At 47.0% G+C, this 144,179-nt stretch overlaps 1 long non-coding RNA gene across 1 annotated transcript; it reads left to right on the top strand.

The window, feature by feature from the left end:
- The first annotated feature begins 81,328 nt into the window (after nt 1-81,328).
- LOC142249174 (uncharacterized) lies at nt 81,329-120,446 on the top strand. The gene is made up of 2 exons (XR_012725003.1): nt 81,329-81,411; nt 120,021-120,446. It is a non-coding gene; the product is annotated as an uncharacterized LOC142249174 (long non-coding RNA).
- Nucleotides 120,447-144,179: the final 23,733 nt, after the last annotated feature.

Raw genomic sequence — 144,179 nt, 5'->3', positions numbered from 1 at the left:
CCATTAAAAGGTATCAACCACTGAGGACTCTCTGTTCTTTTAAACAATTTTTTTATCTCTACTGGCTAACACGGTACAAAGATATATTTTACTTGTATCAAAACGGAACCATGACATTCAAACTTTCTCCTCCGCCAGTTGAACATCGTCTATGGGAATTTCAGCACCATTGACCGAGACAGCACCCCACATTCTGCATAAGATAATAATGACCTCAGATTTGACTTCAATGGACAGGGATAGCACCACCAATTGTCATGCTGGGTACAGGGAAGTACCAAGCCCACGGCGAGAGGGAAGGGAAACCCTGTGTCTAGGGAAAGGGAAGATGGTGACCCCTGACCAAACCTACTGCTGGTCCCTGGGGTCCCTCACCACCCTAGATAGGTTCTGCACCTATGCGCTGAGCCGGATACCTGACCCTAGGTATCTCTAGTGCTGGGTCCTAAATAGGGAAAGGATGGGATGAGCTCTTCATCAACCTCACTAAACCCTAGAGAAGACACAAAGAGGACACACAGAGAAAATGCATGAACTATTTATCCACAGATGACACCGGTAGAAATTCAGCAAAGTTTTCAGCAACGATATCACAGAGGGGTACAAGCCACCTACTTGCATCCTCGGCTTGAAGGAACTGAAAATATCATCAGCACCTGTCCAAAGGAGGAAGGGGTATTAAGCGCCAAGGGAATACTGATGATCAACAGCTGGGGGGAAGGCGAGCTCCTGCTGGGTCCAAAAGAGAAAGAGATGAATCCAACAGGAAAGCTACCTATACCAATAATTACTGACAGCAGGAACAATGGAAAGGCAGGGAGCATTCTGTGCAGCCAAACACTGTGACCTTCCATGGCCAACAACCACATGATTGTCTGTCACCCATGACACCAATACTGCATAAGATTATAATGGATCCTTAGCACTATTTTATTTCAGTACTACATACACACTGTATTAGTCTGTAACCATTCCTTATCTGTTTCTTATTTGTGCACTATGGACAGGGACAGCACCACCAATACTGCATAACCTAAGAATGTCCTTAGTGGTCGTATATCAGCGTGGACAGGGACAGCCCCAAACACGCTGCATGCCACGAGGAGGTTTTTACAAACAGCGCCAATTGTCAGAATCTATGGAGACTACAGACTCTTGCACTCTGTCTACTAACATCTCTGATGTCTGTGATCAGCGCAGGCAGACTTGGGCATCGATTCACAGACCTGAAGTTCATAGGCTGCATGTTAATCTCCTTTAATCACATGCTGTGGGGGAGCCAATCACATTCACTCCCCTCCTATATATGCTGGCTGCACTATTCCATTAATGCCAGCTACAGCTTCTCTATACTGGTATTGTGAGGTGTTGTGATCCAGATTTACTGGTGATTGTTGTATTTCATTGCTGTAATTATCACATGCTGTGGGGGAACCAGTCACATTCAAACCCTCATATATATGCTGGCTGGACTATTCCATTAACATTAGAAGTCCCAGAGAGGGGTTATTTAACATTTCTACCTTTGGAACCCAGAGACGGGTCGAATGACCTGAAGGATTTTAGCTAACATCCTATAATCACCGTCTTTTGTTCTGTAATTAAGGCCATTACTGTCGCACCACAGGAGGTTGTTGTTTTCCATTGAGTTTAGCCATTTATTTTCTAGTTAGTTCTATTCAGTTTGGACTAATGGTCATTTGACCCTCTTTCGGCACTTCAGGGGAGAGCTCGAAATTTCTGTGACTTCTAGTGTTAATGCCAGCTATAGCTTCTCTATACTCGAGAGGTGACGAGTTGTGATCAAGACCTACTGGTGGTTGTTGTACATCATTGCTGTGAGTGGTGGTGGTGTTAACCCTTGTTGTCTTTTTGTTGCTACCTTCCTTCTCTTGCTTTTCTCCTTAGATTCTTACTGTTTATTCCTGTACTTTGCAGTGTGTCTACGTATTGTTTTTTCCCTGTCTGTCTTTATCTATGTTACCATCTCACTCTTGCCCCTTCCTTTCCTGGGCGAGGTGAGGGAACTGTTTAGTTCTGGTCAGGAGAATAGTAAGGCACTGGACTCTGGCATCTCCACCATCAGGGGTAATCCGGAGGTTAAGAACAGAAGGTCTCCTAGTGTGAGGGAGAGAGCTGATACACTCCCAACACCATATTGGTAAAACTTCAGATTTTTATCATCGACATCTCAATGGGAAAGGGGTAATGTTAAACAATAGAGCAAGCAAGAAAGGGTTAAAAAAAGAGGCTACCTGATTATATATGTGTAGTAGAGAAGATTCTCCTAGCAAGGTGAAAAAGAGGCACATACTAGATCCTTATGCAATAAAAAAAATGTGTATAATCACATAGATTTAGCTTAAAAAAGAGCAAATGTAGAGAAATTATCCACAGGAATCAAGAGCAAGTGAATAGCAAACAGCTCGGCAGCATGGCCACAAGTATTGGGGGACCCATCCTCTTCTCAAGCCTAAACATGGCTGTTACAACGAAGCTGTTACATTGATATAAAAAAGAATCAAAATATTTATTTTAACACTAATTATGTTTCTTTTATATATCAATGTAACAGCTTAGTTTCGTCTCACAGTACGAGCTTCTTCACAGCACACAGTAAGCACAGGATACCAGTGGTGGAACTTGATCCTTGTGGACCCCAATAACAATCTCCAACAGGGCCCCCAAGTATCACAGGTCTTTACTAATAAGAATCTTTTTATATGGCCCCCTAGGCTCCAGGACCCTGTCACGGTCATCTCCCTATTTTATAGACTAGTGACTGTTTTAAGACAAGAGCCTCTCATCTCCATCTAGGACTCTACATTTAAATGTTTAGTTTCTCTTGGTGCTGAAACAGTTAATGTCAGTTTTGCTGCTAGGAGTTTCCCAGCAGTACAGGTCAGCGGCAGCTGCTCTGTAGCTGTGGCCCTTTGTGTTTAAGTAGCAGGGTTTCCCAGCAATCTTTGCTGATTATACAAAACTATTTGTATTCTGGCCACCTTGGTGGAAGGAGCTGCTGTGGTTTCGTCTTTAAGTCGTATCTTCTCCATTTTGGTTGTTTTTTCCGTTTGTCTCACCTACCCTCTTGTTGTATTAGTGCTGGTGTTTTCATGTGTATTTTTTTTGTCTCTGTATATAAAGATTTTATCATGATATTGGAATAAGAGTCTTTTTTACGTCCTGGACCTGATTTGCATTTTTCCGTTCCCTTGGTAGTGATGGTGACAGGTGAAGTGGCTTTTTTCTTTTTAGCACTTTGCAGCAGGGGGCTTAGTGACTCTTACCTTCCTGCTCACTAGCCAGGACTATTTAAGGGTCTTTTACGGGCTTGAGGTTCCTGCTCGGCAACAGGTGCGGAGCTTGTATAGGGTCTGGCTAGAAGTGCAGGGTACAGCGCCAGGTAGAGGCAGGAGGTGTCCCATCTAACCTTTCACTAGCGCCAGAACCCACCATAGTTATTGTGTTCCTGGTGCCCCCCTTGTTTGTGATGTTGTTGTGGGGTGTTTTGGTTGTCTGTCAGACATCTGTTGGTCTGAGAAAGGGGTCGATCCTCCACTACATGGCAGGAATATGTGTGGCCAGGTTACCTAACAAGCTGCTATTCATTTACTCCTGATTTCCATGGATAATTTATTAATGAAGGGCTGATCTCCCCATTTTAGGACTAATATATGAAGACTGGAAATGGGCCGATCCTCACCCTGGTCTTCTGCTTAGTAGTAGATTATTGCACGTTCTTGCAATGCATCGCAATGGCCGTCCTTCCTATCTCCCCACTCCCTATATTGGCTTTAGAGCTCCTTTTGTTTCTTGTCACTGATGAACGTAGTTGGCAAACACCCGGGTGAGGTGAAGATGTAATTAGCTTTGGCAGATTACCTCCATGTGACGAACAACCGCAAATGTAATTATCTAATTATTTTGGAACTAATGTTATTAAAATATGACAGGGCTATTAATTCAACCTATGAATAATAAGTGTGACTGTAGATAATGAAACAGACACTACGTAATAATATTCAGCACAAGAGGAACAGGAGGGTTTCGTGCTCGGGCCATATCATCAGTTACATGGTAGAAGGACGGCAGTGCAGGTGTCTACATGGCGTCTCCGCCAGATGTCACATATTATTACATGTAAGTGTGAATCTGATACCAGACGGGATCATTTATATTTAGTTTTTTTGGAAACTGCCTTATATTAATGCAGTAATGCACTACTCATCATTACCACTAGGTGGAGTCTATTACTGCCTGCACAGTAATGACAGAACAGCACTCCAAGAGGCTCGGCATGGTATTGCAAGTAAAACTTTTAATTTTTTTAATGCTTTTTTTGACGTGATTTTAATTATAATATGGAGTATAGCATTATCGTGGGGGAGGGGATTTGCCACGTTTCTGCTGCAAAAATCTCAACCAAAAAATGCATTTAAAACATGATAAAAATCGAAATTGGCGCTAAAACCCCTAACGTGGCAATATTTCATGGGTTATTTGCAGCAGTTATATCTCTCGGTGGCGCTTTATGTCCTGACAAATCCCAGAGTTTGATGGAGGCGCAGATTTGACAAATATAGAAGCTCCTTGGTAAGAGATGGACGGTGAGTCTCCTGGGCTGAGCTCACAATTTGGGAGTTTCTGCGCTATACCGATTGCAATCTCCGTGTCACATAAAGAGCAGATCCGTCCTGCGCAGCCGTCAGCCATGCTCCAGCAGAGAGGCCTTGAAGACGACTTCATTACTTTCTGCTAAAGATAAGATATCAATAATGTGAGCGATACCGAGCGGCCAAGGACGGCGGCTGCGAGTAGTCATCATACCTCATGATCGCACCACGGAAGCTTTATGTTCTGGTTCTTCTTCAATACTGTCATTGAGTCTATAGACTGAAGACATGATGCATCGGAGCTGATATCACAGCCCAATGTTATACTTATATACAGCTGCCCTATATATATCACAGAGCTAATCACTGAGCCACCATATTGCCCTATATATAGTACAGTGTTAACCACTGAGCGACCATGCTGCTTTATATATAGTACAGTGTTAACCACTGAGCTACCATGCTGCCCTATATATAGTACAGTGTTAACCACTAAGCGACCATGCTGCCCTATATATAGTACACTGCTAACCACTGAGCCACATGATGCCCTATATAAATTACAGTGCTAAACACTGAGCTACTGTGCTGCCTTATATTTAGTACAGTGTAAACCACTGAGCCACCATGCTGCTCTATATACAGTACAGTGCTATCCTCTAAGCCACTGTGCTGCCCTATATATAGTACACAGATAACCACTGAGCCACCGTGCTACCCTATATATAGTACAGACTTAACCACTGAGCCACCATGCTGCCCTATATATAGTACAGTGTTAACCACTGAGCCACCATGCTGCCCTATATATAGTACAGTGCTAACCACTGAGCTACTCTGCTGCCCTATATATAGTACAGTGCTAACCACTGAGCTACTGTGCTGCCTTATATTTAGTACAGTGCAAACCTCTGAGCCACCATGCTGCTCTATATACAGTACAGTGCTAACCTCTAAGCCACTGTGCTGCCCTATATAGAGTACAGTGATAACCACTGAGCCACCGTGCTGCCCTATATATAGTACAGTGCTAACCACTGAGCTACTGTGCTGCCTTATATTTAGTACAGTGCAAACCACTGAGCCACCATGCTGCTCTATATACAGTACAGTGCTAACCTCTAAGCCACTGTGCTGCCCTATATAGAGTACAGTGATAACCACTGTGCCACCGTGCTGCCCTATATATAGTACAGTGATAACCACTGAGCCACCGTGCTGCGCTGTATACTGTATATAGTACAGTGCTAATCGCTGAGCCACCATGCTGCTCTATATATAGTGCAGTGCTAACCACTGAGTCACTGTACTGCTCCAAGCCAAGATACCCACTGTCTGAGTATATCCTTCTTGTGGAAGGAGGAAACCTATAGGTCAATAAATCACATCTCAGTTTCTAATTTTTGATAAACTCTCCAAACCTTGTAGTCTGTTGGTGTGAAAAGGGGGGTGACCCCCGTTATATTTTTTTATATATAATTTGGCAAATATAATATCTCTGCTGCTGACACGATTACAGTGAATGATGTCAATGTCACCCCAGGAGTCAGCAGATGACAGCCACAGAACAGCAGAGCGCAGGGAGAGCCGCGGGGACAGGTCTATACATCAAGGTTTATTTATTATATCCTTTATAAGTTATATTGTTGTGATATTGTGTCATTATTCATACAATGTTCTTCTATTTAATGAACAGCATTTTACTGAATCCTTCTCTGCCAACACATGTAGTAGCAAGTAATGTATGTGCAAAGTGTAGATTCTGGACTAGTAAATAAAGCTTGAAAAGAACTGTGAATACAGCTCTGGAGTATAATACAGGATGTAACTCAGGATAAGTAACGTAATGTATGTACACAGTGACTGCACCAGCAGAATAGTGAGTGCAGCTCTGGAGTATAATACAGGATGTACCTCAGGGTCAGTACAGGACAAGTAATGTAATGTAATGTATGTACATAGTGACTGCACCAGCAGAATAGTGAGTGCAGCTCTGGAGTATAATGCAGTATGTAACTCAGGATCAGTAATGTATGTACACAGTGACTGCACCAGCAGAATAGTGAGTGCAGCTCTGGAGTAAAATACAGGATGTGACTCAGGATCAGTACAGGATAAGTAATGTAATGTATGTAAACAGTGACTGCACCAGCAGAATAGTGAGTGCAGCTCTGAGTTATAATTGAGCATGTAAGTCAAAATCCTTACAGATTCCAAAGGGGTTTTCACACAACTTTTCTTGGCTCCTGATAGTCCTTACAGTGCTGTTATATTGCTGGGGAGGACTGTATAATTTTCTGACTCTGGACCCGGCTGCTTTGCATTTGTGCTCCATGTTCGCAGCTCTGGAGAGTATTAGAGTCTGAGCTGATCAGCTCTCTGCAGCGTGTAAGCTCATCTTGTTTCATAGTCCACTGGTATTACATTAAGTAAAGCTTTGTGCTCCGCCGTCGTCTTCCCAATGACGGTGTCACAGTCGGCGTCTCGTGCCTGTGCTCCGCCAGTCTGTGTGTAATCACATTGCCGCTGTGTAATCTTCATGTCTGCATATAATAATATTGGCCTCTTCTCTGGCTGGTCCTCCATGGACTGCAGCTCGTCCTGTCCTATCTCATCCTCCACTGGACTTTAATTACTGGTAATGGTGCGTGGTCTCCACCACTGCGGAGGCAGTAAAGGGTCCCTGTGCAAGGACATTTCTGGGGTCCTTTTCATTCCGATAGCTCCTCATAATGCACCATTCCTCCTGCTTTGGAGGTGGATGTGGCCCCCTGACCTCCTGGGCCCCCGTGCGGCCGCACAGGTAGCACCAATAATATGTCCGCCCCTGGTCTTCAGCCCCACAATCCTTATTACAACCTCATCATCCCTCAGATCCAAAGTGGAGCTCCTGGATGTGTACCGCCCCGGGGCTCGGCCGGCTGCCGAGCCGCTCGGATCCGTGCTCGTCGGTGGGTGGCTCGAGCTCCTCCCGGACCCGGGGGTCACGTCGCTCTGAAGGGATGCTGGCGCTACGTGAGGGGTGGTGTTCGGTGGGGAGGTTCACGGCCGGGGCCGCAGTTGTTTGGGGGTTACGTCCGTGACGCCACCCACGGGTTGTGGTGAATGTGGACACCACCGCTGCCATTAACTAGGCTCCCAGGCACGGTGTTGTGCAGCCTGGTGTTGACCCCTTCGTGGGCAGGGGGTGATGGTCCCGGGGCCTGGTGGTTGTGAGGTGCGGGCGGGATGGTGCGGTGCGATGCGCGGCCCGAGGGCACTGTTGTACTCACTATTATAAATACACCGGAGTCTCTGGTAAACCAAAAGGATGGTGGTCGGTGCCCGCAGCCGGCTGCGCTTTGCCTCTTACTCAGGTTGGTGGTTCCCACCTTTCTCCTGCACCTCTGTAGTAGAATGCTGACTTCCTTCACTTCAGCGACGGGAGTCCGCTCCCCGGCTAGTGGATGTCGGGGAGCCTGTTTGCCTGCAGACGCTGGCCCGTGGGATCTCTATGCTTGGGCGGTGGCTTTCTATCCCCCTCATTGGGCTCTTGCCTTCAGTCGGGACTTGGGTGGGAAAGAACCTAAGGTCCGGACCCCAATCAGTGAATTCGACTCGGTCCAGTGGCTTCTGGGCCTCGTACTGGGTCTGAGTACCCCTCCTGGTGCTCCGGTTTCCGTTAGGTTCCCCGGTTCGGTACCGGCGGGCCACTACCCTGTCCCGGTCCCTGACGGTTCCACCGGCTGTCTTCCCGGCTCCTGCAGGCGGCCACCACTGTCTGCCTCCTGGCCACAGGGTATCCGGGCTCCTACCCAGATCCCTGACAGACGTTACTTCTTTCCAACTACTCTTCTTCACCTCCAAAACTGATCTGTGTGGTTTTCCCGCCTCAGGCTATCCGAACTCCTTGGTGGGCATGGCCAACTGCCTGGCTCCGCCCCCGAGTGTGAACGTCAAGACCTGATAGGGGTGACTCAGGGTTTTTAGGTTGGCTGCTGATTCCTTTTTAGGGGAAGAGTGTTTGTGAAAGGGCCTACCTGTGACTACCTAGCTAGTCCAGGGCGTCACAGTTATGTATACAGTCACTTGATAATCACCAGTGATGTACCATCTCGAATTTACCGAAATTCAACATGGACATAATCACCTGAAAACACTGTACATTAGAATCTGCCGGGAATGGGTTAATACAAAATGATGGTAGCTCCACATCTCCTCAGTGCTCCCCGTACCTGTCCTGCCGGTCGTCTGATCACCTCACCTGTCTTTTCTCTCCTATATCAGGGGATCTGGAGCCGCCATTCTTGTAACATGGCAGAGGGTATGTATCATGAAAGTGGCGTATGTAAACCTTGATGTCTGCTTTGGTACCTGTAGTGCCATGAGGCTTATTAGGGCGTATAAGGGCTAGGATAGCTGGAGAGATGGGTGGGTCTGACTATCCATATACCTTCACTCATGGGTGTGTCTCATGTGTTAAGATGGAGACTCATTGTTTGGCACATGGTCAGTGTGGGGAGACTGTGTTGTTTCCAGGTAGGAATCCTCTGAGATGGAGGATTAGCTTGTCTTGACCGTGACCATGTATGGAGGTTTGTGATACCTCTGGAATGGATCCTCTGAGAGAAAAAATTAGCTTGTCCTTACCGGGATCATGTATCGAGGTTTATGATACCTCTGGAAGGGATCCCCTGAGAGGGAAGATTAGCTTGTCCTGACCGGGATCATGTATGGAGGTTTGTGATACCTCTGGAAGGGATCCTCTGAGAGGGAAGATTAGCTTGTCCTGACCGGGACCATGTATGGAGGTTTGTGATACCTCTGGAAGGGATCCTCTGAGAGGAAAAATTAGCTTGCCCTGACCAGGATCATGTATGGAGGTTTGTGATACATCTAGAAGGGATCTTCTGAGAGGAAAAATTAGCTTGTCCTGACCAGGATCGTGTATGGAGGTCTGTGATACCTCTGCAAGGGATCTTTTGAGAGGGAAGATTAGCTTGCCCTGACCAGGCATGTATGGAGATTTGTGATACCTCTGGAAGGGATCCTCTGAGAGGAAAATGTATCTTGCCCTGACCGGGATCATATATGGAGGTTTGTGATACCTCTGGAATGGATCCTCTGAGAGAAAAAATTAGCTTGTCCTTACCGGGATCATGTATCGAGGTTTATGATACCTCTGGAAGGGATCCTCTGAGAGGGAAGATTAGCTTGTCCTGACCGGGATCATGTATGGAGGTTTGTGATACCTCTGGAAGGGATCCTCTGAGAGGGAAGATTAGCTTGTCCTGACCGGGACCATGTATGGAGGTTTGTGATACCTCTGGAAGGGATCCTCTGAGAGGGAAGATTAGCTTGTCCTGACCGGGACCATGTATGGAGGTTTGTGATACCTCTGGAAGGGATCCTCTGAGAGGAAAAATTAGCTTGCCCTGACCAGGATCATGTATGGAGGTTTGTGATACATCTAGAAGGGATCTTCTGAGAGGAAAAATTAGCTTGTCCTGACCAGGATCGTGTATGGAGGTCTGTGATACCTCTGCAAGGGATCTTCTGAGAGGGAAGATTAGCTTGCCCTGACCGGGATCATGTATGGAGGTCTGTGATACCTCTGGAAGGGATCCTTTTAAGGAAAGAGAGGATTCACTTCTGACTGGGGTCAGTGTGTGGAGGCTGAGAGATACTTATATGGACAAGTATATCTGAACCTGAGAGGGCATACTAAAAGTGAATCGGGCTTGTGTTACGTGACCAGGACTGTGGTTTATGTGCTGTGAATAAACTATCTGGACTTTTAAATGAAAAGTGTTCTTGTTGATACCTCTAAGACACAAGCTGGGTAAGTAACCCTATGACATGCCATAGTCAAAAATGGCAGCGCCAGATCCCTGCAAATAAAAGAATAAAGATGATGGAATCAATTGGAGGACCAACACCATTGGGAGGGGAAGGAGAAATATAAGATTTTTTATTTATTTTAACCCCTTCCTGGCTCTTAGCATCCAGTGCACTGTTAGCTGGCTGCCATTTTACTGGAGTTTGCATGAAACTATTTTGTAACAAATTTGATTAATTATGAAATGATTATCTCATGTCTGCCACTGATCAATGGTTGCAGGTTGGTTCCAATGTGTATTTAAGTCTAGAGTGTCTGAGTATTAGCTTCTTTTTTACTAAAAGTCCATGATGCCCCTCTGAACCTCCACCATGCTTTACACTTCAGCTCTGCTCTGTTCTCGCACAGTTTTAATAAGTGATTCCAGCTTTGGTGCATCCATTCTGAAACAATGTAAATTCTACCTATTTACTCATCGTATGTCCAGACAACTGCTTAGTCTTTTCCTCATGCTTTACACTGCAGTCCTGCTCCATTAGTGCTTCCTTTTAATTAGAAATTCCATCTCCGTTGTCTTATGTAATGAATGAGGTGACTGAACGCTGATTATTGCCTCATTATAAAATTAGGCTTTTGGTCTTTTTTCGCCATGATGTACACTGCAGCTTTGCTTAGTCGCTATGTATAAGTCGGAACCCAGACAGCGAACCTTCCAATTATCACTGATCCATCATGCTTTACACTGCAGCTCTGCTCTGTCATGACACAGTGAAAATAAGTGGCTTGTGCCAGATTCCCCAGTCCGAAGCTGGCTGGCAACCTTTGTGGCCACCATCTTGGTTGTCACCCAGCTTTTCCAGATCCATTTACAACGAAGCAATTACTTCTTTGACATCAAAATTGTCTTTTATGGGGACATCTTTTAGAATAAAAAAAGTAAAAACGTTCATGGCTGTCATGGATTCCGGGAAAGAAGGCGAATTATCCTATAAGCTTCAGTGTGATGAAGAATTAGAATCTTCTTACAATTATCGCAGCCTCAATAACAAGAAGGACTGAGAGGGATCCCGATTCTTCCAGCACTGATCCCTGCCCCCTCCTAGGCAGCCCCGGGTAATGATGGCGGTCACGTAATTTGCAGCAGTAGAAGAATTTTTCCAGTTTTTCTATTTGATCTCCTCAATACTGGAGACCCCCGAACGTCAGGTCCTACAGAGCGATGCGGCCATGAAGATGGTGACATTGTATGTGTGGGAGGGGGCGCCTGTTCCGTCTATGAAGCATAATCATTTCATTGCATATAGAGGTTCTACAACTTTATAATATATTACAGTTAGGGCCAGAAATATTTGGACAGTGACACAAGTTTTGTTATTTTAGCTGTTTACAAAAACATGTTCAGAAATACAATTATATATATAATATGGGCTGAAAGTGCACACTCCCAGCTGCAATATGAGAGTTTTCACATCCAAATCGGAGAAAGGGTTTAGGAATCATAGCTCTGTAATGCATAGCCTCCTCTTTTTCAAGGGACCAAAAGTAATTGGACAAGGGACTCTAAGGGCTGCAATTAACTCTGAAGGCGTCTCCCTCATTAACCTGTAATCAATGAAGTAGTTAAAAGGTCTGGGGTTGATTACAGGTGTGTGGTTTTGCATTTGGAAGCTGTTGCTGTGACCAGACAACATGCGGTCTAAGGAACTCTCAATTGAGGTGAAGCAGAACATCCTGAGGCTGAAAAAAAAGAAAAAATCCATCAGAGAGATAGCAGACATGCTTGGAGTAGCAAAATCAACAGTCGGGTACATTCTGAGAAAAAAGGAATTGACTGGTGAGCTTGGGAACTCAAAAAGGCCTGGGCGTCCACGGATGACAACAGTGGTGGATGATCGCCGCATACTTTCTTTGGTGAAGAAGAACCCGTTCACAACATCAACTGAAGTCCAGAACACTCTCAGTGAAGTAGGTGTATCTGTCTCTAAGTCAACAGTAAAGAGAAGACTCCATGAAAGTAAATACAAAGGGTTCACATCTAGATGCAAACCATTCATCAATTCCAAAAATAGACAGGCCAGAGTTACATTTGCTGAAAAACGCCTCATGAAGCCAGCTCAGTTCTGGAAAAGTATTCTATGGACAGATGAGACAAAGATCAACCTGTACCAGAATGATGGGAAGAAAAAAGTTTGGAGAAGAAAGGGAACGGCACATGATCCAAGGCACACCACATCCTCTGTAAAACATGGTGGAGGCAACGTGATGGCATGGGCGTGCATGGCTTTCAATGGCACTGGGTCACTTGTGTTTATTGATGACATAACAGCAGACAAGAGAAGCCGGATGAATTCTGAAGTGTACCGGGATATACTTTCAGCCCAGATTCAGCCAAATGCCGCAAAGTTGATCGGACGGCGCTTCATAGTACAGATGGACAATGACCCCAAGCATACAGCCAAAGCTACCCAGGAGTTCATGAGTGCAAAAAAGTGGAACCTTCTGCAATGGCCAAGTCAATCACCAGATCTTAACCCAATTGAGCATGCATTTCACTTGCTCAAATCCAGACTTAAGACGGAAAGACCCACAAACAAGCAAGACCTGAAGGCTGCGGCTGTAAAGGCCTGGCAAAGCATTAAGAAGGAGGAAACCTAGCGTTTGGTGATGTCCATGGGTTCCAGACTTAAGGCAGTGATTGCCTCCAAAGGATTCGCAACAAAATATTGAAAATAAAAATATTTTGTTTGGGTTTGGTTTATTTGTCCAATTACTTTTGACCTCCTAAAATGTGGAGTGTTTGTAAAGAAATGTGTACAATTCCTACAATTTCTATCAGATATTTTTGTTCAAACCTTCAAATTAAACGTTACAATCTGCACTTGAATTCTGTTGTAGAGATTTCATTTCAAATCCAATGTGGTGGCATGCAGAGCCCAACTCGCGAAAATTGTGTCACTGTCCAAATATTTCTGGACCTAACTGTATATATACTGTGTTATTGAATGTGTTTGCAGTATACAGGGAGCTCCCCCTAGCGGTGGCTGCAGACAGAATCTTATCATGTATCTCTGTATACAGGGAGCTCCCCCTAGTGGTGGCTGCAGACAGAATCTTATCATGTATCTCTGTATACAGGGAGCTCCCCCTAGTGGTGGCTGCAGACAGAATCTTATCATGTATCTCTGTATACAGAGAGCTCCCCCTAGTGGTGACTGTAGACAGAATCGTATCATGTATCTGTATACAGGTAGCTCCCCCTAGTGGTGGCTGCAGACAGAATCTGATCATGTATCTGTATACAGGGAGCGCCCCCTAGTGGTGACTACAGACAGAATCGTATGATGTATCTCTGCATACAGGGAGCTCCCCCTAGTGGTGGCTGCAGACAGAATCTTATGTATTTCTGTATACAGGGAGCTCCCCCTAGTGGTGGCTGCAGACAGAGTTTTATCATGTATCTCTGTACACAGGGAGCTCCCCCTAGTGGTGGATGCAGATAGAAAATGATCATGTATCTCTGTATACAGTGATCTCCCCCTAGTGGTGGCTACAGACAGAATCTTATCATGTATCTCTGTATACAGGGAGCTCCCCCTAGTGGTGGCTGCAGACAGAATATTATCATGTATCGCTGCATACCTGGAGCTCCCCCTAGTGGTGGCTGCAGACAGAATATTATCATGTATCTCTGTATACAGGGTGCTCCCCCTAGTGGTGGATGCAGACAGAATCTTATCATGTATCTCTGTATATAGGGAGCTCCCCCTAGTGGTGGATGCAGACAGAATCTTATCATGTATCTCTGTATATAGGGAGCTCCCCCTAGTGGTGGCTGCAGAATCTTATCATGTATCTCTGTATACAGTGATCTCCCCCTAGTGGTGGCTGCAGACAGAATCTTATCATGTATCTCTGTATACAGGGAGCTCCCCCTAGCGGTGGCTGCAGACAGAATCTTATCATGTATCTCTGTATACAGGGAGCTCCCCCTAGTGGTGGCTGCAGACAGAATCTTATCATGTATCTCTGTATACAGGGAGCTCCCCCTAGTGGTGGCTGCAGACAGAATCTTATCATGTATCTCTGTATACAGAGAGCTCCCCCTAGTGGTGACTGTAGACAGAATCGTATCATGTATCTGTATACAGGTAGCTCCCCCTAGTGGTGGCTGCAGACAGAATCTGATCATGTATCTGTATACAGGGAGCGCCCCCTAGTGGTGACTACAGACAGAATCGTATGATGTATCTCTGCATACAGGGAGCTCCACCTAGTGGTGGCTGCAGACAGAATCTTATGTATTTCTGTATACAGGGAGCTCCCCCTAGTGGTGGCTGCAGACAGAGTTTTATCATGTATCTCTGTACACAGGGAGCTCCCCCTAGTGGTGGATGCAGATAGAAAATGATCATGTATCTCTGTATACAGTGATCTCCCCCTAGTGGTGGCTACAGACAGAATCTTATCATGTATCTCTGTATACAGGGAGCTTCCCCTAGTGGTGGCTGCAGACAGAATATTATCATGTATCGCTGCATACCTGGAGCTCCCCCTAGTGGTGGCTGCAGACAGAATATTATCATGTATCTCTGTATACAGGGTGCTCCCCCTAGTGGTGGATGCAGACAGAATCTTATCATGTATCTCTGTATATAGGGAGCTCCCCCTAGTGGTGGATGCAGACAGAATCTTATCATGTATCTCTGTATATAGGGAGCCCCCCCTAGTGGTGGCTGCAGAATCTTATCATGTATCTCTGTATACAGTGATCTCCCCCTAGTGGTGGCTGCAGACAGAATCTTATCATGTATCTCTGTATAGAGGGAGCTCCCCCTAGTGGTGACTGCAGACAGAATGTCATCATATATCTGTATACAGGGAGCTCCCCATAGTGGTGGCTGCAGACAGAATCATATGTATTTCTGTATAGAGGGAGTTCTGTTGTGAATACATTTTCCAGTTTTGCGCTCCCTCGTGTGGTCAGTGCTGGTAGTGCAGTTGACTTGTTGAATGAGAGGCAGACACCTGTGGAGGACTGGCAGTCAGGTCATTCAGATTGGGCCTATATAACTGAGCAGTTTTCTCCTGTTCCTTGCCAGTGCTCAATGTATCTTCTGTGTGCTAAGGACATTCTGAATCCAGCCCTTCTCTCTACCAGGACTCCTCTCAGATAAGTTGGTCTTTGTACCTCTGCTTATTGTTTCCACTTTTTTGTAGTTTTTTCTGTTTTGATACTAATGCTTGATTCCTGATTTTGCCTGTGTGGAGTTCTTGGTGGAGTTGGATCATTCCCTGCTGGGAGTGTCTGTATACCTAGCTCTATGTTCTGCTATGTATTGTGTTTTGTCATGCTTGGTATTAAATTCAGTCCCTCATCTATATTAGTGTTTTTTGGATCCCAGTAACACCAGAGTACTGATTTAGTGGAGGAGAGCCTGTGTGGCCTCAGGGCTTTTCCATATCAGGTGTGCTGAGATTTATTAGGGTTTTTACAGCTGCAGACAGTTGCTCTTTCCTTTCCTTTCCTTTCCTTTCCTATAAAGATAGTTTGGGCCTCATCTTTGCTAAATCTGTTTTCCAGCTATGTATTGTGTTTTCCTATATCACCGTAGTCTTTACATGTGGGGGGCTATCTCTATCTTTGGGGACTGCTGTGAGGCAGAGTAGCTCTTCTTATAGTTCTCTCTGTTCTCCGGCTGTGTCGAGCCGACTTGGTTATCGTAGGCACGCCCCACGGCTACTTCTAGTTGTGTGTCAGTATTAGGTCTGCATTAAGGTTCCAGCCACTGTAGTTACTTTTTGGTTTCTGCGTTTTTGACTTTTTCTGATCCTCCGTGGTCACTGAATCATAACAGAGTTCCCTCTAGTAGTGGCTGCAGACAGAATCTTATGTATTTCTGTATACAGGGAGCTCCTCCTAGTGGTGGCTGCAGACAGAATCTTATCATCTATCTCTGTATACAGGGAGTTCCCCCTAGTGGTGGCTGCAGACAGAATCTTATCATGTATCTCTGTATACAGGGAGCTCCCTCTAGTGGTGGCTGCAGACAGAATCTTATCATGTATCTCTGTATATAGGGAGCTCCCCCTAGTGGTGGCTGCAGACAGAATCTTATCATGTATCTCTGTATACAGGGTGCTCCCTCTAGTGGTGGCTGCAGACAGAATCTTATCATGTATCTCTGTATACAGGGAGCTCCCCCTAGTGGTGGCTGCAGACAGATTGTTATCATGTATCTCTGTATACAGGGAGCTCCCCCTAGTGGTGGCTGCAGACAGAATCTTATCATGTATCTCTGTATACAGGGTGCTCCCTCTAGTGGTGGCTGCAGACAGAATCTTATCATGTATCTCTGTATACAGGGAGCTCCCCCTAGTGGTGGCTGCAGACAGATTGTTATCATGTATCTCTATATACAGGGAGCTCCCTCTAGTGGTGGCTGCAAACAGAATCTTATCATGTATCTCTGTATAGATGCACAGGGGCCCACCAAGACCTCCAAAGCAGCTGCTGTCATAGACATAATTATGGGACTTCAAAGGGCCCATATACTGTTTTTTGCAAAGGAGCCCTTTTCTTCTTGTGTCACCCACTGAGATCAGAGGGAGTGGAGGAGACTGATGCCAAGTTTTATGGAAAAAGATTCAGTAGAACTTGTATTTTATTATATTAAATTGTCTCCTTTATTTCAATATTTATATTATAAATCAGCAGTTCACATGAAATTAAGAATCTTTGTAATAGATCTAATCAGCTGAATCTGCTTTGTTCTCCCCTTGACCGATCATTCATTCTCAAAATTCAAATTCTCGATCCAGGGATAAAATCTTTAGATACAGCGCCGATGACAGATGACAGTTGGTACTTAAAAAGTTTTGTAAAGAACTGTGACTGTTCTTTCAAGAGATGGGAAAACTGATGGCACTTCCTAACAGACAAATGTGAACAGGTGCAAACTGAACATGAAATGTAATCTAACAAATAAACAGCTACACTCTGAGACGGTAAGGTATGCAAACATTGAATATACAGTATGTCACACAGAGATTTTCACAAACTTCACCTGCTGTCATGGCGGCATTAGGTTCTGTTCAGATTACAGATTCTGACACTCCACCTAAGAAATCTGAAGTCTGGGATCAACGCAGGCAGACTCTGGCGTCAACCTGCTGTGTGATGATTCATAGGCAGGCTATCAAAAGGTAATCTCTGCTAGTCTGCTTGTTAGTCTCCTTTGATCACATGTTGTAGGGAGGCCAATCACATCTGCTCCCCTCCAATTTATGCTGGTTAAATCCTTCCACCTATGCCAGCTATAGTTTATGGTGAGGTGTGGTGTTCCAGACTTAGTTGTGAAACTTGTGCTCTTTGCTTGGTGTGGTTGTGGATTTTACCCCTGTTGTTTTGAAGCTTCCTTCCTGCTCTTGTTCTTCCTCCTGAACCTCATATTTACTTTCGTGTGTGCATGCTGTGTGACAGAATTTTAGTTTTCCTGGTGTAAGCAGTGCTTATTGCTTTGTGCGGTTGTTGAGTTTACCCTAGTTGTCTTTTGTTGCTACCTTCCTGCTCTTGTTTTCCTCCTGAATTTCTTACTATCTAATGTGTGTGTGTGTGAGTGTGTGTGTGTGTGCGCGCAGTGTGTTGGTTTTCCCTTGTCTGTTTTTTCATTTGTAGTTTTTATCTAGAGTGCAGCTGTATATTTGTTAGACTATATTTCATGTTTAGTATTCCCTTGTTAACATTTATCTGTTAGGAAGTGCCGTTAGTTTTCTCATTTTATATTATAAGGTCATGCCTTCTGACTAAGCACTCATTCCCACCAGCTTAATGTAGTTTTTAATTTCCTATTATCAGGTACCTGTCACACATAAATTATAGGCCTTTCAGTTTGGGCAGAGGCATTTAGGCAGGGACCCAGCATATCAGATACGCCTTGACGCTGGCTGCTGGGTTCACCTAAAAGTGGCCTTTTTTATGCGCTAAGTGTCCCAATCTTTTAAATTATTTCCTTAGCATTAATGCATGTCTGCATTCGTATATTCAATATTTGTATACCTCAGAGTGCAGCTGTTTATTTGTCTTTCAGAAGAACCTGCCTGTTTCTATCTAGAGCTCCTCCCTCTCCATAGAACTTTTTGAGCACCAATTGTTATCTCCTTTATCAGTAATGGAAAAGTCTGTCTGAACTGGATTTTACACATGAATTGAGAGTGAATGATCAGTCCCGGAGGAGTAGGAAGTGTTCTCTGATAAAACATATTATAAAGATGCTTATTTTCATGTGTGCTATGGATTTATGAAATACAAGTTAAAACAACATTTACAGTTTAAATCCCTATTTCTATATTTAAGAGTCCAGGGGGTGGTGCCCATTAGTGATTGACAGGCTTCCCTGTATAATTACGAGTAGTAGTATAAGTAGGACCGCCCACTGGACTCCTCAGCTTGGAAATTTGGATTTAAAATAAAGTACAGGTTCTACTGAATTTATGGTTGTCACTGATGTGTCATGCTTTGCAGACACTCCTGAAGAAGGTCGCAGCATTTGGTTGCAGAAACTGACTGCTACCTGACATTCTCTTCTTCTCTGCTTGGGGTTTATCCCCTTCCCTTTAGGACCCTGCGGATTTCCTCACCTTTCAGCTGTTATTTACCAGCACTTCCCTTGGTGTCCTTAAATACTCTCATTCCCCCTTGATTTTTGCTGGTGATAGAGTTAGAAACCGTTACAGGCCTTAGATGCAGGCAGTCAGCTTGTATCCATCTGAAGAAATATTATTGATTGTTGCTGTACCTCTCCCTGAGTCATCTTGGGCAAAAGTTGTTCATATGCTTCCCCCTTTCACTGGTGTCTTCTTTTTAATGGGGTTGACTAAGCGCTCATCCCATCCGTTCCCTACCTAAGGCCCAGTGAGGGCCAGTCAGGGTCAGGCATCCTGCTCGGCGCATAGGCGCGGAATCTCTCTAGGGTGGTGAGGGAGCCGAGGCCAGTGGAAGGTTTGCTCAGGTGTAATCCAAGTGGCTCTATTGGGACGCCCAGGGTGCAGTTGGGAGAAGACCCCCCAATAGTTCAGTGTTGGATTCTGTATATTCGGGAACGTTACTAAACTTATTACCTGCAATTAAGAAGTTAACAGTTCAGGTTTTATACTGAATGTAGATGAAGAAATGATCCCGCAGATATCTACATCCGCCTCTACAATGTGAGAACGCCACGGTACAAAAACAAGACCGAGGCGAATGACCTCGGCGCGCGGCCGTAAAACTTCTCACCGCATCATCTACAGACCTAAGACAGATAAATTGGACTGAAATTGAAGCAAATTGCTCGAACCAATAGGGATGTAGCGAGGTGCGGAGAAGCAGACCTGCGGCCATCGTATAGGGGAAGCGGTCCCGGCTGTAAAGGTTATGGGACCCATTAAGTCATAAATCATGGTGGATGCTCAGAAAGAAACAAATTAGTGGAAGACATTCAGGCAAGGAAGGGACACGTAATGCCAGAGGTCGCCGGGGTCGTGATCAATAAAAACATTGTTACTAAAGGCGGCACAAACTTGTCTGGAGGATTATGGACGAAAGTGGAAGAGACTGATAAGACGGAGAACACAAGTGCTCGAAAACTGTTGTGTCTCTCTAGAGACAGAGGTACCTCTGGGAAGGTTGGCGTCAGGCCCACCGGATGGAGCAAGTGTGGCAGGGGGTGTTCTGACCTATGTGCATCTGATGCACAGCAAAAAAACATAATAAGAAAAGTGGGCACTAGGGACACAATAACAGTGGGTGGCCCTGGAACTAGTGCGAGGGGTTGGTGAGACACCTCCTATCCTCACCTGCAACTGTCCCTCCTCTCCTAGCCAGGCCCTATACAGTCTCCGCAACTGTCACCGAGCAGGAACCTGAGACCCTCAGAAGACCCTATAGATGCCCTGGCTAGTGAAGGGCAGGTGGAGTTCACCAGACCTCACCGCTGCACTAACAAGACACAAGGTAAGTAAAGACAAATGAGGAAAATGGAACCAAAAGGATAAAGCCTGAGAACAGGAAATTTCCACAGCAGATCCTTCCTCCAAGGTGGCCAGAGACCAAACGATTTTATATCTTCAGCAGGGAATGCTGGGATACACCACTATTAAAGTAAGTGCAGCTGATCACTCATCAAGGAACTGCTTGGAAAAGCTGCAAGAGAAAAACTGACATTTAACCATTTCAGTGCCAAGAGAAACGAAACCCATTTAAATGTAGAGAGCCAGATGAGAGGCTCCAGTCCAAAGACTGTCACTGGTCTCTAAAAACAGGGAGACGAACGTGACAGTTGTGTGGGTTTCAAGATGCCGGCCATGAAAGCTTCCATAGGGTGGCAAGAGTAGCGTAACTAGAGTTTGATGGGCCCCGGTGCAAAGTTCAGACCTGGGCCCCCCCTCTACATACACTGACACTTGGGGTATGGAATAATGACACTGACACTCGGGGTACGGGATAATGACGCTGACACTTGGCTCTCACTCTCAGCACCCAGGCGCCGGCCGCTCTATGCTTCATCATTACCGTGCGCGGTGACAGGGCAGGGGGCCCTGTTGCCACTGCTGACACCGGGCAGGGGGTACCGGTGTCGGCGGTGGTAGCGGGTCATATAGTGGCTGTGTGGTCCGTGACAGATAAACACAGCTCCTCTATCACTGAAAGGAGCTGGCTGCTGATCTGCCGGGCGGAACCGGGCCCCTAACCTCCCGGGCCTGGTCACAATGGCTACCCCTGCGACCACGGTAGTTATGCCCCTGGGTGGCAGCATTATTACTGGTATTTAGGCTATCCTAAAGCTTTGATGACAACCTCCCAACCTGAGTTTAGCAGCAAATATGGAGTAAAATAATAAAAAAAAAGAGCAACTATCCAAACTTCAACCCATACCAATCGTGAGATTGATGGGGCCACAGCAATCCCTTTTAAGTTAACACCGAGCAATGCTGATGGGTAATATTATCATCATATTATCCCTGGTGGCCTAGGGTACTTTTGCACCCGGTGATCTGTTGGGCTGATTACCTTGATAATTAGAGCTCGCTGTCAGTCAGTGTCGGGGGCGCAGTTACAGCCATCATTGGCGGACATGGACAGTAGAGGCGCCTGTGCTGAACACTATACAGGCCCTTTGTAGTCCAAGAGCTTATAATAATGCACAATTGCTTTGGAGGTAGAGATGGGCCCCCTGACCTCTTGGCCCCCTTACCCCTTGGGCCCCCTGACCTCTTGGGCCCCCTCACCCCTTGGGCCCCCTGACCTCTTGGGCCCCCTCACCGCTTGAGCCCTCTCACCGCTTGAGCCCCCTGACCTCTTGGGCCCCCTCACCCCTTGGGCCCCCTGACCTCTTGGGCCCCCTCACCGCTTGAGCCCTCTCACCGCTTGAGCCCCCTGACCTCTTGGGCCCCCTGACCTCTTGGGCCCCCTCACCGCTTGAGTCCCCTGACCTCTTGGGCCCCCTCAACCCTTGGGCCTCCTGATGTCTTGGAGCAGAGGATAGGCTCTGGCAACCTGTGATTAATTATCATGATGTACCAGATTTAGGTTGTCACTCGCGAAGGTCCGGTCCAGTATGAAGCTCCATCACTGTACCATTCTGGGACTTTTCATGGACTTTGTGTTTCAGCTCCTCGGCGTCCCCTTTTCTTTGGTTACTGGATCCTCGCACCGTGCGTTTCCTTGATGCCGCGGGTCCCGTCTCCTGTATAATATCTTTTATGTATTTAGGGCTGATACTGAGCGTTCTGATACAACAACACTCCCCGTAAAGCGTGCGCAGACGCCTCCTCTTGTGGTTCATTATAACAGGTCACATCACAAATGTTGACACTTTGTGTTACAGTAATAATAATAATAATAATAATAACAGCGGAAAATCCACAGAAAGCAACAAACAAACCTTCCCCGATGTAGAGAGAGAAATCCTGCCGCTCCGAGCAGCGGGGGAAGGGTTATAATCCGGTAATTGTACAGGTGTAAGGAATACCGGTACAAAGACAAAGGGAACGAGTGCATGAGAGTATCCGAATATGCAGCACGTATCTATGTGTATCCGAATATGCAGCACGTATCTATGTGTATCCGAATATGCAGCACGTAACTGTGTATCCAAATATGCTGCATGTATCTATGTGTATCCGAATATGCTGCACGTGTCTGTTTCCGAATATGCAGCACATATCTATGTGTATTCGAATATGCAGTGCATATCTATGTGTATCCGAATATGCATCACGTATCTATGTGTATCCGAATATGCATCACGTATCTATGTGTATCCGAATATGCAGCACGTATCTATGTGTATCCGAATATGCAGCACATATCTATGTGTATCCGAATATGCAGCACGTATCTATGTGTATCCGAATATGCAGCACGTATCTATGTGAATCCCAATATTCAGCACGTATCTATGTGTATCCGAATATGCAGCACATATCTATGTGTATCCAAATATGCATCACGTATCTATGTGTATCCGAATATGCAGCACATATCTATGTGTATTCGAATATGCAGTGCATATCTATGTGTATCCGAATATGCATCACGTATCTATGTGTATCCGAATATGCATCACGTATCTATGTGTATCCGAATATGCAGCACATATCTATGTGTATCCGAATATGCAGCACGTATCTATGTGTATCCAAATATGCAGCACGTATCTATGTGTATCCGAATATGCAGCACGTATCTATGTGAATCCCAATATTCAGCACGTATCTATGTGTATCCGAATATGCAGCACATATCTATGTGTATCCAAATATGCAGCACGTATCTATGTGTATCCGAATATGCAGTGCATATCTATGTGTATCCAAATATGCATCACGTATCTATGTGTATCCGAATATGCAGCACATATCTATGTGTATCCGAATATGCAGCACGTATCTATGTGAATCCCAATATTCAGCACGTATCTATGTGTATCCGAATATGCAGCACATATCTATGTGTATCCAAATATGCAGCACGTATCTATGTGTATCCAAATATGCAGCACATATCTATGTGTATCCAAATATGCAGCACATATCTTTGTGTATCCAAATGTGCAACACATGTTATTTATACATCCGAATACGCGGCACGTATCTATGTGTATCTGAGTATGCAACACATATCTACAGTTGAAATCAGATGTTTCCCTCCGCTCTCTATAAAGACACATCTGCAGGTTTTTCCCTCCACTCTCTATAAAGACACATCTGCAGGTTTTTCCCTCCACTCTCTATAAAGACACATCTGCAGGTTTTTCCCTCCGCTCTCTATAAAGACACATCTGCAGGTTTCTCCCTCCGCTCTCTATAAAGACACATCTGCAGGTTTCTCCCTCCACTCTCTATAAAGACACATCTGCAGGTTTTCCCTCTGCTCTCTATTAAAGACACATCTGCAGGTTTTTCCCTCCGCTCTCTATAAAGACACATCTGCAGGTTTTTCCCTCCGCTCTTTATAAAGACACATCTGCAGGTTTTTCCCTCTGCTCTTTATAAAGACACATCTGCAGGTTTTTCCCTCCGCTCTTTATAAAGACACATCTGCAGGTTTTTCCCTCCGCTCTTTATAAAGACACAGAGAGAGGAGGGAAACTTCTGGTTTCAATTGTATATGTATCCAAATATGCAGCATGCATCTGAGTGTATCCGAGCATACAGTGAGTGGCTGTCTATGACGGTGCTTGTATCACAGCCGGTTTCTTCTCGATGACGGTGCAGGGGTTTACTATCTGGGATAAGTATCTACAGACCATGGATGACACATTTCTTGGACGAGCTCCATGTTATTGTAGATTTCTTGTGTTTTCCCGATTACATAAACCTCAGGACGACCTTGTGGATCCCCGGCCTCATCCCTGCATTATAAATGGAGCTGTGGCTCCGGTGTTGGCCGCTGCCGCTCTTCTCCGCTCTCCCGGTGGTTTCATGTTGATTTTTCCTCTGAGAAATAAATTCTTCACGGATAGAAAACCTTGAGCTGCAGCCGAGGGCACGAAACCACGTAGAAGCACCTTCTCGGAGACATTGCTGCCCGCACGGACTCGGTTTAGGCTCCGGGGTGCCGTATCTATAGTCAGTGGCATAACACTAATACCAACAGAGCACGCGGCTGCTATGGGGTTCATGTGTCAGGGGGGACCCGGTGCCATTGTTAGGCTCCCTCCCCCCAGCATGTCACTGTCACCTGTATCGTCATGCAGGATGCCAAGACAATGATGGAACCAGGAGCCGTCCACTCTCTCCTCCATCAGTCTCCCTGTCTGTCTGAGCTCTAACCTCTCAGCGCAGCAGGTACAATAACATCACTAGAGTACGTCCGCTCTGCAGAGCTGAAGACCCCATGCTGCGAAGATGGAAGCAACAAGGATTGAGGAGAGGTATGTATTTTTGTAACTAATAAAGTAAATTGTGTGGGCCATTATAATGTATGAAGAGATATGTGGGGGGCATTATGCTGTTTGGGAGCTATGTGGAGGTCATTATATTGTTTGTGGGGCTATGTGGGGGCCATTATACTGTTTGTGGGGCTATGTGGGGGCCATTATACTGTTTGTGGGGCTATGTGGCGGTCATTATATTGTTTATGGGGGTCATTATATTGTTTGTGGGGCTATATGGGAGCCATTATACTGTTTGGACAACTATATGAAAGCTATTATGCTGTTTGCGGGCTATATAGGAGCCATTATGCTGTTTGGGGGGCAGTATGGAAGCCATTATACTGTTTGTGGAGCTATATGGGAGCCATTATGCTGTTTAGGAGGGCTATGTGGGAGCCATTATACTGTTTGTGGAGCTATATGGGAGCCATTATGCTGTTTAGGAGGGCTATGTGGGAGCCATTATACTGTTTGGGGGGGCAGTATGGGAGCCATTATGCTGTTTGTGGAGCTATATGGGAGCCATTATGCTGTTTAGGAGGGCTATGTGGGAGCCATTATACTGTTTGGGGGGGCAGTATGGGAGCCATTATGCTCTTTGTGGGGCTATATGGGAGCCATTATGCTGTTTAGAGGCTATGTGGGGGCTATATATTGTATGTGGGGAATTATACAATGTGGAGGGTTGTGTGGGGTCCATCATACTGTATGGAGGGTTGTTTTGAGGCCATCGTACTGTATGTAGGATTGTGTGGGGTCCATCATACTGTATGGAGGGTTGTGCTGAGGCCATCGTACTGTATGTAGGATTGTGTGGGGTCCATCATACTGTATTTTGGGTTGTGCTGAGGCCATCGTACTGTATGGAGGGTTGTGTGAGGCCATCATACTGTATTTTGGGTTGTGCTGAGGCCATCATACTGTATGGAGGGTTGTGTGGGGTCCATCATACTGTATGGAGGGTTGTGTGGGGTCCATCATACTGTATGGAGGGTTGTGTGGGGTCCATCATACTGTGTGGAGAGATGTGGGAGCCTTTATACTGTAGGGAGCGCTATTATACTGTATGGAGGGCTGTATGGCGGCCATCATACCGTGTGGAGGGATGTATTGAGGTCACTGTAGGGTCATCATACAGTGTGTGTGGAGGGCAGTGTGGTGGAGCTCACTCTGGGGGTACTATACTGTGTTTGGGGGTACATTTGATAGTATGATACATCATGGGGACCATGAAAAGGGTATACTGATATGTGAAAATAGGAAAAGAGCACAATAGGGTTGTCACATCCGGATGACCGGATGAGATGAAAGTGGGTCCACTGGTCCAAGATACCGTTCAATGATCCGAAGGAGCAGACCTCAGTGTCCACCGAATCCTCACTACAACCACAGAAGGTGGAAGTAGGTACACACTCGGGTAAGAGGCAGCCCCGGGGGATCCTGGTACCTCAGCAGGTGGCGCCACAGAACGATGTCCAGGAACCAGAGCGGATCAGGTGGTAGCTGGTGTGGCCTGGAGCAGACTGGTACCAGTGGTCAAAGACAGGCGAAGGGTGCTTGCCGATTTGGCGAACACAAGATGGACACTGGCGGCTTCACAGACACTACTAGGCAGAAAGGAAAGAGTCTCAGAACAGCAAGGAGTGCGAGCAAGACCATGGGGATCAGACAACTAGGATGGGCAGACTAACTATGGGGACACATTGAACAGGCACCTCCCATTGGGGGAGTATGCCTTAAATACAGTAAGCCTATAATGGCAAGCTGGGGACACTTAGGTTGCGCTGGCCCTTTAAGAAAAGGGATAGCAGCGCAGCCGTACCCTAAGCGCGCTCCTAAGAGCCCTACCGCGCTTGTGCAAGCCTTTGAGGCTAGAGGATAGGTTGGGCAGCAATGAGGAGGAAGTGGTAGCGGATCGTCAGCGCCCCTGACACTGAGGAAGTGGGGGTGCCAACGAAGGTGCACGGGGGAGTCTTGGAGGCCGCAGGGCAGGACCGGAATGACGGGGAATGAAGAGGTGAGCAGGCAATGGGAGCGCCAATGATGTGACAAGGGTCTTATCCACATATGGTTGTGGGGGGGGGGGGGGGGGGAGACGACAGAAAATAAGAACAAGAAAAAGGATTACAATAAAATACTTTTCTGTTATATAAGTGCTAATAAAAATAGTGGATTTGATCCTATAAAATTGTGTGTTGTATCCTTTGAAATCCATCTATCAACAGATTGAGCTATTTCTGAATTAGGAGGATCTGTGGAAGACCTTGCCGATGCGCATAAAAAATAGAGAGGGGAGAAAAGAAATACAGTATATATGATGAAATATATATGAAATTAAAAATATTGAAAGTAAAGTATATAAGGTATGCGCAGAGAATATCGTATATGGTGAAGATGTCTGATCTCTCCTAGTTTAATACCATATACAATTTCTCTGCACATGCCTTATATACTTTACGCTCAATATTATTAATTTGATATATTTCAACCAGTGTTATACTGCTAATGGGAGAAGATCAAGCAGCTGCTATGGGGCCCGTGAGTCGGGGAGGCCTGGAGTCCAGTGCAAGCACGAACTCCAGCCCCTCCACCCCTCCAACACAATTTCAACTATTGCAGCTGTGGTGTTTAGCTGCATTGGTGTCACGCTTGGTACATGGAAGTACCAAGCAAAAGGCGAAAAGAAAGGAAACCTTGTGTCTAGGGAAGGGGGAGAAGGTCACCCTTGACCAATCCTACCGCTGGTCCCTGGGGTCCCTCACCACCCTAGATAGGTTCCACACCTATGCACTGAGCAGGATACCTGACCCTGGCTGACCCTGAAATAGGCCCTAGGTAGAAAGTGGATGGGATAAGCGCTTAGTCAACCCCACTAAGCTCTAAAGAAGTCACAGGGATAACAAATGGGGAAAGAGACTGAACAACTTATCTCCAGATGAGTCAGCGAGAAGAACTGCAACAACCACAAAGATTCTCCAGATGTATACAAGCTGACTGCTTGCACTGAAGACTTGTTAAGTGTATAAGAGCTATCACCAGCACCGAGTAATAGGAAGTAAAGGTATATAAAGACACCAAGGGAAGTGCTGATGAATAGGAGCTGAAAAGCTGAGGAACTCCACAGGGTCCTAAAGGGAAATGAAGATATATAAAGACAAGGAAAGTGCTGATGAATAGCAACTGAAAGGCTGAGTAACTCTGCGGTGTTCTAAAGGGAAATGAGGGTATATAAAGACACCAAGGGAAGTGCTGATGAATAGCAGCTGAAAGGCTGAGGAAATTTGCAGGGTCCTAAAGGGAAATGAGGATATATACAGATACCAAGGGAAGTGCTGATGAATAGCAGAGAAACTCTGCAGGGTCCTAAAGGGAAAGAGATGAAAACCCAACAGAAATAATAGAAGGTCAGGGAGCAGTTTGCACAGCCAAATGCTGTGACCTTCTATAGCTGCACACCACAGGACTGTCTGTCACCCATGACACATTTGTGACATTCTAGATGAGACTGAGGGTTCCATAGACGTGTAAATCTGGCGTTACATGCTACGATATATCTGGCGATCTGTCGTCAGGGTCACGGATTCCGTGACGCACATCCGGCATCGTTCGCGACATCGTTGCGTGTGACACCTACGAGCGACTCTGAATGATCGCAAATGGGTTGAAAATCGTGGATCGTTGACACGTTGTTCATTTTCAAAAAATATTGTTCATCGTTTGGATCTCAGCCAACATATTGGTATGTGTGCGACGAACAACATCCACACGACCGCCTTGGTCAAACAATATATCGCTGAACGAGTTTGCGTGCTTGTGAGATCGTTACGTGTGACCGCTAATAAACGACCTATGAGCGATCTCGGCAACTTAACTACGATCTGGGCGTGTCACATCGCTAATGAGATCGTCAGATAAATCGTAGCGTGTAACGCCGCCTTGAGCCTAACATTGTGGGGTCTGCTGAGAGGCGGACACTGTGGGATTTTCTGAAAGGATAGGAATAGGGGCATTAATATGTATCTGGCGGTATGGGCACTGCTATATGACTGTGAGCACTATTATGGGGACTAATATCTGGCATATTGAGGACTTTCTATAGTATTATAGGGTCTTCTATAGGATTGGATATTACTGTGATGCAGGAATTGGTGCCGCACTGGTATTATGGGCATTGCTATATGGCTGGAGCTTGGGTGAGAGCCCTGCAGGGCACAGTGCCATAGCACGCTCTTATACCCCGTGAATCTCTCTCTTGGGTCGCTTTCCTTTCCTATTCTTTCTTTTGTCCACTTTTCATTATTTCTGGCGTTGAGTCACGCATTCCGCTCCTTGTTTATTTCATGTCTGTGCTGTGTATAATCACGCAGCGGTGGGCTCGCAGAGCGCGGATTCCTGGTGGGCTCTTCATACCGGCGTCACTCGCTGCCCACACAGATTATTCAACGCTGCGTCCATTTTTCATCTCTCCAGTGGTGTTTTGCGCGGCTGTCACCGGCCGGCTCACCTTGTTTCCAGGAGACTCCGGTGCTGACCTGGCACCATTCTTATTCCGCAATCATTGCACTGACTCCGCTGTGAGCTGTTTATGAGCGTTTATACCTGCAAGAAAAAAAAAACATGAAATGAGAGATGCAGTAACCCCATCAGTACCACAAAAGTGATTGCACCCAGCGCTCTAGGAACAGCGGCACACGTGAGGTCAACCTCCTATAGAGCCTCCTATATTGCGCAAGATCCAGGATGACTTACCATGTAGCGATAGGAGTAGGCCATGCTCTGTATCCTCTGCAAACCTCTGCTATAAACTCTACGCTCATTGAAGTCATGGCTTTGTAATTGCTCTGCAGTTAATCTCTGCTCTCGATAACCCATAGGAGCAATATTAATCACCAGAAACTTCAGCTAAATTGATACTGAAATGCAATTAGGGGCAATTATAGAGACAGATAGCTCTACAGCGCTATAGAGAAAAGTTCCCACAAATTACACATAAAACCGAGCTGGAACATTCCAAGCACTTAAAGGGAATCTGTCACCAGGCTTTTGCTTTCTGTATCTGAGAGCAACCTAATGTAGTGGCAGAACTACTGATCCTAGCAATGTGTCACTTACTTGGCTGCTTGCTGCAGCCTTGATACACCACTGATAGAATGATTTCTGTGTACACTGTGCAGACAGAATCTTATATACAGGTAGCTCCCCCTAGTGGAGGCTGCAGACAGAATCTTATCATGTATCTCTATATACAGGGAGCTCCCCCTAGTGGTGGCTACAGACAGGATCTTATCATGTATCTCTGTATACAGGGAGCTCCACCTAGTGGTGGCTACAGACAGGATCTTATCATGTATCTTTGTAAACAGGGAGCTCCCCCTAGTGGTGGCTGCAGACAGAATCATATCATGTATATCTCTATACAGGGACCTTCCCCTAGTGGTGGCTGCAGACAGAATCTTATCATGTATCTCTCTATACAGGGAGCTCCCCCTAGTGGTGGCTGCAGACAGAATCTTATCATGTATCTCTGTATACAGGGAGCTCCCCCTAGTGGTGGCTGCAGACAGAATCTTATCATGTATCTCTCTATACAGGGAGCTCCCCCTAGTGGTGGCTGCAGACAGAATCTTATCATGTATCTCTGTATACAGGGAGCTCCCCCTAGTGGTGGCTGCAGACAGAATCTTATCCTGTATCTCTGTATACAGGGAGCTCCCCCTAGTGGTGGCTGCAGACAGAATCTTATCATGTATCCCTGTATACAGGGATCTCCCCCTAGTGGTGGCTGCAGACAGAATCTTATCATGTATCCCTGTATACAGGGAGCTCCCCCTAGTGGTGGCTGCAGACAGAATCTTATCATGTATCCCTGTATACAGGGATCTCCCCCTAGTGGTGGCTGCAGACAGAATCTTATCATGTATCCCTGTATACAGGGATCTCCCTCTAGTGGTGGCTGCAGACAGAATCTTATCATGTATCTCTGTATACAGGGAGCTCCCTCTAGTGGTGGCTGCAGACAGAATCTTATCATGTATCTCTGTATACAGGGAGCTCCCCCTAGTGGTGTCTGCATACAGAATCTAATCATGTATCCCTGTATACAGGGATCTCCCTCTAGTGGTGGCTGCGGACAGAATCTTATCATGTATCTCTGTATACAGGGAGCTCCCCCTAGTGGTGGCTGCAGACAGAATCTTATCATGTATCTCTGTATACAGGGAGCTCCCCCTAGTGGTGTCTGCATACAGAATCTTATCATGTATCCCTGTATACAGGGAGCTCCCCCTAGTGGTGGCTGCAGACAGAATCTTATCATGTATCTCTGTATACAGGGAGCTCCCCCTAGTGGTGTCTGCATACAGAATCTTATCATGTATCCCTGTATACAGGGATCTCCCTCTAGTGGTGGCTGCAGACAGAATCTTATCATGTATCTCTGTATACAGGGAGCTCCCCCTAGTGGTGGCTGCAGACAGAATCTTATCATGTATCCCTGTATACAGGGATCTCCCTCTAGTGGTGGCTGCAGACAGAATCTTATCATGTATCTCTGTATACAGGGAGCTCCCCCTAGTGGTGTCTGCAAACAGAATCTTATCATGTAACTCTGTATACAGGGAGCTCCCCCTAGTGGTTACTGTAGACAGAATATTATCATGTATCTCTGTATACAGGGAGCTCCCCCTAGTGGTGGCTGCAGACACATTCTTATGTATATTTGTCAGAAAAAGGAGCTCTATCAGCTATAATGATATATTATGAAATAATCTTCACCTATTCTTGCATATAAATGATGTGAATATAAAACAGAAGCAGTTCCTGTAAGATAAGTATTATCCACAGATGATGACGTTCAGACCCTGGCTGTGGATCTTACTTTCTAATCTCCATATAATCCGATATCTATATAAAAGAAACCTACAGAAAATATGAGACTCCATCCAATATATTCTGCAGTACTGTAGGTAACAGAACAATGTGACATTGGCGATGATGTAGTGAGGAGTGGGATTAGTGTCTAAACCCCTTAAATCCATCCACAAACATGAGCAATGAGCCTCATGCCCCCTCCTCGAGGACGACCTCAGATCATTTCATTTGGAAGCTCTGCGTAGAATGAAGACCCCCTCGGTGGTGACTGACAGCTGCTGGGTGCGGGGGGGAGGGAGGGAGTTCACCCCCCCCCCCCCGATGAACGTTTCTATTCCTCCACTTTTTTCATCTTGGATAATTTAAGGGGAGCACAATGTGAATAAATTGTGTGTGTGTGACAGCGCCGTCACGTGACCCCCATGAAATTACTTCTTCCAAATGATATTTAAACTTTCTCGGAAATGATGAAAGTCGGAGCGAGTTCAGTCAACAATACCGAATGATTGGAAAAAGGAGTCGGCTAATTACCAGCCAGAAAATACAGCAGCTGGAGAGACGAGCGGGACGAGGGAAGGAAAGGCGCACAGGATGGAGCGAGGGGGCAGAACGCTCTCCTTGGCACAAGCAAGACGGCGCCAGAAAACACAAGTCATTTACAATTTCTAAGACTGAGGAGCCGTCATCCCCGGAGCTCCCCTCCCCATCTTATATGCCATTAAATTTACAACCCTTCCTTCCAATTATGCTCTGCTCGTGCCGCCTCTTGTCATACCCTCTGCCATTATCCTTCCCAGCCCTGAGCTTCATTATATTTCCTTCCCTCCCCCAATTTGGCATTTTTCTTTCCAGCCCCCTATCATTATCTTCTCTCTCTATTATTATAATATATTCTTCTCCATAACATTCCAGCATCGGTGAACCGAACAATGGAAAGGACATTTGTTTATGATGGTGTCGGGTAACATTATGGCAAAATATGATAACATCAAGTTTTATGTGAATATAGCAAAAAGTTCTGAAAGTTTTGATGTCAGGTTGGAGACCCTGATTCCAGTGATGTGTCACTTACTGGGCTGCTTCTGCAGTTTTCATGCAATCCTTGTTTTCTCTGCTGCAGATCTACCAGTTCCCGGAATGCTGAGCTCTGCATAGCCCATAGCACTGATTGGCAACTTGGTTGTCACGCTTTGTACGGGGAAGTAGCAAGCGAGCGGTGAAAGGGAAGGGAAGGGGAATCCTGCGTCTTGGTGACCCCTGACAAAATCTACCGGTGGTCTCTGGGGTCCCTCACCGCCCTCCTGGGCCAGTTATATATTGTCTATGGATATTTCAGCACCATTGACCAGGAGAGTACCCCACATTCTGCATAAGGTAATAATGACATCAGATTTGACTTCAATAGACAGAGATAGCACCACCAATTGTCACGCTAGGTACGAAGAAGTAGCAAGTGCATAGCGAAAGGGAAAGGAAACCCTGTGTCAAAGGAGGGGGAAGATGGTGACCCCTAACCAAACCTACTGCTGGTCCGTGGGGTCCTTCACCACCCTAGATAGGTTCCGCACCTATGCACTGAGCCAAATACCTGACCCTAGGTATTCCTAGTGCTGGGCCCTAAATAGGGAATGGGTGAGATGAGCTCTTCATTAACCCCACTAATCACTAAAGGAAGACACAAGAAAGACACACAGAGGAAAAGCATAAACTACTTATCATTAGATGACTCAGGTAGAAGTTCAGCAAAGTTTCAGCAACTAAACTATAGAGGAGTACCAGCCACCTGCTTGCAACCAGAGCTAGAATGAACTGAATAATATCACCAGCACCAGTCTAGGAAAGATGGGAGTATTTAAGCACCAAGAGAGTGCTGATGATCAGCAGCTTGGTGGAAGTTGAGCTCCTGCTGTGTCCAAAAGGGGGATAGATGAATCCAGCAGGAAAGCTACCTATATCAATGAATACTGACAGCAGGAACAATAGAAAGTCGGGGAGCATTCTGCACAGCCAAACTCTGTGACCTTCTATTGCCAGATAGCACATGACTGCCACTTGTGACACACCCGTGACATAGGTGTACACTGTGCATAGGCAGAAAGCTGCCTATTAGTGGCGACAGTGGAGGTATGCAGATCTCATGAATATGGAGGACAACATAAGAGCAGGTTTACGAGTCCTCTATGGATGATCTCTTACAAACAGCTCAGTAAGTGACATTGCACGGATCAGGCTCTCTGTCTCTATATATAATGCGTTCAGATTAGGTGACAAAAACTTAATAGATTGCCATTAACACAGCTGATGATTTGTTACAGTTTATCCACTGTAGACAGATAGGGCCCCGTCTTACCCTCTGATTGTAGCAATGGCCAGGACCAGATCTGGCTTCAAATGGCCACTGACTGGTGGTAAATGAATAATACATGTGTTATATCTGAGCCCTATCACTCACACAGGGAACGACAAACCAGGAGAGGTGTGAACCCTGCGATCCACAGGTCCCTATTCAGATTAGGAGAAGCCCCGAGACCCAGGTTGGTCCCTGCCTGACCGCGGAGGTTGGCACCCTAAAATAACGCATGGCGCCCCCACTCAACAATGGCTGACCCTGAGTGTTCTTAACTGCACCCTCAACTATAAACAAAGTGTAACACAAAAACACCAATAACCATAAAGGAAATGGACACTGCAGGTAAGAACGTGTTCACACAGTCATGCGGGGAAGATGGAGGAAAATGGAAGAAGCCCAAAAGATTTACGGAATATGCACAGTGACATCATGTGTTGCTCTTGCCTTTGCGCCAGCTACAGAAGAAGACACCATTTGTCCTGTAATTGGGAAAGGTGAGAAGAATGGGGGTTTTTGATGCAGTAGAGAACAATTGCAGAACGGGGGACGTATATACCAGGAATTAACCCAGGATGGGGACATATATACCAGGATGGAGGACATATATGCTATGGAATAAATCAATGGTGGGGAGATATATACCAGGATGGAAGACATATATACAAGGAAAAACATCAATGGTGGGGACATATATACCAGGATGGGGACATATATACACCAGGATGGAGGACATATTTACCAGGAACAAACCCATGGTGGGTACATATATACCAGGAAAAAAACCATGGTGGGGACATATATACCAGGATGGAGGACATATATACCAGGAACAAATCTATGGTGGGGACATATAGACCAGGATGGGGGACATAAATACCAGGAATAAACCCAGGATGGGGACATATATACCAGGATGGAGGACATATATACCAGGAACAAATCAATGATGGGGACATATATAACAGGATGGGGACATATATACCATGAACAAACCCAGGATGGGGACATTTATACCAGGATGGAGGACATATATACTATGGAATAAATCAATGGTGGGTACATATATACCAGGAAAATACCCATGGTGGGGACATATATACCAGGATGGGGACATATATACCACTAAGGGGCCCAGAATAGGAGATATACACTAGGATGAGGACATATATACCAGGAAGAGGCCCAGGTCCTAATTTTGCCCATTGGTCTCTAGTTACTCCACTGCTTGCTCATTACAAGATGCTGCTTTCTTGTGAGTGTTTATCTCACCCCCATGCTGAATTCACATCTACATTGCCCAGTACTGCTGTATAATCCTCTCCATGTTGCTGCTGATTCTGAACATGGACTACATAGAAACAGAGGAACAGAAACCCCTCATGTCAGTGTGCTGTGTATGGGAGACATCATAACAGTTGGTCTCCACCCACTTGCTCAGAGACAACTGAAAATTACTGTTGGTTTTTCTTAAAGAACTGTTTGCATGCTGATTCTAAATCTGCAATCAAAGTGCCCCTACTGTGCACCAATTTTCCATAATTTTGTGTTTTCCTTCATGAATTCCATTTGCTTTTTAGGTGCTCGGATTGTTATAACTTTGCTCTGTTCTTATGAAGTCGGAGTGTTTTCGTACTTTGGGAACACACAGAGCTCTGAGTTGGTTCCAAGGTTGACTAATCTTAGGGATTTGCACTCTTTGGGGTTTCATGGGTGACATAAAGCTTCATTATCTCACTGTCCTTTATGAATATCAGTATATTTATATTTTATCGCTGTTTTCTTTTACTTTATATTGTTATAATACATTTTATTTGTTGTTCTTGTGCCATAGGACATTCTGTAAACATGTTGCGAAGTTGTATCCAAATATTCCTTCAGCAATTTGGCAATTTGGGTGGTCTCACATAGCTCAGAGCTGCCAGTCCGCACTCCACCAACATCCTGGACCTTGGATCTGGAAGAAGATTCAGACATTGATTTGGTTGAAGAAGAAGCTGATAGAGAAGATCCTGATTTTCTAGGCCATGAGTCAGGGAGCTTCACAAGCTAAACCAGGTTGATCTATATGGTTTACCATATTTTTCGGTTTATAAGACACACCGGATTATGAGACTTAAATTTAGAGGGGAAAAAGGTAAAAAAATATGAGGTTCGTCTTACAATCCGGTGGTGTCTTACCGAGAGCAGGAGGCAGCGGTGGTGGAGCGAGGTCACAGGAGGCAGGGGCAGTAGTGCAGTAGGGCGATGCTTTGGGCAGTAGGGCATGTGTCCCAAATGCTCACTGCAGGCGCACTGAGGCAGGCAACCTCCAGGAACTGTTGGCGGTGCAGGCTTCAAAGAAATGGCGCCCAGATGGAGCTCTCGGCTCAAGATCTCATCTGCACATGCGTCACCCCTGGGTGCCATTTTCCTTAAGTCCGCTGCTGAGAAATCAATGGGCTGGAGGTGGTGCATACGCAGGTGAGATCTTGAGCCGAGAGCTCCATCTGGACATGCGCCAACTCCAGGAATCATTATTTAAAATTCACACCGCTGACATTTTTAGGATGTCACCCGCAGCCCCAGCACAGCACCAATGGCCCACAGCATAGCACAGCACCCGCAGCCCCAGCATAGCACAGCACCCATGGCCCACAGCATAGCACAGCACCCATGGCCCACAGCATAGCACAGCACCCGCGGCCTGCAGCCCCAGCACAGCTCCCGCAGCCCCAGCACAGCTCCCTCAGCCCAAAGCTCCCACTACACCCGCAGCCTCCGGCACAGCACCCGCAGCCCCAGCACAGCACCCGCAGCCCCAGCACAGCTCCCACTGCACCCGCAGCCCCAGCACAGCTCCCACTGCACCAGCAGCCCAAGCACAGCACCCGCAGCCCCAGCACAGCTCCCACTGCACCCGCAGTCCCAGCACAGCACCCGCAGCCCCAGCACAGCTCCCTCAGCCCACAGCTCCCACTACACCCGCAGCCCCAGCACAGCACCCGCAGCCCCAGCACAGCACCCGCAGCACAGCTCCCACTGCACCTGCAGCCCCAGCACAGCTCCCACTGCACCAGCAGCCCAAGCATAGCACCCGCAGCCCCAGCACAGCTCTCACTCCACCCGCAGTCCCAGCACAGCACCCGCAGCCCCAGCACAGCACCCCCAGCACTGCACCCGCAGCCCCAGCACTGCACCCGCAGCCCCAGCACTGCACCCGCAGCCCCAGCACTGCACCCGCAGCCCCAGCACTGCACCCACAGCCCCAGCACAGCACCCGTAGCATTTCTCTCACGACCCCTCTCCACCCACCCAAGCAATATTTGAATTATAAGACACACCCGTCATTTTCCTCCCAACATTTTTGGGAGTAAAAGTGCGTCTTATAATCTGAAAAATACGGTAGTTTGTGATCTGAACCTATCAAAAAGTCAAGTGGAGCTTTTGGATCTGAGGCTCGAAGGCTAACACTTGGTGGATCAGGGGAACAAAATATGTTCTTTCCGCCATAGACAGCAGGATCTTAAACACTTCAATGGAAGGGACCTAGTTTACTGCTAGATTTTATATGACAAGAGCACAGACCTCAAGATTGTGGGCTTTTTATAGAGGCTTCAAAAAACAGAGTAAACGCTTCTGCATAGTGGCAAAGAAAATCCATCTGCTCCTCTTGCTTATTTAGCAAGTCTGACAAAAACATGAAAATATCTGCCTTCTGCTGTTAAAATTCCATTACAAAAACTAAAAGTGGAATATTAGTGGTGATCGGGTAAGGTAACAGCCTTGGTGTTTGGGTTGCAGCTCAGTTATACGACGTTTGGTTGTTTTCCCTGCGAATGGGACAGCAGAGACCGCAAAGACCATTTCACCAAGAAATAGCTCGACTTCTGAAAAAAAGAATGTCCTGCATCAGCCTCAGGTAGCTCCAGAAAAAAATTTCCTTCTACCACTTCACATAAAAACTTTGGCTGATGAAGAACTTTGTCAAGGTGATGGATCGTGATGGCGAGGGTTTTAGATGCCTCACAAAAAGCAACAAAAACTCGGTGAGGCAAAGATCAAGGAAGTTATTTTCGTAGGGCTACAAATTAAGGAAATTATGAATGAAAAAGTAGAGGAACAGGTCAGCTCACTGTACACCCTTGTGGATTAATCCGAAATAATAAGCTCTGGTTTGGCCTAGATGCCCAAATGCGACAGAAGAAAAGAATCCGGTGATAGTAAAAAAGGCACCCCTAAAAACTGACGTGTTTTGGCTTAACCATGATTAAAGGGAACCTGTCAGATACAATATGCACACAGAACCACGAGCAGTTCTGGGTACAGATTGCTAATCCCTGCCTAACCGTCCCAGCCTATAGAAAAAGTAATTCTAAAGATCCTTTATGATATGCTAATGAGAGCATGGACTAGTCACAAGGGCGTTAGTTCCTGCGCTCATTCCGCCCTCTTAGCATGTTTGCATGCGCACAGGGGTGTGCTAGCATGCTATTCAACGCCCACTGCTAGTGACGTGCGCACTTGTGTCCGTTGTTGTAGGCTCAGACATCAGGCACTGTGCCCTTTGGACTAGTCACTGCGCTCATTAGCATATCATAAAGGATCTTTAGAATTACTTTTTCTAAAGATCCCTTTATCTATGCTACTAGATACAGGCACAGTTAGGCAGAGATTAGCAATATGCACCTAGAACTGCTCGTGGTTCTGGGTGCATATTGCACCTGAGATATTCACTTTAAGGCATAAGCCAAAAAGCGTTGGTTTTTAGGGGTGTCTTTTTTTACTTGTCACACTTTTTTGGATGTCTTTGTCTGATTGCTTTTATTTGGTGGATACATTAAAGAAAGCTTCTCTATGTTCACGCTACAAGTCTCCTTCATATGCTTTTCCTCTGTTGCAGATTATGAAAGACACCAATTTTGACACAAAACTAAGCGAAACGCCAGCTTCGGCAAGGGAGTCTTTCAAAAATTTAGTGGTGAACTTCCATGGCCACCATAAAGCACCGAACTATAGAGATGGTGTGACGAGTGTATAAGTCCCAGTGCCCACGCTGTGTAGTTTTGACGCGTATTTTCAGAAATCTACAGCAAAATCTGCATATCCATTTTGAAGCCAGCAAAGTGTATGAGAATTCAGAAGTACTGTGCCCCCACATTGCTTATTTTCCCTTGCATATTTGGTGCAGATTTAGTACAGAAAAAAAAGAAATCTGCACCAAATACGCAAGGTAAAAATACTCAATGTGGGCACAGCACTTCTGAATTCTCATAGACTTTGCTGGCTTCACAATGGACATGTGTGACGCCCTGACAAAATCAGGGTGTCACAGATGACTGCACCCCTCTTCAAGGTGCAGGAATCCCTCCTCTTTGGTTCTCCATCACAAAACCCCACACCCAGGTACACAACATCAGCCAGCAAAGCCTAGTCACCCACCCATGACAATAGGGACACACCAGTGGGTGGGGCCAAGTGGATGGTGACGCCCACCTAGGGGTTCTGAGGTGTTCTGGGAGGGAACAAGTCAGTCAAGCTTAGAGAGAGGAAGAGAGAGGAGTGTGAAGTGACAGGGTAGTCAGGGGTTGGAGCCCCTGGACTACTGACTAGGTGGCAGTTGGCAGACAGGGCCACAGGCGACTGAGAAGCGGTCTCGGGAGACCTTAAGTGGACTGGAGCAGGGTTGTAGCCCACCGGTGCCGACAGCGGGAATCCGGTCCGGACCCGTGCACGACAGGGTACCTGGACCCTAGGGCAAGGACAGCTTCATGCACCTTACTAATTGACCAGCCGGGGACAAGATTTCAGGTCTTGTCCCACAGGAGGCCCAGATAGAGCGAGACAGAAGCCCAACGAGGGGGATAGGGCTCTGCAATTGCCTGCTCGGATCCCACGGGTCAGTTCACGTGGGCCACAGCTCCCAACACACAGTATCACCGGGAGTGGGCTTCCCCGTTCCAAGCGAAGTAGTCAAAATAACGGACACAAACACTAAGTGCAGGAGGAAGGGCCCCTGTTCTGCTGTACCAGGGTGTGGGACCCGAACTCACCCGCCGGAGGTCACCGGTCACTGACAATTTGGTTTACCATGTGGACTCTGTGGGAACTTATTCAGCAACTGTGAGTACACCAATACCGTCAGGTCCAACCCTGCAGATTGAGCTCCGCAGCACCATCCCACTTGTAACGGGGCCCCGGGACAACACCTCCCCTACCTGTGGAGGGGATAACATCCAGCTGCCCCACTCCAACGGTCCCGGGCATCACCTACAGCGGTAGCGGCGGTGTCACCAACCATCACCGCACACCACGGGTGGCGTCACTGACAAAACCTCCACTGTATAATAACCCCCCCTCCTTTTCACTTGCAGGCGACGGATGGGTGCTCAGGCCCAGGTCCGGCTTCCCCTCGAGCCACCGCAACGACCATGGATCCGAGCGTCTCGAGCAGCCCCCTGCTGCGGTCTGTCCCCCATCCGCAACACATGCAGATTTTGCTGTAGATTTCTGAAAATCTGCATCAAAATGTGCGCCAAAATCCGCAGCGTGTGCACTGGGCCTTACAGCGTTACAAAGAATTGTGATGTAATATCTCTCTGGATACATTTCCTTGACCCCCCCCCATTTAGATTTTTTTCCCCTATGGCCTCGGAGATGTCAGTGACGAACATGGGGAGTGGATTCATAAGGACATTGCAAAGGCCGTTATAAAGGGAAATGGAGCCCAAAAATGGTCCCAGATGACTATTGGGGACTAAGAAGGGTCGTGCCTGCAGATAAATATTAAAGAAAATTAAACTTATACAATTTTTTTTTTTTTTTTTAAAAAAAATTAAATTTAAGGTAATTTCTGTTAAAAATAAACAGTTTAAAAAATGTAATCGCGCGTTCCTTAAACAGTAACGTAGAAGTTCCCCAGACCCTGGTCTTATGGATGTGGGGACGCGGCACCCCTCTTCTCAGGGTCAGAGGAGGTGACGTCTGCCTGAGAATCCCCTTTAACACTAGAAGTCCCGGGAATTTCGAGTTCCATAGGGTTCCAATGGTAGAAATGTTAAATGACCCCTCTCTGGGACTTCTAGTGTTAAGAGAGGATTTGTTACAATTCTCATGAATTCCATTCTTTGCTACTTTGTGACAAAAGGAATCAAATTGTTTATAAATAATCCCTGAGATGTTGCATTCACAAGGTTACCTCTGACGGCGCGTGCCATAAAACCCGGCAGGATTTCCATTAACCCGGTGATATTTTATTCATGCCGTAAATAAGGATGCTGTAAACTTTACGGTGCAGTGAAATGTTTGTTAGGATCTGTAGCATAAGCCCCGGGGTCAGAAAGCAGCGCAAGGTCACCCCGTCCTGGCCACTATAGCTGCCCCCTAGTGGCTGTTCACGGCATTACATCCACCTGCTCAATCCTGGATTTATATCTCCTTTTGGTGCCATCATTGTGGGGCCCTCGGGGGGCCACTATTAAGCTACGCACCTGTTTATTAGGGGAGAAGAGTCATTTCACTTACAATGTAACACACTATTGATTAATTGACAATTACGCTGATTGATTGACGTTTGATGATTTTTCTCATTAGTATTTTGGAGACTTGTTGTGTAAAGGTCAAATCCTGCACATGGTGACATTTCCCATAATTACACATAAAGGACCCATCAGACCCATGGTGTCTTTTGGGATCATTTTCCACTTATTTATCTGGGGGATTTGAGGCTTGTTTGTGCCAATGACCCAGATCCCCCTCCCCCGTATCCTCCACCTGCCATATTTCTAGAGCAGGTTCCCCTTTCACATCTGACCTCTCTACATCCCATAATAAGTCACGTCTCCCCCCGACTCACGTCTCTCCGCTGCTGGTTTAATCAAAGGGTAATAGGTTCTCTTGCCTGGAGCGACCCATTATACCTTCTAGTAATGGCGTCCACCCCCAACCTCGTAATGTCCTAGGAAACCTCGAGATGGAAAGGATAAGAGGCCTCTAATAGCCGGGACTCATATATTGTGACTTTATTAGTATTATTATTATTATTATTATTATTGTTATTTTGAGACCCAAAAAGTCCAAATATAGAAACCGTTACCTCACCTGTCCAAATAAGCTATAAAGTATAGGACGTACCTAAGCCACTGTATCTAATCCTATCCTGTGTGATACTGTCTGCTGAGCTGTGTATCTAATCCTACTATGTGTGATACTGTCTGCTGAGCTGTGTATCTAATCCTACTATGTGTGATACTGTCTGCTGAGCTGTGTATCTAATCCCCTCCGGTGTGATACTGTCTGCTGAACTGTGTATCTAATCCTATCTTGTGTGATACTGTCTGCTGAACTGTGTATCTAATCCTGTCTTGTGTGATACTGTCTGCTGAACTGTGTATCTAATCATATCCTGTGTGATACTGTCTGCTGAACTGTGTATCTAATCATATCCTGTGTGATACTGTCTACTGAGCTGTGTATCTAATAATTTCATGTGTAGTATTGACTGCTGAGCTGTGTATCTAATATTATGTGTGATACTGTCTGCTGAGCTGTGTATCTAATCCTACTGTGTGATACTGTCTGCTGAACTGTGTATCTAATCCTGTCCTGTATAATACTGTGTGCTATGCTGTGTATCTAATCCTTTCATGTGTGACCCTGAGCTTTGTATCTAATTCTATGATATGTGATTAAATATACAGCTCAGCAGGCAATATCACACATAATAGGATTAGATACACAGCATATAAAAGTATCCCATGCTCGGATTAGATACACCGCTCAGCAGACAGTATCACACAGGATAGGATTAGATACACCGCTCAGCAGACAGTATCACACAGGATAGGATTAGATACACAGCTCAGCAAATAGTATCACACATAATATTAGATACACATCACAGCAAACAGTATCACACATCATGAGATTAGATACACAGCTGAGCAGACAGTATCACACATGCTGAGATTAGATACACGGCTGAGCAGACAGTATCACACATGGTGAGATTAGATACACGGCTGAGCAGACAGTATCACACATGGTGAGATTAGATACACGGCTGAGCAGACAGTATCACACATGGTGAGATTAGATACACAGCTAAGCAGACAGTATCACACATGGTGAGATTAGATACAGTGCTTCTATACAGATGCATTGTGCTCACACATCTGTGGTTGGACATTATCCTTGTATATGGGGGGGCTCAGTGGGGACTGTGCAGAGCTGTGTGTTGGGGGTGTAGGATGCCCCCCGGGGGGAGGCAGCGCTCATAGCTCGGGGTCTGCTGGGAATCGGCTTTGATTCTTCTTTCATCAGTCATTTAAGTAGTTTGGTTCCTCTCTGTGGGAAGATGATGGAGCTTCATTCTGGATTCATCGCCTCGTCCCGCACGTAGACAGGAGACTTACACGCATCCAAAACCCATTTACACCCGTCTGCACCAGAAACAATGATTATTTCTGAATTATGCTCTGGAACAGGAGAGCGCGGCGCAGAGCTGAGAGATGTGCAGAGCGGGGGCTGCGGGCGCCGCTGATCTCCTGCCTCATATTACTCCACAATATCGTCACAGCCTCTTCTACTTGTCTCCTGCCCCGACCTAGATCTGGCCATACAGCTGATGAGACGTTACAATGTATCAGCGCAGGTACAAGCTATGAGCAGTGGCGTAACTACAGTCTGATGGGCCCTAATGCAGAGTTTGAGCCTGGGCCCCCCATCCTGGGCCACTTCCTGGTAAATATGTCCACTATCATGGCCCCATCCAGGTATATATATCCCCATCATGGTATATCTCCCCATCATGGACCCATTCTGGTGTGTGACCCTTATCATGCCTATATCCTGGTATACAGTGCCTTGTGAAAGTATTCGGTCCCTTTGAATTTTTCAACCTTTTCCCACATTTCAGGCTTCAAACATAAAATGGGACACAATTGTGAAGTTGAACGAAATGTATTGCTTATTTTAAACTTTTATAAAAAATAAATAACTGAGAATTGGGGCGTGCAATATTATTCATCCCCTTTATTTTCAGTGCAGCAAACTCACTCCAGAAGTTCATTGAGGATCTCTGAATGATCCAATGTTGTCCTAAATGACTGATGATAAATATAAGCCCCTGTGTGTAATCAAGTCTCTGTATAAATGCACCTGCTCTGTGATAGTCTCAGTGTTCTGCTAAAGCGCAGAGAGCATCATGAAGACCAAGGAACACAACAGACAGGTCAGTGATACTGTTGTGGAAACGTTAAAAGCTGGATTTTGTTACAAAAAGATTTCCACAACTTTAAACATCCCAAGAAGCACTGTGCAAGCGATCATATTGAAATGGAAGGAGTATCATACCACTGCAAATCTACCAAGACCCGGCCGTCCATCCAAACTCTCATCTCAAACAAGAAGACTGATCAGAGATGCAGCCAAGAGGCCCATGATCACTCTGGATGATCTGCAGAGATCTACAGCTGAGGTGGGAGAGTCTGTCCATATGACAACAATCAGTCGTACACTGCACAAATCTGGCCTTTATGGAAGAGTGGCAAGAAGAAAGCCATTTCTCAAAGATATCCATAAAAAGTGTCGTTTAAAGTTTGCCACAAGCCACCTGGGAGACACCAAACATGTGGAAGAAGGTGCTCTGGTCAGATGAAACCAAAATCAAACTTTTTGGGCACAATGCCAAACGATATGTTTGGCGTAAAAGCAACACAGCTCGTCACCCTGAACACACCATCCCCACTGTCAAACATGGTGGTGGCAGCATCATCATGGTTTGGGCCTGCTTTTCTTCAGCAGGGACAGGAAAATGTTTAAAATTGATGGGAAGATGGATGGAGCCAAATACAGGACTATTCTTGAAGAAAACCTGTTGGAGTCTGCAAAAGACCGGAGACTGGGACGGAGATTTTTCTTCCAACAAGACAATGATCCCAAACATAAAGCAAAATCTACAATGGAATGGTTCACAAATAAACGTATCCAGGTGTTAGAATGGCCAAGTTACAGTCCAGACCTGAATCCAATCGAGAATCTGTGGAAAGAGCTGAAAACTGCTGTTCACAAACGCCTCCATCCAACCGCACTCAGCTCCAGCTGTTTACAAAGGAAGAATGGGTGAGAATTTCAGTCTCTTGATGTGCAAAACTGATAGACACATACCCCCAGCGACTGCAGCTGTAATCGCAGCAAAAGGTGGTGCTACAAAGTATTAACATAAGGAGGCCGAATAATATTGCACATCCCAATTTTCAGTTATTTATTTTTTATAAAAGTTTAAAATAAGCAATAAATTTCATTCAACTTCACAATTGTGTCCACTTGTTGTTGATTCTTCATCATAAAATTATTATTTTTTTATCTTTATGTTTGAAGTCTGAAATGTGGGAAAAGGTTGAAAAATTCAAAGGGGCCGAATACTTTCGCAAGGCACTGTATATGGTCCCACCCTGGTATATGTCCCCATCCTGGTGTATGACACCGATCATGGATATAGCCTGGTATATATGGACCCACCATGGTATATATGTCCCCATCATGGCCCATCTTGGTATATATGGCCCCATCATGGTATATAGCCCCCCCCATCCTGGTATATAGCACTCCATCCTGGAATATAGCCCTTCATCCTGGTATATGCCCCCATCATTCTATATAGCCCATTCATCCTGGTATATAGCCCCCAACCGCGCCGTACACAGTAAAAAATAAAAACAAAATTATTGTACTATTTGTTCACTTTCATAATGAGGCATATGGAATTTTGTATAGATAGATAGTATGGATGTATAGATAGGATGCACCAAGAGTATAGACAGACAGACAGTATACACAGACAGACAGTATACACAGACAGACAGTATACACAGACACACAGTATACACAGACACACAGATAGTATACACAGACAGATAGAATAGACAGACATATAGTATAGACAGACAGTATACACAGATAGTATACATAGACAGATAGAATAGACAGACATATAGTATAGACAGACAGTATACACAGACAGATAGTCAGCTACATATTGCACACTATACAGGACACACATATCTTATACATAACACATACAGACAGCACATAATATATGATTCACATTATACTCACCTCCTTCTTGGCCTCCTGGAGTTCAGAGGGTCTTTAGAAGCAGCTTCTCCGGCCGCAGCAGTGCAGGCGCCCCTCCCCCCTCTATCTCTCCGGCCGCAGCAGTGCAGGCGCCCCTCCCCCCTCTCTGTCGTGAAGACAGGAGCAGACAGGACACAGAGGAGGGGAGGGCGCCCTATGCTGGAGCCTGTGCACCGCAGGAACAGCAAATAACAGTGAACTGCTGCTCCCTGTGGCGCCCCAAATGCTGTCTGCCAGAAAGGGCCCTGCGCGACTGGTGGCTATGGTACTCACCTACCCCGCATTCCTCCGGCATCCTCCTGCCATGCTGGTGGCAACTGACCAGCGTGTAAGCGGCGCAGCGCATGACGTCAGTGTTATGCGCGACCACTTACAGCAGCGTCAGCAATCAGCATATTCTCTGCTCCATATGCGCAGGATAGTGGACGTGGGGAACAATATTCATGGCCTTAATTGGCGGCTGGCACATCGCAGTACAGGGACCCGACAGATCTCTGTGCTGTGATGTATTTCAGCTGGATGCGCAGCCTCCAACACACATCCAGCTGAAGCAGGGGCTGGGGCCGGCGGGCCCCCTGCACCCCCGGGCCCGGTCGCAGTGGCAGTTATGCCCGTGGCTATGAGCCTGGAGTGTGCGACAGCAGAGAGAACTCAGTGCGGATTTTAGCTCAGAAGATTGATATTACTATATGGCAGTATAATGTGAAGGCTGATTGGTTGCAGTGATCAGTGATTGGCTGCAGCAGTCATCCGCTCTAGTCATGACTTAACTGCTGCAGCTTATACACAAGACCGGATCACAAGGAGACTGTGCTGGACCAGGGGAGGGTGATAAACACAATTTTTAATTTTTAACCAGTGCTTTGCTTTCAGGCTGAAGAACCTATTTACAGAGATTTGATTTCGGTGACTGCTCTTATTGTCTCATCACCTCCCCTAAAGAGGAGCAGCAGCAGCTCAGTGTCTCCACTGCCCTCAAAGAAAGCCATAAGTGTAACTCGAAGCTCATGGGCCCCAAAGGAAAAGCTCCAATGGGGCCCCTAAATTATGGCAAATATTTAATAGCACTGATCTTTTCATATAGGCCAAAGGAACTTTTGTGGCCCCCAGGCTACAGGGCAGGGTGCAATGCAACCCCTGCACCCATTGTAGTTCCGCCCTTTACAGTGTCCCATACAATTCCAATCTGGTCTCTATACTTTCACTGTCAGCACTGCTCCACCTCTGGTGCCCTATACTTTCACTGTCAGCACTGCTCCACCTCTGGTGCCCTATACTTTCACTGTCAGCACTGCTCCACCTCTGGTGCCCCATACTTTCACTGTCAGCACTGTTCCACCTCTGGTGCCCCATGCTTTCACTGTCAGCACTGCTCCACCTCTGGTGTCCCATACTTTCACTGTCAGCACCGCTCCAACTCTGGTGCCCCATACTTTCACTGTCAGCACTGTTCCACCTGTGGTGTCCCTACTTTCACTGACAGCACTGCTCCACCTCTGGTGCCACACACTTTCACTGTCAGCACTGCTCCACCTCTGGTGCCCCATACTTTCACTGTCAGCACTGCTCCACCTCTGGTGCCCTATACTTTCACTGTCAGCACTGTTCCACCTGTGGTGTCCCTACTTTCACTGACAGCACAGCTCCACCTCTGGTGTCCCATACTTTCACTGTCAGCACAGCTCCACCTCTGGTGTCCCATACTTTCACTGTCAGCACAGCTCCACCACTGGTGTTCCATACTTTCACTGTCAGCACTGCTCCACCTCTGGTGTCCCATACTTTCACTGTCAGCACTGCTCCACCTCTGGTGCCCCATGTGAAGATGTAATTTACCCTCTCACTGTATATGCTGTGATACTATGTCATGATATGTATATTTCCCTGGTTGTATTAGTTGTAATTCATGTATTTTCTTGGGGGAGCTACTGGTCTCAATGTGTCTCTCTCATACAATTGTAGTCTTGGCATCTAATGTGATTATGTAAATAGCCTGTCATCTTCTATCCAGAGTTGTGTATCCAGTCTGTAATTGCATTGGCCAGTGAAGGAATAGTCATTGTGCTGCACAGCAGGGGATCCCTTCATCTACTATGGCTGGCAGACATATCGGAGCCCTGTGATGGACCAAGCCATTGATGATAGGATGTGTGACCCCTACCCCCTGAACAAACATGGTGGGCTGGTCAAGGAGCACAGACAATGCATTTCCCTTTTTGTAACTTTAGAGTGAGCTGAAACTTGAAGAGAGCAGGAGCCCCAGCCTGGGTGGCTGTGGACACGGACGGAGCTAGGCCTGTGTGGCGTCCAGTGGATTGTGTGGGATTTCTGGGACTCTGAAAAGGACTATTACGTTGTGATCTGGCACTTTGGATTATCGGGAGGTGCCCCCGAATCTGTTTTATTTGGACTTGTCGTGTGCTGTTCCTGTATTCCTGTTAGTAAACCTGTTGGATCATCCTCGGCCTGTTGTCTCTCTTTGCTCTGATGTACACTCCCGTCACAAACTGGTGGCAGCGGTGGGATCAGAGCAGAAGGAATGGAGGACAATGGCTCAACATCAGGAACCAGCACTGCAGAGTACAAGACCTGGACTTTGGGGAGCCTGCAATCAAAGGCCCGTGAAGTAGGAGTTCGTTTCAAAGGACTCTCCAAGGAGCAGCTGATTGAGGCGCTAGAAGGAGTCTGTTCGCAAAATGACGTGGAGGAAGGATCCTCACAGCAAACGGAAGAAAGACGGCAGCCGGAGGTGAATACCCAAAAAGTCAATGGGTTGTGTGGTACAAGGAGGAGATGGCACTGCTTGGAGATGAGGCCACCATAGAAGATAAGAGGGAGGCCACGCGTGGAGCTAAAGAGAAGGAGCGCAGGATGGAGGAGATGGCACTGCTGGATAAGGAGCTCGCTGTGGAAGCCGCGAGAGGTTCCAGACAGACTGTAACCCCAGCACCCATCATGAGGGAACTTCCCAGGGTGTCCCGCAAAGACTTTAAGCCGTTTAATGAGGCTGCAGGCGACATTGAGGGCTTCTTCCAGGACTTTGAGCATCAGTGTCGATTAATGGAAGTCCCAGACAGGGAGCGTGTCCGGCATCTGGTTGGGCTCCTAGAGGGGGGAGCTGCTGAAGCCTATAGAGCTATGGACCCTCGGTGGAACTGTGAGTATGCGGATATTAAACAGACTATTCTAGAACATTATGCTGTGACCCCAGACACTTACAGGACTCAGTTCCGTGCTTTAGCCTGTGATGGGGAAGTGTCTTTTAAGATATATGCTCATAGACTCAAACAAATATGTAATCGCTGGCTGGAGGCAGAGGAGGCCTTATCTTGGGAGACCTTCCTGCAGGTCATCCTAAAAGAACAATTCTTTGCCCAGTGCCCCGCTGAGATCCGGGAATGGGTGCGTGAGAGAAAACCAGCGACAGTGGAGGAAGCTGCTGCTCTCGCTGATGAGGCTCTCACCATCAAGCCTCAGTGGAGGGTTCTGTTGGAGGATGGAGAGACGCCTAACAGCTCCACAACACCGGATGCCCCCAGTTATTCTGTCCCCATTGTTCCCCGTTCCTCTAAGCCACCACATGTTGATACCCGTGTTAATGTGCCTCCAGTTGCTTCTACTGCACTTTCTGGAATACGCCGGGGAGAGGAAGTAACAGAGCGCAGGTGTTATGTTTGTAGGCATCCCGGGCATTTGCAGGCCTCATGCCCAGCCAGGCCATGGAGGAATCATCCTCAAACCCCTACAGCACCTTCAGGTGGGAGCCGGCCTCCAAGTTCCCCTACCCCTTACCCAAGAGGACGCCTTGGATGGAGGGAGACCCAGCTCAGATGCTATCAATGTGGACAGCCAGGGCATCGGCAAGTCTCCTGCCCAGCTGTTCAAATGAGGACTGATCCTGCACCCAATCGGATTGTTAATTATTTACAGCCCAGTGCCATGGAGGAAGATGTGGCACCGTTATGTGAGGACTGGCCTAGTGACTCAGCCCCCCATGTTGCACCACCAGGAGTTTACGGGGTGCGACCCGCAGTTATGACGACTTCTGCTCATCGAGGTAAGCACTTGCAGGAGGTTGTGCTGGATGGACAGAGACTTGTTGGATTTTGTGACTCGGGTGCTTTCCTCACACTGGCTGATCCCCGAGTGGTTCGGCCTGAGGCAATCCATAGAGGACCTGGGATTGTTATTGAACTGGCTGGTGGACAATGGAGGACTATTCCCACAGCCACTGTGGATCTGAACTTTGGTTTTGGGGTCAGGCGATGTGTGGTTGGGGTGATGGGTGGTCTGCCTGCAGCTGTTTTCCAGGGCAATGATGTGGGAGAGCTACGATGCCAATTCGTGGCTGCATGAAGCCACATGTAAGTAATGCTCTGCCAGTGTGTACTTAACCAGTGACCTGTAGAGGTCCCTAGTACGTACACAAGTTGGGAGGGGGAGGGATTGTGAAGATGTAATTTACCCTCTCACTGTATATGCTGTGATACTATGTCATGATATGTATATTTCCCTGGTTGTATTAGTTGTAATTCATGTATTTTCTTGGGGGAGCTACTGGTCTCAATGTGTCTCTCTCATACAATTGTAGTCTTGGCATCTAATGTGATTATGTAAATAGCCTGTCCTCTTCTTTCCAGAGTTGTGTATCCAGTCTGTAATTGCATTGGCCAGTGAAGGAATAGTCATTGTGCTGCACAGCAGGGGATCCCTTCATCTACTGTGGCTGGCAGACATATCGGAGCCCTGTGATGGACCAAGCCATTGATGATAGGATGTGTGACCCCTACCCCCTGAACAAACATGGTGGGCTGGTCAAGGAGCACAGACAATGCATTTCCCTTTTTGTAACTTCAGAGTGAGCTGAAACTTGAAGAGAGCAGGAGCCCCAGCCTGGGTGGCTGTGGACACGGACGGAGCTAGGCCTGTGTGGCGTCCAGTGGATTGTGTGGGATTTCTGGGACTCTGAAAAGGACTATTACGTTGTGATCTGGCACTTTGGATTATCGGGAGGTGCCCCCGAATCTGTTTTATTTGGACTTGTCGTGTGCTGTTCCTGTATTCCTGTTAGTAAACCTGTTGGATCATCCTCGGCCTGTTGTCTCTCTTTGCTCTGATGTACACCCCGTCACACCCCATACTCTCACTGTCAGCACTGCTCCACCTCTGGTGCCCCATACTTTCACTGTCAGCACTGCTCCACCTCTGGTGCCCCATACTTTCACTGTCAGCACTGCTCCACCACTGGTGTTCCATACTTTCACTGTCAGCACTGCTCCACCACTGGTGCCCCATACTTTCACTGTCAGCACTGTTCCACCTCTGGTGCCCCATACTTTCACTGTCAGCACTGCTCCACCTCTGGTGACCCATACTTTCACTTTCAGCACTGCTCCACCACTGGTGTTCCATACTGTCATTGTCAGCACTGCTCCACCTCTGGTGTCCCATACTTTCACTGTCAGCACCGCTCCATCTCTGGTGTCCCATACTTTCACTGTCAGCACTGCTCCACCTCTGTTGCCCCATACTTTCACTGTCAGCACTGCTCCACCTCTGGTGCCCCATACTTTCACTGTCAGCACTGCTCCACCTCTGGTGCCCCATACTTTCACTGACAGCACTGCTCCACCTCTGGTGCCACATACTTTCACTGTTAGCACCGCTCCACCACTGGTGTTCCATACTTTCACTGTCAGCACCGCTCCAACTCTGGTGCCCCATACTTTCACTGTCAGCACCGCTCCACCTCTGGTGCCCCATACTTTCACTGTCAGCACTGCTCCACCTCTGGTGCCCCATACTTTCACTGTCAGCGCTACTCCACCTCTGGTGCCCCATACTTTCACTGTCAGCACTACTCCACCTCTGGTGCCCCATATTCTCACTATCATCACTGCTCCACCTCTGGTGCCCAATACTTTCACTGTCAGCACCGCTCCACCTCTGGTGCCCCATATTCTGACTATCATCACTGCTCCACCTCCAGTGCCCCATACTTTCACTGTCAGCACTTCTCTACCTCCTCAGCTAGGGGGACCACTACTCCAATCCTTCATTGGCACCAGTGATCCAGTTGTGGAATCCCATGATTTCATTGACACCACTGCTCTATCTCTGGAGCCCCATGCTTTTACTGACAGTACTGCTCTACTTATTGAGCCCTAGGCCTCCACTGACGCTACCATTTCACTTCTAAGTTTCCATGCTTTCACTGACAGCACTGCTCCATCTCTGTAGCCGTAGTCCTTCATTGACTCCATTGTTTCTTTTCTGATGCCGCAGAATTTTCCAGCTGCTACAAAGTCATTAAAGCCCCATAGTGCTGGTTCTTGCAGGGTTAAACCAGGGCCCAGTAAAGGCTTATAAATTCGGATTGGGGCTCGCTGCTGACTTCACACTGTCCTTTTCCGATAACTCTCTTTGATTGGCAGCCCCAAGACTTTAAATTGTGCATGAAGGATGATATGTGAGAGGGGGGACGCTTCACTCCAAATGTAATTTAATAAATGTCACGGAAGGCAAAGAAAAGCTGAAATGTTTCACGACCTGGACACTGATTTATCTGCTGAGAGTTCACAAAGTCACACCGCTCCTGCCAAGCCAAGGCTGGAAATACATATATTTAGGTGCAGAAAGTTTCATAAAATCTCTGGAATAGTTTGTGAGCAGCATGACAATCGCAGAACAAAGTCAGGATGGAAGATGGAGCTGGAGCGGATCCATGTGCCGGGAGGAGAGCGGAGACGCGGGCGCTAATTAAAGGGCTGTTGACTCCGGTGACACAGAAATAGGACATTTTGCTGGGGTGGTTATCTCCTCATCCTCCTGACCAATATTCATGAAGCCGCAGTCCCATCCATGATGCGCTGGAGAACTGATAGATTGGATTCTCAAGGAATAATTTAGGAAGGAGTCATAACAGGTATCATGGAGGCTGCACCGTGTCACCGGATACAATGTGTCATTGTCATACCTACAATGTTTCTCTAAATCACAGCCCAGGATGGAAGAAGGAGCCGTCTATGGCATTGGCTGTCAGATCTGCAGGAGCAGCTGTTACCTGACGACCCTCCCAAATGATAAAGAATGGAGCAGCTGTCAGAAAATAGCCTCTCCGCACATGTACAGCTGCCAAGGAGACATTCTGCTTTCTTCAAGAATGTCATTACAGTACCAGGTTGGAACAACCACTGACAGGGAACAGAGAGGACATGAGGGACCACCATCCACCAGAGACAGCCTTACTGTGGTGCAGCTCTAAGGGGCGCAGAGGTCCTCAAAGCACCAAGATCTGCTGCCTGAGGTCATCATAAGACCCCATGTCACCAAAGAAGGCAAGATATAAATAGCATGAGGCTTTTGGAGGTCTATAGCATTGGCTGTCAGATCTGCAGGGGCAGCTGTTACCTGACGACCCACCCAAATGATAAAGAATGGAGTAGCTGTCAGAAAGCAGCCTCTCCGCACATGTACAGCTGCCAAGGAGACATTCTGCTTTCTTCAAGAATGTCATTACAGTACCAGGTTGGAACAACCACTGGCAGGGAACAGAGAGGACACGAGGGACCACCATCCACCAGAGACAGCCATACTGTGGTGCAGTATGGTGCAGAGGTCCTCAAAGCACCAAGATCTGCTGCCTGAGGTCATCATAAGACCCCATGTCACCAAAGAAGGCAAGATATAAATAGCATGAGGCTTTTGGAGGTCTATAGCATTGGCTGTCAGATCTGCAGGGGCTGCTGTTACCTGACGACCCACCCAAATGATAAAGAATGGAGTAGCTGTCAGAAAGCAGCCTCTCCACACATTTACAGCTGCCAAGGAGACATTCAGCTTTCTTCAAGAATGTCATTACAGTACCAGGTTGGATCAACCACTAACAGGGAACAAAGAGGACACGAGGGACCACCATCCACCAGAGACGGCAATACTGTGGTCAGGGCCGGACTGGGACTAAAATTTAGCCCTGGCATTTGGGGGTGCACAGGCCCACTGTTCGGGTGATGAATGTGTAATATCTTTGTGCACTTGTAGATTGTGTAACACGACCATATAACATGCAGTCACGGCTGCATCCAGTCTTACAGCTCAGGCCTATTTATTGCTCTTAGTAGCAGGACCTGGTGAAGCCGCTATATTCCTACAGAGCTGGGTCTCGCAGATAATGAAGAGGATGCTGCTCTCCATATAATGCTGTGGTCACATAGCTGATGGGCTGGGATACAAAATCAGTCCCCCCTGAACTAATACTGATAACCTATTCTACAGAAAGGTGATCAGGGAAGTTGTAGTTGTCACTGGGGCTAATTTTGGGTGCATACCACATAGGGAATGTGCAATGACATTTTTGGGGCCAAATCCCACCATGGAAACTACTATGAAAAATACGCAAGTGAATGACCATATACTTCTACTTGCTGTGCACAGACTTTTGACCATTTTTTTAACCACTTCAGGTTCCTAAAACCACCAAGTGGTTAAAAGAAGTGACCGCTCCATTCTTCTGGTGTTTTCCAGTCAGCAGAGGCTCTGTACTTTACAATGGGAAGGCTCGGAAGATGCCAGACGGCTTTTGTTGTGTTTAACATCGCTTTTTCTTAAAAGTGCAGTAAAAAATATGTGACAAAAACAATGGGAAAATACTAAAAGAAAAACCAAAGATGGTCAAGACCATCGAAAAAATATCCAGGAAATTACTGTAAAACTACACAGAAGATGGGTCAGGAAAAAAAACCACCACGGCTTTCAGCATCTTCTGCTTGAGAAACTTGGCGGTGTTGCTTGAGTTTAAAATCCCTTGTGTGCACATACCCTTAGGTTTTCCAGCTTTAGAAACTCATTCCCTGCATTGTTTATTTGTTTTATCCACTCTCCCCATGTCTGCTATTGTCTGTAGCGCTGATGTTACATCAAAATGACAGCGCTGCAACCAATCAAGGAGCTCAGCAGCTAACTGATTGGCTGCAGCGCTGCTGATTTGATGACAGAGATGTAAACAATTATAGACACCAGATGCAACAGCAGGTTGTATTTTTTATAACAAAAAGGACACATGAGACTTCAAGAGGATGTGAGCAGTCAGCCTCATGTAAGGGGTACTTACATGAATATATCACTAGAGCCAAAAATTTGAGGAGGATTTGGAGACATTCTGCTTAAAAAAAATTCGTAAACATACGCTAATTTACACTGTTTTTGGAGCAGAAACTAAGTATAATCTTGACAAATTCTCCTCATAATCTCAAAACAAACTTTTTATTATTTTTAAGATTTAACATAGCCATGAAACTTGCTTTGGATTGTCAAGTTCAGAACCCCCATCAACACATGAATGTAGCATCAGAACCCCCATCAGCACATGAATGCAGCACCAGAACCACCATCAGCACATGAATGCAGCACCAGAACCACCATCAGCACATGAATGCAGCACCAGAACCACCATCAGCACATGAATGCAGAACCAGAAGTACCATCAGCACATGAATGTAGCACCAGATCCCCCATTAGCACATAAATGTAGCATCAGAGCACCCATCAGCACATGCATGTAGCACCAGATCCCCATCAGCACATAAATGTAGCATCAGAGCACCGATCAGCACATGAATGTAGCCTCAGAACCCGATCAGTACATGAATGTAGCACCAGAATCCCCAATCAGCACATGAATGCAGGACCAGAATCACCATCAGCACATGAATGTAGCATCAGAACCCCCAATCAGCACATGAATGCAGCACCACAACCATCATCAGCATATGAATACAGCACCAAAGCCACCATCAGCACATGATTGCAGCACCAGAGCCAGTCAGCACATGACTGCAGCGTCAAAACTAACGTCAGTACATGACCCATGCTTAACCCCAGGTAGAATTGGATTGTGTGAACCTACAACTCTCAATTTGTCCTTAACAATGGTAAAGAGATGCTGAGAGTTGTTGTTATCAGTAATTATCAGACTGCGGACCATACAGGAACTACAGCATTGATAAGACGCAGGCAGCATCACAAATAAATATTCACATCCAGGTACCTTATAGATGACAGTCTCAGATCAGAGTCGTTCCCATCATTTTTGTCTCCATGTAGTACAGACGCCATCGTGAGATTTCATGCCCTCATTTCGTCTCTGAAGACCTCCCTCTTTATTCTTCAGCAGCACTTCCTGACACGGTGCCTTTAAAAATAAAACTATCATTATTCTGACCCATTAATATGAATATTTCTCATGCTGCGACCCTGAATAAATAATTGCTGTACTTCCTCCACAAAATATATCCACCCATATACACACTGCCCCTCTTCATAATATACCTCCTATGCTGCCCCTCTCCTAAATGTACCCCCCACGCTGCCACTCTCCTAAATGTACCCCCCACGCCGCCCCTCTCCTAAATGTACCCCCCACGCCGCCCCTCTCCTAAATGTACCCCCCACGCTGCCACTCTCCTAAATGTACCCCCCACGCCGCCCCTCTCCTAAATGTACCCCCCACGCCGCCCCTCTCCTAAATGTACCCCCCACGCCGCCCCTCTCCTAAATGTACCCCCCACGCCGCCCCTCTCCTAAATGTACCCCCCACACCGCCCCTCTCCTAAATGTACCCCCCACACTGCCACTCTCCTAAATGTACCCCCCACGCTGCCACTCTCCTAAATGTACCCCCCACGCTGCCACTCTCCTTAATATATCCCCCACGCTGCCACTCTCCTAAATGTACACCCATGCTGCCACTCTGCTTAATGTACCCCCCATGCTGGCACTCTCCTTAATATACCCCCTATGCTGCCCCTCTCCTTAATATACCCCCTATGCTGCCCCTCTCCTTAATATATCCCCCATGCTGCCCCTCTCCTTAATATATCCCCCATGCTGCCCCTCTCCTTAATATACCCCCTATGCTGCCCCTCTCCTTAATATACCCCCTATGCTGCCCCTCTCCTTAATATATCCCCCATGCTGCACTTCTCCTTAATATATCCCCCATGCTGCCCCTCTCCTTAATATATCCCCCATGCTTCCCCTCTCCTTAATATATCCCCCATGCTGCACTTCTCCTTAATATATCCCCCATGCTGCCCCTCTCCTTAATATATCCCCCATGCTTCCCCTCTCCTTAATATATCCCCCATGCTGCCCCTCTCCTTAATATACCCCCTATGCTACCACTCTCCTTAATATATCCCCCATGCTGCCCCTCTCTTTAATATACCTGCATGCTGCCCCTCTCCTTAATATACCCCCTATGCTGCCCCTCTCCTTAATATATCCCCCATGCTGCCCCTCTCCTTAATATATCCCCCATGCTGCCCCTCTCTTTAATATACCTGCATGCTGCCCCTCTCCTTAATATACCCCCTATGCTATGCAAAAAAACGTTCAGGATGCATGTTAAAAAGACGTAGTGTGAAAGCAGCCTAACATGCGTCCTGAACGTTTTTTTGCTGCAAAAGCGGATCCTGCTTTTACAGCAAAAAACGCATGCAAACGCATGTTTACTTTGCAGGATCCTGTCACTGGATGTTTAGGGGCGGGCATTGGAGTCATGTGATCGGGAGTGATGGGAACTAAACGTGCCAGACTGGGAGCCGGCTTCTTACAACTGCGGAGGTTCGTAACCAAGGTAAACATTGGGTATACTTGCTTGGATACCCGATATTTACTTTGGTTACGAGCGTCTGCAGCTGCTAGGAACTGGGCTCCCTGCACACGTAACCAACGTAAACATTGGGTAACTAAGATAAGTGGTTACTCGATATTTACCTTGGTTACGAGTGTCTGCAGCTCTCAGGTGGAGGAGAGGGAGGGGGAGAGACAGAGAGGTAGGAGAGAGAGGGACTGATCACGCGAGACTGGTTCTGGGCATGCTCAGTAGAGCAAGCAGGATCCTGTCTATCAGCATGCCAGCGTTCACATGCGTTTGCGTGCTGTTTAGTCAGGATCCAGCGATTTGCAGTATTTGGACGCAGCTCAAAAATGCTACATGTAGCGTTTTTGAAAGATGTTAAAAAACTGCAACTCGCTGGATCCTCACTATAACGCATGCAAACGCAGGTGAACGCATGTTAACGCGAGTCCATTGCAAATGCATTGAAATGAAAACGCATTTGCACTGGATCCGTTTTTGCGTTAAAAAAACGTTCAGGACGCATGTTAAAAAGACGTAGTGTGAAAGCAGCCTAAGGCTACGCGGCGTGCACACTGCTGTGGAGAGCGGCGGTGACTGAAGATTGAGCGGCCCACTCCAGGCACCGGTCCATCTGGCATTTGCCAGACTTGCCCTATGGCCAGTCCGGCCCTGACTGTGGTACAGCTCTCAGGGGCGCAGAGGTCCTCAAAGCACCAAGATCTGCGGTCTGAGGTGATCAAAGGACCCCATGTCACCAAAGAAGGCATGGTATAAATAGCATGAGGCTTTTGGAGGTCTATGGCATTGGCTGTCAGATCTGCAGGAGCAGCTGTTGCCTGACGACCCGCCCAAATGATAAAGAATGGAGCAGCTGTCAGAAAGCAGCCTCTCCGCACATTTACAGCCAGGGAGACATTCTGCTTTCTTCAAGGATGTCATTACTGTAACAAGTTGGATCAACCACTAACAGGGAACAGAGAGGACATGAGGGACTAACATCCACCAGAGACAGCCATACTGTGGTGCAGTCCTAAGGGGCGCAAAGGTCGTCAAAGCTCCTAGATCTGCTGTCTGAGGTGATCAAAGGACCCCATGTCACCAAAGAAGGCCCGATATAAATAGCATGAGGCTTTTGGGGGTCTGTGGCATTGGCTGTCAGATCTGCAGGAGCAGCTGTTACCTGACGACCCACCCAAGTGATAAAAAATGCCAGAAAACAGCCGTTCCATCAATTTACAGGTACGCAGGCAGCTGTCAGAGGAACGTTATGCTTTCTTCATGGATAGGAATGGATATCATTACAGTAACAGGTTGGATCAACCACTAACAGAGAACAAAGAAGATATGAGGGACCACCACCCACCAGAAACGGCCATACTGTGATGCAGCCATAAGGGCCGCAGAGGTCCACAAGGCATCAAGATCTGCTGTCTGAGGTCATCATAGGACCCCATGTCACCAAAGAAGGCACGGTATAAACAGCATGAGACTTTTGGAGGTCCTCCTAGGCATTTTAAATAAGGGAATTGGAGCTTCACATATACAGTACCTATGCATAAAAGGGACTTGCATGCTGAACCTATGAACACCAGATATTAAAGTGTTAAAAAACTGGACAACTGAGAACAGTCTACTATGAACTGGATGCCAGGGACTAAGGTCATAAATTAATGGACATCAGTCATTGACCAAAGCATTGGATGCCAGGGACAAAGTCACTAATTCAGTGACTCACTGGATGGTAGGGACTGTACACAAAACACATGAGCGAATGGGGCACAGGACTCCACAGACTGGGACACATGAAGGATTGTATCTCCGAATCACAGACCATCAAGGACTAAAGCACTAGAAAGCAGGGACTGGGGCATTAAAGTGCTGAGTCCAGGGAATGGGACATGGACCCACCAGACACCAGGGATTGTAAGTCCAAAATATCAGGACATTGAATCACTGAACACAAAGGACTAGGACAATAAATCATGGGACACCATGCCACTGGGCAACAAGAGGCTGTGACACTAAACTACTGAACATTGTTGAATGTAGCAGCAAATCATCAGATATCAAGAATCGGGACACTAAACCAATATAAAGCAGGGGCTGCAGAATGGGGCATCAATCCACAGGACACCAGGGTCTCGGACATCAAACCTCTGAACGACAGGGATTGGGTCACCAAACCACTAGACACTGAGGACTCGGATACCAAACCACTGGAATCCAATAATGAGGGCTTCTACCAATGGAAATCAGAGACTCTGACACCAAATCATTGGACACCAGAGATGAGGACACCAAGAAACTGGACAACAAAGACTGGGGTATCAAACACTGGACTCCAAGGAGACTAGGTTATCAAAACACTGGACTCCAGGGACTGGGATATCAAAACACTGGACTCCAGGGACTGGATATCAAAACACTGGACTCCAGGGACTGGGATATCAAAACACTGGACTCCAGGGACTGGGATAGCAAAAGACTGGACTCCAAGGACTGGGATAGCAAAACACTGGACTCCAGGGACTGGGATATCAAAACACTGCACTCCAGGGTCTGGGGCATCTACCAATGAAAATCAGAGACTCTGAAACTAAATCATTGAACACCAGAGATTAGGACACCAAGAATCTGAATGAGGACTGGGATATCAAACCACTGGCCTTCAGGGACAAGGAGATCTAACCATTGGCCTCCAGGGACTAGGACATCCAACCAGTGGCCTCCAGGGACTAGGACATCAAACCACTGGACAGCATGAACTGGGACATCAAACCACTGGACTCCATGTACTAGCACATCAAACCACTGGCCTCCAAGGACTAGGACATCTAACCACTTGCCTCCAGGTACTAGGACATCCAACCACTGGCCTCCAGGGATTTGGATTTCAAACCATTGGCCTCCAGGAACTGGGACATCATACCACTGTACTCCAGGGACTAGGACATCTAACCACTGGCCTCCAGGTACTAGGACATCTAACCACTGGCCTCCAGGTACTAGGACATCTAACCACTGGCCTCCAGGTACTAGGACATCCAACCACTGGCCTCCAAGGACTAGGACATCTAACCACTGGCCTCCAGGTACTAGGACATCCAACCACTGGCCTCCAGTGATTTGAATTTCAAACCATTGGCCTCCAGGTACTAGGACATCTAACCACTGTACTCCAGGGACTAGGACATCTAACCACTGGCCTCCAGGTACTAGGACATCTAACCACTGGCCTCCAGGTACTAGGACATCTAACCACTGGCCTCCAGGTACTAGGACATCTAACCACTGGCCTCCAGGGACTAGGACATCTAACCACTGGCCTCCAGATACTAGGACATCTAACCACTGGCCTCCAGGTACTAGGACATCCAACCAGTGAACAGCAGGATATTAGGCACAATGCTGTTACTCATTATTAATCAGGATCACACTAATCAGCTCAGTTTCCATCTTCCCCGGGGTCTTGTGTCTTCCGGCAGGACACATATTTGCCAGGAGAAGGATCTGTCAGCGAGCCGAGCTCAGAATACAAACCGCTCTCCCTGATGAGGTTGCGGCGTGGTTCATTGCGGCGGGTCACAGACAGTCGCACAGAGAGCACGGCTCGCACAGTGACTTGGCAGCAGCGCCGCCTCTTATTGTGCCGCACCACAGCCCAGATGTTTGAGTTCTGATATTAAAGCCATTAATTACTTTCGGGTCACTGTTGTGTCAGCCTATCGCCTGAAAAGGAATAAAACTGCCATGTCTGATTCATCGGAGCCCCCGGCTAACACACCATAAGTGTGACATTTTACTAAAATTAAATATCCAACGTTGTAAGACAAGTGTCACTTTATCCGAGCCATTCATCATTTTTATGTCTCCGCTTTAATCTACATCTCTCTGGCTCAGTGTTTTCCTACAGCTTGACGCTTCCTCGTTCACTTCTACATGTCCTATCATGGCTTACTTTTTATTTCTCTGCTCATTTCATTTCAATTATAATGAAGACTTTTTGTCATTTTATGCCGAAATATGTTCCTTCCACTATCACCAAATCAGCTGCCCAGGAAATACCATCATCTTCACCAGCAAGAAAGCAAAGTTTCTGAGGATAAAACTTTATCAGACTGCCCCCTATGTGCAAAAATATAACTACTACAATCTGATGGGCCCCGATGCAGAGTTTGAGCCTGGGCCCCCGCATCCTGGGCCACTTCCTGGTAAATATGTCCATAACATGGCCCCATCCTGGTGTATGACTCCATCATAGCTATATCCTGGTATATATGGTCCCATCCTGGTATATATGTACACTATCATGGCCCCATCCAGGTATATATATCCCCATCATGACCCCATCATGGACACATCCTGGTGTCTAACCCCCATCATGAATATATCCTGGTATATATGGTCCCATCCTGGTATATATCCACATCCTGGTGTACGACCCCGATGATGGATATAGCCTGGTATATATGGCCCCACCCTGGTATATGTCCCCATCATGGCCCCATCCTGGTGTATGACCCTGATCATGATTATAGCCTGATATATATGGCCCCACCCTGGTATATATGTACCCATCATTGCCCATTTTAATGTATATGGCCTCATCATGGCCACATCCTGGTATCCCCCCATCCGGGTATATAGCACTCCATCCTGGTATATAGCCTCCATTGTGGTATATAGCCCGCATCCTGGTATGTAGCCACCTATCCTGGTATATAGCCCCCTCATCTTGTTATATAGCCCCCATCATGCTATATAGCCAATTCATCCTGGTATATAGCCCCCATCGCTCCACACACAGTAAAAAAATAAACAATTGTACTATGTGTTCACTTTCATAATAAGGTATATGGAATTTTGTATAGATAGATAGGATGGATGTATAGATGGATAGATGTACAGACTGACAGGATGTACAGACAGACAGTATACACAGACAGAAAATATGCACAGACAGAAAATATGCACAGACAGACAGTATACAGACAGACAGTATACACAGACAAATACAAAATGGATACAGCCGCACACTAAATGCCATCAATGTATAAGGGAACTCTGGTACTGCATTACTGCTATATGAAAAAATGAGATTTTTATTTTATGAATTGGCCAATGCATGTAAGCCCGGAAACCAAACGGCAAGGTAAATCTCAATATTCCGGGTCCCTAACTAAAATGCCACTATCTAGGTTAAAAACATCCATGCCTGGGCAGCTAGATTAAAAATCAAACTTGAAATGCCACTATCTGGACTAACCTCCATGTCTGGGCAGCTAGGACTCCTGGTATAAGGATTGTGAACACTCCTTATACCAGGAGTCCTAATACTTTTTAGTCTAGCTGCCCAGGCATGGATGTTTTTAACCTAGATAGTGGCATTTTAGTTAGGGACTTGGAATATTGAGATTTACCTTGCCGTTTGGTGTCCGGGCTTACATGCATTGGCCAATTCATAAACTAAAAATCTCATTTTTTCATATAGCAGTAATGCAGTACCAGAGTTCCCTTATACATTGATGGCACTTAGTGTGCGGCTGTATCCATTTTGTATTTGCTAGGTTTTTTCAGCTGGCACCTATACACACTTGTAGGATGTGCAGGTCAGTCTTTTGAAATATTTGCAATACGTATACACAGACAGACCGTATACAGACAGACCGTATAGACAGACAGACAGTATAGACAGACAGACAGTATAGACAGACAGTATACACAGACAGACAGACAGTATACACAGACAGATAGTATACAGTGTGTCCACCCATATCCTGTTCACCGCCATTAACTTGAGAACGGCGGCAGCTATAGGCATAGAAGTGGTGTCTAGGTATAGTAAAGTAGCCATGCGCTACGCAATGAAACCACCTATTGCGCCACCTGGTGGAAAACAACGGAGTTAGCATTTTTATCTCGAAAACGGAACGAGATAGAGAAAAAAAAGTGAATTACAAAATTGTAGAGCATCATCAATTCAATACTAATCGATACCTTGCATACAGAAATGCTATGATTAGAACATGTAAAACTCACAAGGCTGCGGACGTGAAGCGATACCTCATGGAGACCGTCCTACAAGTCATTGGGTATGGTGGCTGTGTGGAGTGGCCTCCGCTCACCTGACCTGACCCCATTGGGTCTTCTTTCTGTGAGGTCACATCAAACAGCAGGTGTATGCGACCCCTCCACCAACATTGCAGGACCTACGACGACGTATCACAGATGCTTGTGCAAACGTGTCACCTACCATATTGCACAACGTGCAGCAAGATACAGTATGCTGTGCAGAGTCCAGATGTGCATTGCAGCTGACGGGGGCCACTTTGACCATCAAAGTTAAATGAGTGCCATATGCGTGACCAGCATTCAATGTTTTGGAGGGATCATGGGTTTCATATCATAGCATTTCTGCATGCAAGGTGTCGATTCGTATTGAATTGATGATCCCTACAAATTTTTAATTCACTTTTTTTCTCTATCTCGTTCCATTTTCGAGATAAAAATGCTAACGCCGTTGTTTTCCACCAGGTGGCGCTATAGGTGGTTTCATTGCGTAGCGCATGGCTACTTTACTATATCTAGACACCACTTCTATGCCTATAGCTGCCGCCGTTCTCAAGTTAATGGCGGTGGACAGGATATGGGTGGACACACTGTATACAGATAGTATACACAGACAGACAAATAGTATGCACAGACAGATAGTATACACAGACAGATAGTATACACAGACAGATAGTATATACAGACAGACAGATAGTATACACAGACAGTATACACACAGACAGATAGTATACACAGACAGTATACACACAGACAGATAGTATACACGGACAGACAGTATACACAGACAGACAGATAGTATACACAGACAGACAGTATACACAGACAGACAGATAGAATAGACAGACAGACACATAAATAGTATACCCAGACAGACAGTATACACAGACAGACAGATAGAATAGACAGACAGACACATAAATAGTATACCCAGACAGACAGTATACACAGACAGACAGATAGTACTGAGGACTCAGTGCCCTCTGGGGGATACCGCGCTGTCTCAGTCCGACCCTGCATACTCCCCTCTCCTCTGTTCATCACTGTTACTCCTCGTTGGTTCGCTGTCTGTGCTCTGCATATCTCAACACGGTGGCGACTGGCATTCACTAGTGACGTCACCGCTGTGCTGAACTATCAGAGCACAGACACAGGGGACAATGATGAGAAGGGAGCTCTGCACTCAGTCTCATTGTTGGTTTCAACTGTATCAGTATATGCGATGCCGATACATTTGAAAGTGCGATCCTGAGCATGGTGACGATGCTGAAGCTGACACCGCTGGCAGCCACCGCCAGGCCCCTCCAGCTCACGGGCCCCATAGCAGTGGTGTGGCCTGCATCTATTTACGGTAAGCCACTGAGTATAATACTACCCCCTATGTGCAAAAATATATATAACTACCATAAAACTGCCCATATGTACAGGAAGATGACTGCTATAATACTGCCCCTGTATACAAGAATATAACTACTATAATACTGCTCCTATGTACAAATAAATAAATCTTTATTTTTATATAGCGCTAACATATTCCGCAGCGCTTTACATTCATCAGGAACACTGTCCCCATTGGGGCTCACAATCTAAAGTCCCTATCAGTATGTCTTTGGAGTGTGGGAGGAAACCGGAGAACCCGGAGGAAACCCACGCAAAGACGGGGAGAACATACAAACTCCTTGCCGATGGTGTCCTTGGTGGGATTCAAAGCCAGGACCCCAGCGCTGCAAGACTGCAGTGCTAACCACTGAGCCACTGTGCCGCTATAACTACTATAATACTGCCTCTATGTACAAGAATATAACTACTATAATACTGCCCCTATGTAGTAGAATATATCTACTATAATACTGCTCCCTATGTACAAGAATATAACTACTATAAAACTGCCTCTTATGTACACGAATATAACTACTATAATACTGCTCCTATGTAGTAGAATATATCTACTATAATACTGCTCCTATATACAAGAATATAACTAATATAATACTGCTCCTATATACAAGAATATAACTAATATAATACTGCCCCCTATGTACAAGAATATAACTACTATAATACTGCCCCTATGTACAAGAATATAACTACTATAATACTGCCCCTATGTACAAGAATATCATTACTATAATACTACCCCCTTTGTACAAGAATATAACAACTATAATACTGCCCCCTATGTACAAGAATGTAACTATTATAATACTGCCCTCTATGTACAAAAATATAACTACTATAATACTGCCCCCTATGTACAAGAATATAACTACTATAATACTGCCCCCTATGTACAAGAATATAACTACTATACTACTGCCTCTATGTACAAGAATATAACTACTATAATTCTGCCCCTTTTGTACAGGAATATAACTACTATAAGGCTCTGTGCGCACTGGGAAGTGGAATTTTCTTGAGAAAATTCCGCATGCCCTCAAAGATTACCGCACCCGCGGTAAAAAACCGCGGGAAACCGCACCCGAAAACCGCATGCGGTTTGCCGCGGTTTGCTGCGGTTTTACCGCGGTATTATTCGCGGTATTGCCGCGGTTTTGCCGCGTGCGGGTTGGGATGTGCTTTATTGCATTCAATGCAATAAAGCACATTGAAGAAAAAAAAAAAAAAAAAAAAAAAAAAAAGTCATTTAATTCTGAGAGTAGATAGACAGAAGAATAGATAGAGGGATAGATAGACAGACAGAGGGATAGATAGATAGAGAGATAGATGACAGATCGCTGCATTTCCCACGGTCGGCAGTGAGTTCACATTACCGGCCGTGGGAAATGACCGGTAATTACCTCTGCTGCTTTCATTCAGCCTGTGTCTGACAGTCGCGGCTGGATGTCAGCAGTGCTGGACGTCGGACCTGGATTACGCCGGAGCTTTGGTGCGGGAGGGGTTAATAAAATGGTGAACGAGGCTTGTTTGTTTTATTTAAAATAAAGGATTTTTGGTGTCTGTGTTTTTTCACTTTACTTACGGGTTGATCATGTCAGCTGTCACATAGACGCTGCCATGATCAAGCCTGGGGTTAATGGCGGTGGTCCCCCATCATCATTAACCCTTGTATTACCTTGCCACCACTGCTACACGGTGGCAAGAAGAGCCGAGGACACGCCGGCAGTGCCGCATATTGCATGCGACAGTGCCGGGGCAGCTGCGGCTGATATTCTCGGCTGCCGGAGGGGGAGTGAGGCGGGGGACATTACCCCTGCCCCTCTCCCTCCCCAGCCTGAGAATACCGGGCCGCCGCTGTGTGCTTACCTCGGCTGGAAGGTAAATATACAGCGGAGCCCACGTTCTTTTTTTTCTATATTTCCGTTTTCTTTCTATGTATGTTCTATGTGTCTGTGTCTATGTGATCTATGTCTGTGATGTGTTCTGTGTCTGATGTGTGTGTGTCTGTGATGTCTATCTGTGTCTGTGATGTGTGTGTGTTTACTCTCTGCACGGCTTCCTCTTCCTGTAATGACATCACTTCCCTGCAAAACCGCAAGCAAGTGATGTACATTACCGGAGGTAAACCGCAAAATACCGCAGGGAATAACGCAGGAAAACGCAGTGAACCGCACAGAATTTGCTGCCTGCGTTATTCCCTGCGGGATTTCATGATTAACATTGAGTCAATGGAGGGAAATCCCGCAGCGATGTGCGGAAAAGAAGTGACATGCACTTGTTTTTGCTGCGGGATTTCCGCAGCAAAACACGCAGCTGTCAAATTCCGCCCAGTGCGCACAGGATTTTTTTTCTCCATAGGCTTTGCTGGTGATTCACTGCAGAGATGTTATCAACATTTTCTGCAGCGAAACATGCAGCAAATCCGCGGCAAAATCCGCGAAAAATCCGGTAAGTGCGCACATAGCCTAATACTACCCCTATGTACAAGAATATAACTACTATAATACTGCCAATATAACTACTATAATATTGCTCCTATGTACAAGAATATAACTACTATAATACTGCCCCTATGTACAAGAATATATCTACTATAATACTGCCCCCTATGTACAAGAATATAACTACTATAATACTACCTCTATGTACAAGAATATATCTACTATAATACTGCCCCCTATGTACAAGAATATAACTACTATAATACTACCTCTATGTACAAGAATATATCTACTATAATACTGCCCCCTATGTACAAGAATATATCTACTATAATACTGCCCCCTATGTACAAGAATATAACTACTATAATACTACCTCTATGTACAAGAATATAACTACCATAGTACTGTCCTTTATGATGAAGAATATGTTGATATTTCGGCATTATTCTGTCATTTACCCCCAGTATTTGTGCAGTATTTTCCTCCCCCTCTGTATAGAGGAATCTGTGAGCTTTGCTGTTAGAGGTAAATGTCTCCTGTGCTTATAAGAATGTGCATTAACGTAACCTTTCCCCGTTCGCCATGGCTGTATCTCGGATTCTGGCACTGACTATTAGATTAACTAAACTCCTTTTACAATCTGTGCAGAATAAATTCTTCATTTGGGAGTTAAAGGGAAAAAATAGCTTGTCGGATAAATGTGACTGCGCGGAGATAAGCGGTGGAAGTTGGTTTAGAGAAGGAAGGATAGAGTAAATCTCTCAGAAGCCAAGGCAAACAAATCGTAGAGAGTCTCTTTATGGAGAATGTCGCGTCCACCGCCGGAGAATCAGGTGCAGCCGCTGACTCACCGGGGACTTAAGGAACAAAAGGTAAATAACACAGACTTGTCTCCGCACTTCAGCCTTCCGGAATAGAAAGGGGCGAGCAATCTGCGCTCAGCACTGGGTAATATTTCAGATACATCATATGTGGCTCTTTACGCTGAGGCCGGACGTTCCCTTATCTCACCGCAACAGTCACTTATTCTGTATGGTAATCCTACAAACATACTTCAAACTCAGCGGCATGAATCCGGGAAGACACGGACAATGGACAGAGACGAGGAGATCAGGATTGTTGGAGAGAATGCTGAAAGGAGGATGGCATTAAATGGTCCATCCACTATGGACGTGGTAGGGCGAGTGTCCTTCGACGGTTTGGACAGTTTCCATAAAGACACCCCTCAATCTCATTGACTCAGCAGTGTTGTCACATCCGCTCCTGCGACTTCTGCTTCGATCACCAGGCACCGCCGTATTTTTACCATGGACTGTGCTGGTGATAGTAGAGGAGTCGGTGCCAGTGGCTCTGGTGGGTGCAAGCTCTGCTCATCCACTAAGCTGGGTTTCCCTGGGACCTGCAGTACCACTGGCTGACTGTAGGTGGCGTGTGTTTTCCAGCTGAAATTACCAGAGTTCAGCTACAGCCAATGGGACGTCACCACACCCTTCTTATTCCTCCTCCTGTCTGCTGGCCACTGCCAGATAAAGTTTTGTTTTGTGTCTGGTTCCTGTCCTGTTCTGACTATTGATCTCCTTTGTTTGACCTCTGCGTGCTCATTGACTACTCTCCTGCCTGCTATTTTTGTACCTAGCTGCCATCTCTGGTTTTGACCTCTGCCTGATTTCCTGACTACATTCCTGCCTGCTGATTTTGTCCCTGTTGTGCCTCCTGGTTTGGACCCTGCCTGACGACCACTCTTTCCTGGATTGCAGCCTTCCATATAGGCAGCGATCTCCTGCACCTTGTGTAATTCCAAATCACTGTACAGGGGTTAAAGGGTTTCAGGGTTCTTGAGATCCTACCGACTTGGTAATTAGCCCAAGTCTGTCCGTGCCAGTCATCCTGAGTGTGTGGTCAACGGCAGACGTTACAAGTGTGGGGGCTATGTATTGTTCATGAATTGCGAGAGTCTATTATGGGTGGACCCCTATAGATAACATGATAGAGGAGAAGGTCGAGTTCACTATGGACTTTGTAGAGCGGGTGTCCTTCATTGTAGAGCGGGTGTCCTTCATTGTAGAGCGGGTGTCCTTCAATGGTTTGGACAGTTTCCAGAAAGGCACTACTCAATCTCATGACTCAGCAGAGTGGGGAGTTATGTATTGTTCATGAATTGCGACTGGATATTATGGAAGGATCCCTGAACTGCTGCTAGGGGACCGAACTGTGGGGCATCTGCCCCCTTGCCCCCCGAGCCAGTCCGCTCGGGACCCCTATAGACAGCAAGATCGAGGAGAAGGTGGAAAACCCACTTTATTCCATGAGGTTATCTCAGATTCTCTCAATGAACAGCTGTCATCATCAGGATCTGGCTACATGTATCCGTGACAGTGCCCTCTACAGGGGTAATGGTAGTATTTCATGGCGCTTATTTAGTAGGGCACCTTGTACAAAGTAACTGAGCAATGTTCGCCAGAGTCAGAGTAGCACTGGTATAAGCTAAATAGAGATCTGTCCTCTCTAAGGGCCCTTTCACATTGCGTTCTGATCTCCATTCAGTGGTCCCATTGGGGCTTCCGTCCGAAGCCGCCGTGTAAAATGGATTTCGGACACATGCGCTGATGAGGCCATTGACTATAATGGTATAGGCGTAATCATCGTGTGCTCTGCCGTGCACCATTTTCGGGTGTATACGCTTATTGGTGGTGGACACTCAGATGCAGTCTACTATGTCTGGGTTTCCACCTCCAGAAAACGTATACGCCTGAAAATGGTGCACGACAGAGCACATGGTGACCCAGACTGCACTATTATAGTCAATGGCCCCATCGGCACATGCGTCTGAAACCCATTTTTCGGGGAGTTCGGCTAGAAGCCCCGAAGGGACCACTCAACGTAGATCAGAACGCAATGTGAAAGCGGCCTATTAGTGCATATTGAATGAGGCACCCCCCATTATTCTCTTTGGTAGGTTATAGCCAAAAACTTACTACACCCTACATTTCATGAGCTATCTGGATATATATACTTGGGAGTTTTCCTCAGCTGTGACGTCTTCTACATGGTGTCAGTTGTTGATTGATGACCTCCAGAAGAGATTTGCAGGACCTAAGCCACTGACTGCTCCTATAATCTGTGACCGCTGGATGGGAGCCTTGAGAACCACCACCTACTTCCTCTGCGTTAGATTAGCCGGCCGGGTGCAACATCACGCATCGAGGATGACTCCACACAACGCCGGCTAATCAACAGCGCTGCGAATGTCCTCCGGTGAGCGATGACTCATAGAATAGTGCCACAAGTTATGGATTGGATCCTGTGAATACTTTGGTACCAGCTCTTACCACTAGAGATAAGAGAATATTTTTAAATTCGAAGTCCCCAGCTTCGATGATTTTTTCACAAAAATTTGATTCACAGCAAATCAATTCACTGTTGATTTTGCAAAGTCTTCAATTGGCTGCAAAAGATGAGTCTAAATGGTGCATTACACGCTGTGACATAGGTAACGATATATTGTCATTAGCGACATCGCAGCGTGTGACAGCAAGGAACGACGATCAACGATCGCAAAAACTGCAAAAATCGGTGATCATTGACACGTCGCTCCTAATCATAATGTTGTTGGTGTTTCATTTCGCAGGGTGTTCGTCGCTTCTGCGGCAGCACACATCGCTGTGTGTGACACCGTAGGAACGACGAACATCATCCTACCTGCGTCCACTGGAAAGGAGGAAGGAAGGAGGTGGGTGGCATGTTCCGGCCGCTCATCTCCTCCTCTCCTCTTGTATTGGGTGACCATTTTGTGACGCCGCTTTGACGTCGCTGTGATGCCGAACGCACCTCGCCCTTGAAGGAGGGATTGTTCAGCAGTCACAGCGACGTCGCTGCACAGGTATGTGCGTGTGACGCTGCCGTAGCGATATTGTTCGCTACGGCAGCGATCACCACATGTCGCACAAACGACGGGGGCGGGTGCAATCGCTAGCGATGTCGCAGCGTGTAAAGCACCCTTAACTCTCTGAGGTCTCTGAAGATCGTGATAAACCAGTTTGAAGCTTCTCAAGGCAAACCCAGTTTCACGGGGTGTGACGAGATCACTAGAAGCAGGGGAGCCTTATATGGTCCTCAGGCTAGGGGAACCCTGGCTGACCGTGATCCCAAAGGTACGTCTGAAGGTGGCGATGTTTAGGCCGCCTTCCTTGCCCTAACTCCTGAACAACCCTGGTCTAGTGGTCCCCCTGCCTCCACCCAGGAGAGGGCCAGAACAAGAGTGATTGATCCCACATAAATAAACAGACAGGGAGGAAACCAAAACTCAAACTCACAGCAATCACTCACAGTAGTATAGACAATATGTGATCAGGAGGAAAAGGAAGGGAGGAAATAATCAGACAAGAGTATTTCCACAACACACCAAACAGCATAAAGAAGTTCCAGAGCAACCAGATAGTAAAGTACAAGGACTGGGCTCACATAAAGCTATCATCGGCATGGGAGCCCAGGCTCCACCATCTTCAAAAGAGTGGAGGCGACTGTGATAGGTCTCCTGCAACATGTGACTCAAGTAGTAATCCACAGGCTAGCAGAACTTAACTCCTGCAAGCCCGATCACCAACAAGAGTGTTATGCTCACCAGGCGATAAGAGATGTTAGTGAACCCACTGGGCCACAGCAAAAACCCAGAGGGGCTTGACTACGGACCTGAGCCTGGTCTTCTCCAGAGCCCCTAAAAGGTGAGGGTGTTACGCTGCAGGTATGAGTCTGGGTGCCACTCATGAAGACTGGTGCTGCGTCGGCTGGCCCCATGGGTGGAGGAGCGAGTGTCTCTGGCAATGTGTTGCAACAGCAGCAGGTGACGAGAATCCGTCCGGGATGGATGGATGGATGATGCAGCAGCGTCCGGTGTGGGTACTTGTACAGATGGGTATTGTGTAAGCTGGTCGGCGTGGATTCTTGCGGCTGCAGGGGACAATACTTTGTGGCAGCGGGTATCGTGGTAGGTGGCCGGGGTAATGGCTCACAGCAGCGGCAGCAGGTAGGGATACGGCATCAGCACTCTGAAAACCAAACAGGTATCAGCAAATAGGACTAACACAATGTATCAGCGGCAGCGTCATAGTGCTAGAGGACCTGAACTAGGAACGTATTACACTCATTGTCCAAGCACTACTGATAGGACAGAAGTGCCTTAAGTACCTATGGCCTCCCAGCTGACCTGACAGGTACTACTGGGTTAGGAGGATGCTGGCCCTTTTAGAAAGGGGTGTGGCCATGGGTGTTCAACTCAAAAGTAGCATTGTGTGGCATGTCTGACTCTGCTGTGTGAACAATGTCAGAAGTAGTTCTGACACTTGGTGAGTTTTGAGCCATACACCGTATGACACTCAGCCTCTAATATCAAAATGACCTCAACTAATCTATCTATCTATGGGTAAATAGATTCTAGCCGTTCTTCACTGCTGCGCTGTCACACACTATCTCTAATGTTTATTCAGTATTTTTTAGTTTTCTCTTCCTACCTCTATTGCTGAGATTTGATGTCCTCTCACTTTCCAGATTTACCCCCGAATGGCTGCTGCACTTCCTTCCTTGGCTTTTATAGAGGCTATGATAGTTCCTGATTGGCTGCAGTAAATCATGTGATGCGATAGTTGTAAAGCATTATGAGGAAGCACGCATGGTCATGACTGCAGTCATATGCGCTTTCTCTCTATGCATTGCATTTGAATCATAAATTTTTAAAATTTTTGCAGACTGAATTTGCTAATATTTTATAAGAATTTGATTTACATGAATTGATTCACTCATGGTTATTATTTACCTACAGAGGTGTTGGGGGTCTTCCCCAGCCCCCCACAAACCTTCATTCCTAATTGTTACGTCACCGCCGGAGTCTGCTCCAGCAACTTCTGCTCCGATCGCCAGGCGACGCCCTGTTCCTGCCGTGGATGGTGCTGGTGATGGGAGAGGAGTCGATGCCAGCGGCAATGGTGGGCGCAGGCTCCGATCATCCACTGGGCTGGGATAGCTTGGGATCTGCAATACCGCTGGCTGACTGTGGGTGGCGTGTGTCTTCCAGCTGAAGTTGCCAGCGTTCAGCTACAGCCAATGGGAAGACACCACACCCTTCTTAGTTCCCCTCCTGTCTGCTGACCACTGCCAGAGATAGTTCTGATTTCCTGGCTCCTGGTCCACCCTATTCTGTTTTGTGATTCCTGTGTGCTGACTTCTGCGTGTTTTCTGACTACCCTCCTGCCTGCTGCTTTTGTACTTCGCTGACCGATCCGGATTTGACCTCTGCTTGTTTCTGATTACGTCCTTGCCTGCCGATTCTGTCTCTGTTCCGCAATTCCTGGTTTGACCCTGCCTGACGACTACTCACTCAGACTGCAGCCTTCCACAGGTAGTGATCTCCAGGGCCCTGTGTAATTCCAAATCCCTGTATAGGGGTTAAAGGGTTTCAGGGTTCTGGGGGTCCTGCTTGGTGAGTGGCTTCCCTCTAGTCTGTCCATTACATCCCTCCTGAGTCTGTTGGTCCAGGCAGGCGTTACACTAATGTCACGGGGTATGTAATGACAGAACCAGGGCCCCTAGACTGGCCCTCAGACTTGAGACCCTGCGCTGTCCCTTCCCTCATCTCAGAGGTAGGCTTGATAGTAGCCAGGTCCGAGCCCCCAGTGTCACCCTGACTCCTGGCCGAGCCCTAATCTTACTCCCCCTCTCCCTCACCCTTGAATTGGGCCGGAAAACACAATAACAAAATGCCACAAAAACGACATGAACAAGGGAGAATGAAAACTCATACACACTGCATGGAAGCCTCACAGGAGAGACAATATGTGTACAGGGGAACAATGAAAAGGGGAGAAAGTAATTCACTACAGGGAATTGTCCACACCACTCAATATCAAAACTCAGATCCCCATAAACAGGAAAACCACCAAGACCGGGATCGCTGGAGCTTATTCTGAAGCTATAATCGGCGCATACTGGAAGAAAGCCGGGGAGGAAGGAGACAGCTGAGCGTGGCAATTAGCAACCTGAGCTCTTAGGTCCTGCTCACAAGTCTGCAGGGATTAACTCATGCAGGGATTAACTCATGCAGGACTGAAGTCCAGTGAACCTGAGTCAGCCGACGCCCGGCTCTGGCAGAACAATAGAGAAGACTCAGGTTGCTTGTCAGACTCTGTAGTGTGAACAGAGTCTGACGCCGCCGTGCCACTAAGTGCGTGCAGAGCCGAACATCGCATGACACCTATTTGGATCTCCATGGTTAGATGAAGATCTGCTGTGTATGGATCTCTACTGAACTTTTGAGATTGTATCCAGGACTGTCAAGATGGAAAGTTACATTTGTATCCAGAGATATTTTGTATTTAATATGCGTGTGTGATAGCTGCCATCATTCAGTAATATCGCGCGGCTCCTGGCATGAGGCGCTGTCATACTGAATATATATGGCTGATATCTCAGCGCAGCAAACAATAACTCTCCTTTATACACAACAATATCACAGTCACGCGGATACAGCCCTGATTCATCACAATACTCACATTTTCTGATGAATTAATGAGCTTCGGGGTAATTAGCAGCCGGCCGGGGGGTAACGAGGCAGCCGGGGTGCGGAGCCTCCGCAGTCATAATAATGTTGCTGATCGTTACGTGTCGTGGTCTCATCTCACAGGTTTTATATAGATCTGATGCATTTATTATACAACACCGGGATATAAATCGTGGGTGATGAATATCTATGAATACAACTAATGCGAAAAGAAAGCAACACCAATAAATCCACAAGGATCACAATGGAGAAGACACTTCTCTGCAGAATCTGCACAGTTCATGGTGACAACCTCCTATTAATCACTGGCTGAACTGTTAAGACATCGGCGAAGTCACGGTTTAATGTCTATACCTGTAATTCCAGTGGATTAGTATTAATCCCTGGTAAGGCTGCTTTCACACCTCCGGTTTCTGCAATGCGGCACACTCCGGCACTTTGCAGGAAAATCGCAACCGGTTTTTTTTGCTGCCGGTTGCGATTTTCCCGCATAGACTTTAATTAGTGCCGCATTGTGCCGCATTGTGCCGCATGGCCTTGCGTTCCGTCCGGTTTTTGCCGCATGCGGCATATTTAGCCGATGCGGCGACCGGATGGAACCTTGCCTGGCACATTTTTTCGTGCGGCAAAAAAAAAAAACGCATCACGCCACATTCGGCCGATGCGGCGCATTTTTCAATGCATGCCTATGGCGGCCGGATGCGGCGCGATGCGGCAATAACCGCATCCGGCCGCCGCATGCGGTTTTTGCCACTGCGCATGCTCAGTAGCATGCCGCAAGCGGCAAAAACCGGACTGGCCGCAAAGGAAAAACTTATGCAAAGGATGCGGTGTGTTCACCGCATCCGTTGCATAGCTTGCACAGCCGGATTGAGCCGCAGAGCTCAAGCCGGATGTGTGAAAGCAGCCTAATCCAGTGGTTTGGTGTTTAGCCCTGGTAATGTAATGGTATAGTCTCTAGCCCTGGTAACATAGTGGTTTAGTGTCTATCCCTGGTAACATAGTGGTTTAGTGTCTATCCTTGGTAATCTAGTGGTTTAATGTCTATCCCTGGTAACATAGTTGTTTAGTGTCTATCCCTGGTAACATAGTGGTTTAGTGTCTATCCCTGGTAACATAGTGGTTTAGTGTCTATCCCTGGTAACATAGTGGTTTAGTGTCTATCCCTGGTAACATAGTGGTTTAGTGTCTATCCCTGGTAACATAGTGGTTTAGTGTCTATCCCTGGTAACATAGTGGTTTAGTGTCTATCCCTGGTAACATAGTGGTTTAGTGTCTATCCTTGGTAATCTAGTGGTTTAATGTCTATCCCTGGTAACATAGTTGTTTAGTGTCTATCCCTGGTAATCTAGTGGTATAGTGTCTATCCCTGTTAATTTAGTGGTTTAATGATTATCTCTGGTATTCCAGTGGTTTAGTGATAATCCCAGGTTATGTGTCTTGTGATTATCTGTGGCAATCCAGTTGTTTAGTGTCTATTCCTGGTAATCTAGTGGTTTAGTGTCTATCACTGGTAATGTAGTGGTTTAGTGTCTATCCCTGTTAATCTAGTGGTTTAGTGTCTATCCCTGGTAATCTAGTGGTTTAGTCTTAATCCCTGGTAATTTAGTGGTTTAGTGTCTATCCCTGTTAATCTAGTGGTTTAGTGTCTATCACTGGTAATCTAGTGGTTTAGTGTCAATCCCTGGTAATTTAGTGGTTTAGTGTCTATCCCTGTTAATCTAGTGGTTTAGTGTCTATCACTGGTAATCTAGTGGTTTAGTGTCTATCCCTGGTAATCCAGTTGTTTAGTATCTATCACTGGTAATCTAGTGGTTTAGTGTCAATCCCTGGTAATTTAGTGGTTTAGTGTCTATCCCTGTTAATCTAGTGGTTTAGTGTCTAGCCCAGGTAACACAGTGGTTTAGTGTTTATCCCTGGTAATCTAGTGGTTTAGTGTCTATCACTGGTAATCTAGTGGTTTAGTGTCAATCCCTGGTAATTTAGTGGTTTACTGTCTATCCCTGTTAATCTAGTGGTTTAGTGTCTATCACTGGTAATCTAGTGGTTTAGTGTCTATCCCTGGTAATCCAGTTGTTTAGTGTCTATCACTGGTAATCTAGTGGTTTAGTGTCTATCCCTGGTAATCTAGTGGTTTAGTGTCTATCACTGGTAATCTAGTGGTTTAGTGTCAATCCCTGGTAATTTAGTGGTTTAGTGTCTATCCCTGTTAATCTAGTGGTTTAGTGTCTATCACTGGTAATCTAGTGGTTTAGTGTCTATCCCTGGTAATCCAGTTGTTTAGTGTCTATCACTGGTAATCTAGTGGTTTAGTGTCAATCCCTGGTAATTTAGTGGTTTAGTGTCTATCCCTGTTAATCTAGTGGTTTAGTGTCTAGCCCTGGTAATCTAGTGGTTTAGTGTCTATCCCTGGTAATCCAGTTGTTTAGTATCTATCACTGGTAATCTAGTGGTTTAGTGTCAATCCCTGGTAATTTAGTGGTTTAGTGTCTATCCCTGTTAATCTAGTGGTTTAGTGTCTAGCCCAGGTAACACAGTGGTTTAGTGTTTATCCCTGGTAATCTAGTGGTTTAGTGTCTATCACTGGTAATCTAGTGGTTTAGTGTCAATCCCTGGTAATTTAGTGGTTTACTGTCTATCCCTGTTAATCTAGTGGTTTAGTGTCTATCACTGGTAATCTAGTGGTTTAGTGTCTATCCCTGGTAATCCAGTTGTTTAGTGTCTATCACTGGTAATCTAGTGGTTTAGTGTCTATCCCTGGTAATCTAGTGGTTTAGTGTCTATCACTGGTAATCTAGTGGTTTAGTGTCAATCCCTGGTAATTTAGTGGTTTAGTGTCTATCCCTGTTAATCTAGTGGTTTAGTGTCTATCACTGGTAATCTAGTGGTTTAGTGTCTATCCCTGGTAATCCAGTTGTTTAGTGTCTATCACTGGTAATCTAGTGGTTTAGTGTCAATCCCTGGTAATTTAGTGGTTTAGTGTCTATCCCTGTTAATCTAGTGGTTTAGTGTCTAGCCCTGGTAATCTAGTGGTTTAGTGTCTAGTCCTGGTATTCCAGTGGTTTAGTGTCACCTCTGCTTCTGAAGTCCACTTGGCCATAGCCAACTTCGCACCTTTAAGGAGGTCGGTCAGGGGTGCTGCACTCACAGCGAAGTTTGGGATGAACCGTCTGCAAAATACCACAATTCCAAGAAATGCCCTGATTTGCTTCTTTGACAGTGGTTTTGGCCAATTCTTGGCCAATTCTGGATGGTGTACAGTTTATTTATTTGGGGCTTGCTTTCGCTCCTTCCATCTACATAGCCTAGGTATTTGTCCTCCTCCTTCCCCCTGGCATACTTCTTTGAGTTTATAGAAAACCCTATCTTCCTTAGAGCATCAAACACCGCACAGATCTTTTGTTAGACGACGTCCCGACTCCGTGCTGAAAATCATGATGTATTTCTTGTCAGGAACTAGAAACTGGTCCATGGACCTCTGGAAGGTGGCTGGAGCTCCTTGCAACCTGAACAGCATCCTTTTATACTGAAAGCAGCCATCATGTATAGAAAAGGCCATCTTCTCCTTAGCTTCTTGCGTTGGAGGGATTTGCCAATACACTTTCGTTAGGTCAAGAGTCATTGGGATGACTGTCACTAGGTGGCGCTAGACACTACTTGCATGCAGTAAATGGAGAGGTAGTCAGACAGCCCGTGATCATAAACCAGGAGGGCATGACAGTACACGGGGGGCAGACAGAGACGAGGTCAAAGTACAAGCCAAAGGTCAGGGTTCCAGGAGAGTACCTACAAGATACAGGGAGCAGACGGGGACGTGGTCAGGAGGAAGTCTGAGGTCAGAAGCCAGGAAGTAACAACAGAAACAGGGGAGGACAGGCAGAAACTGGTAATCAGCAGTCCGGAGTCGAGAGACCAAGGGATACTTCACACACAGCGAGATCGCTACTGAGATCGCTGCTGAGTCACGTTTTTTGTGACCTCATTAGCGATCTCGCTGTGTGTGACACTGAGCAGCGATCTGGCCCCTGCTGTGAGATCGCTGCTCGTTACACACAGCCCTGGTTCATTTTTTTATTGTTGCTCTCCCGCTGATAAGCACACATCGCTGTGTGTGACAGCGAGAGAGCAACAATCCTGAATGTGAAGGGAGCAGGAGCCGGCGTCTGACAGCCTGTGGTAAGCTGTAACCAAGGTAAACATCGGGTAACCAAGGTGGTTACCCGATATTTACCTTCGTTACCAGCCTCCGCAGCTCTCACGCTGCCAGTGCCGGCTCCTGCTCCCTGCACAGCTAAGCTAAGCGGTGTGAGCTGGTAACTAAGGTAAACATCGGGTAACCATACCCGATGTTTACCTTAGTTACCAGTGTCCGCAGCTTCCAGACGCCGGCTCCGTGCAAGCGCAGCGTCGCTTGCACGTCGCTGCTGGCTGGGGGCTGGTCACTGGTCGCTAGTGAGATCTGCCTGTTTGACAGCTCACCAGCGACCATGTAACGATGCAGCAGCGATCCTGACCAGGTCAGATCGCTGGTCGGATAGCTGCTGCATCGCTAAAGTGTGAAGGTACCCTAAGCTCTGAACACTGAGCACCACGGGAGCCAACAGCACAACTGTAACCAGGAAGTACGACTGGCGGCATCCTGAGCTAACACGCTCCCTAATGAAGGAGAGCAATCATCGAGGACGAGAAGCATCTGCGACAGCACCTCCCAGAACCAGCGTGGAACCCAATGCTGTGAAACAACCAGTAGAGCGTTCATCCTGCAAAACACTCTGCCCCATAGACAACATGTACAGGCTTTGCAGGAGAGCATAGCAGAACAATATAGAATGTTCTGCACATAGGAATCGTGACAGTGGTAATATAGTGTGCCGACCCTAGCTTCTCAATTAGCTGAACAATACTAGGCACTGGATACACATTTGGAGACTTCATTAAACTTCTGATACTGATTGCAAAATCTCCAATCGCCATTGGGTTTCAGCACCAAGATAATGGGGCTGCACCAGTCACTCTGAGACTCCTCATTGATGCCCAGGCTCAACATTCGCTTCACCTCCTCCGAGATCAGCTGTCAACAGGCTACAGGCATCTGGTATGTCTTCAAGTTCACACGCACATGATGTTCCGTAAGAATCTCATGTTCCGTGATCTGCGCACTTCACGGCAATTCTGAAAACAGGTCTCGGTTTTGCTGGAGCACTTCCCGTCACTGCTGTTTCTAGGCCAGTGACAGTGTTTCTGCCACGGTGACATCCTCAATGAGCCACCAAACATGAAGTTTCACCCGGCTCCCTGTCTCGCAAACGCTTAATCAGGTTGAGGTGCTATACTTGATAAGGCTTTTGTCTTCCTGGCTAGTGGAGCTTATAGTTCACCTTCCCAAGTTTTTCTACCTCTTCACAAGGCCCCTGCCATTTGGACAGAAACTTGATCAGCACTAACACCTGGTCTCCAGGCTTGAATTTTCTTACCCTTGCCAATCGATTGTGGACCCTCTCCTGGGCCTCTTGGGCCTGGAGAATGTTTTGCTTCACAATAGGCATCACTACCACAATCATTTCCTACATCTGCGCCACATGTTCAATTATGCTCCTATAGGGTGTAACTTTGGCTTCTCACGTCTCCTTCGCTATGTTTAGGCATCTTCGAGGATGTTGGTTATAAAGGAATTCAAACTGAGAAAACCAGTAGAGTCCTGTGGAACTTCTCAAATGGAGAACATCGTATACGGGAGCAGACAATCCCAGTTGCAGCCATCTATCCCTACAAACTTCTTGAGCATGGCCTTCAAGGTTTTGTTGAACCTCTTTACAAAACTGTCCATCTGCGGATGTTATACAGACAGGGCCGGATTATAGGCGGGGCAGGCGGGGCTTCAGCCCAGGGGCCCCCACCACAAGAGCTTCTGAGGGGGCCCCCACCACCATCAGTGTGAGCGCCATTTTATTAAGGTTCAGGACCACACTGTACCTTTAAGAGAATTTCAATCTGGCCGTCACTATGCTGCAGACACGCCCACTGCATGCTGTGTGGGCTGAGTCTGCAAGGATGACGTCACCGCGCTGCTGCTTCTTCGTGCCGTACAGGAGCTTGTGGGAGGACCGGAGCCGAGGCCTTGGTGGATGATGGTGAGTGACATCATCCATCATGGTGCCGGGCAGGAGGCTGCAGTGAGGAGGGAGCAGGACGAGATTTCATAGTGTCAGCGGCAGCTCTGCCGGCGGGATCAGTGTGAGTTATTGCAGGAGTGTGAGCTGCTGCAGATCAGGTCGGGCTGTCAGTGCCGGGTCATCGGCCTCATCCCTCCCCTGCAATAACTCACACTGATCTCCAGCACAAACATCACTACACAGAATCCTGCATTGATCACATCTGAGCCTGCAGCACACATTACACTATATGGCCCATATTACATATAGAATATGTGAGGTCCTGTAGGCCCAGGTGTGATCAGTGCAGGGCATTGTATATCTGTGTATATACCACATCCAGTGTACAGAGCAGTGTGATATACTGTGTACATTATATATCACATCCAGTGTACAGAGCAGTGTGATATACTGTGTACATGGTATACCACATCCAGTGTACAGAGCAGTGCGATATACTGTGTACATTATATACCACATCCAGTGTACAGAGCAGTGTGATATACTGTGTACATTATATACCACATCCAGTGTACAGAGCAGTGTGATATACTGTGTACATTATATACCACATCCAGTGTACAGAGCAGTGTGATATACTGTGTACATTATATACCACATCCAGTGTACAGAGCAGTGTGATATACTGTGTACATTATATACCACATCCAGTGTACAGAGCAGTGTGATATACTGTGTAAATTATATACCACATCCAGTGTACAGAGCAGTGTGATATACTGTGTACATGGGATACCACATCCAGTGTACAGAGCAGTGTGATATACTGTGTACATGGTATACCACATCCAGTGTACAGAGCAGTGTGATATACTGTGTACATGGTATACCACATCCAGTGTACAGAGTAGTGTGATATACTGTGTACATGGTATACCACATCCAGTGTACAGAGCAGTGTGATATACTGTGTACATTATATATCACATCCAGTGTACAGAGCAGTGTGATATACTGTGTACATTATATATCACATCCAGTGTACAGAGCAGTGTGATATACTGTGTACATGGTATACCACATCCAGTGTACAGAGCAGTGTGATATACTGTGTACATTATATACCACATCCAGTGTACAGAGCAGTGTGATATACTGTGTACATTATATACCACATCCAGTGTACAGAGTAGTGTGATATACTGTGTACATTATATACCACATCCAGTGTACAGAGCAGTGTGATATACTGTGTACATTATATATCACATCCAGTGTACAGAGCAGTGTGATATACTGTGTACATGGGATACCACATCCAGTGTACAGAGTAGTGTGATATACTGTGTACATTATATATCACATCCAGTGTACAGAGCAGTGTGATATACTGTGTACATGGTATATCACATCCAGTGTACAGAGTAGTGTGATATACTGTGTACATTATATATCACATCCAGTGTACAGAGCAGTGTGATATACTGTGTACATTATTTATCACATCCAGTGTACAGAGCAGTGTGATATACTGTGTACATGGTATACCACATCCAGTGTGCAGAGCAGTGTGATATACTGTGTACATTATATACCACATCCAGTGTACAGAGCAGTGTGATATACTGTGTACATTATATACCACATCCAGTGTGCAGAGCAGTGTGATATACTGTGTACATTATATATCACATCCAGTGTACATTATATATCACATCCAGTGTACAGAGCAGTGTGATATACTGTGTACATGGGATACCACATCCAGTGTACATAGTAGTGTGATATACTGTGTACATTATATATCACATCCAGTGGACAGAGCAGTGTGATATACTGTGTACATGGTATACCACATCCAGTGTACAGAGTAGTGTGATATACTGTGTACATGGTATACCACATCCAGTGTACAGAGCAGTGTGATATACTGTGTACATGGTATACCACATCCAGTGTACAGAGTAGTGTGATATACTATGTACATGGTATACCACATCCAGTGTACAGAGCAGTGTGATATACTGTGTACATGGTATACCACATCCAGTGTACAGAGTAGTGTGATATACTGTGTACATGGGATATCACATCCAGTGTACAGAGCAGTGTGATATACTGTGTACATTATATATCACATCCAGTGTACAGAGCAGTGTGATATACTGTGTACATGGTATACCACATCCAGTGTACAGAGCAGTGTGATATACTGTGTACATTATATATCACATCCAGTGTACAGAGTAGTGTGATATACTGTGTACATGGTATACCACATCCAGTGTACAGAGCAGTGTGATATACTGTGTACATGGTATACCACATCCAGTGTACAGAGCAGTGTGATATACTGTGTACATGGTATACCACATCCAGTGTACAGAGCAGTGTGATATACTGTGTACACACATCAGATGGCATATAATGTGTATATTGTATAACATCTGGTGTCTGTATCACAGTAAACCCGGTCAAATGCTGGGGCCCTGAGCTGTCGGGGGGCCCAATCGCGGTGGCAGGAGTGGCGTACCGCTAGTCAGGGGGCCCGGTGCTAGCGCTGTCACCAGCCTCCCCCCCGCCGAGGATCGCACTTTCAATTGTATCGGCATCGCAGTTGCCGATACAATTGAGAGCAATGATGAGATTGGGCGGCTCTCTCTCATGATTCTCCTCACTGTCTCTGTTGGCAATCTGACAGCTCTGCAGCGGAGCTCGGTGACGTCATCACTGCGCGCCTGCTGATAGGTCGAACAACAGCAATGGACGCGCCGAGGAGACCGGAGCAGCGGGGGAACGAGGAGAAGTCAGTATGTACAATCACTGTGGCCAGACGACCATGGGGGTACATTAAATGATATGGCGGCTGTACACTACATGAGGATGCCTATTGCTATCTGGTTCTCTGCACTGTGCTATATACTGGCTGTATACTACATGAGGGTGCCTAATGCTAACTGGCTCTGCACTGTGCTATATAGGGGCTGTATACTACATGAGGATGCCTAATGCTATCAGGGTCTGCACTGTGCTATATAGGGGCTGTGTACTATGTGAAGGTGCTTAATATTATCTGGTCTGCTCTGTGCTATATAGGGGCTGTGTACTATGTGAGGATGCCTAATGCTATTGGCTCTGCACTGTGCTATATAGGGGCTGTGTACTACGTGAGGATGCCTAATGCTATCTGGGTCTGCACTGTGCTATATAGGGGCTGTGTACTACATGAGGGTGCCTAATGCTATATGGGTCTGCATTGTGCTATATGGGGGCTGTATACTACATGAGGGTGCCTACTGCTATATGGGTCTGCATTGTACTATATGAGGACTGCTTATTGTAATATGGGGGCTGCATAGTGCCATATGGGGGCTGCATAGTGCCATATGGGGGCTGTATACTACATGAGGGTGCCTACTGCTATATGGGTCTGCATTGTACTATATGAGGACTGCTTATTATAATATGGGGGCTGCATAGTGCCATATGGGGGCTGCATAGTGCCATATGGGGGCTGCATAGTGCCATATGGGGGCTGCATAATGCCATATGAGGGCTGCATAATGCCATATGGGGGCTGCATAATGCCATATCGGGGCTGCATAATGCCATATCGGGGCTGCATAATGCCATATCAGGGCTGCATAATGCCATATCGGGGCTGCATAATACTATATGGAGGAATATTGAGGCTGCATAATACTATACCCCCAGCGTTGTATGTCCCTTCCACCCCAGAGCTGTATACCCTAAGAGCTGCATGTCACCCCCCCACCTCAGAGCTGTTTGTCCCCCCACCTCAGAGCCACTGCCCCCCTCTAGAGCTGTATGCCCCCCATTGCTCCATACCCCTTTCCTTAGTAATATTTATGCCCCCCCAGTAATGTGTATGTCCCCAGCCTCTCATGTGATGTGTATATACATCGGTGTTAGTGTGCTCTATGTGCGGCCATGTCTGTTAGTGACTGCCACCAATCAGCGTGGCACAGACACATGCCCAGGAGGAGTTGGATGGAGACAAGCGGGGAGGTGAATGAGACTGTTGCCGGCTTCCCAATATTAAAAATATATATAAAAATATAAAAATGTGTCTGTGTGTGCATGTATGATGTGTATCTGTGTATGATGTGTGTATGTCATCTATGTATGTCAGTGTATATGACTGTGTCTAGATTTATGTCTGTTTATATGTGTTTTTGTGAATTTCTCTTTAAATATATATGTGTACGTATGCCTGTATGTGTATGTATCTGTGCATGTCTGTGTGTGGATGGGGCCCACTGAGACTCTTTCGCCCAGGGCCCACAAAAACCTGGAGCCGGCCCTGCGTGTACCAGTCATGTATTTTCCTGTACACTGTGCAGGGGCATACCTTTGGGGGGCATGCGGCATATTTGCATATTTATCAAAGGGGCACCATTGGAAAGTGTGAGGCAGCAGTATGGTGGGAGAAAATTGTAAGTAGACAGTATTGGGAAAGAAAAGTGTGAGGGGCATAGAATAGAGACTGGGTAGTGGGGGAGGGGGGATAAGCAGTATAGAGAAGGGGCGGCATGGTGGCCAGTGTGAGGGCTCAGTATGGAGGGCACAGTATGCTGAGGCGGGGGAATGTGAGACGGAGGTACAGTATAGTGACTGGATAGTGAAGGACATAGGCAGTATAGAGAAGGGGCAGCATGGTGGCCAGTGTGAGGGCACAGTATGGAGGGCACAGTATGCTGAGGAGGGGGAATGTGAGACTGAGGTGCAGTATAGAGAAGGGGCAGCAAGGTGTGTGAGGGCACAGTATGGAGGAGGGCACAGTATGCTGAGAAGAGGGAATGTGAGACTGAGGTGCAGTATTTATATCTAAATGCTATAGTGCGTGCTCTACTGTTACGGCTAAAATTGTTAACGTTATTGGGCCCCCACCAGATTTTCTGCCCAGGGGCCCCCACCAACCTTAATCTGGCCCTGTATACAGATGTCCTGATTTTAGTAATCTGGAGGACTTTACACAACTCTGTCAACACTCTAGACATGAAGGGTGCACAATCTCCCTTGACAGTCCCATACGGGAGAAGATATGGGCTAGCTTTCAGGATTTACCCCAAATGGAGGAGTTCCTAAGTGGTAGCTACTGTGCGTACTGTGTCACATAGTCCAAGACAACTAGGATATTGATGCATCCTGGTGGACTTGACCAGGGGTTCTACTAAATCCAAAGCAATTCAGTCAACCGGGACCTCTATGATGGGTAAAGTCACTAAGGGACTACTGAAGTGAACAATCGGAATGGTTAGCTGGCAGTTGGGACAGGACCTGCAATAGTTCAAGATCTCTCTGTGACATCCAGGTCAGTAGAACCCTTGAAGGATCCACTCTTGGGTTTTGTCCATGCCCAGATGACCACCAAAGACATGAGAATGGGCCACGTCTACCACCTTACTCCTATATGGCCTTGGTACCAACAGTTGCTCTATTACATCACCTCTCTGCTTGGTAACCTGATATAACAAGTCCCCATTTACAGCGAACTATGGGTACCTGATGTTAGCCCCGACTCCTGAGCAACCCTGTTTAGAACCGTAACATTATCAAAAGTGTCCCTTTAAGCAGGAGGTCCTTCAGTTACACGGTTTAATCATGTATGTACAGCTGGTATAACCTGGACATCTCCTGTATATAATTATATATGCACAGCTGGTATAACCTGGGCATCTCCTGTATATAATTATATATGTACAGCTGGTATAACCTGGGCATCTCCTGTATATAATTATATATGTACAGCTGGTATAACCTGGACATCTCCTGTATATAATTATATATGCACAGCTGGTATAACCTGGGCATCACCTGTATATAATTATATATGTACAGCTGGTATAACCTGGGTATCTTCTGTATATAATTATATATGTACAGCTGGTATAACCTGGACATCTCCTGTATATAATTATATATGCACAGCTGGTATAACCTGGACATCTCCTGTATATAATTATATATGTACAGCTGGTATAACCTGGACATCTCCTGTATATAATTATATATGTACAGCTGGTATAACCTGGACATCTCCTGTATATAATTATATATGTACAGCTGGTATAACCTGGACATCTCCTGTATATAATTATATATGTACAGCTGGTATAACCTGGGTATCTCCTGTATATAATTATATATGTACAGCTGGTATAACCTGGGCATCTCCTGTATATAATTATATATGTACAGCTGGTATAACCTGGGCATCTCCTGTATATAATTATATATGTACAGCTGGTATAACCTGGGCATCTCCTGTATATAATTATATATGTACAGCTGGTATAACCTGGGCATCTCCTGTATATAATTATATATGTACAGCTGGTATAACCTGGACATCTCCTGTATATAATTATATATGTACAGCTGGTATAACCTGGGCATCTCCTGTATATAATTATATATGTACAGCTGGTATAACCTGGGCATCTCCTGTATATAATTATATATGTACAGCTGGAATAACCTGGCCATCTCCTGTATATAATTATATATGTACAGCTGGTATAACCTGGGTATCTCCTGTATATAATTATATATTATAAACATAAATTTGGCCATGGTTAATGCTCCGAGTGGATAGCAAAATGGTATCCCTCGGGAGTGGTGCCGACTCCGGTAGACATATCAAAAAAGGAGAAAAAGGAGATAGGGCACGGGTAATATGCAAAATATAAGTTTTTTATTAAGACAATACAACATGGTATAAAAACACATACAAAAAGGATTGGGTCAGGGGGGCGTGGGTAAGGACTGTCAATCCTTATGTGAAATGTGGGGTAAGAGAAATGCCATACAGAACCAGGCCAGGTTGTATTAACAGGTACAGCGGCTCAATCTATGGGGGCGCACATGAGAAGACCTTGTGCATGGGAAAATGCATATGTGCCTATACAGGCATGTAATTAAACATGTGTCCCCCAAAGAACATAGTAAAAACAGGTAGCAAGGTGAATACAAAAACACCAGTCTCTCCAGTGGCTATGAGGCAGTGCTAGGGTTAATGAAAATAAAGCCACAGGGCAGAGAATGTGCCAATGAAGTCAATATTTTCCTATAGAAAAAGCGTCTGCGAAACGGCTGTTGGAGGTTCACTTCTTGCCTCCAGAGCCAGCCCTCCTCACCACCAGGTAATACAGCGGCTCCTTTATATACAGGTACAGGGTGCTCACTACTTTAATGCACATTCTCTGCCCTGTGGCTTTATTTTCATTAACCCTAGCACTGCCTCATAGCCACTGGAGAGACTGGTGTTTTTGTATTCACCTTGCTACCTGTTTTTACTATGTTCTTTGGGGGACACATGTTTAATTACATGCCTGTATAGGCACATATGCATTTTCCCATGCACAAGGTCTTCTCATGTGCGCCCCCATAGATTGAGCCGCTGTACCTGTTAATACAACCTGGCCTGGTTCTGTATGGCATTTCTCTTACCCCACATTTCACATAAGGATTGACAGTCCTTACCCACGCCCCCCTGACCCAATCCTTTTTGTATGTGTTTTTATACCATGTTGTATTATCTTAATAAAAAACTTATATTTTGCATATTACCCGTGCCCTATCTCCTTTTTCTCCTTTTTTGATATAATTATATATGTATAGCTGGTATAACCTGGGCATCTCCTGTATATAATTATATATGTACAGCTGGTATAACCTGGGCATCTCCTGTATATAATTATATATGTACAGCTGGTATAACCTGGGCATCTCCTGTATATAATTATATATGTACAGCTGGTATAACCTGGACATCTCCTGTATATAATTATATATGTACAGCCGGTATAACCTGGGTATCTCCTGTATATAATTATATATGTACAGCTGGTATAACCTGGGCATCTCCTGTATATAATTATATATGTACAGCTGGTATAACCTGGACATCTCCTGTATATAATTATATATGTACAGCTGGTATAACCTGGGCATCTCCTGTATATAATTATATATGTACAGCTGGTATAACCTGGGCATCTCCTGTATATAATTATATATGTACAGCTGGAATAACCTGGCCATCTCCTGTATATAATTATATATGTACAGCTGGTATAACCTGGGTATCTCCTGTATATAATTATATATGTATAGCTCGTATAACCTGGGCATCTCCTGTATATAATTATATATGTACAGCTGGTATAACCTGGGTATCTCCTGTATATAATTATATATGTATAGCTCGTATAACCTGGGCATCTCCTGTATATAATTATATATGTACAGCCGGTATAACCTGGGCATCTCCTGTATATAATTATATATGTACAGCTGGTATAACCTGGGCATCTCCTGTATATAATTATATATGTACAGCTGGTATAACCTGGGCATCTTCTGTATATAATTATATATGTACAGCTGGTATAACCTGGCCATCTCCTGTATATAATTATATATGTACATCTGGTATAACCTGGGTATCTCCTGTATATAATTATATATGTATAGCTCGTATAACCTGGACATCTCCTGTATATAATTATATATGTACAGCTGGTATAACCTGGGTATCTCCTGTATATAATTATATATGTATAGCTCGTATAACCTGGACATCTCCTGTATATAATTATATATGTACATCTGGTATAACCTGGGTATCTCCTGTATATAATTATATATGTATAGCTCGTATAACCTGGACATCTCCTGTATATAATTATATATGTACAGCTGGTATAACCTGGGCATCTCCTGTGTATAATTATATATGTACAGATGGTATAACCTGGGCATCCTCTGTATATAATTATATATGTACAACTGGTATAAGCTGGGCATCTCCTGTATATAATTATATATGTATAGCTCGTATAACCTGGGCATCTCCTGTATATAATTATATATGTACAGCCGGTATAACCTGGGCATCTCCTGTATATAATTATATATGTACAGCTGGTATAACCTGGGCATCTTCTGTATATAATTATATATGTACAGCTGGTATAACCTGGGTATCTCCTGTATATAATTATATATGTACAGCTGGTATAACCTGGGCATCTCCTGTATATAATTATATATGTACAGCTGGTATAACCTGGACATCTCCTGTATATAATTATATATGCACAGCTGGTATAACCTGGGCATGTCCTGTATATAATTATATATGTACAGCTGGTGTAAGCTGGGCATCTCCTGTATATAATTATATATATACAGCTGGTATAACCTGGACATCTCCTGTATATAATTATATATGTACAGCTGGTATAACCTGGGCATCTCCTGTATATAATTATATATGTACAGCTGGTATAACCTGGGCATCTCCTGTATATAATTATATATGTACAGCTGGTATAACCTGGGCATCTTCTGTATATAATTATATATGTACAGCTGGTATAACCTGGGTATCTCCTGTATATAATTATATATGTACAGCTGGTATAACCTGGGCATCTCCTGTATATAATTATATATGTACAGCTGGTATAACCTGGGCATCTTCTGTATATAATTATATATGTACAGCTGGTATAACCTGGGCATCTCCTGTATATAATTATATATGTACAGCTGGTATAACCTGGGCATCTCCTGTATATAATTATATATGTACAGCTGGTATAACCTGGGCATCTCCTGTATATAATTATATATGTACAGCTGGTATAACCTGGGCATCTTCTGTATATAATTATATATGTACAGCTGGTATAACCTGGGCATCTCCTGTATATAATTATATATGTACAGCTGGTATAACCTAGACATCTCCTGTATATAATTATATATGCACAGCTGGTATAACCTGGGCATGTCCTGTATATAATTATATATGTACAGCTGGTGTAAGCTGGGCATCTCCTGTATATAATTATATATATACAGCTGGTATAATCTGGACATCTCCTGTATATAATTATATATGTACAGCTGGTATAACCTGGGCATCTCCTGTATATAATTATATATGTACAGCTGGTATAACCTGGGCATCTCCTGTATATAATTATATATGTACAGCTGGTATAACCTGGGCATCTTCTGTATATAATTATATATGTACAGCTGGTATAACCTGGGTATCTCCTGTATATAATTATATATGTACAGCTGGTATAACCTGGGCATCTCCTGTATATAATTATATATGTACAGCTGGTATAACCTGGGCATCTCCTGTATATAATTATATATGTACAGCTGGTATAACCTGGACATCTCCTGTATATAATTATATATGCACAGCTGGTATAACCTGGGCATGTCCTGTATATAATTATATATGTACAGCTGGTATAACCTGGGCATCTCCTGTATATAATTATATATGTACAGCTGGTATAACCTGGGCATCTTCTGTATATAATTATATATGTACAGCTGGTATAACCTGGGCATCTCCTGTATATAATTATATATGTACAGCTGGTATAACCTTGACATCTCCTGTATATAATTATATATGCACAGCTGGTATAACCTGGGCATGTCCTGTATATAATTATATATGTACAGCTGGTGTAAGCTGGGCATCTCCTGTATATAATTATATATATACAGCTGGTATAACCTGGACATCTCCTGTATATAATTATATATGTACAGCTGGTATAACCTGGGCATCTCCTGTATATAATTATATATGTACAGCTGGTATAACCTGGGCATCTCCTGTATATAATTATATATGTACAGCTGGTATAACCTGGGCATCTTCTGTATATAATTATATATGTACAGCTGGTATAACCTGGGTATCTCCTGTATATAATTATATATGTACAGCTGGTATAACCTGGGCATCTCCTGTATATAATTATATATGTACAGCTGGTATAACCTGGGCATCTTCTGTATATAATTATATATGTACAGCTGGTATAACCTGGGCATCTCCTGTATATAATTATATATGTACAGCTGGTATAACCTGGGCATCTCCTGTATATAATTATATATGTACAGCTGGTATAACCTGGGCATCTCCTGTATATAATTATATATGTACAGCTGGTATAACCTGGGCATCTTCTGTATATAATTATATATGTACAGCTGGTATAACCTGGGCATCTCCTGTATATAATTATATATGTACAGCTGGTATCTCCTGTATATAATTATATATGTACAGCTGGTATAACCTGGGCATCTTCTGTATATAATTATATATGTACAGCTGGTATAACCTGGGCATCTCCTGTATATAATTATATATGTACAGCTGGTATCTCCTGTATATAATTATATATGTACAGCTGGTATAACCTGGGGATCTCCTGTATATAATTATATATGTACAGCTGGTATAACCTGGGCATCTTCTGTATATAATTATATATGTACAGCTGGTATAACCTGGGCATCTCCTGTATATAATTATATATGTACAGCTGGTATCTCCTGTATATAATTATATATGTACAGGTGGTATAACCTGGGTATCTCCTGTATATAATTATATATGTACAGCTGCTATAACCTGGGTATCTTCTGTATATAATTATATATGTACAGCTGGTATAACCTGGGTATCTCCTGTATAGAATTATATATGTACAGCTGGTATAACCTGGGCATCTCCTGTATATAATTATATATGTACAGCTGGTATAACCTGGGCATCTCCTGTATATAATTATATATGTATAGCTGGTATAACCTGGGCATCTTCTGTATATAATTATATATGTACAGCTGGTATAACCTGGGTATCTCCTGTATATAATTATATATGTACAGCTGGTATAACCTGGGTATCTCCTGTATATAATTATATATGTACAGCTGGTATAACCTGGGTATCTCCTGTATATAATTATATATGTACAGCTGGTATAACCTGGGCATCTCCTGTATATAATTATATATGTACAGCTGGTATAACCTGGGCATCTTCTGTATATAATTATATATGTACAGCTGGTATAACCTGGGCATCTCCTGTATATAATTATATATGTACAGCTGGTATCTCCTGTTTATAATTATATATGTACAGGTGGTATAACCTGGGTATCTCCTGTATATAATTATATATGTACAGCTGGTATAACCTGGGTATCTTCTGTATAGAATTATATATGTACAGCTGGTATAACCTGGGCATCTCCTGTATATAATTATATATGTACAGCTGCTATAACCTGGGTATCTTCTGTATATAATTATATATGTACAGCTGGTATAACCTGGGTATCTCCTGTATAGAATTATATATGTACAGCTGGTATAACCTGGGCATCTCCTGTATATAATTATATATGTACAGCTGGTATAACCTGGGCATCTCCTGTATATAATTATATATGTATAGCTGGTATAACCTGGGCATCTTCTGTATATAATTATATATGTACAGCTGGTATAACCTGGGTATCTCCTGTATATAATTATATATGTACAGCTGGTATAACCTGGGTATCTCCTGTATATAATTATATATGTACAGCTGGTATAACCTGGGTATCTCCTGTATATAATTATATATGTACAGCTGGTATAACCTGGGCATCTCCTGTATATAATTATATATGTACAGCTGGTATAACCTGGGCATCTCCTGTATATAATTATATATGTACAGCTGGTATAACCTGGGCATCTCCTGTATATAATTATATATGTACAGCTGGTATAACCTGGACATCTCCTGTATATAATTATATATGTACAGCTGCTATAACCTGGGCATCTCCTGTATATAATTATATATGTACAGCTGGTATAACCTGGACATCTCCTGTATATAATTATATATGTACAGCTGGTATAACCTGGGTATCTCCTGTATATAATTATATATGTACAGCTGGTATAACCTGGGTATCTTCTGTATATAATTATATATGTACAGCTGGTATAACCTGGGCATCTCCTGTATATAATTATATATGTACAGCTGGTATAACCTGGGTATATACAGTATATAATTATATATGTACAGCTGGTATAACCTGGGTATATTCTGTATATGATTATACTGTATGTACTGCTGGAATAACCTAGGTTTCTCCTAGTTTTATAGGTACAGCTGATATAACCTGAGCATGACCTGCATATACAAGTGCATCTCAATAAATTAGAATGTCATCAAAAAGTTTATTTCAAAAAGTTTATTTATTTATTTCAGCAATTCAATACAAAAAGAAAAACGCATATATTATATAGAGTCATTACACACAGAAGGATCTATTCCTGCATATTATATAGAGTCATTACACACAGAGGGATCTATTCCTATATATTATATAGAGCCATTACACACAGAGGGATCTATTTCTATATAATATATAGAGTCATTACACACAGAGGGATCTATTCCTATATATTATATAGAGTCATTACACACAGAGGGATCTATTCCTATATATTAGACCCGCAACACACATCCGTGTAATTTGTATGTGTGCGGTACATATTTGCACGTACCGGAGACACGTACACACGGAGACCCATGTTAATCAATGGTAGATGGCACACACACGTAAAATCGCACGGAACGTGTGTCTGTGAGGTAAGTACGTGTGTGCGCTTTTCTACACTGACAACATGTCCGTTTTTGGCTGGCAGCACGCAGGCACGGACCCGCTTTAGTCTATGGGTCCGTGCCTGCACATACCGCGCACGGAGTATGTGTTCAGCACGTTTCGTGCGCGTGCGTTTTTACACTAGCGATCTTATTTTTATTTTGTTTTAATTAAAGTCAGTATACTTACCTTTTTTTCTGCTGTTCCCAGTCATACTTACATTGGCGCTCGGTTTTTTTCTTCCCCCGGCTCATACTGCTCCCCGATCACCAGCGCGGCGAGGAGCAGCTGTGCAGAGAATGCGCGGCAACAATTACTTTGAATATGCCGGCCGCTCATTAATCAATCTCGTATTCCCTGCTTTCCCCACCCACCGGCGCCTATGATTGGTTGCAGTCAGACACGCCCCCCACGCTGAGTGACAGCTGTCTCACTGCACCCAATCACAGCAGCCAGTGGGCGTGTCTATACTGTGCAGGAAAATAAATAAATAAATAATTGAAAAAATCGGTGTGCGGTCCCCCCCATTTTAATACCAGCCAGATAAAGCCATACGGCTGAAGGCTGGTATTCTCAGGATGGGGAGCCCCACGTTATGGGGAGCCCCCCAGCCTAACAATATCAGTCATCAGCCGCCCAGAATTGCCGCATACCTTATATGCGACAGTTCTGGGACTGTATCCGGCTCTTCCCGATTTGCCCTGGTGCGTTGGCAAATCGGGGTAATAAGGAGTTATTGGCAGCCCATAGCTGCCAATAAGTCCTAGATTAATCATGTCAGGCGTCTCCCCGAGATACCTTCCATGATTAATCTGTAAATTACAGTAAATAAACACACACACACCCGAACAATCCTTTATTAGAAATAAAAAACACAAACATATACCCTGGTTCACCACTTTAATAAGCCCGAAAAAGCCCTCCATGTCCTGCCTAATCCAGGATGCTCCAGCGTCGCTTCCAGCTCTGCTGCATGAAGGTGACCGGAGCTGCAGAAGACACCGCCGCTCCTGTCAGCTCCACGCAACTAATGAAGGCAATAGCGCGATCAGCTGTATTCAGCGTTGGCCGCGAGTAACCTCAGTGACAGCTCAGCTGATTGCACTATTGCCTTCATTAGCTGCGTGGAGGTGACAGGAGCGGCTGTGTCTTCTGCAGCTCCGGTCACCTTCATTACTTACAGCAAGATGGAATTGCAGCTGTATATTGCTCAGGCCAAAAGACTACTACTACTCCAGCAGGATACAGCTAAACCCCCACTAGGTGGAGGCAACACAGGTGCAGGTGGAGTCATTCACACTCACTTCCAAATATGGAGGAGGTGATGGCTGGATGGTAAAACTGCACACTGGTGGCTTGCATAGAGCACTGTTCACACTAGCAGACGCACAGTCACAAACCCGCAGCCTATTAGGTAACGCCCATACTATTAGATCAGGCGGGCTGCCAAGCCGTACCCCCACTGCGCGCTACGTAGGGACAGAAACTCTAATAGCAAGGCCTAACAAAAAGGGGCCTGGCTGTATCCTGTACAAAAAAGTTTTTGAGGTTTTTTGTTAGCGTTATGGCCATAAGACGTAAGCCTACAACCCTCGTCACGGGAACCTCATGCTTGTAGGTCCCTACACTATATATATAATATAAAAAAGCAAAAAAGAAAATATCATTACTTACAGCAAGATGGAATTGCAGCTGTATATTGCTTAAGCCACCAGTGTGCAGTTTTACCATCCAGCCATCACCTCCTCCATATTTGGAAGAGTGTGAATGACTCCACCTGCACCTGTGTTGCCTCCACCTAGTGGGGGTTTAGCTGTATCCTGCTGGAGTAGTAGTAGTCTTTTGGCCTGAGCAATATACAGCTGCAATTCCATCTTGCTGTAGGTCCGGTCACCTTCATGCAGCAGAGCTGGAAGCGACGCTGGACCATCCTGGATTACGCCGGACATGGAGGGCTTTTTGGGGCTTATTAAAGTGGTGAACCAGGGTATATGTTTGTGTTCTTTATTTCTAATAAAGGATTTTTCGGGTGTGTGTGTTTATTTACTGTAATTTACAGATTAATCATGAAAGGAATCTCGGGGAGACGCCTGACATGATTAATCTAGGACTTATTGGCAGCTATGGGCTGCCAATAACTCCTTATTACCCCGATTTGCCAACGCACCAGGGTAAATCAGGAAGAGCCGGGTACAGTCCCAGAACTGTCGCATATAATGTATGCGGCAATTCTGGGCGGCTGCTGACTGATATTGTTAGGCTGGGGGGCTCCCCATAACGTGGAGCTCCCCATCCTGAGAATACCAGCCTTCAGCCGTATGGCTGTTTCTGGCTGGTATTAAAATGGGGGGGACCGCACACCGTTTTTTTAAATTATTTATTTATTTATTTTCCTGCCCAGTATAAACACGCCCACCGGCTGCTGTGATTGGGTGCAGTGAGACACCTGTCCCTCAGCGTGGGGGGTGTGTCTGACTGCAACCAATCATAGGCGCCTGTGGGTGGGGAAAGCAGGGAATACGAGATTGATTAATGAGCGGCCGGCATATTCAAAGTAATTGTTGCCGCGTATTATCTGCACAGCTGTTCCTCGCCGCGCTGGTGATCGGGGAGCGGTAAGTATGAGAGAGAGCTACTAACTTCAGTCACTCGGGGGATTAGCGGTCACCGGTGAATCTGTCGCGGGCGGGGAGGAGGGTGTCAGCACACCGCGCTCACCCCTTCTGCTCGGGTCCGGCAGTTGCTCCTGGTGGCTCGAGCTGCGGGCCGGATCCCGGGGTGTCTCGAGCGACACTCCTCGCCCGTGAGTGAAAAGGGGGTGTTTGTTGGGATTATAGTTCGTGACGCCACCCACGGTTGTGGTGATGGCACCACCGCTGCTCAGTGTGGGGGTCCCGGGGATGGTGATGGGAGCAGCCAGGTGTTGTGTTGCCCCTCCGTGGGTAGGGGTTGGTGATCCCGGGGCCCGGTGAAGAGATGTGAAGTGTAGGGCCTGGAGGGCGCAGGGACGCGGGGGCAGCGCGATGCCTTGCGGCACTGTGGTACTCACTCAGCCTGAGACACGGACACAGTTTGTACGGTAAACCAACGGCTGGTAGGACGGTCCCACAGACGGTTGCACCTGCACTCCCGGTAGGTGACGGTGACGTCTCTCTTCCTTGCACCTTTTTGACTGATGGTAGCGGTGGATTCCCTCCGGTTTCCCGCTCCCCGACTGCAATCTGGGCCGGAGGAGCTCTACACTTTGCCCGCAGGCGCTGGCCCTGGGGAAACTGGTGCCTTGGCGGTGGCGGTGTCTCCCCGTTAATGGTCGGGCTGTTGCCGTCAATCGGGACTTTGTTGCTGGGGGATCTGCGTCCCCTTCACTGACGGATTCGGCAAATTGGGCGACTCCTAGCCTTGCCGGGGTCCGAGAGGCCCCTGCCCTGGTGCTGACTGTCCTTCGGAACACTGCTCCAGACCACCGGGCACACAGCCAACGGGGTCCTTCCAGGAACTTCCGAACTGTCCCACTCCGGACAGTCACCGCCGTCGCTGACCTTGCTGTTCTAGCCCTACACACAGCTGGGCTCTCAGGCTTCTCCTTCTCTCTGCTCTGTCACCACTTCTTGCTTTCCTCCTTCTCCACTTTCCTTTCCTTCGCTTTCACTTCTGGTTGTTTCCTCTAGCCCCTGCCTGGGCTACTCTGCTGTTCACTCCTTCATGTCCCTGACAGTTCTGCCTGATAACTTCCTGCCTCCAGAGTTGTGAGCTCCTTGGTGGGCGGAGCCAACCGCCTGGCCCACCCCCTGGTGTGCATCACAGACTCCTGGAGGGAGGCAACAAGGATTTCTAGTTAGCAGATTTGCCTACCTGGAGTGTGGGGTGTAGTGGTGTTGTTATCTGTGTCCCCTGGCTTGCCCAGGGCGACACATTCCCCCTTAGCAAAATGCAGACCGTCCGCGGGCTGCCGTCCTACACCGGTTTTATTTTTCTGTAAAAAGGGGATAACAGGTTAAACATAACATAAGCATTTTCAATCAACTCTTCCCAAGACGGGAGGCACATTTTACTTTTAACGTTGCAACGGTGTACGGTCACGGTTTCCGCTCTCTCCCACCCAAGCAACCTGGCCCTGATGCTGCCCCTAAAACCCAGGCAGCACCCCTTGACCCACAGTCCAGCACAAGTCACCCGAGCGGGATCTGTCCTTGCCCTCCAGAGGGTAGCCACCGGTCCCTTTGGTGGCTGGGCCCTGGCCTGCTTTGCTCAGGGCCCTCCCTCCAACCTGCCTCTCCGGAGGCGGCATTGCGGAAACGGTAACGGTACCCAACATATTTACAAGCCACTAACGTTTGTGGTTGCCCTGCAGAGTTCACGGGCTTGTCCATGGATAGTTCCCATGCATTTTAAACGGTCCCCACGGGGACAACGGTGCCGGCTCCTGCCGGTTGCAAATCACTGCAGCAAATCAGGTAACAAACTCGGGTAATCATCTTTCATCATTGCAGAACTTTCAAACATCAAACAAATAACTCAGTGGTGGTCCCAACGGGGGACGGTGCAACGGGCATCCGCTGCCCTACTCCGGTCCTGCTGCTGCTTCCTCCGAGGGAGGGGGTGCAGAGCTCACCTTGCTCTCCGGGCTGCCCTTCAGCTTTACGTCCAGGGCAAACCACCCCCTCTCTCCGCAGTGCCGAGTGTAACGCACCATGTCCCCTGGTAATAGGTTGCGGCCAGGATGCTCCTCGGGCAGATGGGCATGCACATCCCGCCGGGCTACAAACACCTCGGCCTCCAGGCCCGGTTCGTATATGAACCCGTAACCCCGGCGGATATCGAAGCGCCGCACCTGCCCCTCGTAGAACGGGCCCCGGACACGGAAGGTCGCTTGCCGCAGGTTCTCCTTTTCCCGGATGGCTCGGGCTACCAGCTCGGCTTTTCTTCGCTCCCTCTCCGCGATTTCCAGGCCCAGCTTGGTCGGCTCCCTGTCCCAGTATGGCTCCGGCGCACGGGTTGAGCCCCGCGGGACATCCAGTACGTTACCCACTGTCAGAAAGGTGGGCGGCGTATCCCGCGGTGTCATGGCCTTGGGCGCTGCCTTGCAGCAACAACCCGGCGCCACCTCAGCCGAGGTGTGGGGGATGGGCACAGGGGCTTTCCGCAGTTGGGCCTTCGGCTCGGAGCGGGTCATCGGCTCCGGCTCGGGGAACTGCTCGGGGACTGTCTCTGGCGCAATCTTCGGGGCCTTCCATGGCAATGCCTCCGGTTTGCTTCGGGCTCCGGCTACAGGTCGGTCCGCTGGGGCGGACGGGCTGGGTATCGCTACCGGTTGCGGTGGTAGCGGGCCTAGTGGCGGGGTCACGGCCTCCGATACGGGTGGCGAAGGAGGCAACGGGGGGAGAGGGCTTGGACCGGGTCCCTCAGCCGCAGCGACCGGTCCCTCCGGGACATAGGGGCGTGGGTCACTCACCCTCCCTTCCTCCGCTTCCTCCTCGCGTCTCCGCACGGCTGCCACAACGTCCGCCATGTCGGTCTCCCACTCCTCCATGAGGAGCTGCATCTTGACCTGCAGCCTTAGGTGGAGCTGCGCGGTCCGGATCTCCACCCACGCTGCGGTTCCCGGTGCGGGGGCCACGGTGTTTCGGGACGGCATCCACATGGTGTCTCCACTGTTTGGTTCCAGGAATGGTATTCTGGCAAGGTCCTGGCGTCCTCGCTTTTATAGCGGCGACTACATGCCGCCAGCCGCCATCGCGTCCCCCTTAGCTCTTTCCGGCCCCTCCTCTCTCGGAGCGGGGTTTTGGCCTTCGCGCTTCTACTGCTCGAGAAGACGCTCGAGCGGGAACTTTTCGCGCCAAAGATGGCGGCTTCTGAAATTTTTCTGCCGGATATCTCCGGCGGTCACAAGGCGCACCTCTACCTGACGGCAGAGCGGTAAGATCCTGTTCGTGACGCCAAGTTGTCGCGGGCGGGGAGGAGGGTGTCAGCACACCGCGCTCACCCCTTCTGCTCGGGTCCGGCAGTTGCTCCTGGTGGCTCGAGCTGCGGGCCGGATCCCGGGGTGTCTCGAGCGACACTCCTCGCCCGTGAGTGAAAAGGGGGTGTTTGTTGGGATTATAGTTCGTGACGCCACCCACGGTTGTGGTGATGGCACCACCGCTGCTCAGTGTGGGGGTCCCGGGGATGGTGATGGGAGCAGCCAGGTGTTGTGTTGCCCCTCCGTGGGTAGGGGTTGGTGATCCCGGGGCCCGGTGAAGAGATGTGAAGTGTAGGGCCTGGAGGGCGCAGGGACGCGGGGGCAGCGCGATGCCTTGCGGCACTGTGGTACTCACTCAGCCTGAGACACGGACACAGTTTGTACGGTAAACCAACGGCTGGTAGGACGGTCCCACAGACGGTTGCACCTGCACTCCCGGTAGGTGACGGTGACGTCTCTCTTCCTTGCACCTTTTTGACTGATGGTAGCGGTGGATTCCCTCCGGTTACCCGCTCCCCGACTGCAATCTGGGCCGGAGGAGCTCTACACTTTGCCCGCAGGCGCTGGCCCTGGGGAAACTGGTGCCTTGGCGGTGGCGGTGTCTCCCCGTTAATGGTCGGGCTGTTGCCGTCAATCGGGACTTTGTTGCTGGGGGATCTGCGTCCCCTTCACTGACGGATTCGGCAAATTGGGCGACTCCTAGCCTTGCCGGGGTCCGAGAGGCCCCTGCCCTGGTGCTGACTGTCCTTCGGAACACTGCTCCAGACCACCGGGCACACAGCCAACGGGGTCCTTCCAGGAACTTCCGAACTGTCCCACTCCGGACAGTCACCGCCGTTGCTGACCTTGCTGTTCTAGCCCTACACACAGCTGGGCTCTCAGGCTTCTCCTTCTCTCTGCTCTGTCACCACTTCTTGCTTTCCTCCTTCTCCACTTTCCTTTCCTTCACTTTCACTTCTGGTTGTTTCCTCTAGCCCCTGCCTGGGCTACTCTGCTGTTCACTCCTTCATGTCCCTGACAGTTCTGCCTGATAACTTCCTGCCTCCAGAGTTGTGAGCTCCTTGGTGGGCAGAGCCAACCGCCTGGCCCACCCCCTGGTGTGCATCACAGACTCCTGGAGGGAGGCAACAAGGATTTCTGGTTAGCAGATGTGCCTACCTGGAGTGTGGGGTGTAGTGGTGTTGTTATCTGTGTCCCCTGGCTTGCCCAGGGCGACACAAATCCTTCACAGGTGACCGCTAATCAGTGCGCGGCACACAGACAGAGCCGCGGCATGACAATGAAGTCGGGTGAAGTTCACCCGAGTTCATTCTCATCGCGCAACTCTGTCTGCTGTCAGCCGACATGTATCAACGACATTGTGAAACACACAAACGGACATTCCACGTACACATACACGGGCATTTTACACACAAACACGGACATTTTACACGTACACACGGCTTGCATACGCCATCACACGGATGCCATACGTACCGGAGAAACGCCCCAAAAAAACGGAACACGGACCCGAAAAACGGACCGTGTCACACGGACAGTTTTTTTGCGGAAGTGTGTTTTAGGCCTTATATAGAGTCATGACACACAGAAAGATCTATTCCTGCATATTACATAGAGTCATTACACACAGAGGGATCTATTCCTATATATTATATAGAGTCATTACACACAGAGGGATCTATTTCAAGTGTTTATTTTTGTTAATGTTGATGATTATGGCTTACAGTCAATGAAGAGCCAAAAGTCATTATCTCAGAAAATTAGAATAATTACCACAAAACACCTGCAAAGGCTTCCTAAGCGTTTAAAATGGTCCCTTAGTCTGGTTCAGTAGGCTACACAATCATGGGGAAGCCTGCTGACTTGACAGATGTCCAGAAGGCAGTCACTGACACACTCCACAAGGAGGGTAAGCCACAAAAGGTCATTGCTAAATCAGCTGGCTTCTAATTTATTGGGATGCACTTGTAGGTGCAGCTGGTATAATTTATACCTTCTTTTGTATGCAGTAATATGGACTGTGCTGGTATAACTCGGGCAGTAGTTTTTATATTACATAAGTGATTTGTTTTTTGTATTTTTGCTTTATACACAATTTTTCCAATTCCAATATTCTAGAACTTTTTCGCAGTCGGAGATTTCGTGAACTGATTCCAAATTTGTCAGGAACACGTGGGAAACAAATTAAAAAGTTCTGTAGAGAATATTTAACAATTTCCAATCTCATCCCCATCTCCCCTCACTCTATTCACCCCCCGTCACCACGGCCGGAGGACATCTATTTTATAGGAATGATCTCAGTCCCAATTGGCGGGGGAGGGGCATTGGGACTGGTATGGAGACCCCCATAGAGCCGGCACTTATTTTGGTAGCAGCGGGATGTGATCCGATGGCTTTGCTTTCTTGCTTGCAGGTTCCTGTTTTTCTCGGCTCCGATAACCCAGAGCTGGAGACGGTTAATGAGAATCTGCCTCGGAGCGCAGCTAACTCTAATAGTCATTAAACTCAATAAAAAGCTAAAAATGGGGAAGACGGCCACTTCTGGAGTCCCCGCGTGACAATTAACATTCACAGCAGTATGTCAATTAACTTGAGGAAATCTCGCCGTATCCCGCGTCCCGGCCAAGATATTGTGCTATTTTTCACGGTGCGGCCGGCGCAGATGGAAGCACCTTTTATTTCCAGCGCGGAGTTATTGGAGAATTAGTCTACGGTTTTATTTGTGCATGTGGAATAGATACCATGGCACGAAATAATCGGATGGAATTTCCATAAACTCCCAAGACGATGAAAACCTCATTAGAAGAGAGGATACGGGGGGCAACGCCAGCGCCACGCCGCCATCAGCAAATTATCCTCCTACTCTGCGCTTTTAAAGAAACATTGACCTATTAACTATCGACGCAACTTTATAATACACTTTCACCTCCGATTTACCTTGATGAAGGGTGCACTGGAGTAATGGACATCAAACTCACAAACAGTAATAATTTTGGCAAATCTTTTATCTGTTGTGCGCCCCTGCAAAATAGTGTACTACAGTCACGCAGGGGCATCAATTATGATGAATTTGTCAACCCACCTCTAGCTAAAGTCTTGGACCATTTTTCAAAAAGTTAGAGAAGCCTATCACGCTAGGAAGGGAAACCCTATGTCTAGGGAAGGGGGAGGTGGTGACCCCTGAGCAAACCTTCCGCTGGCCCTTGGCTCCCCTGACCACCTTAGATAGGTTCCACACCTATGCGCCGAGCAGGGTACCTGGCCCTGGCTGACCCTGAACTGGGCTCTAGGGAGGAAATGGATGGGATGAGCGCTTAGTCAAGCCCACTAATCTCTAAAAAAGACAGAAAGAGGACACACACATGGGAAAGTATCTGAAGAACCTATCTTCAGGATGACTTTGGGAGAGGTACAGCAACAAACAACGTTTCTTCAGATGAATACAAGCCAACTGCTTGTATCCAAGGCCAAAGGAATATAACTCTGTCACCAGCAAACACCAAGGGAAAATGTGGGTATTTAAGGAGACAAGGGGAGGTGATGATGATAAACAGCTGAAAGGTGAGTGTCACATCTCCACCAGAGCCTGCTCTTGCGACTTCATCACCAGGTGCTGCTGTATTCCCACTGCAGGCGGTATTGGTGATAGGGGAGGAGTCAGTAACAGTAGCTTTGATGGGTGCAGTGACCACCCATTCACCAAGCTTGGTCTGGCTGGTACTTGCAGTACCACTGACTGACTGTAAGGGTGTGGTGCCTTCTAGCGGAAGTGATCAACTCCAACTCCATCCAATGGGAAGGCACCACACCTTTTTATGTCTTCAGTCATCTGCTGCTCTTTGCCAGATATAGTCCTGTGTTTCACTAGAGTTACACCCTATACTTGTACTGTGCACACCTTGCTGTTTTGTCCCCTGTTTGACCTTGGCCTGTTTTCCTCAAATTTCTCCTGCCTGCTAATTCTGTACCTTGCCTGACATCTTGTTTTTGACCTCGGCCTGTTTTCTGGACATTCCCCCTGCCTTCTGATTTTGTACCTTGTGGACATCCTGGTTTAGACCCTCCCTGTCTCTGAACTGCATCCTTTCCATAGGCAGAAAACTCCTGGACCTTGCAGTAAATCCAGATTCCCATATAGGGGTTTAAAAGGGTTTCAGGGTATCTCGTAATCCTGATTAGTGGTCGGCTTGCCCTAATTGGTTCAGGTTAACTATTTTGTGTCTGTGGTCCCGGACTGCCGCTAAAGTGAGGATATCTGCAAGGTCCTAAAAGGAAAGGGTAAACCCCATGCAGAGAAGATACATAGGATACCATTTACACAACAGCAGTATGAATAGAATGTCAAGGAGCAGCTTGTATACCAATTGCTGTGACCTTCTACAGCCGGACACCACAGAACTATGTGCCAACCATGACAAAGCTGATCCGAGACCAGTGTAAAAACACCAAGGGCCGATTCATCATTTACAAAGTTTTAGTTAAAGTCACTCTTCTTTTTAGTCTCTGTTATCCATTGCTGTATTTTCTGTCAAATTCTTTAAAACAAAGCATTTATCAGTTTTGAACAAAATAAAAAAAATGCTCTTTATTTGTGTTTTTAAACTTTTTGTACTTGTTTAGAACAAAAAGTCACATGATCCGATAAAATGGCAAACGGAACTGTAACATTTGCAGAAACATTTCTGGAACACAAGAAAAATTATCTTTCCAGGAGGGTACGTTGAGTAGATTTGCTCCCAAAAATGTAAAAGGTTACAAATGAATCAGCCGGGAACTTTTGGTTTTCATAAACAAAGGCAACTATGGTGAACGGAGAAAAAAAAAACAAAAGTGGAACATAGACCTCAAAATAGGCACAACCTAAAAGAGCAACAAAAAAAGCCTAAAAATGGGAAATACTAGACAATAAAAACATAAATACAATAATGAATCGGACCCAAAAGTAGACCATTTGGGGGCAGCTATGATTTCAAGCTATAGAGAATCTTTGAAGAAACCATATGAACAAAATATCTCACCCAGAACATGCTACATTTGGGGGGGAAAGCATGAAGTACTCCAAAAGAGGCACAAAAAGCATGAAGTACACCAAAAGAGGCACAAAAAGCATGAAGTACACCAAAAGAGGCACAAAAAGCATGAAGTACTCCAAAAGAGGCACACAAAGTATGAAGTACACCAAAAGAGACACAGAAAGCAAAAAGTACTCCAAAAGAAGCACAAAAAGCATGAATACACCAAAAGAGGCACAACAAGCATGAAGTATACCAAAAGAGGCACAAAAAGCATGAAGTACTCCAAAGGAGGCACAGAAAGCATGAAATACACCAAAAGAGTCACAAAAAGCATGAATACACCAAAAGAGGCACAAAAAGTATGACGTACACCAAAAGAGACACAGAAAGCAAAAAGTACTCCAAAAGAGGCACAAAAAGCATGAATACACCAAAAGAGGCACAAAAAGCATGAAGTACACAAAAAGAGGCACAAAAAGCATGACGGACACCAAAAGAGGCACAAAAAGCATGAATACACCAAAAGAGGCACAAAAAGCATGAAGTACTCCAAAAGAGGCACAAAAAGCATGAACTACACCAAAAGAGGCACAAAAAGCATGAAGTACTCCAAAATAGGGACAGAAAGCATGAAATACACCAAAAGAGGCACAAAAAGCATGAAGTACTCCAAAATAGGGACAGAAAGCATGAAGTACTCCAAAAGAGGGACAGAAAGCATGAAGTACTCCAAAAGAGGCACAAAAAACATAAAATACTCCAAAAGAGGAACAGAAAGCATGAAATACACCAAAAGAGGCACAAAAAGCATGAAGTACTCCAAAATAGGGACAGAAAGCATGAAGTACTCCAAAAGAGGGACAGAAAGCATGAAGTACTCCAAAAGAGGCACAAAAAACATAAAATACTCCAAAAGAGGAACAGAAAGCATGAAGTACACCAAAAGAGGCACAAAAAGCATGAAGTACTCCAAAATACGCAGAAAGAGCATGAAGTACACTGAAAGAGGCACAAAAAGAATGAAGTACTCCAAAAAGAGGTACAAAAAGCATGAAGTACACCAAAAGAGGCACAAAAACACCATATTGATGCTCTAGCAAAAGGTTGTAATGTTGCATAAGACAGTGTGTGCAGAGTGATACAATGTATCCCCGAAAATAAGACACTGTCTTATATTATTTTTCCCTCAGAAAATGTGCTAGGACTAATTTTTGGGGTAGGGCTTATTTTTGGGGAAACATGGGTTGGGGGTAAGTTTAACCTCCAAAAATGGCACACCCCCCAGGAGAATCATACTTACCAGACCCCAGACATCTGCATTGCTCCCAGGTCCTCCTGATTTACAGCGGGCTTCCCAGCAGGTTCATGTGTGCTCCACAGTGGTCCTCCTCTGCTTCCGGCCGGCATCACTCCGCTCTCTTACACAACACACACCCATCAGACTGCAGGAACATCCTACACACCCAAACATCTGGTGATACTGTGCTGCTTCCTGCCAGCATCAGCGTGGAATGCGAGGACCTACGGAGGAACGCATGTAGAACCTGAGGTGGAACGCATTGATACAGCGTCCCATTCGGGGTCTGTTGAGTATGATTGTAGTGTCTGGCTTCTCTCTTTTGGGGGTGTCTGCTTTCTATAATGAAGTGTCCTGCAGTTGTCTTTAACTTTTTTAGCTGCATGGACACTTTATTGTTGAACCACAACTAGGGCTTAGTTTCAGAGTAGGGCTTATATTTAAGTCTTGCTCCGAAAAGGCCGAACATTCCTGCTAGGGCTTATTTTCGGGGTGGAGCTTATTTTTGGGAAAACACAGGTTGGGGGTAAGCTTATCCCTCAAAAAAAAAAGGCAGACACCCCCCAGGAGAACCATACTTACCTGTGTTGCTCCCATGTCCTCCTGATCCTCAGCAGGCGGTCTTTGTGTGCTCCACAGTGGTATCATTCCAATATGGATTGGATCCCCTTTGTTGGCCAAGATTATAGAAATGCCAGCAACTTCAAGAGTATGACCGGCATCAGCAACTGATTTCATTAGGCAAGGCAGAAGGATGGTGGGCAGACATGCACACTTCGGGAACAAGGGGAAGAAGGAAGATACAGAAGGAAGTATGAGTAAGGCTTGAAACACACATCCGTGAAACACGTGCGTGTTTGGTCCGTTTCCGTGTATACTGGAGACACGGCCAAACGTGCACCAATGTTACTATATCTCTGCGGTTACATTTGCGTTTTTGGTTATGTCCGTGAGTCCGTCTCCGTGATGCGTTTTTTGGTCCGTGTCTCACGCCAGCATGTCCGTTTTATTCACGCAACACGCAGCACGGACCCAATGAAAGTCAATGGGTCTGTGCGCACGTCCGAGTGACACGGACGCATCTCTGTTTGTTCCCTGTATGTTTTGTGCTTTTTTCATGTGATGTCAGTCTTTTTTCTTTTTATGTTTCGTTCTCTCCCTCAGTCCGTCGGTCGGTCTCTATGTCTGTCTGTCCCTCTAGCTGTCTGTCGGTCAGTTCCCCCCCTCTCTCATACTTACCATTCCCCGATCTCCGGCGCGGCGCTGCACGGCTGTTATAAAAACTCTGGCGGCTTTTCCTCTTTTGAAAAAGCCGGCCGCCCATTAATCAATCTCGTATTCCCTGCTTTACCCGCCCACCGGCGGCTGTGATTGGTTGCAGTGAGACACGCCCACCACGCTGAGTGACAGCTGTCACACTGCACCCAATCACAGCAGCAGGTGGGCGTGTCTATACTGTGCAGTAAAATAAATAAATAAATAATTAATTAAAAAAAACGGCGTGCGGTCCCCCCCCATTTTAATACCAGCCAGATAAAGCCATACGGCTGAAGGCTGGTATTCTCAGGATGGGGAGCTCCACGTTATGGGGGGGCCCCCACCCTAACAATATCAGTCAGCAGCCGCCCAGAATTGCCGCATACATTATATGCGACAGTTCTGGGGCTGTACCCGGCTCTTCCCGATTTACCCTGGTGCGTTGGCAAATCGGGGTAATAAGGAGTTATTGGCAGCCCATAGCTGCCAATAAGTCCTAGGTTAATCATGTCAGGCGTCTATGAGACACCCTCAATGATTAATCTGTAAGTGACAGTAAAAAAACACTCACGCCCGAAAAAATCCTTTATTAGAAATAAAAAACACAAACAAATTCCCTCATTACCAATTTATTAACCCCGACAAACCCTCCATGTCCGGCGTACTCCACGGACCTCCAGCGTCGCGTCCAGCTCTGCTGCATGGAGGTGACAGGAGCAGCAGAAGACACCGCCGCTCCGGTCACCTCCACGCAGCTAATGAGATGAGTAGCGCGATCAGCTGCTGTCACTGAGGTTACCCGCGGCCACCGCTGGATCCAGCGGTGGCCGCGAGTTACCTGACTGACAGCAGCTGATCGCGCTACTCACCTCATTAGCTGCGTGGAGGTGACCGGAGCGGCGGTGTCTTCTGCTGCTCCTGTCACCTCCATGCAGCAGAGCTGGACGCGACGCTGGAGGTCCGTGGAGTACGCCGGACATGGAGGGTTTGTCGGGGTTAATAAATTGGTAATGAGGGAATTTGTTTGTGTTTTTTATTTCTAATAAAGGATTTTTTCGGGCGTGAGTGTTTTTTTACTGTCACTTACAGATTAATCATTGAGGGTGTCTCATAGACGCCTGACATGATTAACCTAGGACTTATTGGCAGCTATGGGCTGCCAATAACTCCTTATTACCCCGATTTGCCAACGCACCAGGGTAAATCAGGAAGAGCCGGGTACAGCCCCAGAACTGTCGCATATAATGTATGCGGCAATTCTGGGCGGCTGCTGACTGATATTGTTAGGGTGGGGGGCCCCCCATAACGTGGAGCTCCCCATCCTGAGAATACCAGCCTTCAGCCGTATGGCTTTATCTGGCTGGTATTAAAATGGGGGGGGACCGCACGCCGTTTTTTTTTAATTATTTATTTATTTATTTTACTGCACAGTATAGACACGCCCACCGGCTGCTGTGATTGGGTGCAGTGTGACACCTGTCACTCAGCGTGGTGGGCGTGTCTCACTGCAACCAATCATAGGCGCCGGTGGGCGGGTAAAGCAGGGAATACGAGATTGATTAATGGGCGGCCGGCTTTTTCAAATTAGAAAAAGCCGCCGGAACAGTGTGAACGCCGTGCAGCTCCGGTGATCGGGGATCGGTGAGTATGAGAGAGGGGGGGATACTTCAGTCACTCGGGGGATTAGCGGTCACCGGTGAATCCTTCACAGGTGACCGCTAATCAGTACACGGCACAAAGACAGAGCCGCGGCATGACAATGAAGTCGGGTGAAGTTCACCCGAGTTCATTCTCATCCCGCTACTCTGTCTTCCGACATGTAGTAACGACATTTTGCATCACACACGTACATTTCACACGGACAACACATACACATGTCAGTTATTTCACTCACGCACACACGGACATTCCACACGCACATACGGCTAGCATACGGGATACACACGCAGGCCACACATACCATAAAAACGGACCTAAAAAACGGAAAACGGACCCGAAAAACGGCCCGTTTTACACGGATGTGGTTTTCACGGATGTGTGGCGGAGCCCTAAGAGAGTAGAGGACGGAGAAGACGTAAAATACAATAGGAAGTATGAGTAAGAGAGTAGAGGATGGAGAAGAAGGAAGATACAGAAGGAAGTATGAGTAAGAGAGTAGAGGATGGAGAAGAAGGAAGATACAGAAGGAAGTATGAGTAAGAGAGTAGAGGATGGAGAAGAAGGAAGATACAGAAGGAAGTATGAGTAAGAGAGTAGAGGACGGAGAAAAAGGAAGATACAGAAGGAAGTATGAGTAAGAGAGTAGAGGACGGAGAAAAAGGAAGATACAGAAGGAAGTATGAGTAAGAGCGTAGAGGATGGAGAAGAAGGAACATACAGAAGGAAGTATGAGTAAGAGCGTAGAGGATGGAGAAGAAGGAACATACAGAAGGAAGTATGAGTAAGAGAGTAGAGGACGGAGAAGAAGGAAGATACAGAAGGAAGTATGAGTAAGAGCGTAGAGGATGGAGAAGAAGGAACATACAGAAGGAAGTATGAGTAAGAGAGTAGAGGACGGAGAAAAAGGAAGATACAGAAGGAAGTATGAGTAAGAGCGTAGAGGATGGAGAAGAAGGAACATACAGAAGGAAGTATGACTAAGAGCGTAGAGGACGGAGAGGAAGAAAAATACAGAAGGAAGTATGAGTAAGAGAGTAGAGGACGGAGAAGAAGGAAGATACAGAAGGAAGTATGAGTAAGACAGTAGAGGATGGAGAAGAAGGAAGATATCGAAGGAAGTATGAGTAAGAGAGAAGAGGATGGAGAAGAAGAAAGATACAGAAGGAAGTATGAGTAAGAGTAGAGGATGGAGAAGAAGGAAGATACAGAAGGAAGTATGAATAAGAGAGTAGAGGATGGAGAAGAAGAAAGATACATAAGGAAGTATGAGTAAGAGCGTAGAGGACGGAGAAGAAGGAAGATACATAAGGAAGTATGAGTAAGAGAGTAGAGGACAGAGAAAAAGGAAGATACAGAAGGAAGTATGAGTAAGAGAGTAGAGGACAGAGAAAAAGGAAGATACAGAAGGAAGTATGAGTAAGAGAGTAGAGGACAGAGAAAAAGGAAGATACAGAAGGAAGTATGAGTAAGAGAGTAGAGGATGGAGAAGAAGGAAGATACAGAAGGGAGTATGAGTAAGAGAGTAGAGGATGGAGAAGAAGGAAGATACAGAAGGAAGTATGAGTAAGAGAGTAGAGGACAAAGAAGAAGGAAGATACAGAAGGGAGTATGAGTAAGAGCGTAGAGGATGGAGAAGAAGGAACATACAGAAGGAAGTATGACTAAGAGCGTAGAGGACGGAGAAGAAGAAAAATACAGAAGGAAGTATGAGTAAGAGAGTAGAGGACGGAGAAGAAGGAAGATACAGAAGGAAGTATGAGTAAGACAGTAGAGGATGGAGAAGAAGGAAGATATCGAAGGAAGTATGAGTAAGAGAGAAGAGGATGGAGAAGAAGAAAGATACATAAGGAAGTATGAGTAAGAGTAGAAGATGGAGAAGAAGGAAGATACAGAAGGAAGTATGAATAAGAGAGTAGAGGATGGAGAAGAAGAAAGATACATAAGGAAGTATGAGTAAGAGCGTAGAGGACGGAGAAGAAGGAAGATACAGAAGGAAGTATGAGTAAGAGACTAGAGGACGGAGAAGAAGAAATATACATAAGGAAGTATGAGTAAGAGTAGAGGATGGAGAAGAAGGAAGATACAGAAGGAAGTATGAGTAAGAGAGTAGAGGATGGAGAAGAAGGAAGATACATAAGGAAGTATGAGTAAGTGAGTAGAGGACGGAGAAGAAGGAAGATACAGAAGGAAGTATGAGTAAGAGACTAGAGGACGGAGAAGAAGAAATATACATAAGAAAGTATGAGTAAGAGTAGAGGATGGAGAAGAAGGAAGATACAGAAGGAAGTATGAGTAAGAGCGTAGAGGACGGAGAAGAAGGAAGATACATAAGGAAGTATGAGTAAGAGAGTAGAGGATGGAGAAGAAGGAAGATACATAAGGAAGTATGAGTAAGTGAGTAGAGGACGGAGAAGAAGGAAGATACATAAGGAAGTATGAGTAATTTTTGCATTAGTTTTTTGCAAAATTTTGAAAAAAGTAGACAATATAATAATAAAAAAAGAATATTTGCACAAATCAAAACGCATAAAAATCATATTATGTGAATGTGAATGTTGTCAAATCTAGTTTGCCTGGAGTCGATTCCCTCATCTCTTGTGACACCTCTGCTGACAATCACTTTCCCTAGAGTTGGGAAGTCGGTTGTCAATCAATTTCTCCCCAAAAACAACAATTTTTATGAAGTTGGCGGAAGTCGTCTTGTAATGAGCGGCTGCAGTCCGATCTCCGCCATTATCGCTAGTTAATTGCTTTTCCCGTCTGACGTCTCGCAGAATTCGCTGGGCACAAGACAAGTCGACTACTTATCAGGTATTAATATTTATTATCGCGGAGGGTTAATCTCAGGGGTCACGGAGAGATTGTAAAACAACGTGGCCCCGGCCTCACTAGAGGTGACCCCGTGTCCCATTAATTGGCCGGGCTCAGCGTCCGCTCACATTAAAGCCCTCAGGTGCGGGATTTGTGAACTTGTCTCCTTCCTGATTACATCCGATGGTGACTGGCACAACGGCGGATTCTAGGAATCCTTCTTCAATAGGAGCTCCTCCGGAGAGAATAGCGGGGAATTTAGCTGCGGGATCAGGCTAATCTCTAGGACAAGAGCAGCTCCGACTTTCAACAGAAGATATAAAGCTGAGCAAAGTCAGAAATGAAGGGAACAATATAATATAAATGGAAATTGAACTGGCTGCGTTATATTCAATAAATCCAATGCAATGTCAGGACACTGGAGCACAGAGACCTGCTGAGATACACCGGGAATACAAAGCTGCCAATGTCTCTGCTGCCTGGATGCCAAGTTACAAAGAGGCGGCTGCAGACTGAAGGAGGGTCATAGAACGGACCGGGTGACCGGCAGCAGCGCTCACCAAGTGTGGACGGAGGTCTATGTCTCATACGGAAATATTACAGATATCTGCACAGAAGCCGATTTCTGCGAGAGTGAAGTAACCACACAGAATCTTATCCTGTATCTCTGTATACAGGGAGCTCCCCCTAGTGGTGGCTGCAGACAGAATCTTATCATGCATCTCTGTGTACAGGGAGCTCCCCCTAGTGGTGGCTGCAGACAGAATCTTATCCTGTATCTCTGTATACAGGGAGCTCCCCCTAGTGGTGGCTGCAGACAGAATCTTATCATGTACAGTCATATGAAAAAGTTTGGGCACCCCTATTAATGTTAACCCTTTTTTTTTATAACAATTTGGGTTTTTGCAACAGCTATTTCAGTTTCATATATCTAATAACTGATGGACTCAGTAATATTTCTGAATTGAAGTGAGGTTTATTGTACTAACAGAAACTGTGCATTCCGCATTTAAACAAAATTTGACCGGTGCAAAAGTATGGGCACCCTTATCAATTTCTTGATTTGAACACTCCTAACTACTTTTTACTGACTTACTAAAGCACTAAATTGGTTTTGTAACCTCATTGAGCTTTGAACTTCATAGGCAGGTGTATCCAATCATGAGGAAAGGTATTTAAGGTGGCCACTTGCAAGTTGTTCTCCTATTTGAATCTCCTATGAAGAGTGGCATCATGGGCTCCTCAAAACAACTCTCAAATGATCTGAAAACAAAGATTATTCAACATAGTTGTTCAGAGGAAGGATACAAAAAGTTGTCTCAGAGATTTAAACTGTCAGTTTCCACTGTGAGGAACATAGTAAGGAAATGGAAGAACACAGGTACAGTTCTTGTTAAGCCCAGAAGTGGGAGGCCAAGAAAAATATCAGAAAGGCAGAAAAGAAGAATGGTGAGAACAGTCAAGGACAATCCACAGACCACCTCCAAAGACCTGCAGCATCATCTTGCTGCAGATGGTGTCAATGTGCATCGGTCAACAATACAGCGCACGTTGCACAAGGAGAAGCTGTATGGTAGAGTGATGCAAAAGAAGCAGTTTCTGCAAGCATGCCACAAACAGAGTCACCTGAGGTGTGCAAAAGCACATTTGGACAAGCCAGTTACATTTTGGAAGAAGGTCCTGTGGACTGATGAAACAAAGATTGAGTTGTTTGGTCATATAAAAAGGCGTTATGCATGGAGGCAAAAAAACACGGCATTCCAAGAAAAGCACTTGCTACCCACAGTAAAATTTGGTGGAGGTTCCATCATGCTTTGGGACTCTGTGGCTAATGCCGGCACCGGGAATCTTGTTAAAGTTGAGGGTCGCATGGATTCAACTCAGTATCAGCAGATTCTTGACAATAATGTGCAAGAATCAGTGACGAAGTTGAAGTTACGCAGGGGATGGATATTTCAGCAAGACAATGATCCAAAACACCGCTCCAAATCTACTCAGGCATTCATGCAGAGGAACAATTACAATGTTCTGTAATGGCCATCCCAGTCCCCAGACCTGAATATCATTGAAAATCTGTGGGATGATTTGAAGCGGCTGTCCATGCTCGGCGACCATCAAACTTAACTGAACTGGAATTGTTTTGTAAACAGGAATGAAATATACCTTCATCCAGGATCCAGGAACTCATTAAAAGCTACAGGAAGCGACTAGAGGCTGTGATTTTTGCAAAAGGAGGATCTACAAAATATTAATGTCACTTTTATGTCGAAGTGCCCATACTTTTGCACCGGTAAAATTTTGTTTAAATGCGGATTGCACATTTTCTGTTAGTACAATAAACCTCATTTCAATCCAGAAATATTACTCAGTCCATCAGTTATTAGATATATGAAACTGAAATAGCTGTTGCAAAACCCCAAATTGTTATAAAGAAAAAAGGTTAACATTAATAGGGGTGCCCAAACTTTTTCATATGACTGTATCTCTGTATACAGGGAGCTCCCCCTAATGGTGACTGCAGACAGGATCTTATCATGTATCTCTGTATACAGGGAGCTCCCCCTAGTGGTGGCTGCAGACAGAGTCTTATCATGTATTTCTGTATACAGGGAGCTCCCCCTAGTGGTGGCTGCAGACAGAATCTTATCATGTCTATCTATATACAGGGAGCTCCCCCTAGTGATGGCTGCAGACAGAACCTTATCAGGTATCTCTGTATACAGGGAGCTCCCCCTAGTGGTGGCTGCAGACAGAATAATATCATGTATCTCTGTATACAGGGAACTCCCCCTAGTGGTGGCCGCAGACAGAATCTTATTATGTATCTCTGTATACAGGGAGCTCCCCTAGTGGTGGCTGCAGACAGAATCTTATCATGTATTTCTGTATACAGGGAGCTCCCCCTAGTGGTGGCTGCAGACAGAATCTTATCAGGTATCTCTGTATACAGGGAGCTCCCCCTAGTGGTGGCTGCAGACAGAATAATATCATGTATCTCTGTATACAGGGAACTCCCCCTAGTGGTGGCCGCAGACAGAATCTTATTATGTATCTCTGTATACAGGGAGCTCCCCCTAGTGGTGGCTGCAGACAGAATATTATCATGTATCTCTGTATACAGGGAGCTCCCCCTAGTGGTGGCCGCAGACAGAATCTTATTATGTATCTCTGTATACAGGGAGCTCCCCCTAGTGGTGGCTGCAGACAGAATCTTATCATGTATCTCTGTATACAGGGAGCTCCCCCTAGTGGTGGCTGCAGACAGAATAATATCATGTATCTCTGTATACAGGGAACTCCCCCTAGTGGTGGCTGCGAACAGAATCTTATTATATATCTCTGTATACAGGGAGCTCCCCCTAGTGGTGGCTGCAGACAGGAGCTTCTTATATATTTCTGTTTACAGGGAGCTCTCCCCAGTGGTGGCTGCAGACAGAATCTTATCATGTATTTCTGTATACAGGGAGCTCCCCCTAGTGGTGGCTGCAGACAGAATCTTATCAGGTATCTCTGTATACAGGGAGCTCCCCCTAGTGGTGGCTGCAGACAGAATAATATCATGTATCTCTGTATACAGGGAACTCCCCCTAGTGGTGGCCGCAGACAGAATCTTATTATGTATCTCTGTATACAGGGAGCTCCCCCTAGTGGTGGCTGCAGACAGAATATTATCATGTATCTCTGTATACAGGGAGCTCCCCCTAGTGGTGGCCGCAGACAGAATCTTATTATGTATCTCTGTATACAGGGAGCTCCCCCTAGTGGTGGCTGCAGACAGAATCTTATCATGTATCTCTGTATACAGGGAGCTCCCCCTAGTGGTGGCTGCAGACAGAATAATATCATGTATCTCTGTATACAGGGAACTCCCCCTAGTGGTGGCTGCGAACAGAATCTTATTATATATCTCTGTATACAGGGAGCTCCCCCTAGTGGTGGCTGCAGACAGGAGCTTCTTATATATTTCTGTTTACAGGGAGCTCTCCCCAGTGGTGGCTGCAGACAGAATCATATCATGTATCTGTGTATACAGGAAGCTCCACCTTGTGGTGCCTGGAGACCGAATCTTATCATGTATCTCTGTATACAGGGAGCTCCCCCTAGTGGTGGCTGCAGACAGAATCTTATCATGTATCTCTGTATACAGGGAGCTCCCCCTAGTGGTGGCTGCAGACAGAATCTTATCATGTATCTCTGTATACAGGGAGCTCCCCCTAGTGGTGGCTGCAGACAGAATCCACAGGTATCAAATGTTGGTATTTTAACTAGGTTTCTAAATTAATAAAGCTGAGCTTTTCCAGTAGAAGATAATCCCTTTAAAGTTATTTTGGATTAGGTTCCCTTCAGATTGATTTCTATACGGTTTTGCTGTGATACAATAAAACATTATACTGGGCTCCTCCTGGAATACTTTTATCTTTTAGGGGCATAAAAGTATTGACAAAGTTTTTTTTGCATTGGAAACACAAAAATTACAGTCTTTAGAATTGATATTAACCTTTTCTTATCTGTATATAACTGAAAACAAATCTGCGCATTAATGAATTCAGAATGATGGAAGAATAGATTCCCCTCCCCACAATCTCATGCCTCATTATAGTGCCGCAATCTACGGCTTCACATTTGAAGAAACCGTTATGTGCTGAATGTGACCCTGCTTTAAATAGTTATTTAGAGAAAATACAAAGCATCCAAGAATATGCCATTACCCTACAGCAAGAGGGAAAATCACTCTGCAGGGAAATACACTGCGGCCGCCCCACAGCTAGAGGCCATGGAAGCGGGGCGTATATTACTGCTGCTTACTGCGCAAAAAACAGTGATAAAATATATATATATATATATATATATATATATATATATATATATATATAGAGAGAGAGATATATAGTTATATACATAAACATCTAGTCTGTTCATTACCTGAGTCTCACTTATCAATACTCCTGAGGAAGGGTCTTGCGGAGTGTGAATATTGATGGTGATCTACTTTTGGAGAAGTTTTGGAGAAATCAGTAATCAGGAGATTCCGGAGACCTGATCATGTGGTGCCTTATTGTTCTGATCATCCCAGTGGGTAATGCTGATTCTGAGCCGCCGACTGCAAAACACATCAATTATCTCCTGACCGAGAGGTTCTACTAAGAATCATGACATGTAAGACCGAGCGACTTGTAAGTAAAGTTTTGCACATTTTCAGAATATAAATAAAAACAACTCTAGTTACGGTATACATGATACTTCTCACATCTAATCATGTCAATAAGTGTGACCCTTTGATATGCCTGTTTGGGGTGGTGGAGGAAGAGTCCTGGGATCATTACATGACAATATTCCTCAGAGAGGCATTGTTTCTGGCTAGGAAATTAATAGCTCTGAGGTGGATGGGAGATTCGAATCCAACTGTGCGGTCCTGGGTTAAACTAGTCAATGCAACCATAGTCTATGAGCGGGTGGTATATTATAATAGGGGGTGCCCGGGAAAATTTAACAAAATCTGGGGTCTGTGGAATTCTTCTCCAGACACACTTGCGGAGGTTTGAGGGAGATTATGCGGATAATGGTGGTTCCCGTTAGATGTTGGGATATGAAACACTGTCCAATGGTATATTGAGGTATAATAATGCAATGTGGCTGTTGTTGTTCTTTCTTTCTTCCTTTTTCTATTCCTCTTTCTATCTTGTTTTCAAAATATGGTCATGCTGATAGTTACAGCTGTTCTTATGCTCAATATAAAATTAGATATATATGCAAATGATAAGAAGTATGGATAATAACATTGTTCTACCTTAAGTGCTAAAGATATTATGGACTTTATATGACTGTTTATTGTTATATTCAAATATTACTATCTATATACTGAGCTATCTTTATATGGCAAATGTCAGTTGTACCATGTTTGAAATTGTTAATAAAACGAAGTTAAAAAAAAATAAATCATGTCAATAGGTATAAAAGGGCAGTATTATAGTGGTTATATTCTTATACATAGGAGCAGTATTATAGCAGTTATATTCTAGTACATAAGGGGCAGTATTATAGTAGTTATATTCTTTGACATTGGAGCAGTATTATAGTAGTTATATTCTTGTACATAGGGGCAGTATTATAGTAGTCATATTCTTGTACATAGGAGGCAGTATTATAGTAGTTATATTCTTGTACGTAGGGGCAGTATTACAGTAGTTATATTCTTGTACATAGGAGGAGTATTATAGTAGTTATATTCTTTGACATTGGAGCAGTATTATAGTAGTTATATTCTTGTACATAGGGGCAGTATTATAGTAGTTATATTCTGGTATATGGGAGGCAGTATTATAGTATTATATATTCTTGTACATAGGGGGCAGTATTATAGTAGTTATATTCTTGTACATAGAGGGCAGTATTATAGTAGATATATTCTTGTACATAGGGGCAGTATTATAGTAATTATATTCTTGTACATAGAGGGCAGTATTATAGTAGATATATTCTTGTACATAGGGGCAGTATTATAGTAATTATATTCTTGTACATAGAGGGCAGTATTATAGTAGTTATATTCTTGTACATAGGAGCAGTATTATAGTAGATATATTCTTGTACATAGAGGGCAGTATTATAGTAGTTATATTCTTGTACATAGAGGCAGTATTATAGTAGTTATATTCTTGTACATAGGGGCAGTATTATAGTAGTTATATTCTTGTACATAGGGCAGTATTATAGTAGTTATATTCTTGTACATAGGAGCAGTATTATAGTAGTTATATTCTTGTACATAGGGGCAGTATTGTGTTGACTGTATACTGTACTTATATCTCCATGTGATGATGAGTCTTCTGCTGCTCAGTTCTCCTCCCGTTTCTCTTATATGAGTTTCTTCCACTATGTAATTTGTCTTAGAGAGTCTTCACCCAATAAAATGTTTTTCTTAAGATTTATGATGGTGATCTATAGAAAATGAAGATAAATTACTGGGCTGATTGTTTCTTTTGAGTATTTGTTGCTCCCGGGATGGTTGGTTACTTTGTTCTATAGTCTTATGTGCACAAATCTTTGCCCTTTTTGATAATTAATTACTATATGTTTGTCTTTTATTTCAGGAATATCATTCCCCAGGGCTCCCCCACCTTCCCCCACATGTACACGTCCAGTGATTATATATTTAATTCTTTACTGTAAGTCTGGACCCAGAGAATAATCCAGCAGGTTATCCCTATGGGGGAGTGGGAGTTCTGCGGGTAATTTCCTGATTATTACCAGAGTTACTGCTACAGATCCAGATAAGTAATTCAAGAATCCATCAACCTCGACAGTCTAATCAAGGAGCCAAGGAGCTGCTGATCCGCAGTTACAATGCAACTTCATTCATGTTCTAATATATGCATTGCTCACACTTGACCTTGGAAATGAATCTGTCTTGTGTTGCATGTCCCTTTAAACAAAACCTATGCTCTGAAGCCACTTAACATTGTATATGGCGGCATTGCAGGTATTATATTAATAAATGGAGACATTTTCAAATGTAATAGTATCAATAGGATGTCTTCAGAGATTCCCATGCTACAATATAACAATGACAATGGAACTCCCAGTAATGGCTGCCGACATTAGATCATCTCCTCTATAAATAATTATTTGTCTAGTGAGTGCAGCTCTGGAGTATAATACAGGATGTAACTCAGGCTCAGAACAGGATAAGTAATGTATGTACACAGTGACTGCACCAGAAGAATAGTGAGTGCAGCTCTGGAGTATAATACAGGATGTAACTCAGGATCAGTGCAGGATCAGTAATGTAATGTATGTACACAGTGACTGCACCAGCAGAATAGTGAGTGCAGCTCTGGAGTATAATACAGGATGTAACTCAGGCTCAGAACAGGATAAGTAATGTATGTACACAGTGACTGCACCAGCAGAATAGTGAGCGCAGCTCTGGAGTATAATACAGGCGGTAACTCAGGATCAGAACAGGATAAGTAATGTAATGTATGGACACAGTGACTGCACCAGCAGAATAGTGAGTGCAGCTCTGGAGTATAATACAGGCGGTAACTCAGGATCAGTACAGGATAAGTAATGTATGTGCACAGTGACTGCACCAGCAGAATAGTGAGTGCAGCTCTGAAGTATAATACAGGATGAAACTCAGGATTAGAACAGGATAAGTAATGTAATATATGTACACAGTGACTGCACCAGCAGAATAGTGAGTGCAGCTCTGGAGTATAATGCAGGATATAACTCAGGATCAGTACAGGATAAGTAATGTAATTTATGAACACAGTGACTGCACCAGTAGAATAGTGAGTGCAGCTCTGGAGTACAATACAGGATGTAACTCAGGATCAGTACAGGATAAGTAATGTAATATGTGTACACAGTGACTCCACCAGCAGAATAGTGAGTGCAGCTCTGGGATATAATGCAGGTAGTAACTAAAGATTTGTACACTATACATTATAGTATATATACAGTGACTGCACTGATTATATAGGTTTAAACAATATATATAACTTTGATGAGAGCTGGACACTGGATTTGTAGGTGTAGTGACCTTTTAACCCCTTATCTGCTGACAGACAATCTTCTGCACATTATACTTCATTTTTTTCTGCTATCCTGCGCTCTTGCTCAGATACCGCATGACTGTGATATTGCTATAAGGAGCAGTGTCCGCCGCCCCTGACTGATGCTTTATGTCTAAGCCTTAAACAACTTTCATTTGTCCAAACAATTAGAAGCTGCGGATCAGCGCTGATGTCTTGTGGTTGGAGCTGACATTATCCTGCGCCCTAAATGCTGACACGGTTTTGCTTTGCTCAGCGCTTTCAAAGGTCACATGATGCAGAGAGCGCGAGGGAAATAAATGTCCTCAGTCCCACACAGCGGAGCGGATCAGGCCAAGAAAATAAACCAGGACTTCCAGGGACTTTATGTGACGCTGCGAGAAACTGATTTATCGCTTACTGTAAATTATAAGTATATTGTAAGTCATCGAGCCTCGTACCTCCAGACTCAGATTTATACACATTATCTAAGACGTAATAACTACTTATCAAGTGACAACATCAAATTACATCACTCATTACTATGACCAAGTGGTGACATCATCACAATAACTGGTGACATCACTTATTGCTATTAATGACCAGTGATATTTGGTCATAACGATTATGTATACATTAGTTATCTTCCAGGAGAAAAGTCTCTTCTGTTCCTCATCTGCTCATCTCCCCCACCATCCATCCATCATTAATCCATCTGCCACTATCCATACCTTATCTCTCCATCCTACAGGTGTCAGGGTATCAGCAAAGTTCCATGTTCTCAGCACAGACCGGATGGATGTAATTATGGACACTCCAAGCTGGTAGGTTCCTGAAGGTAGAAACTTCAAATCAACTTAAAAAATCTTACATATGTCTGCCAAAAGCCGTAGAGATGTCACATCATCGACATCACCCGTCTCACAGCCATGAAAGATAGTGTTTTTACTTATTGGTAATAGATTATATCCATGAAGGGTCTGAGGTGTTAATTTTATTGCACAACAATAGAAGTGTCAGAGCCAAAATGACAAAATTGAGGCCCTTTTCTGGCCCTCTCATATCCCTCTCTTGGCCCTCCCTTTGTCCTTTCTTGGCCTTCCCTTTGTAATCTCTTTGCCCTTTCCTGGTGCTCGTCTTGCCCCCATCTCACCCTCTTCAGGCCCTCTTTTGACCTTCTACTAGCTCTCTTCTGGCCCTCCTCTGGCCGTCTCCTCATCCTTTCCTGGCTTTAGCTTAGCCCTTTCCTGGACCACTCCTGGTCCTCTCCTGGTCCCCTTCTTGCCCTGTCCAGGCCCTCTTTTGACCTTCTACTAGCTCTATCCTGGTCCTCTCTTGGCTTTGGCCTTCTCTGGACCCTCTCCTGGTCCTTTCCTGGACTCCTCTTGGTCCTTTCTCGGCCCTCTCTAGGTCCTTTCAAGGCCCTCTTTTGGCCTTCTCATGGCCCTCTCTTGGCCTCTAAAGGCACATTCATGATCTTCCCATGGCCCTCTCCTGCCCTTCTGCTGGTACATTCACAACCTTCTCCAGGCCCACTCTTGGTCCTATCTTGGCTCTTTTCCTTTCTGGGCCCTCTCATGTCCCTCCCTTCGTTCTCTCCTAGCACTTTCTTGGCCCTCACCTAGCTTTTTTATTTGGCCCACTCATGGTCCTCTCTTAGCTCTTTCTGGGCCTTTTCTTAGCCCTCTCCTAGCCCTTGCTTGGCCCTCTCGTGGTCCTGTCTTGGACTTTTCTTGGCCCTCTCTTGGCCTCTATTGGTCCTACCTTGGCTCTCTTCTTACCCTCTCATGAAGATGGTTGATTCCACCACTACCATCAGACTAGGACTGGTTGACCTGCTGCTGTTCTATCCTTCATTGGTAAGAAAAAAAAAAAACACTCAGCATTGGGTGGAATTTCAGCTGCAGATATGTTTTTTGTCTAGCTTCAGTTGTAGCTTCAGTAAATCATCTTAAAGCTTTTTTAGGGGGAACCAAGAACTGGATATCATATAAGACATTGTCTAAGAAGGACAATGAAAAGTTCAGATAGAATCCTTTATCTCTGGACAAATTCCCATCTTGTATTTGGTAACATTGTAAACCTGTTATAAAGTAGACCACCAAGGAGGAAAGTGTCCAAATTAACTTGGTTTCCAACTTATCTGGTGAGGCCTTAGCATCCACCGAAACAACCTCTTTATCAAAAATGTCCTTTAACCAGTGGATCTCCAGCTGGTGAGCAAAAAGTAACAAAAAGTCAAAGCAACAACTTTCCCCAATTGGTTGATTGATCGGATGATTCATTGATTGACTTGATATATCGGGTTTTTTTTGCACAACTGCCGGAGATGGAGAAGCAGCCAAAGTCTTAAATAAAAGCTTACAATAAAACGCTGTGTTCTAGACAAACCCAATTTAGACAAGTTGTTATGGACTCTGGAGAAACCATATTTTATAGTTACTTATTGATTAGACTCCAGATACAGTAAATCTCCGAGAACCTGAAACGCGGCGCCGAGAAGCAGCGCTGAGGATTTGACATTGTCCCGGTGCGGAATTTCCTGACCCCCAATTTGGGTGGGTGTTTTAGCAGTCGGCTGTTCTTATTCCGTGCCCAGCTCCTGCCAAGCGAGACGGCCCTGTTGTGGTTATTTATTAGCAGTTAATTGCATGACAGATCGCTATTGACGAGCACTCAGTGGATGGCAGATGGCCAATAAGACTTTAAGTGTTCTCTGCCCCTTCTCCCCTAGTCAGCCTCTTAGTTAAAAAAAAAAATCTTTAAAGCATTTAATCCAATGTCAAACACTGCAGAACATCTTGCGCCTGCCACGGGAGGAAGAGCTGCCAAGATGTGCCAGGTGTAAACGGAAATGAGAGGTGATGCCCTGAGATAAAAAGGAGCCGCTTTCACCGTTGGGGCACATGAAGATCTTTTATTGGAGCTATTGTGTGATAATCCCCATGGAAGGCGCAGGGTCGGCCAGAAAATACAAACTTCAACTTTCCCTACGGCAGGAATTGTTTATTAGAAGCTTCTCGCGGCTGGAGAATTGGATTATACTTAACACGATGAAGCTTTTCTTTCAGGAGTGGTGGCTTTCTCCAGGACAGAATTGTCACGGTTCCGCTGTGCGGAGTATTTTGCATTTGAAAATGCACTGCATTGTGTCTTGTGCACTCTTTACAGGTTCTATTTGACCATTAGGGTCCACGCTGGTTTTGGGAGGTGCCTTCACAGATGCGCCTCGTTCTTGGTGATTGCTCTGTTTCTTTACTGGGCTTGCTCTGTCTGAACTTCCCCAGTTGTACTTCATGTGTCGCGGGCGGGGGCGCAGGCCACATCAGGCCGCTCGGATCCGGGGTCGTGGCTGTGGCTCGAGTGGCAGCCGGATCCAGGGCTCGTGCAGCAGTCCGTCACCCACAACTTAATAAAGGGGTTATTTACAGGGGAGAGTTTGTCAGTGACGCCACCCATGGGTTGCGGTGATAGTTTGGTGACACCGCCGCTGCCTTGGTATGGGGTGCCCGGGGCTGATGGAGCAGGGCAGCAGGATGGTATCCCCTCCACGGGTAGGGGAGGTGTTGTCACGAGGCCCAGTTGTAGGTGGCGTGGTATGCTGGCGCACAGCCTGCAGGCTGGACCGGGTGATACCGGTGTACTCACTGTTTTTGAATAAGTCACACAGAGTCAAAGTAGTAAACCAAGTGCCGGATACCGGTAGCCTCTGGAGGGGTGTGCTCGGTTCCCGCACACCAGTGAATAGAACAGGGGCCCTTCCTCCTGCACTCTAGTTCGGTGTCTCGTGTGTTGACTAGTCCGCATGGAATGAGAAAAGTCCGCTCCCGGTCTCTTTGTTTAGGGAGCTGTGGCCTGCGAGATCTGACCCTTGGGATTTTTGCAGGCACTTGCAGACGCCCTATCCCCCGCGTTGGGCTTCCGCTCTATCTGGGCTACTCGTGGGACAAGACTTGGAATCTGGTCCCCTGCTGGTTAATTGGAAAGGTGCTTGAAGCTGTCCTCGCCCTGGGGTCCAGGTACCCCGACTGTGCACGGCCTCTGGACCGGATTCCCACTGTCGGCACCAGCGGGCTACAACCCTGCCCTGGTCCACTTAAGGTCTCCCGCGACCGGATCTCCGTCGCCTGTGGCCCTGCTCTGCCGTCTGCCACCTAGTCAGCTCAGGTAGTCCGGTAGTCCGGGAGCTATAACCCCCGACTACCACTTCACTCCTCTCACTTCCACTGTGAGCACTAGACTAAAGGATGCTTTACACGCTGCGACATCGCTAACGATATATCGTCGGGGTCACGTCGTTAGTGACGCACATCAGGCGCTGTTAGCGACATCGCAGCGTGTAACACCAAGGAGCGACGATCAACGATCGCAAAAGCGTCAAAAATAGTTGATCGTTGACACGTCGCTCCTTTTCATAATATCGTTGGTGGTGCATGCCGCTGGTGGTTCGTCGTTCCTGCTGCATCTACATGTGACACCGCAGGAACGACGAACATCTCTTTACCTGCGTACACCGGCAATGAGGAAGGAAGGAGGTGGGCAGCATGTTCCGGCCGCTCATCTCCGCCCCTCCTCTGCTATTGAGCGGCCGCTTAGTGATGCCGCAGTGACGTCGCTATGACGCCAAACGCACCTCCCCCTTGAAGGAGGGATTGTTCGGCGGTCACAGCGACGTCGCTGAAAAGGTATGTGCGTGTGACGCTGCCGTAGCGATAATGTTCGCTATGACAGTGATCACCAAATATCGCACGAACGACGGGGGCGGGTGCCATCGTTAGCGATGTTGCAGCGTGTAAAGCACCCTTAACTGTTTCTCTTTCTGACTCAGACTGTCTTGTTCCCTCCCTGAACACCTCAGGACCCCTAGGTGGGCGTCACCATCTGGCTAGCCCCGCCCACTGGTGTGTCCCTATTGTCCTGGGGGGTGACTAGGCTTTGTGGCTGGTGTGTGTGCGGTTATGTTGGTAAGACAAGGAGGAGAGAGTCTGGAAGATGGGTGCAGTCTCCTGTGACAACCTGATTTTGTCAGACATGTTTGCTCAGTGTGCTCTTGGCTTCTGTCTGGTGTAAGTGTTCTGATCTTGGATTTTGACCTTGGACCTCTTCCTGACCACGTCTCTGTCTGCTTCCTGAACCTTATACATTAACTCCTGGCTTCTGACATCGGATCTCTTCCTGACTACGTCTCTTTCTGCTCCCTGAACCTTATACATTACCTCCCAGCTTTTGACCTTGGACCTCTTCCTGACCACATCTCTGTCTGCTCCCTGAATCTTATACGTACTTCCCAGCTTTTGACCTTGGACCTCTTCCTGACCACGTTTCTGTCTGCTCCCTGATCCTTATACGTTACCTCCCAGCTTCTGACCTCGGATCTCTTCCTGACCACGTCTCTGTCTCCTCCCTGAACTACATACATTACATCCCGGCTTCTGACCTCAGATCTCTTCCTGACCACGTTTCTGTCTGCTCTCTGAACCTTATATGTTACCTCCCGGCTTCTGACCTCAGACCTCTTCCTGACCACAACTCTGTCTGATTTCTAAATCTTGTACATTACCTCCTGGCTCATGATTCCGGCTTGTCTGACTACCCTTCTATTCATACTGCCCATAGTGTCTAACATCACAAGAACCTTACTGCATGTGTTGAATCTATGGAAAACAATTTAGACATAGAGGGAAGAGGTTATGGTCATATCAAAGGGGCCCAAGGAGATCAATTGTAAAAACCTGTACTGAGATGATGGAAGACCCTTTTATACTGCGGCCGCACATGTTCAATACAGGGGTCCCTCCGGGCACATGATGATCGGCTTAGTATTCTTTGTCTCCTCCTCTTGGACCTCTGAACAACTCATGTTACTTTGTATCACTTTCATTTGGAATGTTCCTTTAAAATGATACACTGTTTCAAAGTTTGGAAAATAAGCAATGAAAGTAAATAAATATTTGAAATACTTAAAATGTAAACAAAAAAATGACACTGGCGCCTGAAGAATCCAGAAGTTTAAAGTTTAACCGAGTTTTAGTTCAGATTAGAAAGAACTAAGGATTTTGGGAAGTGAATCCCCGATAATCATCAGGAGTCACGGCTTCTTTCATGTGATTGAATCATTCAATGATTCACAAAATCTGATATTCAGTAAATTACTGGATATGAAATATATTCTGGTTACATCATTCTGACATGCAAAGACATGAAACAGAACCAGTGCCGCCCGGGCACCTCTGCTACATCCTACGAGGCTCCTCCACATCGCCAGGAAGACCACGTGGAAGATGATCTGTCGCCTGGTGCCAAGATCTGCAGGAGAATGAGCAATAAAAGTGGGAGCAGAGGCATCTGCAGATCATTGCGAAGGATCCACTGACAAGATGATATCATAGAGCTGCAGCAACGAGCAAAGCGGGATATGCAGATTTCATTAAAGGGCAGAATAATCACCTCCAGAAATAGATTCTGATCCCCCACAGAACACACCATGGTGGTAGTCATTACAAACCCTGGAAAAGAGGACTGACAACCAATATGGCTGCCGGTATCCTTTCCCCTGGTGTGTCACAAGGAGTTTTTGCAAACTTCACCAGCTGTCATGGCGGCATCAGGATCTGTTCAGACTACAGATTCTGACACTTCACCCGATAACTTCTCTGATGTCTGTGATCTGTGTAGGCAGACTAGTCTATTTGTTAGTTTGATCACATATTGTGAGGAAGCCAATCACATCTGCTCCCCTCCTATATATGCTGGATAGATCCTTACACCTATGCCAGCTATTGTTTATCTTAGCTGGTCTGGTGAGGTGTTGTAATCCAGACTGTCTGGTGGTTGCTATACTTGTTGCTGAGTGTGGTTGTGGAGTTAACCCTTGTTGCCTTTTGTTTTTACTTTCCTGCTCTTGCTTTTCTTTTGAGTCTCTCCTTGTCTATTCCTGTGCGTGCGTGCGTGTGTGTGTGTGTGTGTGCAGTGTGTCAGAGTTTTGATTTTCCCTTGTCTGGCTTTATCTGTTTTCCATCACACTCCTGCCCCATCCTTCCCTGTTGGGGGGAATCAGAATAGTAATGGTTAGGAGAATACCAGGAATGGGACTCAGGCATCTCCACCATCAGGAGTAACCCTGAGGTCTTTACAACTTCGCCAACTGTAATTTCAGCGTCAGGATCTGTTCAGACTACAGATTCTGCCTCTCTGCCCGATAACTTCTCTGATATTTGTGATCGGGGCAGGCTGACTTGGGCGTCGTCTTGCAGAGAGTCGATTCATAGGCAGGCTAGCAAGAATTAATCTCTGCTAGTCTGTTTGTTAGGCCAGTGTCCCACTTGAGATTGCCTCGCGTGTATCTCGCGCTAGTTTCGCGGTGCATCACCCGTCACGGGATCACACTCTGCTCACAGGAGCGGGTTGGCTGCATAGAGATGCATGCAACTGACCCGCTCCTGTGAGGAGAGTATGAGTCTGTGCCGGGTGATGCACCGCGAAACTAGCGTGAGATACACGCGAGGCAATCTCAAGTGGGACACCGGCCTTAGCCTCCTTTGATCACTTGTTGTGGGGAAGCAAATCACATCTGCTCCCCTCCTATATATGCTGGCTAGATCTTTCAGCCTATGCCAGCTATAGTTTATCTTAGCTGGCCTGGTGGGGTGTTGGTATCCAAACTGTCTGGTGGTTGTTATATTTAGTGAATGCGGTTGTGGTATTAACCCTTGTTGCCTTTTGTTGTTACCTTCCTGCTCTTGTTTTACTCTTGAGTCTTTCATTGAATGCAGTCTGTCAGAGGTTTGGTTTTCCCTTGTCTGTCTGTATCTGTTTTCCATCACACTCTTGCTCCATCCTTCCTTGGTGGGAGCGGGGGACTAAAATAGTAAAGGTCAGGAGTAGGACTTGGGCATCTCCACCATCAGGAGCAACCCTGAGTTTAGGGATAACCTAGGGTCTCCTAGAGTGAAGGACAGCATAGGAGCCCCTGTCCCCAGCTATACCAACGGTCACATTGTGACAGGTTGTTACCCCGTTATTCCTGCTCTGCACATGTGCGATGATACATCCAGCACTCAGAGGTGTTGGGGGTATAACTATAGGGCTGCGGGTGTCCTGGGGGGCTCCACGGCTGGTGCATACAAATACGGCTGTACTTTACTTAGGGGGTCTTTTGTTGTGAGGCCAGCAAGTTTCAAAGGTATAGTCCAGGATTTAAAAAAAAAAACCCCTGTAGCTCAGAAGCCTTCATATAATTACACGTAGTTTCTTTATCCTGTATTATTCCCTCCAGAGCTGTCCTCCTATAGCGGCTGGTAATGAATGTCTGCTGCTCAGGGTAATCCTTTGTAGTGTACAAGGTTGTGCGGCTGATGCCGAGCGTCTCACTTCTCGCATCGCTCACATTTTTCTAGTTAACGTTTCCATGTAACATGTAAAGATTCTTCTGATAATTGAGGTTAAACAGTCAGGAATCAAAGAGAACACGGAAAACTGAAGAGCGACTGCGGATACTGCAACTGCGGATACTGCGGCTACTCGTATGGGTGTAGTATATAGAGATCTGCAGGGGTCTACGAAAGGGTAAGGATGTACAGAACAACTTTTGTCCCTGTTAAAACATATCCTGCCGTTTTGCGTCTACAGCACCGAGGCAGAGCGAAGTGTCTCCATGGTTACAGATTATAAACATGCCCTGTGTAACTCTCTCCTACTGATCCCCTGTTCTTGATTACCTACAGTGGAGGGCAGGTTCAGACCACTCTCAGGGCTTCTGTGTCGCCCTGGGCAAGCCAGGGGACACAGATCACACACCACCACACCCCACACTCCAGGTAGGCACATCACAGCTAACCAAAAATCCTTGTTGCCTTCCTTCAGAGGCTGATGATTCACACCAGGGGGTGGGCCAGGCGGTTGGCTCCGCCCACCAAGGAGATCACAGCTCTGGAGGCAGGAAGTACCAGGCAGAGTAGCCCAGGCAGGGCTTGTGTGAGGAGTCAGCTCAGGGACGAGCTAGAGTAAACAACAGAGAAGTGAAAGTGAAGGAAAGAAAAGTGGAAAAGGAGGAAAGCAAGAAGTGGTAACAGAGCAGAGAGTGTTCAAGCCTGTGAGCCCAGCTTTGTGTAGGGCCAGAACAGCAAGGTCAGCGACGGCGGTGACTGTCCGGAGGGGGACCGTTTGGAAGTTCCTGGAAGGACCCCGTTGGCTGTGTGCCCGGTGGTCTGGAGCAGTGTTCCGAAAGACAGTCAGCACCAGGGCAGGGGCCTCTCGGACCCCGGCAAGGCTAGGAGTCGCCAAATTTGCCGAATCCGTCAGTGAAGGGGACGAAGATCCCCCAGCAACCAAGTCCCGATTGACGGCAACAGCCCAACCTGAAGCAGAGAGACACCGCCACCGCCAAGGCACCAGTTTCTCAGGGCCAGCGCCTGCGGGCAAAGTGTAGAGCTCCTCCGGCCCAGATTGCAGTCGGGGAGCGGGTAACCGGAGGGAATCCACCGCTACCATCAGTCAAACTTAGGTGCAAGGAAGAGGGACATCGCCGTCAACTACCGGGAGTGCAGGTGCAGCCGTCTGTGGGACCGTCCTACCAGCCGTTTGGTTTACCGTACAAACTGTGTCCATGTCTCAGGCTGAGTGAGTACCACAGTGCCGCAAGGCACAGCGCTGCCCCCGCGTCCCTGCGCCCACCAGGCCCCGCACCTCACCACCCATCACCGGGCCCCGGGATCACCAACCCCTACCCACGGAGGGGCAACACAACACCTGGCTGCTCCCCATCACCATCCCCGGGATCCCCACCCAGAGCAGCGGTGGTGCAATCACCACAACCGTGGGTGGCGTCACGAACTATAACAATCCCCTCACCCAACAAACCCCCTTTCACTCACGGGCGAGGAGTGTCGCTCGAGGAACCCCGGGATCCGGCCCACAGCTCGAGCCACCACTGAGCAGCTGCCGGACCCGAGCAGAAGGGGTAAGCGTAGTGTGCCGACACCCTCCTCCCCGCCCGCGACAACTTGGCGTCACGAACAGGATCTTACCGCTCTGCCGTCTGGTAGAGGTGCGCCTTGTTACCGCCGGAGGTATCCGGCAGAAAAATTTCAGAAGCCGCCATCTTTGGCGCGAAAAGTTCCCGCTCGAGCGTCTTCTCGAGCAGTAGAGGCGCGAAGGCCAAAATCCCGCCCCGAGAGAGGAGGGGCCGGAAAGAGCTAAGGGGAACGGAAACAAGATGTCTGCGCCCGACGGAGCCGCTGGAGGAGCGGTGGTCGCAGCCGCGGCGGCACCCGCGGATGGGAATGGGCCTGCCCAAGCCCCGGTTGTACCGGCGGGAGGTGCCGCGGCCCCCGCGCTCGCTCAGGTCATGCCGTTTTCCTTGCCCTATGCGCCCGGAGCTGCCTGGCTACCGCAGTATGATGGGAAACCGGATGCCCTACAGGCCTTCCGGAAAAAGCTTAACCCGTTGCTAGAGCTGTACCCCCTGACTGATAAGCAACGTGCAGCGATAGTGCTAGGCCAGCTAACCGGTGCGGCGGAGCAGGAAGCGGAGACCTGGGCCGAGGGGGACCGGCTCTCTGTAGCCACCATCTTTGAGAAGCTACAGACTGCCTTCGAGACCCGGACTGAAGCTGAGCTGAGGATGCAGTTTTACCAGTGCCGGCAGCGAGCCGGGGATAGCATTCGGGACTATGCTCTACGTCTGCAGACCGCCCTCCGCACGCTGAAGCGGGTGAACTCTATTAATGAGGCGAATAGCAACAAGATGCTGGTGGAGCAATTTGCGCAGGGGATGAGGTCCCCTGAGGATCGTAAACAACTCCGGCTGTGGGCTCTGGAACACCCTGATGTGGACTTTGCTGTGTTAAAAGAGCGGGCTATCAAAGCACTCCAGCCCCCAGCTGCTGAAGTTCTGGAACCCGTCCCGTGGCCCGTCGAGACGGCTCCTGTTGTGGCGGCCTCAGCCAAACCAACCTCTGTAATGCCTGCAGCCCCAAGCAGCACAGTCGAAGAGTTGGCAGCCCAGGTCCGTCGCATGGACGGAGACCTTGCCAAAATCCTTGCTGCACTGCAACCTTTGACCAGATCTCAGCCTCCAGCACAGATACAGCTTGCTGACAGTCCCGAGGATGTTCCCTGGATGCAGCGGAGAAGTGCTAACAACCCGCGGAGCAGACCTCCAATCTGCTACAAGTGCCGTAAGCCGGGCCATTACTACCGACAGTGCCCGTTAAACGAGCAACCCCTGGGGCCCCGGGCCAATCCTCAGGAGTAGAACATCGTGGCCCCCCGGACTGGCGAGACCGATATATCGGGGCCCGCCCTATCATCCCCGTGGCTGTGGACGGCATACCAGTGATGGCTCTCTTGGACACTGGATCACAGGTAACTACCATACCGTACACGTTGTACCAGCGGTATTGGGCCATAGACGAGCTGGCGCCCCCAGACAATAGCATAACGTTGATAGCTGCTAATGGACTTCCATTGACCCAGGTGGGGTATAAACAAGTGGCTATGACCGTGGGGCAAGCTGAACTGCAGCACCAGGGTATGATTGTGATCATGAATGAACCCAGTGATCATAACCCGAAGATAGTGCTGGGAACCAATGTGATGGAACACTGCATGGCTGATGTGTTGACCCTATTGCAACAGCTGGCCGCCACAGCGGCAGGGAGCCGGCAGAGGGCTGTGCAGCGTGAGATCCGAGCCCTGATGTACCGCCAGCATGTAAGCTCAACAGGAGGGGAGATTGGTGGAGTAAAGCGGGCTTTACACGCTACGACATCGCTAATGCGGAGTCGTTGGGGTCACAGAATTCGTGACGCACATCCGGCCGCATTAGCGATGCCGTTGCGTGTGACATCGATTAGCGATTTTGCATCGTTGCAAAACAGTGAAAAATCGCTAATCGGCGACACGGGGGTCCATTCCCAATTATCGTTACTTCAGCAGTAACGAGGTTGTTCCTCGTTCCTGCGGCAGCACACATCGCTGCGTGTGACGCCGCAGGAGCGAGGAAGCTCTCCCTACCTGCCTCCCGGCCGCTATGCGGAAGGAAGGAGGTGGGCGGGATGTTACGTCCCGCTCATCTCCGCCCCTCCGCTGCGATTGGGCGGCGGTTCAGTGACATTTCAGTGACGTCGCTGTGACGCCGCATGGACCGCCCCCTTAGAAAGGAGGCGGTTCGCCCGTCACAGCGACGTCGCCGGACAGGTAAGTATGTGTGACGGCTCTGGGCGATGTTGTGCGGCACGGGCAGCGATATGCCCGTGTCGCGCAACAGATGGGGGCGGGTACCCACACTAGCGATATCGGGACCGATATCGCAGTGTGTAAAGTAGCCTTAAGAGTGATGGATGTTGCTCCGTTGACTGTGCCCCCTAGGAGTGAGATGATGATCTGGTGTAGGGCAGCAGTAGGGCCTCAGGGGCGTGACTACCCTGCGATGATGGAGCCCATGCCTTCTGAGCACTGGCCCACTGTGATGGCCGCCCGAGGGGTGGTGGATGTGAAGAAAGGGAGAGTGCCTGTGAGAGTGCTGAACTGTGGAGAGGAAGAAGTCAGGCTTCCCCGGTATGCCACCATTGCCAAGCTGCTCACCCTGGACCCTCACACTATCCATGAAGCCAGTCCATCCACACTTCCACCTACCACCAGCACTTCCCCACCCCAGGGGAGACAAAGGAGTGGCATCAACAGCTACATGTAGGCACTGATGATACCCCTACACATCACAGGGCAGGGGTACACAGGGTGGTGCAGGAGTACGAACAGGTTTTCAGTAAGCACCCCCTAGACTTTGGGCAGATCAAGGGGGTCCAACACCACATTCCCACAGGTGAACATCCCCCTATCAAAGAGAGGTATAGACCTATTCCCCCTGCACATTACCAGTGTGCCAAAGATATGTTGAGGAATATGAAGGAGGCAGGGGTTATTCGGGACAGCTGTAGTCCCTGGGCCGCTCCGTTGGTACTGGTTAAGAAGAAGGATGGTACCATGCGGATGTGTGTGGACTACCGGAAGATCAACCAGATAACCCATAAAGATGCCTATCCATTACCTCGTATTGAAGAGTCTTTGGCTGCACTGAGAACTGCAAACTACTTCTCGACCCTTGACCTCACCAGCGGATACTGGCAAGTGGCCGTGGCCCCAGAGGACCGGGAGAAGACCGCCTTCACCACCCCGATGGGGCTTTGTGAATTCAATAGCATGCCGTTTGGGCTGTGCAATGCCCCCGGGACCTTCCAACGGTTGATGGAGTGCTGTCTGGGACATTTAAACTTCGAGACCGTCCTGCTGTATTTGGATGATGTGATTGTTTATTCCCAGACGTATGAAGCCCATCTGGAGCACCTGGCCGAGGTGTTCGCGTCCCTTGCCAAGTACGGGATGAAGTTGAAGCCCTCAAAATGCCACCTGCTGAAACCCAGGGTGCAGTATCTAGGGCATGTGGTGAGTGCGGATGGTGTCGCCCCCGACCCTGAGAAGATCACTGCCATCCAGAGCTGGCCGAGACCAACTACAGTGAGGGAAGTAAGGCAGTTTCTGGGTCTGGTGGGGTACTATCGGCGCTTTATAAAGGGGTACACGAAGATGGCTGCCCCCATGCAAGATCTCCTCGTGGGACAGACCAAAGGTGGTAGACCCATCGGAGCCCCACTGTCGTGGGAGGACAAGCATGAGGAGTCCTTTCGCCAGTTGAAGGCGGCCTTGACCGGAGAAGAGGTCCTGGCGTACCCTGACTATGGGCGCCCGTTCATCCTCCACACGGACGCCAGTAACGTGGGGCTAGGAGCGGTCCTATCCCAGGTCCAGGATGGAAAGGAGAAGGTGATTGCCTACGCCAGCCGAAAACTCCGGCCGACCGAACGGAACCCTGAGAACTACAGCTCCTTCAAGCTCGAGCTATTGGCGTTGGTGTGGGCTATCACGGAGCGGTTCCGCCACTACTTGGCGGCGGCAAAATTCACCGCGTTTACGGACAACAATCCGCTGACTCACCTGAACACGGCCAAGTTGGGCGCGCTGGAGCAGCGGTGGGTAGCCCGGCTAGCCAACTATGATTTCACCATAAAGTACCGAGCTGGTCGTGTCAACATAAATGCTGATGCACTCTCCCGGATGCCCCATTTGTCAGAAGAGGGGTGCGAGGATGACGACCTCGAGGAGATCGAGTTGCCTGCGTTTCACCAGCCGCCTACTGAGAGGGTACAAGTATGTCAGCAAAGGGTGGATCTGGACCCGCGGCCCAGTCAAGAGTGGCAGGACGCCCAGGACCAAGCACCGGCTGTCCGCCTTGTCAAGACTCTGGTGGAACAAGGTGCTATGGGAATAGACCCTTCCGCTCCAGCCGAAGCCCAACGCTTGTGGAAAGAACGGAAACGGCTTTACCTACACCAAGGGAGGCTGTACCGTGAGCTGATCAACCCGAAGACCCATGAGAAAATATGCCAGTTAATCGTTCCTCAAGCTGATGTCGCCACTGTCCTACAGGCATACCATGATGGTGCTGGCCACTTCGGGTGGAAGAAGCTGGAGATGCTGTTGAGGGAGCGGTTCTATTGGAGTGGGATGCGTGAGTCGGTGGAAGCCTGGTGCCGAGAGTGCGGTCCTTGTACGCTGAGGAGAAAGGACGAAACTAGCCAGAGGGCACCGTTACATCCCATAGTCACCCATCAGCCGCTGGAGCTGGTCGCCCTAGACCATGTCAAGCTCACCCCTAGCCGAAGTGGGTACACCTACGCATTGACCATGGTAGACCACTACTCAAGATTTATGGTGGTAGTCCCCGTTAAGGACCTGACTGGTCGAACCGCTGCTCGAGCGTTCCAGGCTTATTTTTGCCGACCCCATGGGTACCCCGAGAAGGTGCTGACTGACCAAGGCCCGGCTTTTGAAGCAGAAGTGTTTCACGAATTCTGTCAGTTGTACGGCTGCAAGAAGATCCGGACCACTCCGTACCACGCCCAAACCAACGGCATGTGCGAGAAAATGAACCACTTGGTCCTGGGGCTCCTCAAGACGCTACCGCTGGAAGAGCGGAACATGTGGCCGGAAAAGTTGCCCGACTTGGTCGACATGTACAATAATATCCCGTCCAGCTCGACGAAGTGCACCCCAGCGTATCTGATGAGGGCTCGGCCTGGTCGCCTGCCGGTGGATCTGGAGATGGGGTTGGAGGCCCCGGAAGCACTCCCTTCAACGGCAGAGTGGGAAAGTCGGAGGAGGGCCCAGTACCGGCAAATCAAGGAGTATGTGGAGAAAAATCTCAGTCGAAGTCGAGAACAGCAAGAGCACCGGTTCAATCAGAAGGCGCCCGCAGGTCCTTTCCAGCCAGGAGATGTGGTGCTGAAACGGAAGAGAAAAGCCCACAAGCTGGATGATCAGTGGGAGCAGGTCCCTTACGTCATACAACCCACAGAATGGGGAGATGGGAAGACCTACCAGATCAGTCGTGACCAAGGGGGCACCCTGGCCACAGTTTCCCGGGACCATCTAAAAAAATGCCCCCCAGCGTTGAAGGCAGAGGCTGAAGTACCGGTTCCTCCACCCGTGGAGAAGGCAGCAGAGGTAATCCACACTGTAATGGGTGACTTCCCAGCAAACTGGCCTACACAGAACGGCGCGGTGATACTTCCAGTGATACTGTTCCCACAACCCGTGGATGAAGAAGTAGTGGAAGCGATTAACCGTGAGCCAGAACCAGTGCCAGTGCCCAGGGATGAACCTGTACCGAGCTCCCCTACGCCTCCGCCTGCTCCACACTATAGCAGGGAGGAGGAACCGATCGTTCCCTCTACCCCACTGTCTAGCACCACTGACACCGGGCCCCGAAGGTCCACCCGTTCCAACCTAGGTAGACCCCCACTTAGGTACAGGGAGACCGTTCTATGAGTAAAAGGGGGTCCGCAAATATGAAGGAGTGGTTGTTCGTTTGGTTGAAAAGTTTGAAAAGTTGAAAGTTCTGCAATGATAAGAAAAATGATGATTACTGAACAGTAACCAGATTATCTTTGTGATTTGCAACCGGCTGGAGCCGGCACCGTTGTCCCCGTGGGGACCGTTTAAAAAAGTTATGCATGGGAACTATCCATGGACAAGCCCGTGAACTTTGCAGGGCAACCACAGACGTTAGTGGCTTGTAAATATGTTGGTTACCGTTACCGTTTTCCGCAGTGCCGCCTCCGGAGAGGCAGGTTGGAGGGAGGGCCCTGAGCAGAGCAGGCCAGGGCCCAGCCACCAAAGGAACCGGTGGCTACCCTCTGGAGGGGAAGGACAGATCCCGCTCGGGTACCGTGTGCTGGACTGTGGGTCAAGGGGTGCTGCCTGGGCTTTAGGGGCAGCATCAGGGCCAGGTTACTTGGGTGGGAGAGAGCGGAAACCGTAACCGTAAGCCGTTGAAACGTTAAAAGTAAAATGTGCCTCCCGTCTTGGGAAGAAGTTATTAAAAATGTTATTATTGCTTGCTTAACCCTGTTATCCCCTTTTTACAGAAAAATAAAACCGGTGTAGGACGGCAGCCCGCGGACGGTCTGCATTTTGCTAAGGGGGAATGTGTCACCCTGGGCAAGCCAGGGGACACAGATCACACACCACCACACCCCACACTCCAGGTAGGCACATCACAGCTAACCAGAAATCCTTGTTGCCTTCCTTCAGAGGCTGATGATTCACACCAGGGGGTGGGCCAGGCGGTTGGCTCCGCCCACCAAGGAGATCACAGCTCTGGAGGCAGGAAGTACCAGGCAGAGTAGCCCAGGCAGGGCTTGTGTGAGCAGTCAGCTCAGGGACGAGCTAGAGTAAACAACAGAGAAGTGAAAGTGAAGGAAAGAAAAGTGGAAAAGGAGGAAAGCAAGAAGTGGTGACAGAGCAGAGAGTGTGCAAGCCTGTGAGCCCAGCTTTGTGTAGGGCCAGAACAGCAAGGTCAGCGACGGCGGTGACTGTCCGGAGGGGGACCGTTTGGAAGTTCCTGGAAGGACCCTGTTGGCTGTGTGCCCGGTGGTCTGGAGCAGTGTTCCGAAAGACAGTCAGCACCAGGGCTGGGGCCTCTCGGACCCCGGCAAGGCTAGGACTCGCCAAATTTGCCGAATCCGTCAGTGAAGGGGACGAAGATCCCCCAGCAACCAAGTCCCGATTGACGGCAACAGCCCAACCTGAAGCAGAGAGACACCGCCACCGCCAAGGCACCAGTTTCTCAGGGCCAGCGCCTGCGGGCAAAGTGTAGAGCTCCTCCGGCCCAGATTGCAGTCGGGGAGCGGGTAACCGGAGGGAATCCACCGCTACCATCAGTCAAACTTAGGTGCAAGGAAGAGGGACATCGCCGTCAACTACCGGGAGTGCAGGTGCAGCCGTCTGTGGGACCGTCCTACCAGCCGTTTGGTTTACCGTACAAACTGTGTCCATGTCTCAGGCTGAGTGAGTACCACAGTGCCGCAAGGCACAGCGCTGCCCCCGCGTCCCTGCGCCCACCAGGCCCCGCACCTCACCACCCATCACCGGGCCCCGGGATCACCAACCCCTACCCACGGAGGGGCAACACAACACCTGGCTGCTCCCCATCACCATCCCCGGGATCCCCACCCAGAGCAGCGGTGGTGCAATCACCACAACCGTGGGTGGCGTCACGAACTATAACAATCCCCTCACCCAACAAACCCCCTTTCACTCACGGGCGAGGAGTGTCGCTCGAGGAACCCCGGGATCCGGCCTACAGCTCGAGCCACCACTGAGCAGCTGCCGGACCCGAGCAGAAGGGGTGAGCGTAGTGTGCCGACACCCTCCTCCCCGCCCGCGACACTTCATCTAAAGCCACAGCGCTGTATGCACAAAAATAGTAGATTTTTAATAAAAAATATCTGAAAAGATTAAAAGTAACTAACGCTGCGTCCCTGCCTCTCTCCTCCTGCAGGGACATGCTCTGAGTCACCACCGAGGCCGGCTCCTTCTACGCTGCCCGGCGTCCCTGCCTCTCCTCCACATGGTTCCTCCTCCACCTGCCTCCAGAAGTCTGTGCGTGCATCAAAGGACCTCCGGGAGTGCTCCTAGAGAGTGCGTGCGCCGCTGCCATCCTCTTAAAGGACCAGCGTGCCACTCCTAGGAAGTACCTCTCAGCCTATCACTGAGATACTGGGTATTTAAGGCACGTTCCCACTAGGGGATTTGCCTGTTCAACACCATTAGTTCTGTTAGTCAGTTGATTCTGTCTAGTCAGTTGTCAGGTCACTTTGTCCCGTCTGGTCCCATCCTGTCCCTGCCCATACCTGGCTGTCCTGCCTATTGGCACCTGGTTCCAGTCCTGTCCCTGCATGTATCTGCTACCATTCTGTCCTGCCCTGTTGGTACTATTGACTGTGTCTGTCCTGTCCATGCCATTTGCCATGCTAGTGACTTTGCCTGTCTGTGTGACGCCCTGGCAAAACCAGGTAGTCACACATAGGCCCACGCATAACACTTTCCCTCACCTAGGTGACATACAGCCAGCTTTACACCTTACAATTAGGTATGCGATCTCGTATGCGATGTGACACGCCCGGGTCGCATATGCGATTGAATGAGATTGCACGTAGGTCGCTCATTTGCTGTCACACGAGCGTTAGTAGTCTATGTTAAATTGATCAATTTTGTGTGCGATCCTTTAGATCATGTGTTCTGTGACGTATGCATTGGGCACCCTTTTTTTTTTTTTTTTATTTATTGACTTGCCAAGCGTGTGTACTGTGTAGGGATGCGTTTTTACTATGTCATCTGCCATTCAGCTCTGCTACATGGCCGCTAACAGCAGCCACAGACAGCCATGTAGCAGAGCTGAATGGCAGATGACAGCAGACACAGACAGCCATGTAGCAGAGCTGAATGGCAGATGACAGCAGACACAGACAGCCATGTAGCAGAGCTGAATGGCAGATGACAGCAGACACAGACAGCCATGTAGCAGAGCTGAATGGCAGATGACAGCAGACACAGACAGAGCCGCACTGTCAGAATGAACTCGGGTGAACTTCACCCGACTTCATTGTCATGCTGCGGCTCTGTCTGTGTCACGTCCTGATTAGCGGTCACCTGTGAAGGACTCACCAGTGACCGCTAAACTCCTGAGTAAGTGAATTGAGCAGCCCTCTCTCATACTCACCGATCCCCGATCCCCGGCTCTGCACGGCGTTCACACTGCTCTGGCGGCTTTTACTGTTTTGAAAAAGCCGGCCGCCCATTAAACAATCTCGTATTCCCTGCTTTCCCCGCCCACACGCGCCTGTGATTGGTTGCAGTGAGACACACCCCCACGCTGAGTGACAGGTGTCTCACTGCACCCAATCACAGCAGCCGGTGGGCGGGTCTATACTGTGCAGTGAAATAAATAATTAAATAATTAAAACAAACGGCGTGCGGTCCCCCCCAATTTTAAAACCAGCCAGATAAAGCCATACGGCTGAAGGCTGGTATTCTCAGGATGGGGAGCTCCATGTTATGGGGAGCCCCCCAGCCTAACAATATCAGTCAGAAGCCGCCCAGAATTGCCGCATACATTAGATACGACAGTTCTGGGACTGTACCCGGCTCTTCCCGATTTGCCCTGGTGCGTTGGCAAATCGGGGTAATAAGGAGTTATTGGCAGCCCATAGCTGCCAATAAGTCCTAGATTAATCATGTCAGGCGTCTATGAGACACCTTCCATGATTAATCTGTAAATTACAGTAAATAAACACACACACGCCCGAAAAAATCCTTTATTATAAATAAAAAACACAAACATATACCCTGGTTCACCACTTTAATCAGCCCCAAAAAGCCCTCCTTGTCCGGCGTACTCCAGGATGATGCAGCGTCGCTTCCCGCGCTGCTGCATGGAGGTGACCGGAGCTGCAGCAGACACAGCCGCTCCTGTCACCTCCACACAGCTAATGAAGACAGCCGGCGATCAGCTGAGCTGTCACTGAGGTTACCCGCTGTCACTGGATCCAGCGGTGGATGCAGCGGTGGCCGCGGGTAACCTCAGTGACAGCTCAGCTGATCGCGCTACTCACCGCTGCTCCTCTCACCTCCACGCAGCAACTGAGGTGAGTAGCGCGATCAGCTGAGCTGTCACTGAGGTTACCCGCGGCCACCGCTGGATCCACCGCTGGATCCAGTGACAGCGGGTAACCTCAGTGACAGCTCAGCTGATCGCGCGGCTGTCTTCAGTTGCTGTGTGGAGCTGACAGGAGCGGCGGTGTCTGCTGCAGCTGCGGTCACCTCCATGCAGCAGCTCTGGATGCGACGCTGGACCATCCTGGAGTACGCCGGACATGGAGGGCTTTTTGGGGCTGATTAAAGTGGTGAACCAGGGTATATGTTTGTGTTTTTTATTTATAATAAAGGATTTTTTGGGTGTGTGTGTTTATTTACTGTAATTTACAGATTAATCATGGAAGGTGTCTCATAGACGCCTGACATGATTAATCTAGGACTTATTGGCAGCTATGGGCTGCCAATAACTCCTTATTACCCCGATTTGCCAACGCACCAGGGCAAATCGGGAAGAGCCGGGTACAGCCCCAGAACTGTCGCATATAATGTATGCGTCAATTCTGGGCGGCTGCTGACTGATATTGTTAGGCTGGGGGGCTCCCCATAACGTGGAGCTCCCCATCCTGAGAATAGCAGCCTTCAGCCGTATGGCTTTATCTGGCTGGTTTTAAAATTGGGGGGGACCGCACGCCGTTTTTTTAAATTATTTAATTATTTATTTCACTGCACAGTATAGACACGCCCACCGGCTGCTATGATTGGGTGCAGTGTGACACCTGTCACTCAGCGTGGAGGCGTGTCTCACTATAACCAATCATAGGCGCCGGTGGGCGGGGAAAGCAGGGAATACGAGATTGTTTAATGGGCGGCCGGCTTTTTCAAAACAGTAAAAGCCGCCGGAGCAGTGTGAACGCCGTGCAGCGCCGCGCCGGGGATCGGGGATCGGTGAGTACATGAGAGAGGGGGATAGACTGACATGGACAGAGAGAGAGGGACAGAGATAGTGACCGACTGACAGAGATTAGTGAATGACAGACATTGTGAGGCGCTTCAGAATGCAGCTTTTCCTTTTTTAAGCTGCGGTGCAGAGCGCACACCTGCGCACATAGCCTCAGACACCAAAATCGTATGAGGGATGTCACACGTTACAATTGACTAGGTTCATACAACAAAACGCTCAATGTATGAGGAATAAACGACGTGTATGCGATCACCGTATTTTAGTTCAATCTTGATCGCACGTAGGTGTCACACGCAAATACGTCACGAACGATGCAGGATGTGCGTCACTTACAACTTGACCCCGACGACGGATTGAAAGATTTATTGAAGCGTGTAAAGCAGGCAATACAGCCAACCTGAAACCCTAGCCACCTCCCCTTAGAGCAAGACAGGCACACCAGTGGGCGGGACCAGGTGGTAAGGAAATGCCCACCTAGGGGTCTAGACAGCTTGGGGCGGGAAAACAGTGGAGTTACGTTTTAGTTCGAGTTGGAGTTCAAGTGGAGAGGAGTGTGTGCTGGGGCTAGGTGTACCTCCAGCAGAGGAAGTTCAAGTTGAACAGTGCCAGGGTCAGAGCCCTGGTACCTTGGCTGGGTGGCAGACGGTGATCTCCATCAGCAGGAGACGGGAAGACGGCTCAGCAGATCTGAGGAGGACCGGAGAAGGGTTGGAGCCCACCGGTACCGACATCGGAGACCCCGACCAGAAACCGTGCACAAAGGGTGTACTCGGACCCTGAAGCCAGGACCGAAATCAGCAGCCTAGCTAATTAACCGATTGAGGGCAGGATTATAGGTCCTGTCCCAACCAAACTCCCGAAAGAAGACAACTACCCACAGATAGGCATAGGGCAGCCGCCAGGGATCATAGATCCCACGGGTCAGCGTCTGCGGGCACGGCTCCTTAGGCACACAGCAAGCCGGGAGCGGACTCCTGAGTTCCAAACCAGGCAGCCCACAATACACAAAAACAGTGCAGAGGAAAGGACAGAGACCACCAGCCCAGGTGGGGGACCAGAGTACAACCGGCCGCGGCGGCCGGCCACCAGCACCTTGGTTTACCAAAAGACTTGTGTGATTCATTCAATAGTGAGTAACCAACTATCCCCCAATCCATCTGGGCGTGCAAGCCCCTGCTATCGCCATACCCTGCACAGAGACACTGGGCCCCGGGGCAACCATCCCTACCCACGAAGGGGTTAACATCCGGCTGCCATTACATCTCCCCCGGGTATCCGACAACAGCAGCGATGGTGTCCCACTTCACCACACACCGTGGGTGGCGTCACAGATATTCTACAATCAACCCTGTACAAATACGTCCCCCTTTTATTCGGAGTGATCGTGAGACCCCCGGGTCCAGGGAATCCCTCGAGCCGTACCGTAGGCCCCGGATCCGAGCAGCGCCGGCTGCTAGCACGGGGGCGGCACATCTGTCCTGCCCTGTTGGTGCTAGAGACACTGCGTGTCCATCCTGCCTGTGCTACCGGCCTTGAACCACTCTGGTGGTCCCTATCTGCACTTGAGACTCAGTCTTGTCTGACCCTGTGTCCTTCCCTGTCCTGGGAGTCAGCTGGTACAGTTTCGGTCCTCTACCCCACGTTAGGGTCTCCCTGTGGCCCAGTAGGTCCACTTCAGCTTAATGCAGCACCGTCACTTGGCGGTGAGCAGTACAGCAACTTTGCAGAACCTTCATTAAAGGGGTTGTCCAGTC

Source organism: Anomaloglossus baeobatrachus, chromosome 8, assembly GCF_048569485.1.
Source record: "Anomaloglossus baeobatrachus isolate aAnoBae1 chromosome 8, aAnoBae1.hap1, whole genome shotgun sequence".
NCBI lineage: Eukaryota > Metazoa > Chordata > Amphibia > Anura > Aromobatidae > Anomaloglossus > Anomaloglossus baeobatrachus.
This window is presented reverse-complemented; position numbering and strand designations above follow the sequence as displayed.